General features: G+C 46.9%; 3 protein-coding genes, 1 long non-coding RNA gene and 2 pseudogenes across 8 annotated transcripts; 5 read left to right on the top strand and 1 right to left on the bottom strand.

Annotated features, from left to right (window-relative positions):
• Window positions 1–20,639: 20,639 nt before the first annotated feature.
• On the top strand, window positions 20,640–62,209 carry LOC136544241 (F-box/LRR-repeat protein At3g26922-like; annotated as a pseudogene).
• A 3,013-nt stretch (window positions 62,210–65,222) lies between these two features.
• On the top strand, window positions 65,223–66,914 carry LOC136546548 (uncharacterized). Its single transcript, XR_010781397.1, has 2 exons — window positions 65,223–65,336; window positions 66,243–66,914. It is a non-coding gene; the product is annotated as an uncharacterized lncRNA (long non-coding RNA).
• Window positions 66,915–81,198: 14,284 nt separating this feature from the next.
• LOC136544242 (uncharacterized) lies at window positions 81,199–81,828 on the top strand. Its single transcript, XM_066536468.1, has one exon. It carries the CDS (start codon window positions 81,199–81,201, stop codon window positions 81,826–81,828), a length of 630 nt encoding a protein of 209 aa, XP_066392565.1.
• A 19,397-nt stretch (window positions 81,829–101,225) lies between these two features.
• On the top strand, window positions 101,226–107,288 carry LOC136546549 (type I inositol polyphosphate 5-phosphatase 13-like). Its single transcript, XM_066538526.1, has 11 exons — window positions 101,226–102,304; window positions 102,468–102,720; window positions 102,878–103,694; window positions 104,162–104,286; window positions 104,426–104,510; window positions 104,779–104,932; window positions 105,050–105,087; window positions 105,168–105,435; window positions 105,578–105,701; window positions 105,786–106,146; window positions 106,443–107,288. Exons 1-11 carry the CDS (start codon window positions 101,389–101,391, stop codon window positions 106,860–106,862), a joined length of 3,561 nt encoding a protein of 1,186 aa, XP_066394623.1. The 5' UTR covers window positions 101,226–101,388; the 3' UTR covers window positions 106,863–107,288.
• A 597-nt stretch (window positions 107,289–107,885) lies between these two features.
• Window positions 107,886–117,619, top strand: LOC136542118 (DNA topoisomerase 3-beta). 5 transcript variants are annotated; one of them, XM_066534407.1, is made up of 16 exons: window positions 107,886–108,192; window positions 108,316–108,372; window positions 109,794–109,897; window positions 110,185–110,278; window positions 111,270–111,369; window positions 111,810–112,053; window positions 112,273–112,435; window positions 112,511–112,630; window positions 112,959–113,038; window positions 113,743–114,021; window positions 114,306–114,474; window positions 114,558–114,686; window positions 114,813–115,025; window positions 115,317–115,496; window positions 115,885–116,575; window positions 117,100–117,241. In XM_066534407.1, exons 1-15 carry the CDS (start codon window positions 108,061–108,063, stop codon window positions 116,536–116,538), a joined length of 2,718 nt encoding a protein of 905 aa, XP_066390504.1. In that variant the 5' UTR covers window positions 107,886–108,060; the 3' UTR covers window positions 116,539–116,575; window positions 117,100–117,241. The 5 variants fall into 5 exon arrangements, with proteins under 5 accessions (XP_066390504.1, XP_066390505.1, XP_066390503.1 ...); XM_066534408.1 differs by having other exon boundaries at window positions 117,104–117,209; XM_066534406.1 differs by lacking the exon at window positions 117,100–117,241 and adding an exon at window positions 117,248–117,619 and having other exon boundaries at window positions 107,888–108,192.
• Window positions 117,620–119,392: 1,773 nt separating this feature from the next.
• On the bottom strand, window positions 119,393–121,380 carry LOC136546550 (cytochrome b561 and DOMON domain-containing protein At3g25290-like; annotated as a pseudogene).
• Between the last annotated feature and the right edge of the window lie 22,799 nt (window positions 121,381–144,179).

Here is a 144,179-nt window from a genome sequence, read left to right on the forward strand (position 1 = left end):
TACGTACACCACACTCACACTATACATATACAAATAAATCCATAACTATACTCAGATCACTAGATCACGTCTTTCGTAAGATCACCAGGTCCATCCGTAGGCGATGGGACACGTCACATTCCTTTATGGCTCGATGTGAGAGGCAACCTAATTTATTTGGGGTGAACCCCGATGAGAAACGCAGTTGCGATTCCTAGGATTTGACCCGCGCCGGCTGCAAGCCCACCGGCTGTGCTAGCCATCCGAGCGCTGCTCGTTCTCCGGTTTTTGATCTTTGGTCTACCTCCGTGGGGCGCCGTGGCGTCTACAACCTGTGTTCAGATTATTACTCCATGATAGCCATGCATGGGGAGAAGATAAACATACATACATGTTTGGTTTGGTTGATAACAAAATTGTTTTCTGTTTCTTACGCAAAAGTTCGATAGAATAAACAAATCAATGTATTTAGTTAAAAGAAAAGTAAACCAGTCACTGGTAGAGAACCGAGCTTTACTCCCGGTGGGGAACCCCCTCTAGTCCCGGTTCCCCACCCGGGAGCAAGCATCCGGGACTAAAGGAGGGTCCTTTAGTCCTGGGTCAGGAACCGGGACTAAAGGAGGACCTTTAGTCCCGGTGGGTAACACCAACCGGGACTAAAGGTGCCTCCTGACATGCCACGATGGCCGGCACCTTTAGTCCCGGTTGGTAATACGAACCGGGACTAAAGGTTTTTTTCTTTTTTCTTTTCTTTTCATTTTTTTTGTTTTCTTTTCAAAATAGGTTTTCGAAGTCATATTGTACGCTGCTAATTATACATTTATACGCGCATATAGTATGTTTCGGTTCAAGCACAATGAATGTATTAAATCACACAATTCAAGCATAGAAATATATATATATATATATATATATATATATATATATATATATATATATATATATATATATGCATGCATGCATCATATATATATTTACATGCATGCATGCATATGTGTATTTTACATTATATTATTTCATGTGCATATATTACAAAAGATTGCATTATAGTTGTTGTGACATAACAAGTTTCTTCTTATCCTCTAGCTTGGCTTCAATGGCAGTGTTGGGTCGAAGTAGAACTCGCCCTTGGAATCGATGACCTGCTCATTAAAAAATCCGGCTATAGACTCTTGAATTGCTTTGATTTGGTCTTGCCGTATGACCTTTTCCTCCAACCATCGAGTCTACATGTTTGAATTAAAGGAAAATAAATTAATATATGTACATATATATATATATAAAGACATAGTAACACAATCAATAATAATAATTAAATGAATATATAGTGTATTTTTAACGTACTTTGAGTCTCTCTGTAGGAGTTCTTTGGGAGAGCACCTTGATAAACTTGCAAACATAGTAACTACAGTAGTTGTTCCCCTGTTCCTGCCTCAGACACCACTTTACGAGAAAAAGATTTGTCATCCAATCTGGTGATCCGGTGAAAGCTATATGTTTAATTAATAAAGATGATGCGATTCAGGAGACTTACTTTCAATGGGATTACATTCAGTGGCGCTTTGCATTTTTCCATGTGTTGCTTCTCAATAAAGGTTTTTCAAACACTACCCAATAAAAAATTTGTCACGTCATCAAATATAGTTAATCATCATGTTTGTGTGTATATATAGTTGCTAGAGATCCCAAAATTACCTCTGGATAATATCTATCATATCTTGGTAGTCTTGTTGTGGTTTTCTCATCGAGTCATAGATTATCAAGTGACTTTTCACCAGATCGATGTCCATCAATATCCAGTGATTGCTGCATGTGTTTATAGGATATAACGCATAACACTCATTAATTAACTAGAATCAACATATGAGCCATTAAGGCTATGATCGACATGATTAACACTCACTTGAAGTTATAGGGAAAGAGTATATCCTTCTTGTGGCGTTGGTTCACTAAGAAGTTCATGAGGTTACTCTCTGACTCAGACTTCCAATTAGTCATTGGAGTAATTGGGTCTTTGAATACTATATGGGGATCAACAAAACTAATTTCATTGCAGCCTTCCTTTCTGAGCTCTGTCATTGTAAATCTGCATATATATAGTACTTGTTAGGATAATTTATATGCATATACACACATATGATGAGTTTAATAATAGATCGAAAGAATTATTACTTACAGGCAATATCAGCTAATGATAACTTTGTCCAGAGAGGTCAGGTGGCATAATTGATGAAATTCTGCAAAGTCAACATACATAACATCATCGCCACGGAACCAATGTTCGTCTCTAATTCTGACACCAACGCAGAAGTCTCCACTGGTAGACGCCTGCATGTACCACTTATTTAGCAGGTACATTTGCGTCCCCAGATCAGATAAGGCTTGAGGGTTGTATAGACTCTGGCCTAGTACAAATTTTTTCTTCCAAATATCAACCTCCGCCGCACTCTCAATATTTCCATCACCAAACATCTGGTAAAGGTCGAGACCAGTCTCATCAAGAAATTCACCAAGGTGATCCAAATCGACATCCGGAGGTATGTTTGCCTGATGCATTAATCCTAAATTCGAACCATATTCATTACCAACAACTAGCGGGGGGATTGATTAGTGCGCTTGTTGTCCGAGTTGGGCAACTCCTTTCCCTGCCCGCTTCTTTTTCTGTGCCGCCTCAATTGACTTGGTGAGAGTGCAGTCATAGTCTGATAACGTTGATTTGGACGGCTTACGAGATTCCCGCTGTTGATGCTGGTAAGAAGTCACCTTTTTTCTTAAAATATCCGGAGCTACGAAGAAGTACGGTTTCTCTGGGTTTCTCCTTGCTTCTTGATTCATTTTAAGTTTGTCATAGAATCTAGATATGTCTTTTTTATATGCATCAGTTCCTTCTTCCTTCTCTTTAGATATTATTTTGGGAATAGCCCTTGGTTTCACGGTGGCTTTCTTTGCAGGCGGGGACTGGTTCTTCGTTTGAGGGGCTGGCCTCTTGCTAGGCTTCTTGGTAGGCAGGGGCGGGGGAGGCGTTGGAGACTTCCTTGGAGGTGTTGGCAGCGGCGTTGGAGACCTCCTTGGAGGTGTCGGCTGCGGCGTTGGAGACCTCCTTGGAGAGGGTGTGGATGCAGCCTCGTCTTCCAACACAATGTCATCGTACAGAGCACTATGATGATCTGGCGATTGAACAATTGGATTTAGGTTGGGGGAGGATCTGCTACAAAAAAAGGAATGACATATTATTATGAGCAGATTGTTAATTATTTAAGCCAATACAAATTAATGATGTAGTGTTTTCATCCGCACGTACCTATGGTGAGGTAGTTCAGGAGGAGGTGGAGCCGACATCCCTGGAATGATGATGTAGCGCTTGCGCCATAGAATGAATGTCTTCTCCGCTTCTCCTAGAGTCTTCTCGCCATCACCTCCAGGAATGTCAAGAGGCAAATCACTAAAACCTTTTTCAGCTTTATCTACCGAGATAGTGGCATATCCTTCTTGGATTATATTCCCATGAATCCTTGGTGTCTTGGTTCGGTCGATAGGATTAACAAGACCGATAGCCACCTTGATTGTGGAATTCTCCTTCGGAATGTGTAGCTCACACGTTGTACAAGGTTCAGTGATGTCATCCACAGGGAAGCGCAGTCCTGTGTCCCCTTAATTTGGTATCTCCGTGGAAGCGTAGCTGCTTTTCAACTGAACAGATTGGCTAATGTTGATTCCTGGCTCTGATGCCTGCTTGCTTGCACTCACTGCTATTTGCACTTGCCTTTTGATTTCCTCCTGCATTCTCGCTTCAAGGTTTTTTTCCCGCTCCTGTGCTTCACGCACCGCTTCCTCCAACCTCTGGAGCCGGTGTGCCTCTTCTTCCTTCTTTCTCTGGCGACTTCTGTAGGAAGGTCTGTCCTGAGGGAATCCATGCTCCCATGAGACACTTCCTTTGCCTCTAGTTCGGCCACCATGTTCAATAGTCCCGATGGCGTATGTCAGCTCATCCTTCTCTCTGTTGGGCCTGAACGCACCACTAGCAGTAGCTCTCTGAGCATAAAACAATCTTTCTGCTGCTTCTTGCAGTCTTGCGCCATAAACGCACTTCCCTGTCTCCTGGTCTAGTGTTCCCTCATGAGCGAAAAACTAATTCTTTGCACGTTCTCCCCACTCGAGTGATTCTGGTCTGATACCCTTGGCAAGAAGGTCTGCTTCCATTTTGTTTCACTTCTTAATGGCAGTCGGGTAGCCACCTGATCCCAAGGTATGGTGGTATGTCTTCTGTTGGGCATTACATTGGTTCTTTATCACCCGACTCACACCCTCTTCCGAAGTTTTGTACTATACAAACTTATCCCAATAGGGCCTCTGCTTTGAGATCGGGCCTGAGACAGTAAAATCTGGTGCTATGTTCTTCTTGACATACGTCGTGTATAGGTGTTTCTTCCAAGTCTGAAACTGGGTGGCCATCTTCTTCATTGCCCAATCCCTAACTCGCTCCTTCAATTCATCACCATCTATTATATCATCATAATCATCTGTTTGGAGCGTGAAATGTACCAAGACATCATTCCAAATTAATGCCTTGTCATGATCGGAGACAAAACTGATATGAGGAGCATTGGTCTTCTTCTTCCATTCACGGGTACTAATCGGGAGCCGGTCCCGTACAAGGTAACCACAGTGGTGCACAAATTTCATTTTATTCGGCCCCCCCGGTTCTCCTGTATCCACATTGAACTCTGAGATGATGAAGCGACCCTCCAATGGCTTTTTGGGACCTCGAACATTTTTACTCTTCGTTGTAGTTGTTGATGTCGATCCAGAGGGCTACAAAACATAAACATTATTTTTAATGTCATGAGCACACATAAGACATATGATAATATATATATATAGCTAATAATAAAAAATATATACTTGGCCAATATGTTGTTGCTCATTTTGTTCAAGAGCTAAGTACTGACTCCCGTCATCTACATCCTCTTGCACGTTATTTTTAGCACCATCATCGCCGGCAACTTGAGTGCCAGTGTTGATCAAATTCATCATCAACTCCTCCTCATCCATATTTCTCGGGTCGGCCATCTAGCTTCAAAAAACAAAACCAATATATAGTACGTCAAATCTTTGCTTATTACATGCGTAAAATCTACAAACAATATGCATTATTAAATCTTGCCCCTCGATCACGGACGCAATTCGCCACACTAGGACAAACTACGTCGGTACTAGGGCGAATTAGGGCACGAGAAAGGGCGGTGTGACAAGAGTGGCGGTGCTCCACTCCGCCGTATATATGTCTGTACACATGGGTGAACGAGGGCGGCGGTGCTCCGCCGTATACATAGAAACACATGGACGAAATGCATATGAATACAAATGACGTATATATATGTGTCGGCGCGGTGGCCGGTGTGCTGACGACGATGACGTGAGGCGGGCCGGCGTGCTGACGACGACGACGACGTGAGGCGGGCCGGGGCGGTGTCGGTGCGTGATGTTGTGATCCTATGTACCATGTGATCAACCATGTAGTCATTCATCATATGAGAAAATTCTATGTTAATAATATAAGTATAAGTCATTATGAAATGTAAGTATATGTGTCTTATTGCTCATATAACCATTACTATTTCCGAAATGATAAGAATTTATTTTCTTCTTCTACAGGCGATCTCTGATGCTATGATATAAAGTTTGAAGATAGTCTTCCCGGAAAAAAATATGTAATGCTCATATTACTTTAGCAACATTAATATATTATATCTGTATATTCAAAGTTCACAAATGAAGAAACATGTGATATTTTTGATAAACTAAAAAACGCTTAGTTTACAAACTGGGTATCAAAATTGAGTTCCTATTTGACCATTATACCATTATATATCCTACAACAAATCCTTCAAAAAAAAGACCCTACATGAATATATTTGGATAAAATTTCGTTAATAAACATTGATCTATGAAGATAGAAAAAAATCTTCTATTGAAACTGCATCTTGAAATAATGGCATATCATATAGTGATGAATGTATGGCGGTTGATGGGCTGGATCATTAGCGGATGGTTCGTAGCGTTGTTTCCAAATAATATATAGCGTGTTTATTATACAAGCCATGGATTTACATCGATCTAATTAATTTCTAAAGTAATTTCATTGGTGATCCTTAATTATACTTGTCATTTAGAGTTCCAAATATTCAAAACTTGCCTTAAGATATGTTTTTATTTAAAATTATTTAGAGTTCCAAATATTCATTTTTAGTTTCTAGATTTTATGATTCAAAATTTGGAATTTTCAATCGACCTCGACCGTTGACATGGCTTACACCAAAGTTGTAGTTTTCGACGTGATCTATAACTCGGCAGTGGAGGGCTCGGACGAATGTACAAAGAGATCAACGAATATATCACCTCGAAGCTCGGCAGTGTACGTACTGGAGGGCCTCGGGCCGGCGCGGTGGGGCAACGCGCGGTGGAGGGCCTCGGGCGCGGAGGAGGGTGCGGTGGAGGGCCACGGGCAAGCGCGGAGGAGGGGCACGGGCGCGCGCGGTGGAGGCCGCACGAGGAAGAAGACGGCGGCGCCGGTGTCACGGAAGGCGAACGGATACGGCGCGAGGAAGAAGAGGGCGGCGGTGTTTGACGAGGAAGAAGACGAGCGGATCGATCTGCCAGGCGCTGGAGGTTATATAGTAGAGGAGAATTACTCCCGGTGCCAGCCACCAACCGGGAGTAAAAACCCTTTACTCCCGGTGCGTATTACCAACCGGGAGTAAAGGTGCCTTTACTCCCGGTGCGTGTTACCAACCAGGAGTAAAGGTATACCTTTACTCCCGGTTGGTAACACGCACCGGGAGTAAAGGCTTTTTTTTGGCGGGCCACGAAACTGCAGCCCACCTTTACTCCCGGGTGGGCTTCCCACCCGGGAGTAAAGGTGGCCTGCAGTTTCGTTTCCTGCCTGTTTTAAGCAATAGTCTTGTTAAATACAATAGAAACGCAATAGTTTTTATTAAATACATAGTAAATTAAATAAAAGGCATAAAATTATTTTGTTAAAAATATGAATTTTATTTTTATTTATTGCACATAGGAAAAATCGATAACCTAACTTTTTTTATTTTTTGTTAGAATTATAAAACATAATGTAACTAATATTTATTATTTCGTTAATGCAAAAATGTAGTGTTTAATTAAAATTATTAAAATTATTGGTTTTGGACAGGAAATTTGTTTTCACATCATTTTGCATGTTCTTTGTTTCTGAACAGACGTTTCAAGCGTGGTATTATAGGAGCATACCACATAACCTTGGCAGGGATTTTCTTACGTGGACGTTCGCCCTCAACATCACCAGGGTCATCTCGCCTGATCTTATACCGCGACGCATGGCATACCGGGCATGCATCCAATTTCTCGTACTCTTTGCCATGGTATAGGATGCAGTCATTAGGACATGCATGTATCTTCTCTATTTCTAGCCCCATAGGATAGACAACTTGTTTTGCTTCGTAGGTAGTGGCGGGCAATTCATTGTACTTCGGAAGCATCTTCTTTTGGATTTTTAGTAACTCTCCAAATCCCTTGTCAGATACACCATTCTTTGCCTTCCATTGCAGCAATTCTAGTGTGGTTCCCAACTTTTTCTGCCCTGCATCACAAGTTGGGTACAACAATTTCTTGTGATCTTCTAGCATCCGCTCGAACTTGATCTTCTTCTTTTCACTTTCACATTCTCTTTGTGCATCACGAATGACCTGACAAAGATCATCAGCCGGCTCATCTTCTGCGGCTACCTCTTCTTCAGCTTCTCCCATTGCAGTATCATTGAAGCACGTACCATCAGGAATAATATCATTGTCGTCCCATTGTTCTTCTTCATCTTCTTCCATTACAACACCGGTTTCTCCGTGCTTTGTCCAACAAATATAGTTTGGCATGAAACCCGACTTGAACAAGTGTGAATGAAGAGTCCTTGAGCAAGGATATTCCACCGTATTCTTACATATGGCACATGGGCAGCACATGAAACCGTCGCGTTTGTTTGTCTCGGCCGCACGTAATAAAGAATGCACGCCGTCAATGAACTCTTGTGAGCGGCGATCAGCATTATACATCCAATGACGGCTCATCTGCATTACATGACATAAATATCATATTAAAACCTAGATCATAATTAATTATTTATACAACATGCGTGCCACCACAAAAGATACAAATTTATGAAAGCATCGCTACAATGTAGACAATCCCAACTACCACTAAAAGAACTAAAGCTAAAATACATTTCAGGAGCACAAGGATTTCGCGACCAATCTCAACTAAAACAGACAGATCCTCCGATTGTGCAACATCTTTGGGCTTCTTCGGCTGGATCACTGCCTCATTAGCCGCCGTATTTGCCTGTTGTGCAAGATATTTTTGCACGAGTTCAACATACTCTTCCTCCCAGTAGAAGCCTGAACATCGTCCACTGCCATCCCACTGAAATTAAAACAAAAAATTAGAACTTTAATCACAACCATCATGAAAATAGGTATAAACTAACCATAATCATTAAATACGATAAAATAACTCACATTGCGATCCGGACACTTGTAGAAGATACGATCCTTGTTGGGACCCTCCTTCTTCACTCGGTACTCCATTACAATCTTCGTCTCATCACGACACTTGCCGCATAGAATGAGAGGAAGGCCTGGCCTAAGTCGCTTTGGAAACCCATGAGAGGCCGAGGACCCGGAAGCAGTTGCCATCTACTCTCTATACTCATTTTTTAATACACTATAAATTTCTTCTTTTATAAACAAATAAAATTAACAAACTATAAAATTATCTAGATCTCTAAACAATGATATTTTTAATGGTCATTGTGTTCTCGTCTTTTACTGCGGCAGGTAAGTAATTCATATGATATTTCCACAAATTAACAGAAGAATGGGAATGTACACACATAACAGACTACTACGACGATATCGGGACGTGTGAATAAATAACCATCCGTACTAGTTGACCTTGCTTACGTGATCATCTCGGCGAGCATTTCTCCACCGGACAGCACCGTACTTGGTCAAGGAAGAGCTCCGATTCTATGAGGAAGGGAACACAGTCTCCCACGACCGTTGTCACTCTCCCTCGTAGAATCAAAGCTCCTCCTTGATGTCCGTTACCGCTCGACAGAGAACATGCTTGCCGAGCTGAACACGGTCCGCAAGTTCAACTAGTACGGATTTTCTATAATTTTCTAACTATTTTCTAAGTTTTTATTTATATATACTACGTTTAGGTACGGTGATTGACAGACTACTACGACGATATCGGGACATGTGAATAAATAACCATCCGTACTAGTTGACCTTGCTTACATGATCAGCTCGGCGAGGATTTCTCCACCGGACGGCACCGTACTTGGTCAAGGAAGAGCTCCGATTCTACGAGGAAGGGAACACGGTCTTCCACGACCGTTATCGCTCTCCCTCGTAGAATCAAAGCTCCTCCTTGACGTCCGTTACCGCTCGGCAGAGAACATCCTCGCTGACCTGAACACGGTCCGCAAGTTCAACTAGTAAGGATTTGCTATAATTTTCTAACTATTTTCTAACTTTATATTTATATATACTTTAACCTTCTTTCATGTAAATATGCAAGCTTAAAGTGATTTTGAGCTCAAATTGCTTACAAATGAAAAAAAACCACAATAAAGAACCATAAATATATATAGTGAATAAAATGGCATAAGAAAATGGTAAAAAATGAGAGTATGAGATTGGTAACCTTTACAACTGAAGAATCGACGGAGGAATCGAAGAATGGATGGAGGAACAATGGAGGGAGGGAGGAAGCAAGAACACTACTGTAGTGAGCTTCAAAATGTGCTGAGCTCGGGCTTGGGGAGGAAGGAGGAGACGGCCGATTTATAAAGGGAGAACATTTAGTCCCGGTTGATAGATCCAACTGGGACTAAAGGTAACTTTCCAACCCCGGGCGCAGCCACGGCCCGGGAGTAGACCTTTACTCCCGGTTGGAGCCACCAACCGGGAGTAAAAGTATACCTTTAGTCCCGGTTGGTGGCTCCAACCGGGACTAAAGGTCCCTGCCACCTCTGTCTGGCGCAGTAGCCGTTGGGCAGGGACCTTTAGTCCCGGTTGGAGCCACCAACCGGGACTAAAGGTATTTCTAGTCCCGGGGGCAAAAAATTCTAGGACTAGAGCCCATTTTGGCCGAGGATCAAAGGTCTGTTCTCTACTAGTGAGTGTGCTAGCCGCCGAAAATTGGTGTGTTTGATTCTCTTGTTCTTTAGTTTTTGGCTAAACTCTTTGGTAACCATGATGTATTGCACCTCAGATGGATCGATTGTTTCCGTGGCTGCGGGAAAGGGCTTGCCTTGTGATCAAGATTGTAACTCTCGAGAAGGCAAGATAAGTAGATATTCAGGGCCCACCCTTCCTGAGGTACGGCATAACGGCTGCATGTAATATCATCATAATTACTGTTACTGCAAAAACTTGGGTTGTGGGAAACTAATCTTTCGGACGGCATTTGACATATGTGTCCCAAGCATCCACACAGAGCTTACAATAGCATATAGATAACATAACCTTTGTATGGAGAAAGGGTGATACCTATAGTTATTTCTTTACAGAATGTATATGAAATTAAAACATCTCTGCATCAAATAATTTTTATCTTTTCCATGTTAGGTAATTTTGTGAGGTTTCAGGTTTCCTTCAGGTTATGCCAACCTTTAAACTTATTTTCTCATGGTGCCAGAAGGAGATGTTGAAAAGAAACTCTTTAAACTTGTGTCCAGGTTATGCCACCCTTTAAAATTGTCTGTAATGCTGAATGAAACACGTGTCACAGCGGCACATTCACGAAAAAATATTGTATGGAATGCAGAAAAAAAGGTTTTATACTTAAAAGCTCTAGTTTGATTTTGGTGAATTGATGAAAGCCTATATGCTAATCCTTTGCTCTAAAGTGATAATGAGATAGGATAACACATTCAAAGTGGTGGAGCAAGTGGTGAAGATCATGATGATGGTGTGATGGCCATGGTGATGATCAAGAGCTCGGGCTTGGAAAAGAAGAAAGAGAAAAACAAAAAGCTCAAGGCAAATGTGATATCCATAGGAGCTTTTGTGTTTTGGTGATCGAGACGCTTAGTGAGTGTGAACACATTTAGGATAGATAGCCGTAATATTAAGAGATGTGAAACTCATCGTGAAATACAGTTATCAAAGTGCTACTAGATGTTCTAACTAATTGTATATGTATTTAGATTCTAGCAAGTGCTAACACCCTTGAAAATATTTATGAAAATATGCTAACACACGTGCATAAGGTGGCACACTTGGTGGTTAGCACATTTGATCAAGGGTGGAGAAGTTGGAGAAGTAAAGGCGATGTTTTCACTGATCAGACTCTGGAGGAGTGCATCCGGTCAGTGGTGGTGAAGTAGCGCGACCTCGGTCTTCAACCGAACTCTGGCGCGAGGAGAGGACCGGACGCGCAGGCCCTGCGTCTAGTCATGAATGACGTACGCTGACGTAGGCGGTGTTGGTGTTGGCGCGCAGAGCCAGAGAGGACCCGCGTCGATGCCGCGTCCAGTCAGGCACGATCGGACGCTCACGCGGAGACCCCCGAGCTCACACTTGAGCACGGGGAGGAACTGTGACAACGGTGGTTGCATCAACCACTAACTGCGCCGACACGCCCAGCGCACCACACTGTGCCCCGCGCGCATAGACCGGCGAGCGGTGCCTGGGGGCGCACCCGTCAGGTCCAGCACAACACCATGGACAGGGGGAGCGATCCCCCGCACTTCGCTCGGGCGAACCAGAACATCGCCACCGCGGCAATGCTTTTGCGCAGCCTGTCTGAGCCGAACGACCCTCATGAACAGGCGATCCACCGGAACCTCCGGGCTCTAGTGGAGACTGCCGCCGTTCAACAAGCGGAGTGCTCCATATCGCGACGCCGATACGCATCCTCGCTCTCCGCCAGGGGAACGAGAACGCAACAGATGGATCGCTCCACCCGATCGCCGCTACAATCGCCAAGTGCGGCACAGGAGGCCACACTGGCACCTCATCTTGACCCAGCAATTGCTCCACACCGACCGCCTGTATTCGCGCGGCTCAAACCGAATCGAGACACGCAGTAGCGACCGGAATCCTAGCCCTGATGGCCCGGGACCACGGACCTTTGTCCAAAACCCCCCAACAAACGCCGCTCTCGCTGCGCTCCGATGGAGGTCGGGGCAAGGGCAAGGCCAAGCGCTGGGATCAGGACGAAGGCCCCTCCACGCAGAGGGGGAAAAAGAACAGAAAGAATCACCGTCGACCGACCAACTCTACGTTGGTCACCACGGCTGATCATGCGGGCACGCAGCCCTAGCAGGGCCCTACCGGCCACTTCCACGAGCTCATGGAGAGCCCATGCACCAACCATGACTACCCCGTAAAACACCTCTACAAGGACTGCCAGCTCCTCAAGCACCTTCTACGGTAGGTCGGTAGGCCGAAGGAAGAAAAAGGCAAGGAAGCAGCAACCAAGAAAGGGGCGTAGCGGGCTAGGATCTGGACGACTGAAGGATGAACTGATTCGACTGGACACGTACCGACCGAAGGACAACAATGACGCCCTTCTCTCTAAGCACCTGGAATAGCTATGTCACTTTTTCCCTAAGCTTCAGTCTTACCATTTGTTTACTTAGTATATGCTCCTGTAAGAGCACCCTGACCCGAACACTTTTCGACCCGGGGCGCTCAAGGGCTCCACTAGGATACACTGCTATCATTATGCTTAATGACTACCTCCCTATTTTGTTTACATATGGTGGAATTCCTTCCTACCCAACCAACGGGATAGTTTGTTCCTTAGTTTTGCTTTACGTAGCTTTGCTTTAAAAACATTCCAACCGATCGCACCTCACCTTTCCTTACGGTTACGGGCAGCCGAGCCTCGCAGGCCAGGCCTCGGGCTCCCAAGGTCGTGGCCTACAGGACAAATGGGTAGGTACAAGAAAGAAAGAATAAAAAACAAAATTATGCTAAGGGAAAACTAAGGAACGAAAGGGAACAGGCTCCCCCGAACGGAGCAATTCCATCACAAAAAACAAAACCGACGGTAGTCATTAAGCACACAGTAATATTTACACGGAGCTCCCCCACAAACTTAAAACTTCTACCTTCACTAAACTACTTATATTTTGCAAGCTATTGGACTGGCCCGGCGGCATTTGCTGTCAGAGCAACCGACGGAGGCGCAGGCTGCTCACTCCCCGACGGCACGACATTCGGCTCGGTCGGGGCCAGGGCAATGTTTGCCTCCGACCTAGGCTCCGCGTCATCTATAGACTGGGAAGCGTCTTCTGTGCGCATGCTTTTGGCCATGTCTTCACGGCGGACGTCCATCACCCATCGGGCAGAGACTTGCTCTGCCACCGACCTTGCATGCGGCAACAAGCCCTCCCCAATCGACTAGATGTCCTCCATGCTCAAGCCTTTAGCATACCTGCTGCAGATGGTGGCGAAGTCTAGGTTCAAATGGTGCATCGCCACCGATGTCAGCACCCCCGATGCCCCATAGAATAGCCTGCTCCTGATAAGGTCCTGAACCGCATCCGAGACCTCCACCAGCTGGACCGCGGGTGCGCTTGTGCTGGGCGCTGACCCAAAGACGTCCGAGACGACAAGCTGGGCAACGATGCGGATCTGGTCAAGATCCCCCTCGAGAGCACGTCGCTCTTCATGGGACTTGCCCAGTTCCTCTGCATTCCAGCTGAGGGTTGCCTTGATCATTTCCAGGTCCCGCTCCAGCGTCTTCACCTTTCCACCCAGCTCTGAGAGAAGAGCGACAAGCTCAGAAACAGACTGAAGGAAAAAAACTAACAACAAAGAATAGAAAAAGCACGTACCAATGCGGAAGTTCTCAAGGATGGAGAGATCCTCCGCCTGCCGAGCCGCCTGCTCACGCAGCTGGGCACTCGCGTCCTCCGTCCCCATCACCCGGCCCCGGAGCGCGAGCACCTCCTGGTCCACCTCCAACCGGGCCCTTCGCGCTACCTCCAGGGCCTTCCTTGCTGACTCCAAGGCGGCCCACTCTGACGCCAAAGCACTCCGCTCCGGCTCAAGGGCCACCAAGGCCTCCTAAAGTGCCGCCTCGGTGTTCGCCAGGGATGCCTGCAACCCCGCCTCAGTCTTCGCCTGGCGCGGTGTGCCTCTTCTTCCTTCTTTCTCTGGCGACTTCTGTAGGAAGGTCTGTCCTGAGGGAATCCATGCTCCCATGAGACACTTCCTTTGCCTCTAGTTCGGCCACCATGTTCAATAGTCCCGATGGCGTATGTCAGCTCATCCTTCTCTCTGTTGGGCCTGAACGCACCACTAGCAGTAGCTCTCTGAGCATAAAACAATCTTTCTGCTGCTTCTTGCAGTCTTGCGCCATAAACGCACTTCCCTGTCTCCTGGTCTAGTGTTCCCTCATGAGCGAAAAACTAATTCTTTGCACGTTCTCCCCACTCGAGTGATTCTGGTCTGATACCCTTGGCAAGAAGGTCTGCTTCCATTTTGTTTCACTTCTTAATGGCAGTCGGGTAGCCACCTGATCCCAAGGTATGGTGGTATGTCTTCTGTTGGGCATTACATTGGTTCTTTATCACCCGACTCACACCCTCTTCCGAAGTTTTGTACTATACAAACTTATCCCAATAGGGCCTCTGCTTTGAGATCGGGCCTGAGACAGTAAAATCTGGTGCTATGTTCTTCTTGACATACGTCGTGTATAGGTGTTTCTTCCAAGTCTGAAACTGGGTGGCCATCTTCTTCATTGCCCAATCCCTAACTCGCTCCTTCAATTCATCACCATCTATTATATCATCATAATCATCTGTTTGGAGCGTGAAATGTACCAAGACATCATTCCAAATTAATGCCTTGTCATGATCGGAGACAAAACTGATATGAGGAGCATTGGTCTTCTTCTTCCATTCACGGGTACTAATCGGGAGCCGGTCCCGTACAAGGTAACCACAGTGGTGCACAAATTTCATTTTATTCGGCCCCCCCCGGTTCTCCTGTATCCACATTGAACTCTGAGATGATGAAGCGACCCTCCAATGGCTTTTTGGGACCTCGAACATTTTTACTCTTCGTTGTAGTTGTTGATGTCGATCCAGAGGGCTACAAAACATAAACATTATTTTTAATGTCATGAGCACACATAAGACATATGATAATATATATATATAGCTAATAATAAAAAATATATACTTGGCCAATATGTTGTTGCTCATTTTGTTCAAGAGCTAAGTACTGACTCCCGTCATCTACATCCTCTTGCACGTTATTTTTAGCACCATCATCGCCGGCAACTTGAGTGCCAGTGTTGATCAAATTCATCATCAACTCCTCCTCATCCATATTTCTCGGGTCGGCCATCTAGCTTCAAAAAACAAAACCAATATATAGTACGTCAAATCTTTGCTTATTACATGCGTAAAATCTACAAACAATATGCATTATTAAATCTTGCCCCTCGATCACGGACGCAATTCGCCACACTAGGACAAACTACGTCGGTACTAGGGCGAATTAGGGCACGAGAAAGGGCGGTGTGACAAGAGTGGCGGTGCTCCACTCCGCCGTATATATGTCTGTACACATGGGTGAACGAGGGCGGCGGTGCTCCGCCGTATACATAGAAACACATGGACGAAATGCATATGAATACAAATGACGTATATATATGTGTCGGCGCGGTGGCCGGTGTGCTGACGACGATGACGTGAGGCGGGCCGGCGTGCTGACGACGACGACGACGTGAGGCGGGCCGGGGCGGTGTCGGTGCGTGATGTTGTGATCCTATGTACCATGTGATCAACCATGTAGTCATTCATCATATGAGAAAATTCTATGTTAATAATATAAGTATAAGTCATTATGAAATGTAAGTATATGTGTCTTATTGCTCATATAACCATTACTATTTCCGAAATGATAAGAATTTATTTTCTTCTTCTACAGGCGATCTCTGATGCTATGATATAAAGTTTGAAGATAGTCTTCCCGGAAAAAAATATGTAATGCTCATATTACTTTAGCAACATTAATATATTATATCTGTATATTCAAAGTTCACAAATGAAGAAACATGTGATATTTTTGATAAACTAAAAAACGCTTAGTTTACAAACTGGGTATCAAAATTGAGTTCCTATTTGACCATTATACCATTATATATCCTACAACAAATCCTTCAAAAAAAAGACCCTACATGAATATATTTGGATAAAATTTCGTTAATAAACATTGATCTATGAAGATAGAAAAAAATCTTCTATTGAAACTGCATCTTGAAATAATGGCATATCATATAGTGATGAATGTATGGCGGTTGATGGGCTGGATCATTAGCGGATGGTTCGTAGCGTTGTTTCCAAATAATATATAGCGTGTTTATTATACAAGCCATGGATTTACATCGATCTAATTAATTTCTAAAGTAATTTCATTGGTGATCCTTAATTATACTTGTCATTTAGAGTTCCAAATATTCAAAACTTGCCTTAAGATATGTTTTTATTTAAAATTATTTAGAGTTCCAAATATTCATTTTTAGTTTCTAGATTTTATGATTCAAAATTTGGAATTTTCAATCGACCTCGACCGTTGACATGGCTTACACCAAAGTTGTAGTTTTCGACGTGATCTATAACTCGGCAGTGGAGGGCTCGGACGAATGTACAAAGAGATCAACGAATATATCACCTCGAAGCTCGGCAGTGTACGTACTGGAGGGCCTCGGGCCGGCGCGGTGGGGCAACGCGCGGTGGAGGGCCTCGGGCGCGGAGGAGGGTGCGGTGGAGGGCCACGGGCAAGCGCGGAGGAGGGGCACGGGCGCGCGCGGTGGAGGCCGCACGAGGAAGAAGACGGCGGCGCCGGTGTCACGGAAGGCGAACGGATACGGCGCGAGGAAGAAGAGGGCGGCGGTGTTTGACGAGGAAGAAGACGAGCGGATCGATCTGCCAGGCGCTGGAGGTTATATAGTAGAGGAGAATTACTCCCGGTGCCAGCCACCAACCGGGAGTAAAAACCCTTTACTCCCGGTGCGTATTACCAACCGGGAGTAAAGGTGCCTTTACTCCCGGTGCGTGTTACCAACCAGGAGTAAAGGTATACCTTTACTCCCGGTTGGTAACACGCACCGGGAGTAAAGGCTTTTTTTTTGGCGGGCCACGAAACTGCAGCCCACCTTTACTCCCGGGTGGGCTTCCCACCCGGGAGTAAAGGTGGCCTGCAGTTTCGTTTCCTGCCTGTTTTAAGCAATAGTCTTGTTAAATACAATAGAAACGCAATAGTTTTTATTAAATACATAGTAAATTAAATAAAAGGCATAAAATTATTTTGTTAAAAATATGAATTTTATTTTTATTTATTGCACATAGGAAAAATCGATAACCTAACTTTTTTTATTTTTTGTTAGAATTATAAAACATAATGTAACTAATATTTATTATTTCGTTAATGCAAAAATGTAGTGTTTAATTAAAATTATTAAAATTATTGGTTTTGGACAGGAAATTTGTTTTCACATCATTTTGCATGTTCTTTGTTTCTGAACAGACGTTTCAAGCGTGGTATTATAGGAGCATACCACATAACCTTGGCAGGGATTTTCTTACGTGGACGTTCGCCCTCAACATCACCAGGGTCATCTCGCCTGATCTTATACCGCGACGCATGGCATACCGGGCATGCATCCAATTTCTCGTACTCTTTGCCATGGTATAGGATGCAGTCATTAGGACATGCATGTATCTTCTCTATTTCTAGCCCCATAGGATAGACAACTTGTTTTGCTTCGTAGGTAGTGGCGGGCAATTCATTGTACTTCGGAAGCATCTTCTTTTGGATTTTTAGTAACTCTCCAAATCCCTTGTCAGATACACCATTCTTTGCCTTCCATTGCAGCAATTCTAGTGTGGTTCCCAACTTTTTCTGCCCTGCATCACAAGTTGGGTACAACAATTTCTTGTGATCTTCTAGCATCCGCTCGAACTTGATCTTCTTCTTTTCACTTTCACATTCTCTTTGTGCATCACGAATGACCTGACAAAGATCATCAGCCGGCTCATCTTCTGCGGCTACCTCTTCTTCAGCTTCTCCCATTGCAGTATCATTGAAGCACGTACCATCAGGAATAATATCATTGTCGTCCCATTGTTCTTCTTCATCTTCTTCCATTACAACACCGGTTTCTCCGTGCTTTGTCCAACAAATATAGTTTGGCATGAAACCCGACTTGAACAAGTGTGAATGAAGAGTCCTTGAGCAAGGATATTCCACCGTATTCTTACATATGGCACATGGGCAGCACATGAAACCGTCGCGTTTGTTTGTCTCGGCCGCACGTAATAAAGAATGCACGCCGTCAATGAACTCTTGTGAGCGGCGATCAGCATTATACATCCAATGACGGCTCATCTGCATTACATGACATAAATATCATATTAAAACCTAGATCATAATTAATTATTTATACAACATGCGTGCCACCACAAAAGATACAAATTTATGAAAGCATCGCTACAATGTAGACAATCCCAACTACCACTAAAAGAACTAAAGCTAAAATACATTTCAGGAGCACAAGGATTTCGCGACCAATCTCAACTAAAACAGACAGATCCTCCGATTGTGCAACATCTTTGGGCTTCTTCGGCTGGATCACTGCCTCATTAGCCGCCGTATTTGCCTGTTGTGCAAGATATTTTTGCACGAGTTCAACATACTCTTCCTCCCAGTAGAAGCCTGAACATCGTCCACTGCCATCCCACTGAAATTAAAACAAAAAATTAGAACTTTAATCACAACCATCATGAAAATAGGTATAAACTAACCATAATCATTAAATACGATAAAATAACTCACATTGCGATCCGGACACTTGTAGAAGATACGATCCTTGTTGGGACCCTCCTTCTTCACTCGGTACTCCATTACAATCTTCGTCTCATCACGACACTTGCCGCATAGAATGAGAGGAAGGCCTGGCCTAAGTCGCTTTGGAAACCCATGAGAGGCCGAGGACCCGGAAGCAGTTGCCATCTACTCTCTATACTCATTTTTTAATACACTATAAATTTCTTCTTTTATAAACAAATAAAATTAACAAACTATAAAATTATCTAGATCTCTAAACAATGATATTTTTAATGGTCATTGTGTTCTCGTCTTTTACTGCGGCAGGTAAGTAATTCATATGATATTTCCACAAATTAACAGAAGAATGGGAATGTACACACATAACAGACTACTACGACGATATCGGGACGTGTGAATAAATAACCATCCGTACTAGTTGACCTTGCTTACGTGATCATCTCGGCGAGCATTTCTCCACCGGACAGCACCGTACTTGGTCAAGGAAGAGCTCCGATTCTATGAGGAAGGGAACACAGTCTCCCACGACCGTTGTCACTCTCCCTCGTAGAATCAAAGCTCCTCCTTGATGTCCGTTACCGCTCGACAGAGAACATGCTTGCCGAGCTGAACACGGTCCGCAAGTTCAACTAGTACGGATTTTCTATAATTTTCTAACTATTTTCTAAGTTTTTATTTATATATACTACGTTTAGGTACGGTGATTGACAGACTACTACGACGATATCGGGACATGTGAATAAATAACCATCCGTACTAGTTGACCTTGCTTACATGATCAGCTCGGCGAGGATTTCTCCACCGGACGGCACCGTACTTGGTCAAGGAAGAGCTCCGATTCTACGAGGAAGGGAACACGGTCTTCCACGACCGTTATCGCTCTCCCTCGTAGAATCAAAGCTCCTCCTTGACGTCCGTTACCGCTCGGCAGAGAACATCCTCGCTGACCTGAACACGGTCCGCAAGTTCAACTAGTAAGGATTTGCTATAATTTTCTAACTATTTTCTAACTTTATATTTATATATACTTTAACCTTCTTTCATGTAAATATGCAAGCTTAAAGTGATTTTGAGCTCAAATTGCTTACAAATGAAAAAAAACCACAATAAAGAACCATAAATATATATAGTGAATAAAATGGCATAAGAAAATGGTAAAAAATGAGAGTATGAGATTGGTAACCTTTACAACTGAAGAATCGACGGAGGAATCGAAGAATGGATGGAGGAACAATGGAGGGAGGGAGGAAGCAAGAACACTACTGTAGTGAGCTTCAAAATGTGCTGAGCTCGGGCTTGGGGAGGAAGGAGGAGACGGCCGATTTATAAAGGGAGAACATTTAGTCCCGGTTGATAGATCCAACTGGGACTAAAGGTAACTTTCCAACCCCGGGCGCAGCCACGGCCCGGGAGTAGACCTTTACTCCCGGTTGGAGCCACCAACCGGGAGTAAAAGTATACCTTTAGTCCCGGTTGGTGGCTCCAACCGGGACTAAAGGTCCCTGCCACCTCTGTCTGGCGCAGTAGCCGTTGGGCAGGGACCTTTAGTCCCGGTTGGAGCCACCAACCGGGACTAAAGGTATTTCTAGTCCCGGGGGCAAAAAATTCTAGGACTAGAGCCCATTTTGGCCGAGGATCAAAGGTCTGTTCTCTACTAGTGAGTGTGCTAGCCGCCGAAAATTGGTGTGTTTGATTCTCTTGTTCTTTAGTTTTTGGCTAAACTCTTTGGTAACCATGATGTATTGCACCTCAGATGGATCGATTGTTTCCGTGGCTGCGGGAAAGGGCTTGCCTTGTGATCAAGATTGTAACTCTCGAGAAGGCAAGATAAGTAGATATTCAGGGCCCACCCTTCCTGAGGTACGGCATAACGGCTGCATGTAATATCATCATAATTACTGTTACTGCAAAAACTTGGGTTGTGGGAAACTAATCTTTCGGACGGCATTTGACATATGTGTCCCAAGCATCCACACAGAGCTTACAATAGCATATAGATAACATAACCTTTGTATGGAGAAAGGGTGATACCTATAGTTATTTCTTTACAGAATGTATATGAAATTAAAACATCTCTGCATCAAATAATTTTTATCTTTTCCATGTTAGGTAATTTTGTGAGGTTTCAGGTTTCCTTCAGGTTATGCCAACCTTTAAACTTATTTTCTCATGGTGCCAGAAGGAGATGTTGAAAAGAAACTCTTTAAACTTGTGTCCAGGTTATGCCACCCTTTAAAATTGTCTGTAATGCTGAATGAAACACGTGTCACAGCGGCACATTCACGAAAAAATATTGTATGGAATGCAGAAAAAAAGGTTTTATACTTAAAAGCTCTAGTTTGATTTTGGTGAATTGATGAAAGCCTATATGCTAATCCTTTGCTCTAAAGTGATAATGAGATAGGATAACACATTCAAAGTGGTGGAGCAAGTGGTGAAGATCATGATGATGGTGTGATGGCCATGGTGATGATCAAGAGCTCGGGCTTGGAAAAGAAGAAAGAGAAAAACAAAAAGCTCAAGGCAAATGTGATATCCATAGGAGCTTTTGTGTTTTGGTGATCGAGACGCTTAGTGAGTGTGAACACATTTAGGATAGATAGCCGTAATATTAAGAGATGTGAAACTCATCGTGAAATACAGTTATCAAAGTGCTACTAGATGTTCTAACTAATTGTATATGTATTTAGATTCTAGCAAGTGCTAACACCCTTGAAAATATTTATGAAAATATGCTAACACACGTGCATAAGGTGGCACACTTGGTGGTTAGCACATTTGATCAAGGGTGGAGAAGTTGGAGAAGTAAAGGCGATGTTTTCACTGATCAGACTCTGGAGGAGTGCATCCGGTCAGTGGTGGTGAAGTAGCGCGACCTCGGTCTTCAACCGAACTCTGGCGCGAGGAGAGGACCGGACGCGCAGGCCCTGCGTCTAGTCATGAATGACGTACGCTGACGTAGGCGGTGTTGGTGTTGGCGCGCAGAGCCAGAGAGGACCCGCGTCGATGCCGCGTCCAGTCAGGCACGATCGGACGCTCACGCGGAGACCCCCGAGCTCACACTTGAGCACGGGGAGGAACTGTGACAACGGTGGTTGCATCAACCACTAACTGCGCCGACACGCCCAGCGCACCACACTGTGCCCCGCGCGCATAGACCGGCGAGCGGTGCCTGGGGGCGCACCCGTCAGGTCCAGCACAACACCATGGACAGGGGGAGCGATCCCCCGCACTTCGCTCGGGCGAACCAGAACATCGCCACCGCGGCAATGCTTTTGCGCAGCCTGTCTGAGCCGAACGACCCTCATGAACAGGCGATCCACCGGAACCTCCGGGCTCTAGTGGAGACTGCCGCCGTTCAACAAGCGGAGTGCTCCATATCGCGACGCCGATACGCATCCTCGCTCTCCGCCAGGGGAACGAGAACGCAACAGATGGATCGCTCCACCCGATCGCCGCTACAATCGCCAAGTGCGGCACAGGAGGCCACACTGGCACCTCATCTTGACCCAGCAATTGCTCCACACCGACCGCCTGTATTCGCGCGGCTCAAACCGAATCGAGACACGCAGTAGCGACCGGAATCCTAGCCCTGATGGCCCGGGACCACGGACCTTTGTCCAAAACCCCCCAACAAACGCCGCTCTCGCTGCGCTCCGATGGAGGTCGGGGCAAGGGCAAGGCCAAGCGCTGGGATCAGGACGAAGGCCCCTCCACGCAGAGGGGGAAAAAGAACAGAAAGAATCACCGTCGACCGACCAACTCTACGTTGGTCACCACGGCTGATCATGCGGGCACGCAGCCCTAGCAGGGCCCTACCGGCCACTTCCACGAGCTCATGGAGAGCCCATGCACCAACCATGACTACCCCGTAAAACACCTCTACAAGGACTGCCAGCTCCTCAAGCACCTTCTACGGTAGGTCGGTAGGCCGAAGGAAGAAAAAGGCAAGGAAGCAGCAACCAAGAAAGGGGCGTAGCGGGCTAGGATCTGGACGACTGAAGGATGAACTGATTCGACTGGACACGTACCGACCGAAGGACAACAATGACGCCCTTCTCTCTAAGCACCTGGAATAGCTATGTCACTTTTTCCCTAAGCTTCAGTCTTACCATTTGTTTACTTAGTATATGCTCCTGTAAGAGCACCCTGACCCGAACACTTTTCGACCCGGGGCGCTCAAGGGCTCCACTAGGATACACTGCTATCATTATGCTTAATGACTACCTCCCTATTTTGTTTACATATGGTGGAATTCCTTCCTACCCAACCAACGGGATAGTTTGTTCCTTAGTTTTGCTTTACGTAGCTTTGCTTTAAAAACATTCCAACCGATCGCACCTCACCTTTCCTTACGGTTACGGGCAGCCGAGCCTCGCAGGCCAGGCCTCGGGCTCCCAAGGTCGTGGCCTACAGGACAAATGGGTAGGTACAAGAAAGAAAGAATAAAAAACAAAATTATGCTAAGGGAAAACTAAGGAACGAAAGGGAACAGGCTCCCCCGAACGGAGCAATTCCATCACAAAAAACAAAACCGACGGTAGTCATTAAGCACACAGTAATATTTACACGGAGCTCCCCCACAAACTTAAAACTTCTACCTTCACTAAACTACTTATATTTTGCAAGCTATTGGACTGGCCCGGCGGCATTTGCTGTCAGAGCAACCGACGGAGGCGCAGGCTGCTCACTCCCCGACGGCACGACATTCGGCTCGGTCGGGGCCAGGGCAATGTTTGCCTCCGACCTAGGCTCCGCGTCATCTATAGACTGGGAAGCGTCTTCTGTGCGCATGCTTTTGGCCATGTCTTCACGGCGGACGTCCATCACCCATCGGGCAGAGACTTGCTCTGCCACCGACCTTGCATGCGGCAACAAGCCCTCCCCAATCGACTAGATGTCCTCCATGCTCAAGCCTTTAGCATACCTGCTGCAGATGGTGGCGAAGTCTAGGTTCAAATGGTGCATCGCCACCGATGTCAGCACCCCCGATGCCCCATAGAATAGCCTGCTCCTGATAAGGTCCTGAACCGCATCCGAGACCTCCACCAGCTGGACCGCGGGTGCGCTTGTGCTGGGCGCTGACCCAAAGACGTCCGAGACGACAAGCTGGGCAACGATGCGGATCTGGTCAAGATCCCCCTCGAGAGCACGTCGCTCTTCATGGGACTTGCCCAGTTCCTCTGCATTCCAGCTGAGGGTTGCCTTGATCATTTCCAGGTCCCGCTCCAGCGTCTTCACCTTTCCACCCAGCTCTGAGAGAAGAGCGACAAGCTCAGAAACAGACTGAAGGAAAAAAACTAACAACAAAGAATAGAAAAAGCACGTACCAATGCGGAAGTTCTCAAGGATGGAGAGATCCTCCGCCTGCCGAGCCGCCTGCTCACGCAGCTGGGCACTCGCGTCCTCCGTCCCCATCACCCGGCCCCGGAGCGCGAGCACCTCCTGGTCCACCTCCAACCGGGCCCTTCGCGCTACCTCCAGGGCCTTCCTTGCTGACTCCAAGGCGGCCCACTCTGACGCCAAAGCACTCCGCTCCGGCTCAAGGGCCACCAAGGCCTCCTAAAGTGCCGCCTCGGTGTTCGCCAGGGATGCCTGCAACCCCGCCTCAGTCTTCGCCTGGCGGGCCTTCGCCGCCTCAAGCCCTTACTCAGCGGTAGTCACCCGCTCTGCTGCACGCTGCCCCTCTGCCCACGTCATGGCCGCCTCGGCTGCTCGGTCCTGGGACTCACGGTAGGCAGACTCTACCCGACACTCGAGCTCGGCCATCCGGGCGTGTTTTGTCCAGAGGAAGCGAGACTTACGAGACGACATCTCCTTTAGACTCTACAAAAAATAGGCGCGCTAAGGCAACCAACAAAAGGTTCAAAGGTCATGGACAAAGTATGGAAAACTCACTGTCGCGGCAAGCTGCAGGTCGACCTCCACCAACTGTTGAGCAAACCTAACCTGCCTCTGGGCGTTTCCAAGCTTCTCGGATAGGTTGGTGAGCTCGAACACCATGTCATGCCCTTGCTCCCCAAGGATGTCCCAGAGCTGATGCTCCCAGGAACCCCAAAGGACAAACCGCACCTCTGTTTTGTCCTCAGGGCAGGCCCACTCTAGGTCACCCTCCTGCAGCCCACCGAAGGGCCCAGCCTCTAATTGGACCACCACCAACTCCCGCGGTGACACCGATGGCCCCGCCGCGATATCCGCCTCATCATTAGACAAAATGTCCACCACTTTATTTGTGTGGACCACCACCGAGCATCCCGACTCCGTCTCGGCCGTACTTTCCTCTAGCGCCTTTGGCCCTGGCGACAAGGATGAGCCAGTGGCCCTCCGCCCGGTGAGGCCGAGAGCCCGGTCTCCCTCTCCTCTTTCGCCGTGACCAGTGGAGGAGGGGCTGCAAGGGTTACTTTCAACGTAGCTCCCACCGTTGGCACCGGAATCGCCGCCAAAGTCGACATCACCGCCGTCACTATGGTAGCAACCGCCCCCAATAGGGAAGGGCTTGCCGCCACCACCCTGCTCCCCCCGTCACTCACCACAGCATGCTGCAGGGTGGGCCTCTAGGTCTCCTACATGGGAGTCAAGGCAATGCTTAGCCCCGTCATCCCTCGGCCGCTGACAGAAATTACAGGTAAGTCACACTCCAAAAAGACTCAACCAGCAAAAGACCAAAGAGCAACAAAGGTAACACATTGAGAGGTGAGTGGCACGACTCTGAAGGCAGGCCCTGACAACGATGGACCCGTAGGACGAGGACCGCTCCCAGGCTACGACCTGTGCCCCCTCGCTTCAGACGGGGGTGGAGTCATCCCGACCGGCTCCTGCCCGGCCTCCCGGTCGCTACGACCTCTGGCTTGGGACTCCCCAAACAAAGCAATGGGCGGAGCATCCACTGGCTGCAAGTCACGCGATGTACAGGCACCAGTCTACTCCTCGGACCGCCCAGCTTGCTCAACTGCGTCCGCCACAGGCGATGACGGGACCGGCGACACCACCAAGGGGTGCGGTGACCGCGTCCATTTCGCCGTCCGTCCGCCAATGACGTCCATGCTCGCCGCACGCTTCCTCGGTGCGGGAACCACTGCACGCCGTGCAACCTCATGCTCCTCACCAGCAGACGTCGCCGTAGGGTCGCGACGCTCCACCGAGGTCACAACGACCTCCCGACTCTCCTCCTCATCGGGAAAGACCATGTTGTCCAAATCTGTAGGATCATCCGATGCAAGTTCCAACTCAACGTCGCTCCTATGTTCCCTAGCCTTCACGCGTCGGGTGACCTCCCACTCCTTCTCCTACTTCCGCCGAACCTCCCTAGTTCTCTTCTTCTTCCGAGCGTCTACCGCCTCCTTCTAGGCAGCCTGCTGGGCCACGCCCTCTAGTCCCTTAGGAAGGTGTGGCCGGGACTTGTACTTTTCAAGCCCCTACGAAATGGATGACCCAAAATCAAGATATAGGAAAAGTAGAGGAAGAGACATGAATGAAAAAGAAGGGATCATACCAGTCTAGATACGACCGAGGCATTGAATGGTATGGGTTTCCCCATGACCATCTCCTTGGGCCTTAGCTGCAACACCTAGCCCAGGCGACACCAGACCTCGTCGTCTGGCAGGTCCTTCGGCAATGCATGATCCGGGTTCGACTGACCGCTGTACCTCCACATCGACCACATCCTCTCCACCAACGGTGCAACCCAGCGGCGGTAGAGGGTGTGGAACACCCACACCCCATCAAGGCCCCGCTTTACGAGCCCCTAGAGCTCCTCCTCGATGACTCCCACCTTGTGCTTCTCTGTGCAGGTGCAACCCCATGACCAGCTATCCTGCTTCTCTGGCCTCCCACCGATGAACACCGAGAACGGTGTCACCACCAGATTCCTGATGTAAAACCACTCCCCGTGCCACCCCCAGTTGGAGTCACAGGGGGTGTACATGAGGTACGAACCTCCCGCGCTTGGCTTCCTCTACAAGGCGAAACCTCCCACCGGCGTGGTTTTGGCCGAATTCCCCACCGTCAGGGTCCTCCCGGAGAACAGCCACTAGAAGAAATCCGCATGTGGCTCCATCCCGAGGAAAGCCTCGCAGACGATGACAAAGCCGACGATATGCAGCACCCCCATCGGATTAAGGTGCTATAGCTCCAGACCCCATTCATTAAGGAGTCCACGCAAAAACCAGTGCGCGGGGTATCCCAACCCGTGCTCATGGAAGGTGAGGAAGGACACCACCTCGTTAGGCCGAGGCTGCGAAAACTCCTCCTCCCAAGAACCCTCTAATGCGCCACCTCCTGCGGCGGCAGAAACCCCTTCTTGACGAAGGCCTCCAGCACTGACTTCCTCACGGTGGACGACCTCCATTCTAACATTTCGCTCAGGGATCGAAAGAGGATTGGTGAGTTCTTCTCTTCCCCCTTGCTCTCTCCCCTTTCTTTCCAAGAAACCTCCACGGCTCTTAGGAACGCTCACGGCAAGAAGGAAGAGGGAAGGCAGCGGCAGATGAGGAACATGCAAAAGAACAGGGCAAAAAAACCCTCTCCCTTCTCCTACTTAAGGAAAAGGAAACAACAGTCAAGGAAGGATGCGTCGATCGGGGAAGACAGAACGGTGGAGCAAGGAATTCTCTCTCTTTCCCATTTAATGTAGATAAGACACACCCTGACCGATGAGATGCGCCCTGCGTGACGGAATGGCTCCTGATTAGAAGGGATGTGGCTTGGCCATGGCCCACCACTACTGCATGACCAACCACTACCACACGATGGGCATGGGAACCAAAGCGCCACCACACGTAGGTGGCTCCCCGCTTCCCTTGGCCAGACCTAGAGGAACCCAAAGCAAAATCTTTTGCTGAAAGAAACCATCTGACCCCTGAGTTGATCGAATCACTCAGGATAGACACCAAATGACAGGTAAGGAAGTGAAGGGGCACCCCATTTAGGCCATGCCGACTCTGTCATGAATGACGAGCATGGGTCCCGGTCGGACATTTTTTACTAAAGCTCTCTGAACCCCATCACTCAGGTCATCAAGGTGAGCACGTGTTCGTTAATACAAAAACTGTTCACACAAGGACTCACCCACGATTGACGAGCGTAGGTCCTGGTCGGACATTTTTGACTGAAGCTCTCTGAACCCCTAAAAACTCTAGTTTGGTTTTGGTTAATTGATGAAACCCTAAGTGCTAACCTAGTTTATCAAAGTGATTATGAGATAGGTAGCACTACTCTAAGTGATGAAGCAATGGCGAAGATCATGACAATGGTGATGGCATGGTGATGATCAAATGCTTGAACTTGAAAAGAAGAAAGAGAAAAACAAAAGGCTAAAGGCAAAGGTATAAATGGTAGGAGCTATTTTGTTTTGGTGATCAAGACACTTAGAGAGTGTGATCACATTTAGGTTTGATAGCCATACTATTAAGAGAGGTGAAACTCGTATCAAAATACGATTATCAAAGTGCCACTAGATGCTCTAACTCATTGCATATGCATTTAGGATCTAGTGGAGTGCTAACACCCTTGAAAGTATTTGTGAAAGTATGCTAACACATGTGCACATGGTGATACACTTGGTGGTTGGCACATTTGAGCAAGGGTTAGAAACTTCATTGGCGAAGTGTCCGCCCATAGAGTGCAGACAGTTCGATGGTGCCATCGGTGCCCTATACAGAAAAGATAGGGGTTCACAGAGTGACCAAACGCTGGTGGCACTATGACCGGACGCTGGGGTCCTGTGTTCGGTCAGTAGCAGCAGTGAGCACATGTCTTGGTCTTATGACCAGACGCTGGCGTGAAGAGTGACCGGACGTTGGCTGTATGTGTCCGGTCAGTGCTGACGTTTACTAACGTGAGGCGCACAGAGGAAATGTTGAGTGACCGAACACCAGGTGAGTCTAGTCATGCATGACTGGACACATCCGGTCATGGATTTCCACGAATGGATGCTTACTAGAAATGACCGGATGTTGGGGGTCCACCGTTCGGTCACTTTGTAGCAGCGCGTCCGGTCATCATTTTACCGTTGGGATCAGGAGCTCAGTATTTGAAGAGAGAGGATACGTGGTGTGCATCGCATGATCAGACGCTGAGGTCCAGCATTCGGTCAATCTAACCGGAGCGTCCGGTCAGCCCATGTTCAGTGCAGTGAGTAGCCCAACGACTTTATTTCATAGGGGCTTCTATTTAAGCCCCATGGCCGGCTCAAGCTCACTCTCTTGGCCATTTGCATTGACATAGCAACCTTGTGAGCTTAGCCAAAGCTCTCCCACTCATCTCCATCATTGTTTCATCATCATTGTGAGATTGGGAGAGAATCCAAGTGCTTTGCTTGAGTGATTGCATCTAGTGGCACTTGGCATTTGTGTTTTGCTGCGGGATTCACTTGTTACTCTTGGTGGTTGCCGCCACCTAGATGACTTGGAGCAGTGAGGATCGTTGAGCGGAGGTTGGTGATTATCTCCAGCTCTGATCGTGGTGATTGTGAGGGATCTTGAGCCTTCCCCGGTGGAGAGCCAAAAAGTAATTATAGTGGATTGCTCGTGTCATTGAGTTACCTCACTAGTGGGTAAGTTCTTGCGGTGTCCAATTGTGTGGACGAGGTTCATGCAACACCTCTTAGCCATTGAACCACCAAGTGTTGGTCGACACAATGGGGACTAGCGTGTCGGCAAGCACGTGAACCTCTAGAGAAAAATTGGTTGTCTCTTGCCCTTTGGTATTCTCCCAGTGATTGATTTAGTATTCATCTTATAATTGGTTCACTCCTCTACACGGCGGTATAATCACCCTACTCACTCATTTATATTCTTGCAAACTAGTTGTGGCAAGCTCTTTAGTGTAATTAGAATTGAGAGCTTGCTTTGTTATTTTAAGTTCATCTAGTGGAGCTCTTTAAAGTAGCAAAATTGAAAGCTCTTAGTGAGTAGTAACTTTACAAGTTATGTGCCTAGTAATCATTGTAACTAGAATTGTTGGATAGGTGGCTTGCAACCCTTGTAGAGCTAGAGCAAGTTTGTATTTCGCTATTTGTTATACTAATCAAATTACTCTAGTTGAGTTGTAGATTTTTAAATAGGCTATTCACCCCCCTCTTGCTATATTAGGACCTTTCAAGTGGTATCAGAGCCATGGTCACCGTTTGATTGAAGGCTTAACAACCTTGGAGTCAAATTATGGCTCAAGTTGTGTTCAACCATGTGGGGGCAGACCACCGTTCTTTGATGGCACATGCTATGATTATTGGAAGAGAAAGATGAGGATGTATCTTGGTTCAATCAATGATCAAGTATGGGAGGTGACCGAGAATGACTATGCTATCATTGCTCCCGATGACCCCACCAATCAAAACAAGACCAACAAGCAATGTAATACAATGGCTCTCAACACCATATACAATGCCATTGATTCCAAGGTGTTTGAGCAAATCAAGGATTGTGAAAGATCAAATGAGGTGTGGAGGAGATTGGAGGAAACATATAAGGGCACACCAGTGGTGAAAAATGCTAAGTTATAAATTCTCAAGGATAAGTTGACAAGCTTCAAGATGAAGGAAGATGAGAGCATTCCGGAAATGTTCCATCGGTTGTAAGTGATTGTAAATGACTTGAAGGCCTTAGGAGAGAAGATCAAGGATGATGATGTCTCTCATCGGTTCTTGATGTGCTTACCTCCAAGATTTGAGATGTTGAGATTGCTCATCATAAGAGGAGGATTGAAGGAGATTACCCCTAACCAAGTACTAGGTGATGTCATGACCCAAGAGACATACCATGTGGAAAGGGAGGGGAATGACAAGACGGAAGAAGAAGACAAGAAGAAGAAGAGTATATCATTCAAGGCTAGCTCATCATCATCCAAGAACAAGGGCAAGTCCAAGAAAGAATCAAGTGATGATGATGATCTTAGTGATATTGATGATGAAGCTATGGCCCTCTTTGTACACAAGATGAGAAAATTCATGAAGAAGAAGGGCTATGGTGCAAGAAAGAGAAGAGATCACACCAAAAGCAAAGAATATATGAGAAGATACTACAATTACAAGAGCCCCAATCACGTGGTAGCAAATTGTCCCTACAATAGTGACAATGATGAGGATGAGAAGAAGAAGCATAAGAAGGATAAGAAAGAAAAGAAGAAGAAGAAGGAGAAGAGAATAACCTTCCAAAAGAAGAAGGGTGAAGGCTATGTGGTCACTTGGGATAGTGATGGCTCTTCGGATAGTGATGACTCTAGTGATGATGGCAAGAAATCTATCAAGAAAGCACTAGCAAGCATCGCCATCAACAACAAGCCCTTCATCTTCGACACTCCATCGACATGCCTCATGGCAAAGCCTACCAAGGTAAAATATGATGTGAGTGATGATGATGAATGTGAAAGTGATGCTTGTAGGAGTGATGATGATGACGAAGAGTACTCCAAGGAGGAGCTCATGGACATGTGTGAGCAAGTGCACACTTGTTTTGAGATGAAGAGAAAGGAGTGCAAAGAATTGAACAAGAAAGTCAAATTTCTTGAGCAATCTCTTGATGAGCTCAATGCCACTCATGAGAGGCTAATGGAAGTCCATGAGAAGCTTGGCAAAGCTCACTCTAAGCTTGAAAAAGCTCACTCCTCTCTTATCGAGCAAGTCAAGAAGGAGGAGGCCAAGAAGGAGCAAGTGATCGTGTCTTGTGATGTGGGACTAACATGTGATCTTATTGATGAAACTTTTTATAAGCCCATTGTAGTTGCTCCCACTAACACTTCTTGTAGCACTACTACTTCTACTTCACCTTTGAGTGATGGTCTCACTTGCGATGCCTCACTAATGGTAGAAAATGAGACTCTCAAGAAGGAGGTGAATGAGCTCACCGTGCCTTAGGCAATGCCTATGGTGGAGATGCCCGCTTGCTAAAGTGCTTGGGTAGCCAAAGGTTTTCTCTCAACAAAGAGGGATTAGGCTATACCCCCAAGAAAAGCAAGGCGACCTTTGCCACTCTCAAAGTTAACTTTGTGAAGGGCAATGGTTGGTTTTGCAATAGATGCAAGCAAGTTGGGCATGTAGAGCAATATTGCAAGATTAACAAGAATAAGCTACCTAATGTATCCTTAATTAAATTTGATTATTGTTACATGCTTGTTAAGGGTGCCAATGGTGTGAAGGCTAAATTCATTGGTACACCAATTGTGGACCCAAAGAAGAAGGCCATTTGGGTACCAAAGACCTTGGTAACTAACCTTCAAGGACCCAAGCAAGTTTGGGTGCACACAACACATGACCGGTGATCCAAGAATGTTTAATTCAATCAATGAAAACAAGAACAATGAGATTGATAGTATCACATTTGGTGACAATGGCAAAGGCAAGGTCAAAGGGCTTGGTAAGATTGCAATATCCAACGACTTGAGCATTTCCAATGTGCTACTAGTAGAGAGTTTGAACTTCAACCTTTTGTCGGTAGCTCAATTGTGTGATCTTGGTTTCAAGTGCATATTTGGTGTGGATGATGTAGAGATCATAAGTGTAGATGGCTCTAACTTGATATTCAAAGGATTTAGATATGAAAATCTATACTTGGTTGATTTCAATGCTAGAGAAGCTCAATTGACAACATGATTAATCACTAAGTCTAGCATGGGTTGGTTATGACATAGAAGGCTTGGTCATGTTGGAATAAAACAATTGAATAAGTTGATTAAGCATGACTTAGTTAGAGGCTTGAAAGATGTCACATTTGAGAAGGATAAGCTATGTAGTGCATGTCAAGCCAGAAAACAAGTTGGTAACACACATCCTAAGAAGAGCATAATGAGCACATCTAAGGCATTTGAGTTGATGCACATGGACTTGTTTGGACCAACCACATACACAAGCATTGGTGGAAACAAATATGGATTTGTAATTGTGGATGATTTCACTAGATACACATGGGTGTTCTTTCTTGTTGACAAGAGTGATGTATTTGCAACATTCAAATCATTTGTCAAGAGCATTCACAATGAGTTTGAAACAACTATCAAGAAAGTTAGAAGTGACAATGGTAGTGAATTCAAGAACACTAGAATTGATGAGTTGTGTGATGAATTTGAAATTAGACATCAATTCTCGGCCAAATACACTCCACAATCAAATGGTCTAGTTGAAAGAAAGAATAGAACTTTGATTGACATGGCAAGATCAATGTTGAGTGAGTACAATGTGAGTCATTCATTTTGGGCCGAAGCAATAAACATGGCTTGCTATTATAGCAACCGACTCTATTGTCACCCCATGATGGAGAAGACACCTTATGAGCTTTTGAATGGAAGAAAGCCCAACATAGCATACTTTCGGATTTTTGGTTGTAAATGCTACATATTAAAGAAAGGCACTAGATTGAGCAAGTTTGAAAAGAAATGTGATGAAGGTTTCTTGCTTAGTTACTCCACTACTAGCAAGGCTTATAGAGTTTGAAATTTGGCTAGTGGTACTCTTGAGGAGGTTCATGATGTGTAGTTTGATGAAACAAATGGTTCCCAAGAGGAAGATGAGAATCTAGATGATGTAAGAGGCACTTAATTGGTCAATGCAATGAAGAACATAGACATTGGTGATATAAGACCTAGAGAGGTGATTGATGTTGAAGATGACAAGAATCAAGTGCTCTCTAACTCAAATATGCAAGCTAGTGGTTCTCATGATCAAATTCAAGCAAGAACTAGTGATGACAAAGTGCAAGATCAACAACAAGTGGCTAGTTCATCATCTCAACCAAGTGATCTATCAAATGCAAGCAATCAAGTGCAAGTGCTTCAACCAACCAATGTTGCAAAAGATCATCCCTTGGACACTATCATTGGTGATATTTCAAGAGGTGTGCAAACTAGATCAAGATTGGCTTTATTTTGTGAGCATTTCTCATTTGTGTCATCCATTGAACCTAGGAAGATAGATGAAGCTTTGAAAGATGTTGATTAGGTCAATGCTATGCATGAAGAGCTAAACAACTTCACAAGAAACCAAGTATGGGAGTTAGTTGAGAGGTCTAAGGATCATAATGTGATTGGAACCAAGTGGGTCTTTCAGAACAAGCAAGATCAAGATGGGATAGTAATAAGGAATAAAGCAAGATTAGTGGCTCAAGGTTACACTCAAGTTGAAGGTCTTGACTTTAGAGAAACATATGCCCCGGTTGCAAGATTGGAAGCAATTAGGATATTGTTAGCCTATGCTTGTGCCCACAACATCAAGTTATACCAAATGGATGTGAAGAGTGCATTTCTCAATGGGTACATCAATGAGCTTGTGTATGTTGAGCAACCTCCCAGTTTTGAAGATGAGAAGAAACCCAACCATGTTTACAAGTTGAGAAAGGCTTTATATGGATTAAAACAAGCACCTAGAGCATGGTATGAGAGATTGAGAGATTTCCTACTCTCTAAGGGATTTAAGATGGGAAAGGTTGACACCACTTTCTTCACCAAGAAGCTTGGAAATGACTTGTTTGTAATGCAAATCTATGTTGATGATATCATTTTTGGGTCAACAAATCAAGATTTTTGTGAGGAGTTTGGCAAGATGATGGTAAGTGAGTTTGAGATGTCCATGATTGGAGAGCTTAGCTACTTCCTTGGTCTTCAAATCAAGCAAATGAAGAATGGCACATTTGTGAGTCAAGGCAAGTACATTAAGGACATGCTCAAGAAGTTTAGAATGGATGATGCTAAAGCTATTAGTACACCAATGGGAACAAGTGGAAGCTTGGATAGTGATGCTAGTGGCAACATGGTGGATGAAAAGATATATCGGTCTATGATTGGAAGCCTACTCTATGTGACCGCAATAAGGCCGGATGTGATGTTTAGTGTATGTATATGTGCTAGATTTCAAGCCTCACCAAGAGAAAGTCATTTAAAGACAACAAAGAGAGTATTGAGGTACTTGAAGCATACACAAAATATTAGATTGTGGTATCCCAAAGGAGTAAGATTTGAGTTGATTGGATATTCGGACTCCAATTATGCGGGATGCAAAGTTGAGAGAAAGAGCACATCGGGCACATGTCAACTATTGGGAAGATCACTTGTGTCTTGGTCATCAAAGAAACAAAATAGTGTGGCACTTTCAACCGCCGAAGCAGAGTACATTTCGGCCGATAGTTGTTGTGCTCAATTACTTTGGATGAAGGCTACTTTGAATGATTTTGGAATCAAATTCAAGCAAGTGCCATTGCTATGTGACAATGAAAGTGCTTTAAAGCTCACCAACAACCCGGTTCAACATTCAAGAACAAAGCATATTGATGTCTGCCATCATTTCATAAGAGATCACCAACAAAAAGGGGACATTTATATTGAGAGTGTGGGCACCGAAGATCAACTTGCCGATATCTTCACCAAGCTACTTGATGAGAAGAGGTTTTGCAAGCTAAGGAATGAATTCAACATACTTGACTTCTCCAATATGTGTTGCTGCACCCCAATTTATATGACATGCCTATCCTTTGAGCAATTCAAGGTAAAAGTTGATTAGCATGGCATACATCCTTGCTAAGGACATGTTTAGTGCATCTAGACATATTTCACATTTGAATAGGCTCATTCATGAAAATCAAATGAATTTAATGCTTGTATGGTACCACTATTGCTTGTATGCTTGAAATGATCTAGTGGTAGCATATGACATGTTTGTGGGCTTGTAAACCTAGTGTTTGATCTAGAAAATAAGCTATAAGTGTTTAACTCAACATGGTACAAGATAACCCTTATTTGAAGGTGTGAAGAAGCTTGTCTTTGGATCAAACCGAGTTAAATATCTTTTGCAAGTGATCTAGATTGAACCAAATTGAGAAAATGATCCTCATTTCACATGGTTTCACCCCAACCTATCTATAATTTGAGCTCACCTTTTGTGCTAATTGTTGACAAAGGGAGAGAGAAATTCACAAAGATAGTAAGATAGGAGAAGCAAACAAATGAAATGACATTGTAAGGGGAAAAAATGCACACAAGTAGGAGGAGCAAGCTCATAAACTTGTATGTTGCATTTTGATGTGCATGTCATATATTTGCTTGCATAGCACAAGTTCTAAGTTTCAATATCCATGCTTGTGTGGTGTATGCTAGTTATATGCTTGAATGGTGAAATGAAAAACTAGCATGCATAGGCTAAAGTAACTAGACTTATGTTCATTTTATGGAAACTAGACCCTTGCTTGCAATGTTGATCTTATGGGGTATTCTAGTTTTTGTGTATATATAGATATTAATGGTTCTAAGGATGGTATATTGGTACACTCCGATTGGTATCATGCTTCAAAGGTCCATCTCTTATACCTTAGCATCATACGGTAGAAATTGTCTCCTATATTTCCTATCTAAGCATATGTGCAAGCTACAATCCAAACTCTTAGCACATATGTAGGGGGAGAAATTGCTACCATTTGGAGTTCATGAAACTTGTCCATATTCTTTTACACATGGTAAATATGCTTGGGCAAGCAATGTGGATTCAATTAAATCTCAATTCATATCTTTGTGTAAGGGTTGTCATCAATTACCAAAAAGGGAGAGATTGAAAACTCTAGTTTGATTTTGGTTAATTGATGAAACCCTAAGTGTTAACCTAGTTTATCAAAGTGATTATGAGATAGGTAGCACTACTCTAAGTGATGAAGCAATGGCGAAGATCATGACAATGGTGATGGCATGGTGATGATCAAATGCTTGAACTTGAAAAGAAGAAAGAGAAAAAAAGGCTTAAGGCAAAGGTATAAATGGTAGGAGCTATTTTGTTTTGGTGATCAAGACACTTAGAGAGTGTGATCACATTTAGGTTTGATAGCCGTACTATTAAGAGGGGTGAAACTCGCATTGAAATGCGGTTATCAAAGTGCCACTAGATGCTCTAACTCATTGCATATGCATTTAGAATCTAGTGGAGTTCTAACACCCTTGAAAGTATTTGTGAAAGTATGCTAACACATGTGCACAAGGTGATACACTTGGTGGTTGGCACATTTGAGCAAGGGTTAGAAACTTCACCAGTGGAGTGTCCGCCTGTAGAGTGCGGACAGTTCGACGGTGCCATCGGCGCCCTATATAGAAAAGATAGGGGTTCACAAAGTGACTGGACTCTGGTGGCACTGTGACCGGACATTGGGGTCCTGCGTTCGGTCAGTAGCAGTAGTGAGCACATGTCTTGGTCTTGTGACCGGACGCTGGCATGAAGAGTGACCGGACATTGGCTGTGTGCGTCCGGTCAGTGCTGACATTTGCTGACGTGAGGCGCATAGAGGAAACATTGAGTGACCGGACACTGGGTGAGTCCGGTCATGCATGGATTTCTGTGAATGGATGCTTACTAGAAATGACCAGATGTTGGGGTCCACCGTTCGGTCACTTCGCAGCAGCGCATCCGGTCATCACTTTACCGTTGGGATCGGGCGCTCAGTATTTGAAGAGAGGGGACATGTGGTGTGCATCGCACGACCGGACACTGAGGTCCAACATCCGGTCAATCTGACCGGAGCGTCCGGTCAGCCCGTGTTCAGTGCAGTGAGTAGCCCAACGGCTCTATTTCGTGGGAGCTTCTATTTAAGCCCCATGGCCAGCTCAAGCTCACTCTCTTGGCCATTTGTATTGACATAGCAACCTTGTGAGCTTACCAAAGCCCTCCCACTCATCTCCATCATTGTTTCATCATCATTGTGAGATTGGGAGAGAATCCAAGTGCTTTGCTTGAGTGATTGCATCTAGTGGCACTTGGCATTCGTGTTTCGCTACAGGATTCACTTGTTACTCTTGGTGGTTGCTGCCACCTAGACAGCTTGGAGTAGTGATGATCATTGAGCGGAGGTTGGTGATTGTCTCTAGCTCCGATCGTGGTGATTGTGAGGGGTCTTGAGCCTTCCCCGGCGGAGAGCCAAAAGGTAACTCTAGTGGATTGCTCATGTCATTGAGTTACCTCACTAGTGGGTAGGTTCTTGCGGTGTCCAATTGTGTGGATGAGGTTCATGCAACACCTCTTAGCCACCGAACCACCAAGTGTTGGTCGACACAACGAGGACTAGCGTACCGGCAAGCACATGAACCTTGGGAGAAAAATTGATTGTCTCTTGCCCTTTGGTATTCTCCTAGTGATTGATTTAGTATTTGTCTTGTAATTGGTTCACTCCTCTACATGGCGGTATAATCACCCTACTCACTCATTTATATTCTTGCAAACTAGTTGTGGCAAGCTTTTTAGTGTAATTAGAATTGAGAGCTTGCTTTGTTATTTTAAGTTCATCTAGTGGAGCTCTTTAGAGTAGCAAGATTGAAAGCTCTTAGTGAGTAGTAACTTTGCAAGTTGTGTGCCTAGTAATCATTGCAACTAGAATTGTTGGATAGGTGGCTTGCAACCCTTGTAGAGCTAGAGCAAGTTTGCATTTCGCTATTTGTCATACTAATCAAATTGCTCTAGTTGAGTTGTAGATTTTTAAATAGGCTATTCACCCCCCCCCTCTGGCCATATTAGGACCTTTCAACCCCGTCACTCAAGCCATCAAGGTGAGCACTACCAACCCCCTCTATTTCCTTACAATCATTTCATACATCCATACGCGCATTCATTCCATACGCCCGAACCCCTCAGACGATTCTGGCCCTGAACCGCCCGAGGGCTCAGGAACTAAGCATCGCACGTGCAGCGAAATGCATCACAATGTTCTGTGTTGCATCACGAACCGACGGTTGCCTCATTTGACATGAGCAACCAACAGAGCCAGGGGAGAAAAACATAGATGAGCCCCGTGCAGCCTTCGTCCAGTCAGACAGACCGGGTCATCTCAATCTTCTCGTTCGATCCTGAACCTCTCGCCAAGCCCACAGAATCTCCATCAAGGGGAGGCCATTAGGCCACCCAGGTCGATCTCCGAAATGACCTAGGCATCTACTGGGTTGCAGGTAAAGGAGTAGTGGAATGTCACAAGAGGGCTATGCCAACCCCGTCACGAATGATGGACCTGGATTCCACTCGATCATACCCGTTAGTGAACTCATCGAGTGACGTCGTTCGAGCCTGAGCACCGCCTCATCTGATCTATAAACTAACCAACTAACTACGCCTCCGACTACGCTCCAAAAAACCAGGGACCACGACTTTGAGCTCACGTCGACTATCTAGGGACCACGACTCTGAACTCGCATCGACTATCTAGGGACCGCAACTCCAAACTTGCATCGACTAACCAAGGACTGCGACTCTGATCTCACCCCATGACTCCGACTCACTCGATCCCACAGCGTGCATCGACGCCAGCATTAGTGAGCTCTGTCTCATCCAAGACTGACTCCCTCGCTCGATCCCATGGTGTGCATCGACGCTAGGATCAGTGAGCTCTGTCTCGTCCAAAACATGACTCTAACTCACTCGATCCCACGGTGCGCATCGATGCCAGGATCAGTGAGCTCTGTCTCATCCAAAATACGACTCTAACTCGCTCGATCCCATGGCCCGCATCGATGCTAGCATCAGTGAGCTCTGTCTCGTCCAAGACTGACCCCCTCGCTCGATCCCACGACGTGCATCGACGCTAGGATTAGTGAGCTCTGTCTCGTCCAAGACTGACTCTGACTCGCTCGATCCCACGGCGCGCATCGACGCCAGCATTAGTGAGCTCTGTCTCATCCAAGACTAACTCCCTCGCTCGATCCCTCGGCATGCATCGATGCCAGGATCAGTGAGCTCTATCTCATCCAAAACACGACTCCGGCTCACTCGATCCCACGGCACGTATCGACACCAGCATCAGTGAGCTTTGTCTCATCCAAGACTGACTCCCTTGCTTGATCCCACGGCATGCATCAATGCCAAGATTAGTGAGCTCTGTCTTGTCCAAAACATGACTCTGACTCGCTCGATCCCATGATGCGCATCGATGCCAGGATCAGTGAGCTATCTCATCCAAAACACGACTCCAACTCACTAGATCCCATGGCGCGCATCGATGCCAGCATCAGTGAGCTCTGTCTCGTCCAAGACTAACTCCCTCGCTCGATCCCACGGCGCGCATCGACGCCAGGATCAGTGAGCTCTATCTCGTCCAAGACTGACTCTGACTTGCTCGATCCCATGGCGCGCATCGACACCAGCATTAGTGAGCTCTGTCTCATCCAAGACTGACTCCCTCGCTCGATCCCACAGCGCGCATCGACGTTAGGATTAGTGAGCTCTGTCTCATCCAAAACTAACTACCTCACCCGATCCCATGACGCGCATCGACGTCAGGATTAGTGAAGCTCTATCTCGTCCAAAACTAACTGCCTCACCCGATCCACGGTGCGCATCGACGCTAGGATTAGTGAAGCTCTATCTCATCCAACACCCTTGACTGACTCCCTCGCTCGATCCACGGTGCACACCGACGCTGGAATTGTTGGATAGGTGGCTTGCAACCCTTGTAGAGCTAGAGCAAGTTTGCATTTCGCTATTTGTCATACTAATCAAATTGCTCTAGTTGAGTTGTAGATTTTTAAATAGGCTATTCACCCCCCCCCTCTGGCCATATTAGGACCTTTCAACCCCGTCACTCAAGCCATCAAGGTGAGCACTACCAACCCCCTCTATTTCCTTACAATCATTTCATACATCCATACGCGCATTCATTCCATACGCCCGAACCCCTCAGACGATTCTGGCCCTGAACCGCCCGAGGGCTCAGGAACTAAGCATCGCACGTGCAGCGAAATGCATCACAATGTTCTGTGTTGCATCACGAACCGACGGTTGCCTCATTTGACATGAGCAACCAACAGAGCCAGGGGAGAAAAACATAGATGAGCCCCGTGCAGCCTTCGTCCAGTCAGACAGACCGGGTCATCTCAATCTTCTCGTTCGATCCTGAACCTCTCGCCAAGCCCACAGAATCTCCATCAAGGGGAGGCCATTAGGCCACCCAGGTCGATCTCCGAAATGACCTAGGCATCTACTGGGTTGCAGGTAAAGGAGTAGTGGAATGTCACAAGAGGGCTATGCCAACCCCGTCACGAATGATGGACCTGGATTCCACTCGATCATACCCGTTAGTGAACTCATCGAGTGACGTCGTTCGAGCCTGAGCACCGCCTCATCTGATCTATAAACTAACCAACTAACTACGCCTCCGACTACGCTCCAAAAAACCAGGGACCACGACTTTGAGCTCACGTCGACTATCTAGGGACCACGACTCTGAACTCGCATCGACTATCTAGGGACCGCAACTCCAAACTTGCATCGACTAACCAAGGACTGCGACTCTGATCTCACCCCATGACTCCGACTCACTCGATCCCACAGCGTGCATCGACGCCAGCATTAGTGAGCTCTGTCTCATCCAAGACTGACTCCCTCGCTCGATCCCATGGTGTGCATCGACGCTAGGATCAGTGAGCTCTGTCTCGTCCAAAACATGACTCTAACTCACTCGATCCCACGGTGCGCATCGATGCCAGGATCAGTGAGCTCTGTCTCATCCAAAATACGACTCTAACTCGCTCGATCCCATGGCCCGCATCGATGCTAGCATCAGTGAGCTCTGTCTCGTCCAAGACTGACCCCCTCGCTCGATCCCACGACGTGCATCGACGCTAGGATTAGTGAGCTCTGTCTCGTCCAAGACTGACTCTGACTCGCTCGATCCCACGGCGCGCATCGACGCCAGCATTAGTGAGCTCTGTCTCATCCAAGACTAACTCCCTCGCTCGATCCCTCGGCATGCATCGATGCCAGGATCAGTGAGCTCTATCTCATCCAAAACACGACTCCGGCTCACTCGATCCCACGGCACGTATCGACACCAGCATCAGTGAGCTTTGTCTCATCCAAGACTGACTCCCTTGCTTGATCCCACGGCATGCATCAATGCCAAGATTAGTGAGCTCTGTCTTGTCCAAAACATGACTCTGACTCGCTCGATCCCATGATGCGCATCGATGCCAGGATCAGTGAGCTATCTCATCCAAAACACGACTCCAACTCACTAGATCCCATGGCGCGCATCGATGCCAGCATCAGTGAGCTCTGTCTCGTCCAAGACTAACTCCCTCGCTCGATCCCACGGCGCGCATCGACGCCAGGATCAGTGAGCTCTATCTCGTCCAAGACTGACTCTGACTTGCTCGATCCCATGGCGCGCATCGACACCAGCATTAGTGAGCTCTGTCTCATCCAAGACTGACTCCCTCGCTCGATCCCACAGCGCGCATCGACGTTAGGATTAGTGAGCTCTGTCTCATCCAAAACTAACTACCTCACCCGATCCCATGACGCGCATCGACGTCAGGATTAGTGAAGCTCTATCTCGTCCAAAACTAACTGCCTCACCCGATCCACGGTGCGCATCGACGCTAGGATTAGTGAAGCTCTATCTCATCCAACACCCTTGACTGACTCCCTCGCTCGATCCACGGTGCACACCGACGCTGGGATCCACAAGCTCCCTCTCGCCCAATCTCTCAAAATAACTAAGAACCGCCTCGGCTGCACAACGACGCCTTGGGTGACAAAACTCCATCTCAAAATAAAAACTCCCCCATTGATAATGCAGGAAACCCCTAGACGATTCTGCTCAAACCGCCCGGGGCTTGGGGGCTACACCCGCGGGTGCGCTCGCGCGCACCCGCCAGCAAGACAAAAATCCTCCAGATGATTCTGCCCGAATCACCTGGGGGCTCGGGGGCTCCTATTGGGTTCATAAACCCGGGGTCCCTCAGGAACCAGCTTCCACACCAAGGCTTGACTCTAGCAGACAGCGCGTAACTCATGGGCTGGCCCAAGAGTCTAAAACCACAGACCAGAAGGGTGGCCCAGTCACCGACCAGAAGGTCTGACTAAAGAGGAATAGTGCCCTCTCGTCGGCTGCTTTGGCCAACCTCTCCTACCAGAGCGTTCGCTTTGACTCTAGCCGCCACCGGATGGCCTCTCTGATCGGAAGGCCTAGCCCAAAACACTACTTTTAGCTCTGACCCCGCACCTCCGACCGAGGATCGCAGGAACCTTGCTCACCGCTCTTCTCCGACCGGCGCACTCAGAGCTGACTAGAGCCATCCGACTAGGGACGCTCGCTTGGTAGGAACCAGAAGACATGCAGAGAAAGGCAAGGCAAGGCTCACAAGTCAAAACCATTGTACCAGGGACCATACCCTGCATAGAATAGTACTCTGTAGCCACCCTGACACAAATAGTATTATAGGCGCCGACATCCCCCTCTACAGTATTGTAGGGGCCGCTAAAACTCCCATACGGTAAGGCCCCCCACGTACCTCTAGGCATCGATAGCGGTATGGGCACCAGGATTTACCGTACCGGGTGAACATAGCAAGATTCCTCACATGCCTCTAGGCATCAAACAGTATTTGCAGGTACCAACATCCACCATCCCTGAAAAAGGCAGCACGACCTCTCTGCCATACTACAGTAACATCAACGGTGTTGTAGGCGTCTATCATTATCTTGTACCCGCCAGTGTGGGCAACAAGGCTCAGTAGGCGTGGGCAACAAGGCTCGGTAACATACACACCCTTTTTCTCTCACTTGTAAAGCCATCCCCTTCATCTATAAAAGGGGGTGCACTTCCTCCAACAAAGGAGACGAATTCTAGTTGATCAGAGTTCCTTAGATCGATAGCTCACAACCACAGAACCGCCAGGTTTGGACCTTAAGCACCCGCTTGAACACTTAGCTCATAGTGAAGTTCCTGTCACTCTTGGCCCTTCCGACTAGACCTCTTGTACACCCTATCTTTCTCCTTCTCGTTTATAACCCCACTGCAAACTTTGAGCACCTAGGCTCAGGAATAAAGTCATCGACTGACCCCGACTGGACATAGGGCACATTGCCCGAACCAGTATAAATCATGTGTCATTGAGTGCTAGGCCACCGCTGATCACAACATACAGCAAAACTACAAATATTCACTAGTTGATCACTTTCTGCACCGACAGGTGGTCACTATCTCTACCAACTTGTTCTCTACATACATGTGAGGATGATACAACACTTAGTATTTATGCAACAACAACTCTTAAAATAAGAATACGCATACTAAGCCACTAATCTAGCTCTAACAACTAAGGTACTAAGCTAACTATCATCTTTACCAAGCAAAGTGTTCGGTTCAACTAACAAACACCTAGCTTTACAAATGAAGGATATATCTTTATTTCTACTAATGATTTAATGGATATTTGAAACAAAGAGCATTTAACTACCCTAATGCTTAGTCTATTCTAAAGCTACAAAAATTACAGTAAGCACATAATAATATAATGAAGCTACCATAAAATTTTTAGGACTAAAGCTATCACCAATTTTACCACAAAAATTTTCTAAAATATTTAACCTAATAATATTAAGTACTCTAAAATGATTTAATATCTCCTAGTATTAACATGCATATATATGAACTAAATACACTAACAGATAGAGCATAATTTTAGGAACCTAACAAAATTTGTTTCACAATTTTTGGACACCTAAATGATTTTATATGATTTACCAAAGATCAGCTTAAAAATTAAATTAGAAAACTATTTCTAATTCCTTAGGAAAAGAAAAACAAAATCTCCCACGCGGCCCACACACGTGGCCCATGCGACACAACGCGTGCATAGCGGCCCTCAGGCACGGCCCACGTGAGGCCGGCCTGTAGCGCGAGATGGCCCGTGACGGGGGAAATCCCACGTGCGCTGGCGATTTTGCAAAAGAGACCTCGTACTTCTCCCGAATTACAACTAAGTCCTAACACTATTTCCCCCCTCTCAAACCTTCTCACTTAACCCCATGGCTTTCCTGAAATTCCCCTATGCACACTATGGTGACTCAGTGCATGGCGGTGCGGCGGCCGATGGCACAGCACGGCTACGCCGTCCACCTGGGACCTGCGACAGACCACCTAACGGGCCGGTCACCATCTCCAACCTGAGCGGCTATGCTAAGTGGTGGTGCAGGGTGACATGACTTGTTGGGGAAGGCTGCAGCGGCGCGTGGCCATCCACGATGGTGGTGCCACTATTCTAGTGAGTTGAGGTAGCTACAGACCTAATTGGTTAGCGCGTGAGCATCAGGAGGCTACCATGGATTAGGCCAAGGTGACGGTTAGGGCAAAGGATGGCGGAGGAGGGCTGGCCACATGTGGTCGGGCGGTGCAGCGGCGCACCTCGGTGGCACGGTCATATCAGTGATGGCGGGGAGGTGATAGCGGTTTCGCTGACATGCGCAAGGTGGAGAGGGGGGCGAGGTGAAGCTGGTGGTGCAAGTGAATTGGCTCGGGAGGGACGGTAAGAGGGCTGCCCACATCCATGGCTGGGCACAGCCTTATCGGCATGGTGGTGGGAGAAATTCCAAATTGGAGCTTGGCCTTGCACGGTTCAAGACTGGGTAGGGTCGGACAGTGAGAGGATGTGATGCTAAAACCGTAGATGCACTGAATTGAATAGAGGTGATCGTTCACTAGGCAATTTGATGACGCGGCTCATGGAGGCAGTAGAGGGAGAGAGAGACGGGGCATGGTAGGTGGGCTCAGCTCGTCCTCGCCTTGGCAGGATGCGATCAGCATGAACGTGGAGGCCCATGCATAGGCGCTAGTAGACGGCACGCACGTTTAAGACCGGTGTGGCCCACGCGCCGTAGTGCCATCAATGACAAGGCGACGGCTAGCCTGGACACGTGCGCGCGGTAGAGGCAACATTGCACTAGGCCAGTAGTAGTGTAGATATGCAAAGGGAGGCATGGACATGATGGCAAGGCGATGGCACCGGCAGCGACTGCGTCACGACGTGGGGCGATCGATAGTGCGGCAGGGCTAGTGGCAGCACCGCCCGGCTACGCAAGCAGCAGCAGCGGCTCTGCACGCTAGGAGCCAGCGATAGCCAGCCACAGTCAGGCCAGAGCAGCTATGGTCGGCCACGTGCGGTCGTGGTAGCGCGTGTGCATGGGGGACAGCCAGCATGGCCACACTGAATGGCCGAGTGTGGTGATCGCGCCCACGTGGCCAACTAGCCCAAGATCGAGTCGTACACAAATTTTAAAACGCCCAAAACAACTAAACAGTTGCTACAGGAGCCAAACCATCTTCATCATGCTCAAGATGGCATATGAGACTACCAAATCGAGCTGTAATACTACACCATCCCTTAACCTAATCTCTCAAAATAATTTGCTAAACATAGCAATGTCTAACTGTTGACGAACTTGAAAATTTTCTAAGTTTTTGAGTTGAACTTAATTTCAATTTGCAATTTCTAGGCTAGTAGAAATATTAGCTAGTACTATCATTTTTCGACAGCAAATATTTCACTGTCATCTACAAAGTTTGTACTTCAAACTTTATTTAAGTATCATACACATGTTCTATAGTATTTTTGCTTAATAAAAATTGATTTTCAACACTACTTGATATACATGAGCTATTGAATCAACTTTTATTTAGCATTTTTATTGATTATTTTAAGTTACAAAAAAATTATCTACATATTCTATCATATACATTAACACATAAACATGATGCTCATAATATGTTTTAGTAAATGATTTAGGGTGTAACACCGAGGGTGTTATAAAAATAATCCTTACCCCATTGATTGACATTGATAATCTTAACCTATCTAAAATTAAACCTTTGTGGTCATTGATGACAAAGGGAGAGAAGTAATGCACAAAGATAGTGAAAAGATGACATAGGGGGAGAAATATGAAAGTAATGGGATGAATTAAAATTTGAGCACACAAGTAGGGTGGAGCAAGCTCATGAACTTGTATGATGCATTTGAATGTGCATTCACGTATGTTTGCTTGCATGGCACAAGTTTTAAATTAAAATTCCTTGCTTGTGTGGTGTTTGGTAGTTGTAGTTTTGATTGATGAAATGAAAAACTAACTTGCATAGGTGGTAGTTAGATATGCCTTGCTTACTTGTTTTGCTTTCACAAGTGGTACTAGAGTCTTGCATATAATATTGATCTCACGAGGTATCTAGTGTTTGTGCTTTGCAAGTAATTCCAAGTGGTATCTAACTAACCATGGTGCTAAGGATGGTACATTTGGTGCACTCCGATTGGTATCATGCTTCAAAGGTCCATCTCTTATACCTTAGCATCATTTGGTAGACATTACTCTCCCACAACTCTAATTCATGCATATGTGCAAGCTTCAATCCAAAACTCTTAGCACATATGTAGGAAGAGCTAATGCTACCAATTTGGGTCCATGAAACTTGTCCATATCCTTTTACACATGGTAAATATGCTTGGGCAAGCAACATAAATTCAATTGAATTTTAATTCATATCATTGTGAAAGGGTTGCCATCAATTACCAAAAAGGGGAGATTGAAAGCTCTAGTTTGGTTTTAGTGAATTGATGAAAGCCTAGGTGCTAATCCTTTGCTCTAAAGTGATCATGAGATAGGATAGCACATTCCAAGTGGTGGAGCAAGTGGTGAAGATCATGATGATGGTGTGATGGCCATGATGATGATCAAGAGCTCGGGCTTGTAAAAGAAGAAAGAGAAAAACAAAAAGCTCAAGACAAAGGTGATATCCATAGGAGCTTTTATGTTTTAGTGATCGAGACACTTAGCAAGTGTTATCACATTTAGGATAGATAGCCGTACTATTAAGAGGGGTGAAACTCATCATGAAATGAGGTTATCAAAGTGCCACTAGATGTTCTAACTCATTGCATATGCATTTAGATTCTAGTGAGTGCTAACACCCTTGAAAATATTTGTGAAAATATGCTAACACACGTGCACAAGGTGACACACTTGGTGGTTAGCACATTTGATCAAGGGTGGCAAAGTTGGAGAAGTGAAGGCGCTATTTTCACTGACCGAACTTTGGTCCCAGTGTGACTAGAGTCTAGAGGAGTGCGTCCGGTCACTGGTGGTGAAGTAGCGCAGCCTCGGTCTTCAACCGGACTCTGGTGCGAGGAGAGGACCGGACACACAAGCCCTGTGTTCGGTCATGGATGATGTATGCTGACACAGGTGGTGCTGGTGTTGGCGCACAGAGCCAGTGAGGACTAGACTCGGTGCCACGTCTGGTCAGGCATGATCGGACGTGTCTGGTCATCATTTTTCCTCTCTAGATGCTTAGTGGAAACGATCTGATGCTTGGTGACCGCGGGGAGTGACGCGCCCAGTCATGGCGTTGTGGCGCGTGGGCACGCAAGGACCTAACGTTGCTGCGGCGCGTCCGGTCATCTCTTGGTGTGTCTAGTCATGACTTAAGGGTCGAGCGCGATCAAGTTAGTCGTTGGAGATCAATGGCTCTCGTTTAAAGGAGGCGACACGTGGCTGTGGATGCGTGACCGAACGCTGGGGTCCGTGCGTCCAGTCAGCCCGTAGCAGCTGAGTTTTGAGCCCAACGACTATGTGGTCGGTTGGGGCTCTATATAAACATGTTGGCTAGCTCTAGCTCACTCTCTTGACTATTTTCATTGACATAGCAACCTAGTGAACTAAGCCAAAGCCCTCCCACTCATCTCCATCATTGATTCACCATCTTTATGAGATTGGGAGTGGATCCAAGTGCTTTGCTTGAGTGATTGCATCTAGAGACACTTGGTGATTGTGTTTCGCTGCGGATTTTGCTTGTTTCTCTTGGTGGTTTGTAACACCCTAAAAATTGCCTCTTTTGAAATACAGTTAAAATGATTTAAGTTGGAATTTTTGTGCACATGAAATATAGGAAATAAAATTTTTCATTAAATTAAAATACATCATAAGGTAGCAACATGTTTGAGCATACATGCTGTTGCATCTTATTTATTGTGATGGATGGTGTTGATCCAAAACTCCAAAGTAAATTGGAATGTTTGTGAAAAGAGTTTGAAAATGGCTTTGAAATAAAAAAAAGAAAGAAAAGAAAATTAGAGAATAGAAGTATTTCAAAAGTTGTAAAATTTATTTTTTTGAAACTTACCAAAACTTCTCATTTATATTTGAGATGAAAAGTATATTGAAAACATACTTGAATTTTTTTTGAAATTGGCTTGGAATTGGAAACTCAAAGTAGAAAAAGGATTTATATTTGAAAAATGTTCCTTTCTCATTTTCAGCCCAACCCAGGAATCGGTCCGGCCCTTTTCTCCCTTTCCCTCCTCCACTTGGCCTACTGGCCTGCTGATCGGCCCAGCCGCACTCCCTCTTCCCTCCCTCATGCTCCCAGCCTGCTCTTCCTGGCCTCGACCCACTGCTCGCGGCCCGCATGCGCCGTCACCCCACGCGTCTCCCCTCCCTTTCCCTCCTTCCGGCCTCCCGCGCACCAGCCCAGCTAGGCGGCCCACTTCACGCGTGCGCCCGCGTGGCCCAACTCAGTGCTGTAGCTGCGTTGGCCTTCAGCACCCACCGCTCTCTCCCTTTCCTCTCGCTACGATGAGGGACCCACTCGTCAACCATCTTCTTCCCTTTCCTTCTTCCCCGTGCCCCTTTCCTTTCTTGCTCCCGCCGATGGCGCTGCCCCTACGGCAAGCTACCGGCCCACCGCACACACATGGCAAGTGATCGGAATCACCGCATGCCCTGCTCCTCCTTCCTTCTACATGATGCCTGCCGCCTATAAAGCTCTAGTCAGACCCCCTTCCTCTCCCTTTCCCATCTGCTCAAAGCTCGCACTCACCGCCGCCGGAGAATCTCCCACTCCCGAGCGCAAACCACGACGCTGACGCGCCCGTGAGCTCCACCGTGTTCCTCCGTGCCTTTAGGTACCTCTGATTTCACATTTTGGTCTTGTTTTCCTCGGATTCATCCTCACCCGCACCCTTCCTCTCTCTCTAGATCGCCACCGACATCGACCCCGCCTTCAGAGGCCTTCCCGGATGCTGTGATCCCCTCCTGACGATTCGTGGTGAGCTCCTCGTCCTTCCTCTGCCCTCCGTTCATCAACTAGTGCGCTAGAACACCGCATCTGCAAGCCCCAACGCCGCCAGCAATGGTGCCACCATAGGAAGCCGCTTTGGCATGTTCTCGGCCCTCGTTTTTGGCGCTCCATTGAGTTCGCGAGGTCCTGCGCATCACACCCGTGGGTTCTAGATGGTTCGGCATGGCCGGAATCACCGTACCGGTGACCACCGACGAGCTCGGACCATTGGCAACAATGGTGCCACCGTCATATGCTTCTTCCCCGATGACCCGCTGCCCCTGTACACGCCTGCGCCGTTAGATCTAGCACGGACGGTCATGATTAGTGTATACCGGTTCGCTGTGTAATCGGTCCACCGGGACCCGTGGACTCGGTCCACCCCGCCAAGTCAGCAGCGCCCACACCCACGGGGTGCATCGCACCAATCCCCGGCTGCAACGTGTCTATCCAGTCAGTGAGCGGTCAAACCCGCAGTCAAGCCGTGCGGTTTTGCAGAATAGCCCCCCTGTTTTCGGTGAATTAACCCGCAGTCCGATTCAGTTCAAAATGATTTCTTTTAGGCCATGTTTTTATTTGTTTAGGACCCTATAGTTTCTAGAATTAGTGCGCCCAGTCCAATGACCGTTTAAATTCAGATTTTAAGCGTTTTAATTCAAAAATGAGTTCGATTTATTTATAGAAATGCCACTGAATCTTATTTCATGCGTAACTTTTGCGTTTTAAGTCCGATTTGACCCGTTCAAATTGCGTTAGGATCATATTTATGTTTTCTACATGTTTATACAACTGTTAGGCATGTTTTCAACACTTGGAATTCATAGGTAGATTTAATCTATTATTTAACTAAAGCAAAACTTGTTTAAATAATAACTTATTCATTTTAACTCCGAAATAGTCCGTTCAAGTTGCGTTTGTTTCATAACGACGAAATCTATGCATTGGTAATGATGTTTACTATATTACTATTTCATGAAAATCATAGTTTAAATCATATCTTGATTAATGATTTTGCAACTGGGTTTTATATATAAAATATAATTTGTTTTACTTTTGTTTTATAATTTAAATATAAAATTGACTTAAATCAATCTATATTGTTTATAAAATATCTTTTGTATATGAATTCATATAGTTAACATAAATAAAGCCTATAGTTTTCTTTTCCACGTATCGAGTAAATCTTTCGGTAGATGTATCTTTTTCATCGTAGCTTCTATTAGCGTGCCTCTCGCGACTGTGTGATCGTAGCGATGCGTAGAATCATATTTCAATTTCTTTTACTTAATTTTCTATGATTGGTGTACTGTTCTGATATAGATGCAATTGTATGCTATGCATGTATGTGTATGGATGTTTATGTGGTGTTCTATGATTGTCCAGTCGGTGAGACACATGTGGTGATCTAAGAAGAAGAAGAAGGACATCGAAGAATAAAGCTTACCAAAGGATCGGTGTGTAAGGCAAGTATAGCATGGGACATCCTTGTTACCTATTCACAATTAACCACTTAATTCATATTGCATGTGTCTCCCTTGTTACCATTAAGGATATCCTAGGTATTTGATATCTTGTACCTTGAAACCTTTAGGACATTGCATTGGGTAGTTTTTGCTAGTGCTTAATCAAAACTATGATCTTATAACTTGACTAATGGTATATATAATAAACATTAAAACATGACATTTTAGCAACATGGAAATAGGGGGCTAGAGTGTTTAGCTACTTTCTAAATGCTTCAGATTCCTCTCCCTAAGGACTTATCTGTAAGCGATCATCCGGGACTTACAGTACAGCTGCGAGGGCCATATGGCTCTGGTTTTAGCTTAGTATGAGGACCTTTTCTAGCTTGTTAGTGGTTACCTTTAAGGCGCATGAGGGTATGTTTCCTTTTCTGCTAGGTTGTATGTACCATGCTGCGATGCCCACGCGTGCCACTTCTAGAGATGGGCCACATACGCCTAGCGGCCCTAACTTGTTAGACGAACCTTTGAAAGGCTTCATAGTGAACCCTACCGACCTTTCTTGGTAGTGGGTCAAGAGGCTGATCACCTTGGGCGAAAGGGTAAATCACGACTCACAGTGAAAGTGTACAAACTCTATAGAGTATAAAACTGTTATAACAGCTGTGCTCTCGGTCATGAGCGGCCTTAGACCCTTATGGAATAGAGATGATCACTAATGGATAATGGTACGAATGATCAACTGTTTATGCTATACATTATTCATGTTTACCTGATCATGTGTTTGTGGGAATGATAAATTCTTTGCCACTCAATTGCATAAAAAGATGATATATTAAAGCTAATCGCAGTAAACCAGTGTCAGCCCTTTTGAGCCTCATGAACCCCATGATATAATTGTTAAGTATGACATGTACTTACACTTGCTTTATTTTTTTTCTATACATTGGATAAAAATCTCAGATGGGTACCAGATTGCCAGTCTGGAAGAGTTAGGCTTGTGGTCAACCAGTCAGTCATCTCTGTGGATTTGGAGTCTTCACCAGAAGATCAGAGTCAACTTTCCGCTGTCTTTACTCTGAGGTTATTTTCTTTTTACTAATACGTTATGTAATAAGTATTGTCTCTTGATATTACCCTTATTTATGGCTATATGTAAGATTTGACTTCCTAGGCTCACATATAGTGTGTATCTGGTTTTGTCTTTAATACTAGGTGCTACAAAGTGGTATCAGAGCAATACTGACTGTAGGACGCAAGCCTAGATAGAACTGGACGTTTTAGCATGCTTTTATCTTTGCTTAGTTCTTGTTTTCTCTCCAACCTTGCTATTTGCTAAAATTTATGCTCACTTCAGCCTCTGTCTGTTATGAAAACTTTGTCTCTATTCTGAATCCTCTATCTTTGTCTATATAGATGGATCGTAATGAGGAGACCACTGGTATCAAAGGTCAGGAGGACCAGGCTACGTTGTCCTTGACTGCATTCGATAAGGAGAAGTTTGTAGCTGTGCAACAACAAGCACCAGAAGGAATGACTCAACCTAGGAGTTTTCAATAGTGCTTGCCACAAGGTCAAACCAACATACCAAAGGGACTAGTGAAGAGACAAGTAGCAGAAGCTTGGAAGAATATGAAGTCCAACAAAGATGTTGGAAGGACGACACATGAATGCCAGGATCACCCACAGCCGAAGCAAGAGCAGAAGGTCCAGAAGAAATAGGAGCAAGGAAGTAAAGCAAAGAGAAACTACATCCAAGGAAGATTGAATAATGTGGATATGATGACCACTCATGGAGCTAAGGAGGTTGTGTATGGTTTCATTCCAGTAAACTCAGCTTCTGCCATAGTGTTGTTTGACCCTAGAGCTTCACATTCATTTATCTCTAGTACATACGTAAAGGAACATAAGATAACTATGCTTCCAATGAGGAAACTAATGATAGTTAAGTCCCCAAGAGGAGAAATAAAGGCAAACCACAAATGCCCAGGAGTTAGTCTTAACATCAAAGGAGTAAAATTTGAAGCAAATCTTATTGTATTAGAGTTTGTGGACATTGATGTCATTCTTGGAATGGGATGGATATCAGCATGCAAAGGAGTGATCAAGTATGCCTAGCGTTCGGTGCTTCTAACCACACCGTCAGGAGAAAGAATTGAGTATGAAGGTATTCAGCCTGTACCTAAGGACAATGTGGATAAGAAGAGAAAGGCGGTCTCACCAAAGTCAGAATTGGAAAGCAATCAACATTCAAGTTCTATTACATTATCACATCCAGCTCCAATCCCTAGTTAGTTAAACTCAGACTCTAAAGAATTAGAAGTTTCTCAAACTAAGGTTACTCCACTCTTTCCACATGAGGTATGCATAGATGGGTGGACAATCACCTACATGGAGTTTCAATCCCAAAAGATCAAGCGAGCAAAAAAGCGGTCTAGTCAAACAAAGATGAACTTATAGAGTCAGCAAGCTAACAATACTCTAAGCAACAGTTCTGTGGAGTATAATATCACTAAAGATCCAGCTAAGAGAAAGTATTATCATTGCCAGCAGAAAGGACATTATGTTAAATCTTGCCCATAGAAGAATCAATAATTATGCCATGGAGGTAGCTAGAGTTAGGTCAATACAGGACTACCACCAGCAAGTGATGGTGACACACAATACAAAGGAAGCCCATGATGAAATTGATGTAGTGGATGACGTGTCACTCCCATGCGAGAGATGTCCCTGTAATCATGCCATTTTTAAGAATTAGGAATTTGTGCCCTTTATGTAATAAAAACGATAGTATCGCAAGTTGAGTCGATAATTAAGTTGTGCATCTTTAAGTGCTTTATTGATTTGTCATTATGTTTATGCTTATTTTGCATCTTTGTAATGATTGCAATGATCTTGTTGGGTGTTCCCACAATTTCATTTAGTTTATAGGCCTAAGGTATAAGGATTAATGAAATAAATAGTTGGGTTATCGTTCTTCTATTTTTACTATCATGTCTTCGGAGCAGCCTGTCTTTATCGGTTCATATCTCTGATTTTGGACGATTAAAAAAACCCTAAGAAAATTTTGGACAACAGTAGACTTCAATCACAAGACGATGCAAGCTATACTTTGGTGTCCCCTACTTTACCTTATCTTAAGGGGGGTAGTCAAGTGGAAGAATTGGTAAGATAAAGTATCATACGTTTGAGTTTGTGCAGCAGAAGTGTGGTGGTACTCAAGGATGTAAGAGAGAACTCAGAGTATTAAATACTGAGGTTTGGTTAAAGGGAAGTTTATCCAAGACCAGCAAGATGTTGATAAAGCTACCGGAGAAGCTTTTGAGTTAGTTTGGATCAAGCGACTTTAGCCAAGTGTTTGAAGGAGTCCAAAAGGTCAAAGTAAAACCTAAGTATTAGCTTTGTCAGATCGGGACGAGAGCTTTGTATCTACAATGATGCACCTTATCAAGGTGTGGGATGTGTCCTTATATGCGTAAGTTAAACTAACATGTTATCTGGAGCTATCCATTGTGGAGAATGGAAGTACCATCTTCTTGAAAGTAAAAGTGACATCTAGGAGGATCACAAGAGTATATAGGACATCTTCACCAAGTTGGTCTTGAGCTTGTGATAACCTCGTTGGAATGAGATTAATTGTGACTCGGAAAAGTGCTATCACTTCGAGAAGCGAAGTCATGGCTGATGCCCTTAGCAACAGAGAATTGTGCTAAGAAGGTTCAAGTAACACCAAGGGTTAAGAGTTGTATTCCCGGTTCGAACAACTTAACTAGGATCATTAATGTTTTTAAGATTGGTGGTAGATTCTCCTTAGGACCAAGAAGATAAGGAAGCTTTGTTGAAAGGTGAACATATGAGAAAAGAGAATTATGGCCTAATGATTAGGGTTACCTGAGAGTGGTTCAAGGTACCTGTCAAAATTTTGCAAATAGTTAGGCAAATTACTTGGAGTAAGGGCAATAGGTATGCAAAGTAATGTGGATCTTTATCAACGCAAGACGATGGAACTACATGAGAAAGCAAAGAAGAATCCAAGGACGGAGTATTCCCATCTCTTAGTCGACGTCTTCTGAATCTCGAGGACGAGATTCATCTTAAGGGGTAGAATTGTAACACCCTAAAAATTGCCTCTTTTGAAATACAGTTAAAATGATTTAAGTTGGAATTTTTGTGCACATGAAATATAGGAAATAAAATTTTTTATTAAATTAAAATACATCATAAGGTAGCAACATGTTTGAGCATACATGCTGTTGCATCTTATTTATTGTGATGGATGGTGTTGATCCAAAACTCCAAAGTAAATTGGAATGTTTGTGAAAAGAGTTTGAAAATGGCTTTGAAATAAAAGAAAAGAAAGAAAACAAAATTAGAGAATAGAAGTATTTCAAAAGTTGTAAAATTTATTTTTTTGAAAACTTACCAAAATTTCTCATTTATATTTGAGATGAAAAGTATATTGAAAACATACTTGAATTGTTTTGAAATTGGCTTGGAATTGGAAACTCAAAGTAGAAAAAGGATTTGTATTTGAAAAATGTTCCTTTCTCATTTTCAGCCCAACCCAGGAACCGACCTGGCCCTTTTCTCCCTTTCCCTCCTCCACTTGGCCTGCTGGCCTGCTGATCGGCCTAGCCGCACTCCCTCTTCCCTCCCTCACGCGCCCGGCCTGCTCTTCCTGGCCCGGCCCACTGCTCGCAGCCCGCATGCGCCGTCACCCCACACGTCTCCCCTCCCTTTCCCTCCTTCCGGCCTCCCGCACACTAGCCCAGCTAGGTAGCCCGCTTTGCGTGCATGCCCGCACGGCCCAGCTCGGCGCTGTAGCCGCTTCGGCCTTCAGCGCCCGCCGCTCTCTCCCTTTCCTCTCACTGTGACGAGGGACCCACTCGTCAGCCGTCTTCTTCCCTTTCCTTCTTCCCTATGCCCCTTTCCTTTCTCGCTCCCACCGATGGCGCTGCCCCTACGGCAAGCTGCCGGCCCGCCGCGCCCACATGGCAAGTGATTGAAATCATCGCGCGCCCCGCTCCTCCTTCCTTTTACGCGATGCCTGCCACCTATAAAGCTCCAGTCGGACCCCCCTTCCTCTCCCTTTCCCATCCGCTCGAAGCTCGCACTCACCGCCGTCGGAGAATCTCCCACTCCCAAGCGCAAACCACGACGCCAACGCACCCGTGAGCTCCGCTGTGTTCCTCCGTGCCTTTAGGTACCTCCGATTTCACATTTTGGTCTTGTTTTCCTCGGATTCATCCTCACCCGCGCCCTCCCTCTCTCTCCAGATCACCGCTGATGTCGACCCCGCCTTCAGAGCCCTTCCCGGACGCTGCGATCCCCTCCTGACGATTCGTGGTGAGCTCCTCGTCCTTCCTCTGCCCTCCGTTCGTCAACTAGTGCGCTAGAACGCCACATCCGCAAGCCCCAACGCCGCCGGCCATGGCGCCACCATGGGAAGCCACTTCGGCATGTTCTTAGCCCTCGTTTTTGGTGCTCAATTGAGTTCGCGAGGTCCTGTGCATCATGCCCGTGGGTTCTAGATGGTTCGGCATGGCCAGAATCACCGGGTGACCACCGACGAGCTCGGACCATCGGCAACAATGGCGCCACCATCATATGCTTCTTCCCTGGCGACCCGCTGCCCCCATACACGCCTGCACCGTTAGATCTAGCACGGACGGTCACGATTAGAGTATACATGTTCGCTGTGTAACCGGTCCACCGGGACCCGTGGACTCGGTCCACCCCACCAAGTCAGCAGCGCCCACACCCATGTGGTGCACCGCACCAATCCACGGCCGCCACGTGTCTGTCCAGTCAGTGAACGGTCAAACCCGCAGTCAAGCCACGCGGTTTTGCAGAATAGCCCCCCTATTTTTGGTGAATTAACCCGCAGTCCGATTCAGTTCAAAATAATTTCTTTTAGGCCCTGTTTTTATTCGTTTAGGACCCTGTAGTTTCCAAAATTAGTGCGCCCAGTCCAATAACCGTTTAAATTCAGATTTTAAGTGTTTTAATTCAAAAATGAGTTCGAGTTATTTACAGAAATACCACTGAATCTTATTTCATGCGTAACTTTTGTGTTTTAAGTCCGATTTGATCCGTTCAAATTGCGTTAGGATCATATTTATGTTTTCTACGCGTTTATACAACTGTTAGGCATGTTTTCAACACTTGGAATTCATGGGTAGATTTAATCTATTATTTAACTAAAGCAAAACTTGTTAAAATCATAACTTATTCATTTTAACTCCAAAATAGTCCGTTCAAGTTGCGTTTGTTTCATAACGATGAAATCTACGCATTGGTAATGATGTTTACTATATTACTATTTCATGAAAATCATAGTTTAAATCATATCTTGATTAATGATTATGCAACTGGGTTTTATACATAAAATATAATTTGTTTTACTTTTGTTTTATAATTTAAATATAAAATTGACTTAAATCAATCCATATTGTTTATAAAATATCTTTTGTATATGAATTCATATAGTTAACATAAATAAAGTCTATAGTTTTCTTTTCCACGTATCGAGTAAATCTTTTGGTAGTTGTATCTTTTTCATCGTAGCTTCTATTAGCGTGCCTCTCGCGACTGTGTGATCGTAGCGATGCGTAGAATCGTATTTCAATCTCTTTTACTTATTTTTCTATGATTGGTGTACTGTTCTGATATAGATGCAATTGTATGCTATGCATGTATGTGTATGGATGTTTGTGTGGTGTTCTACGATTGTCAAGTCGGTGAGACACACGTGGTGATCCAAGAAGAAGAAGAAGAAGGACATCGAAGAATAAAGCTTACCGAAGGATCGTTGTGTAAGGCAAGTATAGCATGGGACATCCTTGTTACGTATTCACAATTAACCACTTAATTCATATTGCATGTGTCTCCCTTATTGCCATTAAGGATATCCTAGGTATTTGATATCTTGTACCTTGAAACCTTTGGGACATTGCATTAGGTAGTTTTTTCTAGTGCTTAATCAAAACCATGATCTTATAACTTGACTAATGGTATATGCAATAAACATTAAAACATGACTTTTTAGTAATATGGAAATAGGGAGATGGAGTGTTTAGCTACTTTCTAAATGCTTCAGATTCCTCTTCCTAAGGACTTATCTGTAAGTGATCATCCGGGACTTACAGTACAGCTGTGAGGGCCATATGGCTCTGGCTTTAGCTCAGTATGAGAACCTTTTCTAGCTTGTTAGTGGTTACCTTTAAGGCGCATGAGGGTATGTTTCCTTTTCTGCTAGGTTGTGTGAACCGTGCTGCGATGCCCACGCGTGCCACTTTTAGAGATGGGCCATATACGCCTAGCGGCCCTAACTTGTTAGACGAATCTTTGAAAGGCTTCATAGTTAACCCTACCGACCTTCCTTGGTAGTGGGTGAAGAGGCTGATCACCTCGGATGAAAGGGTAAATCACGACTCACAGTGAAAGTGTACAAACTCTGCAGAGTATAAAACTGTTATAACAGCCGTGCTCTCGGTCACGAGCAGCCTTGGACCCTTATAGAATAGAGATGATCACTAATGGATAATGGTACAAATGATCAACTGTTTATGCTATACATTATTCATGTTTACCTGATCATGTGTTTGTGGGAATGATAAATTCTTTGCCACTCAATTGCATAAAAAGATGATCTATTAAAGCTAATCGCAATAAACTAGTGTCTGCCCTTTTGAGCCTCATGAACCCCATGATATAATTGTTAAGTACGACATGTACTTACACTTGCTTTATTTTTTTCTATACATTGAATAAAAATCCCGGATGGGTACCAGATTGCCAGTCTGAAAGAGTTAGGCTTGTGGTCAACCAGTCAGTCGTCCCTGTGGATTTGGAGTCTTCGACAGAAGATCAGAGTTAACTTTCTGCTGTCTTTACTCTGAGGTTATTTTCTTTTTACTAATACGTTATGTAATAAGTATTGTCTCTTGATATTACCCTTATTTGTGGCTATATGTGAGATTTGACTTTCTGGGCTTACATATAGTGTGTATCTGGTTTTGTCTTTAAAACTGGGTGCTACATGGTTGCTACCACCTAGACGGCTTGGTACAGCGAGGATCGTCGAGCAGAGGAAGGTGATTGTCTCCAGCTCCGATCATGATGATTGTGAAGGGTTCTTGACCTTTCTCCGACGGAGAGCCAAAAGGTACTCTAGTGGATTGCTCGTAGCTTGTGGATCCCCATCTTGTGTTGGTTGTGCGGCACTCGATTGCGGGTTAGACGTGTGATGCCTATTAGCACGTGAACCTCCAAGTGGGTGAATCGCTACAACGAGGACGTAGCTTGCTGGCAAGCAAGTGAACCTCGAGGATAAATCATTGTGTCATCTTGTCCTGAGGATTCCTTGGTATTCATTGTGATTGATTAATTGATCATCTCTTGCCACGGCGGTATAAACATCATATCCCCTCTCTTGTATTTACTTTTCTAGTGTAGCTAAGCTCTTTAGTGTAATTAGTTTTGAGAGCTAGCTTGTATCTCGTCTAGTGGTTAGTGAGGCTCTTTAGTTAGTCTTTGAGAGCTCACTAACTTAGTGATAGTGACCTATTATTGTGTGCATAGAGACTATAGTAACTAGAATTGTGGTAGGTGGCTTTCATTTTTAGTAGGCTAACGTAAGAATTGCTTCGTCTCATATTTATCTTACCACTTTACTTAGTATTGTTGCAGAAATTTTTATAGGCTATTCAAACCCCCTGTAGCCATTAGGACCCTTTCAATTCTTTCGTACATGACGAAACAAATTATTGCATACCTCCTGCTGGAAATGCATACCTGTGAGCTTTCCACGTTTGTATGTTCCAGCAGAATGCATGGCCTTGATCATCTAGAGTCTGGGCAGTTAGGCATATCTATTTCTTTTTTCATAAATCGGGGGCAGGACTTCTGCCAGGCAAATATATTAATAGAGAGCATATATAAACTTTTGTTTGTCTTTTACTTAAATAACAAAAAGACATTTTTACTTCGAGATATAGAAACTTTTCAGGAATTGGAGTATTGAAAAGCAAGCCCCAGTATTACTTTGTTATACACTTAATGTGCAATTTGTCCTTAGCTTTCCTTTGTATATAGCACTTGTCATTATTTGCCAGCATTGTACCAACACTTGGAAAGCAAGTCTGACACATTCATATATCAAGTATGTTTCCTAGATACTTTTCATATCAATAAACATCTCTTTATGTGGCTCATAGCCTAAATGTCACCATCGACCAACAATATTACTCTGAACACACCATCTCATCGTTCGACCTAGCTTCATGGACACACACCTTTGTAAACGTAACTAGTTACGGTAGAATTGCCATCAGCGTTATGTTATCCTCCACAGAGCACCTGTGAATCTGTGATAGAATGCTAGCCCATACATTCCTGATGGTTCGGCCTTCCTATTGAAGTAATCATGAGCTTGTTTAGTTTCATTATTGAACATTTCTCCTATGGTTGTGCCTGCAGGATATCTTGCTTCATATACATTCTCTATTGCCACTTCGAGATGCTGCCCGTGCTGCTGTCTCGTGCATTTCGAAATTCCTGGAAGTGTCATCCCAACCTCTACTTCAGTAAGGAAACTATGGGCTTGAAAGCTACTCTACATGGACATAAACTAATGGAATTGGATTTCATCAGCACTGTTTATCACATTCTGAAAAGGCACTCAGGCACGGGTTTGAAGACATTTGGGCTTGAAATGTCTGGTTATATGTTTAGTCCTTACAACTCATGTCATATTGATAGCTGGCTTCACCTTGCTCTTTCATATAGGCTTGAAGAACTCACCATTGAGTTGTGCATGACAGAGTACAACTTCCCATGCTCCCTTTTATCTGGCAAGAGTAGAGACTCGATTCAGAATCTTCGCCTTTGCTGTGCCTTTCGTCCTACAGTTAGACTTTGCTTGAGAAGCCTGAAGAAGTTATATCTTTGTTCTGTGAGTACCACGGCTGATGAGTTACAGTACATTCTATCAGATTCCTTTGCTTTGGAGAGGTTGTAACTCCTGAGTTGCAGCAAGATAATTAACCTTAAGATACCTTGCCTGCTGCGGCGCCTCAGCTACCTGGAGGTGAAAGCATGCTTGAGTCTAGAAGTGATACAGATCGAAGCTCCAAATCTATCCACTTTTCGCTTTTCACGCGACAACCCTGTTCATCTCTCACTTGGAGAAGCATGTCAAAGTGAAAGACCTATACATATCCCACTATGGCGCCGTCTATTTTGCTCGTGTGGACCTTCCACTGATTGCACCATGTCTCGAGATTCTTACTATTGAGTCGTTTAAGGAGGTATACTCTAAAATTTATGGTAAATTGGTAATTATAGATTAGTGAATGCATATAGTGGTAAGAAATAATTCTTAACTTGAGAAGCTTTATGCAGATGGTCAATAATATAACGATCCTACCCAGCAAATTCTACCAGCTCAAGTACTTGGATATTTGTGTTCCTGGACAGTACTTTGGTTCAGACTATGATTATTTTTCTCTGGCTTCTTTTCTTGATGCTTCTCCTTCCTTGGAGACTTTCATCTTGGATTTTAATGTAAGTATAATTTTTCATATTGCAATTAGCAAGTATACCTAGTGAGTAGTGACTAATGGATCGACTTGAATACCATGCATTCTGTCTTTAGGTCCGTAGGGTATTCGAGGATCCTGAGTCAGTTCTTGGGGAACTCTTACAATCACATATGCGCCAGACGGCAGAGCGCCACTACGGCAACCTCAAGAGGGTGAAGATCACCTGTTTCCACCCCACGAAAAGCCTGGTTGAACTAACATGTCATATTCTTGAGAGTGCGCCATCGCTTCAATGCCTTACATTGGACACGAAATGCTGTTGTTCTGGGGTTTCTCATAGCAAATCTGGCAAATGCTTCATCTTCGCTGTCAGAGCGTACATCGAGGAGAATTTTCCCTCTACCACTAGGCTAGACTTTCCGAAGCCTTGTACTTTAGATGACAAGTTATCATTGCCATCCAATGTTTAATGAGGTGTCTGCTTATTAAATTACTATGACCACTTATGTTTAGAAGGCTTATTTATTTGTTGATCTGATCTGCACCTCATCGGTGGTTGCGCCTTTGTTTGCCTCTTAGAATTTTGGTTTGGCTTAGGCTGTTCGGCAGCGTACGCGCTATGGGCGTTTTTGGTTTCATACCTGGCAGGTAGGTCAGCTGTCTGGCAACAATCCTGTTCACCAGGTGATCAAATCCGACGGCCTAGAAAAATTGCCTAGAATGGCAGGAAAAAAATTATAAACAAAGAATTTAAGAAAAGAACATGGTAGGATGTAGCGTATTATGATCCCTGCATGACACTAGCAGATTGGCGAAGCCCCCAAATATGAGATAACATACCCACGAAGCTTGATCCTTTTGCAATGGCAACATTTCAAATTTGTGGATAACCTTAGTACGAGGAGATCTACGTGCAAACAGTATGGATATTTTTTTTACCAAACCACCCGACCGAAGAGGCCTAGACAATTATGTAAATAATTTTTTAAATATTCGTAACTTTCCTTGAATATCAAATACAAATACATATATTTATTGCCGATACCAAATACAGTTATAACTTAACCATTATCCAATATCCTGACAATTTAGTTGGATATATATATCCCACCAATATCCAAAAATATATTCGATTAACATTTAGATTTAAATATTGTTCATTATACAAAGACTAACATACAAATAGTTATAATCATATATGGGAGCAGCCACACAACCTGAATTCTCATACGTTGGGCATTGCTTGTTGCGCCCTACGCTGTTGTTGTGCCCCCCACATTATATATGGATTAGAATCACTTAATCTTTTATTAGACCCCTATTAGATTAGAATAAAAAATCAAGTATTAGAAACACTATACATTGAGACAAACAAGAAAGATGTTATGATGGATCAATGGTTTTTGGGCGAAATGCAAAAGCTTAAGTGATCTAATTAGTGAAACACGTAACATACAGCTTGTTCGGCTGGTGCTGATACGATCGTGGATTATTACTGTGGTTTGGTGTGAGAGAAAAATATTGTTCTGGCTGAAAATTTACGATCGTTTACGACCCAGCGAACAGACTGATAGTATATGGGTGTAGCTATTACCTTTCGAAGAAATATTTGTAACCGACACTATTCATATCTGACTCGTCCCGTATCTGATACACATTCATTTGTATGCGTAACCGAGACAATCCACATTCATATTTGTATCCGTTAAGCTATCCACGTCCAACTTAAATCTGAAGGAAAATGTGGAAACCAATATGAGAGTGACAATATCCGATACGATCCCATTGCACATCACAAGTCCCACGAGAAAGCGTCTTGATGTATTTACGCTAACACCATAGCGCAAGTGTAGTGTGTTGACATCCCGTCTTTGCATTTGTTTTGCGTGCAGATCGCAGGTGACGCCGCCTACCGCCTAGTGCCTCGACTGGCCACACGCACGCCGGGCAGGGCCGCACCGCACGCGAGTTGGTCGTCTGGTTCCGTTCCGTCCGCCTCACTCGCCCGGGTTTCCACCTCTCCAGATCCAAATCCAGCGAGCGACAGAGATCAAGGATGGAGCTGGAGGTGGGGGCGCCTTCGCCGGCGAGGTACCTGGTGGGGGCAGCGATCATGATGGCCGGCGTGGTGCTCCCGCTGGCGTACATGATCTTCCGCAGCAAGCGCTCGCCGTCCTCCGCCTCCGCCTCCGCCGCGGGGCCCTCCTCCTTCTCCAAGCAGACGTAGGTGTGCTCTGCCTCTCTTCCTTCCTTCCTCCATGAGGTGGAGGTACTGGCGACGCATCAGATCTGCGCGCTCGCTTTTAACTGATCCGTGATGCGCCTTTGCTGCAGGAACAAGGGGCTTATCTGAGCGAGTGGGCGGATCGATCGCCTCCCCTGATGCTTGTCATTCTGTCTGTTTCGGCGTGGCGAGATCATGCAACTGCTCCTCGAGACTGGGCACCATCCCATCAAATTACTAGCTGATTAGGAGTTAGTTCCTCTTGTACCTTGTGTAGATCAGATCGATTGCTTGTTTGACTGATTTGATACAGTTATAAATGATGGGTTTACTTTTGAGTGCACTACTTACAAGCAGCATTCATACAAGTTTCAGTTTAGTTAAACAAGCCACTTGCCCTCTTCTGCTGGTTGGCTGGCTTATTGCGACAATTGTGTAGAATTCTTCTCTATGCTAGATTGCTAGTACTCCCTCAATTCCAAAATGTAAGTTGTTTTAGTTTTGTCTAAGTTAAACTTCTCTAACTAGACCAAGTTTATAGAACATCAAATTGGTTTCGCCAAGACCACCAGGAAATATGTCTTGCCAGTTGCCAGTGCATTTATTTGGTATTGTAGACGTTATTATATTTTCTATAGACTTGGTCAGAATTAGAGAATTTTGACTTAGGACATGAAAATGGCCTATGTTTTGGAAACGGAGGGAATACTACATTTGCGGTTTAATAAGGAGCACAATTGTTGTGCCATTCATCCATTTGCATCGTTAGCCGTATATGGATGCAAACCAAATGGTATCCATGATTGGTACTTTGAAGGTGTAGTTGTTGCATTGGCAGGTCTAACAGCATTTGGATTGCATTCGGGCACTGCTCCTGCCCTTTGTAGTTCTGATTCCTATGCGATCTTTTCTTTATTATATTATTGCTTCCCTCTTCAAAGTTCGGGTTGCTTTCTCCAGTAACCTTCTCTGTTCTATTCTAACGAACGCCTTTCATGTCATTCGCTTCCAGGAGCTGACACATACATTGTTGCTAAGTGCTTTAGTTTGTTATCCGATAATCCACATGACCTGATGTGCCCTGTATGTTTGTGTTCTTACAAGTTGGCTCTTAACAATAGAATTGTTTGTATTCCTGCACATAAGGTAGGCAGAGTAAACAAATCAGTGTGCTGCCCGAGAAAAGTCAGCTTGGTTGATATTATTGTTCTTCGGTTATTGGCTAACCTATATGATAACCATGATGCATTGCATTTGCACTTCAGATGGATCAGTTGTTTCCGTGGCCACATGAAGGGCTTGCCTTGTGGCTTGTGATCAAGATGGTAATTCTCGTGGAGGCAACTGGATATTCAGGGCCCACCATTCCTCAGGTAGGTATAAATGCAAAACAGTGGTTGCAAGTAATATCATCATAATGACTAGTAAAATACTGTTATGGCACTAGTTTTGGTTGTGGGATACAAATATTTTGGATGGCAAACATATTTGTCCCTTTATATTGCACAAGAAGCTTATATGGGCATATGTGTGCCATAAACTTGTGAGAAAAGCGGCACCTATTTGTTTTAAAGAGTTTTGACTAAGGAATAGTGATACCACTAGTTGTCTCTTTACACAATGTGTGAAATTAAGGTGTCTGCATCAAAGAAACTTTCTTCATGACAGGCAACCTTGGTCGCTTCCTTCAACTTGTGGCACCCTTTGAATCTTGTTTTCTCATGGTGTGTCCTCTGTCATTTAAATCCTCTGACATTTGAATGACAGAGAGAACATGAAAGTTAGATTTGTAGGGTGTGTTCACTGCTGCAGCTCTCGCTATAGTACCCCGTAGTTCACGAGCTGCAGCAGCCACAGCTGCCAACAATAGTTACAGGGTTTCAGAACCCCAGAACCTTTTAGAAATGTCGGAAGGACAGTTACGAGACATTGTTTGGCGTGGTGAAAAGGAGGTTTCATGCAATGAGAAACAAATTAATGTCAGGCCTGTTGAGATATGCATATCTGTGAGCTTTATGTATTCGTGTATTCCTAGGATCCGCCAGATTGCGAGGTCAAATAATCAGCCAGAGTCGGGCAGTTGGGCATGTTTATCAGTTTAGATTTGTTTGTCTTTTGCTTCACTAAAAATTCATTTTTTTTACTTCTGTTTTACTTTTAATATTTGCTTTGAGATTAAACTTTTTTTTTCTGAAAAATGGAATATTGAATCAAACCCCGATATATTTAAGACTGTCCCTTCTGAAGTTGACATACCCTCGTTGACTGATCTGGTTCAGATTCCAGAACAATGCCATGACATCCTCGAGCGCCGGAGCGCGTCAAGATCACTGGTTTCTACCCTGAGTAAGTCCTGAGTAAGTGAGAAGTGCCTGCTGGGCCTAGCTTGACGTGTCCTTGAATCTTGAGACCGCAACATCACTCGAAAAGGCGCGAACTGAGCCTAGCTCAGTTGGTTAGGTTCCTTGTGGTGGAACCTGCCCACCCAGTTTAAGTTCTCGACTTGATATGGGTGCTCGCATTTTCCTGGATTTATTTTAGGATTTAACGGCGTTATTGCTTTCAGTGGTAGGCGACGTTCCCGTCGACAGCGAGACGCCTTTGGTGACTTCATCAATCTTGAGATGTGCCGGCATAGTCTTTCGGAGGTGCGCATAGGGGTAGGGTTTGCATACATGTATTCATATGGATGAGTGTGCGTGCGTGTTGAGCGTTTGCGTCTGTACTTATGTAATTCGCAAAAAAAAAAAAAACATCACTCGAAGAGGCAGGGCACCTCCTAGTCACATAATAATACAGATGGAGAGACAACATACTCTAGTATGATGATCCTCAGTATACCAATTGCAATTGCATTCCAATGCATTTCCTACCCCTGTAATGCAGCTAGGGCACATTGTGTTTGGTCACGCAGATGAGCACCTGAGATAAAATGCTGCTTTTATATGTTCCTATTTTTCTGTGTTCTGGTTAAAGTCACGCTAGCTTCTACCGGAGTGTTTGGCTGGGATGAAATAAAGCACTGTTTATGCTGTAACACTGTTTATGCTAAAATTTTGTAAGAGAAAAACACTGCTTCGGCTGGAAAAAAAACAAGCTGAACTTGCTCAGCCGAACAAGCTCTACAGTTTTCATCATCAAACGTTTATCCCATTGTTGCGCCTGCACGAAGTCTTGTGCCATAGACATTCTCTATTGCCACTTAGAGATGCTGGCCGTGCTACCTGTGTATCTCATGCATTTCTGAATTACTGGAGATATCGTCCCAGCCTCTACTCAAGTGTTGACACTCTGGGCTCGAAAGAAAATCCGTATGGAGATAATAAAGTATATAGAGATTGTACTCGAGTAGTTGATGTGACTAAATGAAACAGAGTTATACGTACAATCATACTACAACAGTAAGGCCTTATATATATAATGTAACTGATCTGGAACCTTCATGCAGATAACCAGAACCAGCACACCATCCGCGTTTATGGCACGTTTGGATTGACGGACATACCGATCCAGAATCATCGGAACCTAAAATCCGAATCTGGATTATCTGTTTGGTTTGCATCGTGAGTTGAACGGATCTGTTACCGACTCATCCTTAGTAATCTTCCCTGCTAGCGTAATTTGAAGGACTGGATGATTCTTCAAAAACTGCTGGACTGACGAGAGAACTGATTGATTCTGGATCAAGCGGTGCCGCAATCCAAACAGACTGAGCTTAAGTAGCTGAGCATTCGAGATCCAGTAGAGACTCGGGGACCAGCCTGTGATTACTTTCTCCTTGGTTCATCTCCTCGTGCTTCTCCTTGCTTGGAAACTTTTCATCCTGCGTATAGGAGTTGGAGTACATCTGTCCATGTGTCTTTTTCATCTCGCAAAGATGTCCTGTCCAGCGCCTGACGGATGGATTCAAGTGTTTTCCATTTGCCATGTTCAGGTACCGGAGCTTCGTGTGCTGTGTGCATGATGGCTTGTTTTCTTGAGATCCCTCCCACCTGCGTCAGATGCCAGAACACCGCCACCATGAGAAGCTTAACTGCTCGAGCGTGTGCAGATCGCCGGCTTCTACCTCTACCCTGCGAAGAGTCTTCTGGAGCTAGCATCCTATGCCCTGGGCACATCGAGGAATCGACGCAACTAGCGCCCGGACGCCCGGCTTCAGGGGCACGTCCGGACGCACCTAATCCATGTAACGTTTCGATCTCGACCATATACAATAGGGACATAGCGCGGCCCATCCTCCCGCTCGCGCGCAGCTCGTCCTCCCGCTACGCCGCCATCCCTGCGAATAGAACGAGGGCGCCCCCGCGTCTGAAAACAAGCGCGCCCCCGCGTATGGCCCATCCACCGCTGCGCCGCCATCCCCCGCGCGTGCCGCCATCCCTTGCACGCCTGTTGCCCTCCACGCCCTATCCCCACCGTGCTCCGTCACCTTGCAACACGGAGCAATACGAGATGCAAACATCACAAGTATTACTTGTTTGCAACATCTGAACAAGTCTACTGCAACATTAGAACAAGGCGACTGTAACACCAGAACAAAGTTACTGCAATGCGAGATGCAAGATCAGAAAAAAAGAGACTAATACAACAAAGAAATATTACTTGTTGCAACATTAGAACAAGGCTACTGTAACAACAGAACAAAGCACAATGCGAGAAAGCAACATCAGGAAAAAAAGAATAATGCAACAAAGAAATATTACTTGTTGCAACATTAGAACAAGGCTACTGCAATGCGAGATGCAACATCAGAAACAAAAAAGAGACTAATGCAACAAATAAATATTACTTGTTGCAACAACAAAACAACGGCTACTGCAACAGAGCTCGCCGGAACCCTAGCCACCGCCGCGTCCCTCGGATCCAGAGGAGGAGGAGGAGGAGCGCTCAGATCTAGAGGAGGAGGTGGAGGAGGGCTCAGATCCAGACCTACCTCGCCGTAGTCGCCGCCGTCGCCCTCGTCTCTAGTGGGGGTCGCATGGAGGTCGCAGAGGGAGGGAGGGAGCGGCGGCGACCTGCGCGGGCGCGGCGTCTGTCCCGGGGCGGCCCGAAGAACGACACGTGGCATGGAGGTCGCAGAGGGAGGGAGGGAGCGGTGGCAGCGACCTACGCGGGCGCGGCAACGAGTGGGTGCGGAGAGGGGGGGGGGGGAGCGGGCGAGCAAACTGAGCAAGTGGAAGCGGGGGGGGGGGGGGGGTTCACGGGATGGATAGGAGCGGTCAAGTCAGTTTCGGTGCGGGTCTGTCCGGACGGGATGGACGCCCGCACAATATCATTATCGTCGAGGAAAAGGTTTCCTCCACGGTTAGATTAGATGTTCAGGGTCCACCGCATCGAGAGCCTTGGCAATGAAACTTTAGATGCCTGTGCTCTGTTTCTTCAACTTTTTCTTGTTTCCACCTAACTATGGCCTTAAGACGTGTTTGGTTGGGTCATCCTGCTATTAGTTGGTGCACACGCTATTCTATGTGAAGTTCAAGAATCACCGTGATAAAAGTAAAACCGAAGTTGTCTGTAAACAAAGCCCTGCTAGTTGGTGCACACGCTATTGAAATGATATTCATTTTCCTACTATTTTTGCACCATGCGATTTCTTGTTCTTCTTTTTTTTGAAACTGCACCATGCGATTTCCATTAGGCTTGTTTGGTTCAGCTTGTCGCACCTGTACAGCTACAGCCTATAACATTTGCAGTCAAACTTGTACTTTCTCCGTACCAAAAGAACGACGCTACGGATGTGTGTCAAACTTTTTATAAAATAAATATTAATAATATTTATATTAGTATATAAATTTATTATAAAAATATATTTACTATTTATACTAATTATACACTATAAATATTAATATTATTCTATTATATATAATTGCTCAAAGTTAAAAATATTTGAAGTTAAAAATATTTGTTTATAGGATGGAGGGAGTATTATATATCCGGCGTCACCCTGCTCGTGTCAGGGGAGAGGGAGAGAGAGGAAGCAGAGAGTAGAGAGGGAGAAGGAGAGGGAGAGAAGATACACAGTAGGAGATATTTTTAACCGGCGCTGAGTAGAAACTTGGTGTGGTGAATCACAATAGGCAATTCAGAGGTGAATGGTGTGTTTTTATAGCTTTTTATCTGTATGGCTCTGGAAAAATGGCTCTTCCTTTTATGGTTCTTTTTTTAAAACTTATCTCTATGGTCCTGAAACGAACTTTTAATCATTCTTTGGCTTTTCGTCCGTTTTTTTCATTTGACGGTGTTAAATCAAGGGTAAAAAGACCGTTTTGACCCTGGCGTAAAAAAATAAATTGTAGAGTTTTGTATGTTTGTTTTATATTTGGAGTAATATTAAGCAAATAAAAATTCACACATAACAGTAGGGCATATTTGGAGTATGTAATACACATAACAATACATATTTGGAGTAATATTAAGTAAATAGAACACATAACAGTATATGATGTGCTCTAAAAATTTTCACAGATGCATTGTAATTAACCATGTCTCACATAAACAAGGTCTCACATAAATCCATCATAGTTTTAGTCACACATAAATAAGGTCTCATATAAATAAGGTCACACAAGAGTGCTAATTCAAACATACACTGGTCTTACATACAACTAGGGAAATGTCCTAATAACTAGAGGAGGGGTGAATAGACTATTAAAAATTTCTATAACAACACTTAATAAACCAGTTAGACAAATATGAGAAGAAACAAGTATTGCGCTAGCCTACTAAAAATGCAAGCCACCTACCACAATTCTAGTTTCTATAGTTTCTATCCCCACAATGGCTATGTCACTACATTAAGTTAGTGTGCTCTCAAAAGCTAACTAAAGAGCCACACTAACCAAACTAACAAGCTCTCACGACTAGCTACACTAAAGATCCTGACAACTAGTTTGCGATAATATAAAGAGAGAGAGAGCGAGATAGTTATACCGTCAAGTCGAGGAATGAACCAATCAATCACAAGAATGAATACCAATCACCTCGAAATTAAATAATGAACACAATGATTTTTTATCGAGGTTCACTTGCTTACCGGTACGCTACTCCTCGTTATGGTGATTCACTCACTTGGAGATTCACGCGCTAATTGGCATCACACGCCAAACCCTTAATAAGGTGCCGCACAACCAACATAAGATAAGGATCACACAAGCCACGAGCACTTTACTAGAGTACCTTTTGGCTTTCCGCTGGGAAAAGGTTAAGAACCCCTCACAATCATCACGATCGGAGCCGGAGACAATCACCAATCTCCGCTCGACGATCCTCGCTGCTCCAAGCTGTCTAGGTGGCGGCAACTACCAAGAGTAACAAGCGAATCCCACAGTGAAACACGAACACCAAGTGCCTCTAAATGCAAACACTCAAGCAATGCACTTGGATTCTCTCCCAATCTCACAAAGATGATGAATCAATGATGGAGATAAGTGGCAGGGCTTTGGCTAAGCTCATAAGGTTGCTATGTCAGTGCAAATGGCCAAGAGAGTGAGCTTGAGCCAGTCAAATGGTATTTATAGACACCCCAAACAATAGAACCGTTGGCTCCATTATTAGGCTGACTGCACGTCGACCGGACGCGCAGGTCGTGTGCACTAGACGCACCGGTTGTGTATATCGGACGCGTCTGGTCACTACCTGACCGCTATGTGTCCAATTCAAAATGAAGTAGTCGTTGCTGCCACGAGTACCATGTGACTGGACACGTCCGGTGTGGACGACCGGACGCAGGACGGGCAGCGTCCGGTCGAGTCCAGAGAGCTCCTAGAACCGCTATGGGCCGACCGGACATGTCCGGTCACTCCGGACTGGACGTAGGAGACTCAGCATTCGATCAAGTCTAGAGAGCTCCCAGAGTCGTTCTGAGCCGACCGAACATGTCCGGTCACACGAGACCCGACGCTCCTAGAGTCCGATCAAATATAGCGCTGAAACCTGAGACTCGCTGATTCACACCGGACGCGTCCGGTGTAGCGACCGGACACGTCCGGTCGCTCTCTACAATTTAGTACTGAGCCACAACACTTTGACCGGACGCTGAACAGTAACTCCTCAGCATCCGGTCGCTCCACTGAGCCAGAGTTCGGTCGTTAATACCAGACGCGTCCGACCGCCATACCGGACACGTCCGGTCACTCTGTGACCAGCACGACTAACTCATTTTCAACTCTATCTTCTTCACCCTTGCTCAAATGTGCCAACCACCAAGTGTATCACCTTGTGCACATGTGTTAGCATATTTTCACAAATATTTTCAAGGGTGTTAGCACTCCACTGGATCCTAAATGCATATGCAATGAGTTAAAGCATCTAGTGGCACTTTGATAAGCGCATTTCGATACGAGTTTCACCCCTCTTAATAGTACGACTATCGAACCTAAATGTGATCACACTCACTAAGTGTCTTGATCATCGAAACAAAATGGCTCCTACCACTTATACCTTTGCCTTGAGCCTTTTGTTTTTTATCCTTTTCCAAGTCCAAGCAATTTATCATCACCATGCCATCACCATCATCATATCATGATCTTTATTTGCTTTATTACTTGGAGTGGTGCTACCTATCTCATAATCACTTTGATAAACTAGGTTAGCACTTAGGGTTTCATCAATTCACTAAAATCAAACTAGAGCTTTCAATCTCCCCCTTTTTGGTAATTGATGACAACCCTTTCACAAAGATATGAATTGAAATTCAATTGAATCCATGTTGCTTGCCCAAGCATATTTACCATGTGTAAAAGGATATGGACAATTTCATGAACCCTAAATGGTAGCAATTGCTCCCCCTACATATGTGCTAAGAGCTTAGATTGTAGCTTGCACATATGCTTAGATAGGAAATATAGGAGACAATGTCTACAGAATGATGCTAAGGTATAAAAGATGGACCTTTGAAGTGTGATACCAATCGAAGTGCACCAATATACCATCCTTAGCACCATTAGTAACTAGACATACACAAAAACTAGAATACCTCATGAGATCAACATTAGAAGTAAGGGTCTAGTTTTCATAATGTGAGCATGAGTCTAGTTACTTAACCTATGCATGCTAGTTTTCTATTTCATCATTTAAACCTACAACTAGCATACACCACACAAGCATGGATATTGAAATTTAAAACTTGTGCCATACAAGCAAACATATGAAATGCACAAACAAATGTGCCATTCAAGTTCATGAGCTTGCTCCCCCTACTTGTGTGCTCAAAATTTTAATTGATCCCTTTCCTTTGTCATATCTCTCTCCCTATGTCAAATTCTCCCCCTTGTTGTCTTTTCACTATCTTAGTACAATATTTCTTTCCTTAACACTTATATCTTTGTTTTTCTCCCCATTTGTCATCAATGACCACAAAGGTTCAAAATGTAGATAGGTTAAGATTATCAATGTCAATCATGGGGTGAGAATCATTTTCTAAATTTGGTCCAATCTAGAATACTTGCCAAAGATATTTAACTCAGTTTGATCCAAGGATAAGCTTCTTCACACCTCCAAATAAGGTTTATCTTATACCATGTTGAGTTAAACATTTAGAGCTCATTTTCTAGATCAAACACTAGGTTTACAAGCTCACAAACAAGTCATATGCTACCACTAGACTAAAATAAGCATAGAAGCAATAGTGGTACTATACAATCATTAAAATCATTTTATTTTCATGAATGAGCCTATTCAATGTGAGAGATGACTAGATGCACTAAACATGTCCTTAGCAAGGATTTATACCATGCCAATCAACTTTTACCTTGGATTGCTCGAATGAGAGGCATGTCATATAAGTGGGGGATGCATCAACACATATTTGAGAAATCCAATATGTTCAACTCATTTCTTAGCTTGCAAAATCTTTTCTCATCCAATGGCTTGGTGAATATATCGGCAAGTTGATCTTCTATGCCTACACTCTCAATGCAAATGTCCCCTTTTTGTTGGTGATCTCTTATGAAATGGTGGCGGACATCAATGTGCTTTGTTCTTGCATGTTGAACTGAATTGTTGGTCAACTTGATTGCACTCTCATTGTCACATAGCAATGGCACTTTTTTGAACTTGATTCCAAAGTCACTCAAAGTGGCCTTCATCCAAAGTATTTGTGCACAACAACTATCGGCGGATATGTATTCAGCTTCGGTGGTTGATAAAGCAACACTATTTTGCTTCTTTGATGACCATGAAACAAGTTATCTTCCCAACAATTGACATGTGCCTGAGGTGCTCTTTCCTTTCAACCTTGCATCCCGCATAATCCGAGTCGAAGTAACCAACTAGCTTAAACTTTGCTCTTTTGGGATACCACAAACCAATATTTTATATATGCTTCAAGTACCTCAATATTCTCTTTGTAGCCTTCAAATGACTTTCTCTTGGTGAGGCTTGAAATCTTGCACACATGCATACACTAAACATGACATCCATCCTTGATGCGGTCACATAGAGTAGGCTTCCAATCATAGACCAATATAATTTTGATGCACCATGTTGCCACTTGCATCACTATCCAAGTTACCATTTGTTCCTATTGGTGTGCTAATGGCTTTACTATCACTCATGCCAAACTTCTTGATCATGTCCTTGATATACTTGCCTTGACTCACAAAAGTATCATTCTTCAATTGCTTGATTTGAATACCAAGGAAGTAACTTAACTCTCCAATCATGGACATCTCAAACCCATTAGCCATCATCTTGCCAAATTCTTCATAAAAGTCTTGATTGGTTGATCCAAATATGATGTCATCAACATATATTTGCAACACAAATAAGTCTTTGCCAATCTTCTTGATGAAAATAGTGGTGTCAATCTTGCCCATCATGAACTCTTTTGAGAGTAGGAAGTCCCTCAATCTATCATACCATGCTCTAGGTGCTTGCTTCAAGCCATACAATGCCTTCTTCAACTTGTACACATGGTTGGGCTTCTTGTCATCTTCAAAACTAGGAGGTTGCTCAACATATACTTTTTCATTGATGTAATCATTGAGAAATGCACTCTTAACATCCATTTGATAGAGTTTGATGTTGTGGGCACAAGCATAGGCTAGCAAGATTCTAATTGCTTCCAATCTAGCAATCGAGGTGTCGGGTACCATAAAACGGGGTACCCCGAGCGTACACCAAAAGAGGCATTAAAATCTTGTCAACGGCAAAGTTAGAGGGAAAGCCACAGGCTCATAACCGGCCCCGTCCGAGCCCACCCAGCTCTTTGCATCGCCTCAGGCCTCTCACGGGAGGTCTCGGCAAGGAGACGCAATCTCCGCCTCGTGTGAGACCTCTTGCGGAAGGCCTCGACAAGGAGACGCAATCTCTACCTCGCGCGAGACCTCTTGCGGAAGGCCTCGGCAAGGAGACACAATCTCCGCCTCGCGTGAGACCTCTTGCAGAAGGCCTCGGCAAGGAGACCAATCTCCGTCTCACACGAGGCCTTATTCTCCGTCTCACGCGAGGCCTTATTCTCCATCTCACACGAGGCCGGCTTATCCATAGCCCGTCGCCCCCGCCTCGGTCGGTCTTCCCGACAGCACGTCATGTCCCATTAATACGTCTTTCACTCCTGCAATCTCAGCCAGACGACGGCTCAACACCGCAGAATGGTCGACGGGACATGAGGTCGCATCGGCGCCATACCGGCTAAGACAGGGCACGGTGGGGATTACCGGTCACTGTATTCTGATGCTATGCTCACGATCAGCGCCCGCACTACACTGTGCCCTGCGATCCCCACCTCGAAAACAACATGACATGGACGGCCTAGCCTGGGTTATCACCGCCTCCGAGCTAGAGCACCAGATCAACCGCTCTCTCAGGGCCTTGGCACTATGCACCAAGGTCTCGGCTATCTTGGGATTCGTGTTTGCCGAGACCCCCCCTGTGGTGCAGCCTCAGCACTGACCCAGCCTCGGCCACGTGCACAGTCAATCCACAGCGACTTGCATGCTGACCGCCGCACCCACTCTGAGGCAGCCCTAGAGCTCCCATGACGCACAGGATCGGATGTGACCAGCACGCTGCCTCAGTGCCCCAAGGACGGACCACTCCGACGACTACACCGCCATAGGGCTTGGACGCGCCACCTTTGTTTGCACGACGCCGTATAGTTAGCACATGTACTATCCTTGTCCTCCCTTCAACTATAAAAGGAGAGGACTTGGGCCATTTAGGGGGGACGGACAAAGAAGAACACCCTGTAACACACACATTTCCCTGCCGCCTGAGAGCAATGACTCAGGCAGCCCACATCACACCACGCTGAGACCTAGGACTGGCTCCCTCTCTCACCTAGCTTGTATCCCCCTACTACAAGCATTTTGGTACAAGGAATACAAGATTGATCCCCCAGACTGGACGTAGGGTTCGAATTGCCCGAACCAGTATAATCCTTGTGTCTCTTTGCATCACCATCTGGAATCAGGAACACATAGGATAAATTCACTAGTTGGTTGAGGACCTCCCGGTCCGAAACACTGACAGTTGGCGCGCCAGGTAGGGGCCTCTATGTGTCAATGTCATCATCCCAATAGGTTCCAGATGGTAGACCCCGTATGACCACTGCGTCTCGGCACGGTGGTGTGGTTCGAGAGCCTAGAGTTCATGTCTCTAGGGCACGAATACGACATGGTACTTCTCACACCTCGAGCCCCGCCTGCCAATGACGACGTCACGCATCGGCAGCCTAGGCGTAGGCGACACCCAGGCGGCCGTTCTCGCTGCGCTCGCCAAGCACGACGTGAGCAAGATCATCCCGATGCCACACAAACCTAGGGCAACTCACTGCTCTTCGCTGGCACCCCACAACCAGCTGTTGGCGTAGGGTCCCTGGTTAGGGATCTGTCTAGCCTGAGCATGGACAAGGGAAAAACACCGGTGGCACCTGACGACGCCCCGACATCAAGCTCCACTCCACCAATCCTTGAGGAGCTAACTCTGGCAGAACAGAGCCCGGTGACGGCACTATCTCCATACCCCTTCGGGTTGAGGAATGCCGCCGCATCTTATGCTTACGCCTATGCTTCCGCTCACGCGGATCTCTTGGAGCACCGCCAGCGCTTCGCTCTCAACTTCAATACCACCACGTCGACCCACACCCACGCTGACTCCTTGGAGGAGGACGAGGCATGGGCTAGAGCAAATTTCTCCGACCTCCACGACCGTGAGACCATGCGCCGCTTCCTGACCGCTAGCGACTATTGCTTTGGCTACTCTGATTCTGACAGTGAAAGTACTTACGATCCCACTCGTGAGTGCTTTGACGTTGGGCTTGGGATGCCAAGCATAGGCGACGAGGACGAGGGGGTAGATAACCACACTCTGCTTCATCGAGGAACGGGCGATGCTATGCCTTCACATATTGTCCCACCGGCGGCACGGAACGAGAACCTTGCCCTCGGACAATTCTGGCGCCCGGACCTGGAACAACTCCGCGAGCTTCAAGCCAAGGTCGAGCAAGATCGACTCCTTCTGCAACAGCTCCGAAGCACTCTCGAGCAAGAGCAGCAAGGCCACAATGATGGCGGAGGAGCCTGACGATGGGCTCATGACATGCACCATCGCATCAATGACGACGAGGGGGACGACCGTCCCCCAATCTTTAATCGCACTAGCCAGAATGTCGTGGCTGTGGCAATGCTAGTGCGCGCGATGCTCGAGCCCTCCACCATGGAGGGACGGTGGGTTCACGGTGAGCTCTAGGATCTCCTCGAGACCACCATGGTGCAGCAGGCTAAGAGTTCCACCTCTTGATGGCGCGATGCCGTCTCGGACCTCCCCTCAGCACCGCATCAGCAGGATAGGGAGGCCTCGGTTCGTCCCAAACCCGTTCGGGTGCTGGCGGCTGGAAGGGTCCCCCCGGTCCACGACCACCTCGATAATCGACGTGAGGTGCAGGGTGACCATGAGGTGGTCAGCCAACGATGATGCCACGACGATGAGGGGCCCATCCGAGGCTACCACCCACATCGGGGCAGCCGCTACGATAGTGGAGAGGACCGCAGTCCTTCTCCTGAACCACCTGGCCCTCGAGTCTTCAGTAGAGCCATCCGCAATGCTCAGTTTCTAGCCCGGTTTCGCCAGCCAGCCAACCTCACCAAGTATAGCGGTGAGACCAACCCCAAGCTCTGGCTCGCCGATTACCGCCTGGCTTGTCAGCTAGGCGGCGCCGATGATGACCGACTCATCATCCGCAACCTTCCATTGCTCTTATCAGACTCAGCGTGAGCCTGGCTTGAGCACCTTCCTCCCTCTTAGATCCACGATTGGCGCGACTTAGTTTGGGTCTTTGTCGGGAATTTCTAGGGCACATACGTGCGCCCTGGAAACTCCTGGGACCTTAAGAGTTGTCGCCAGAAACCAGATGAGTCTCTTCGAGACTTCATTCGGCGCTTCTCGAAACAATGCACCGAATTGCCCAGCATTGGTGACTCAGAGATTGTCCAGGCCTTTCTCTCTGGCACCACCTACCAAGACTTGGTCCGAGAATTAGGCCGAAACATACCACGTTTGGCTGCCGCGCTCCTCGACATCACCACCAACTTCACCTCAGGCGAGGAGGCTATAGGGGCCATCTTCCCCATGAACGACACCAAGGGGAAGCGGAGGGACGAGGCCCCTGAGGCCTCGGTTCCTCGCCTCCCCAAAAGGAAGAAGAAGGATCGCCAGGGGAAGCGGGCCATCCTTGAGACCGATATGGTCGTGACCGTAGAATGCAAGAATCTCTAAGGACCCAGGGGCCCCAGACCCTTCGACGACATGCTTAAGAAACCCTGCCCTTACCACCAAGGCCCGGTCAAGCACGCCCTCGAGGATTGCTCCATGCTGCGGCGTTACTACGCTAGGCTCGGGCTCCCCGACGACGACGCCAAGCAGAAGGGCGCCGGTGACTAGGACGATGACAAGGATGACGGGTTCCCCGAGGTACACAATGCCTTCATGATCTTTGGTGGACCCTCGGCGTGCCTTACGGCACGGCAGCGAAAGAGGGAATTCCGAGAGGTCTTCTCGGTCAAGGTGGCCACTCCTCGGTACTTTGACTAGTCTTGGGAGGCGATCACCTTTGATCGAGATGACCACCCTGACCATGTTCCGAATCCCGGGTAGTACCCACTTGTTGTCGACCCGATCATCGGCAACACTCGACTCTCCAAGGTGTTGATGGACGGAGGCAGCGGCCTCAATATCCTATACGCCAACACCCTAGAGCTCTTAGAGATCGATCGATCGAGGCTCCGAGGCGACGCCGCACCCTTCCACGGCATCGTGCCAGGGAAACGCACGTGACCCCTCGGGTGCATCGACCTTCCCGTCTACTTCGGCACCCCCTCCAACTACCGCAAGGAAGTCCTTACCTTCGAGGTGGTCGGGTTTGGAGGAACCTACCACGCCATCCTGGGGTGGCCGTGCTATGCCAAGTTCATGGCAGTTCTCAACTATACCTACCTCAAGCTCAAGATGCTAGGTCCCAGCGGTATCATCACGATTGAGTCCACGTATGAACATGCATACGACTGTGACGTTGAGTGCATCGAGTACGCTGAGGCTCTTGCCGAGGCCGAGACCCTCATCGCCAACCTTGACCAATTCAGTGGCGAGGCGCCTGACTCCAAGCGTCGTGCAGGGACGTTCGAGCCCACAGAGGCCATCAAGCTTGTCCCGGTCGACCCCGCCTGCCCTAACGACCGAGCGCTGAGGATCAGCACCACCCTCAACATCAAATAGGAAGCCATGCTCGTTGACTTCCTCCGTGCGAATGCCGACATATTCACATGGAGTCCCTCGGACATGCCGGGCATACCGAGGGAGGTCGCCGAGCACACCTTGGATATCCAGGCCGGCTCTAGACCGGTGAAGCAACGCCTATGCTGCTTCAACGAGGAAAAGCATAGGGCCATCGGTGAGGAGGTGCAGAAGCTATTGGCGGCCGAATTCATCAAGGAAGTGTCCCACCCAGAGTGGTTGGCTAACCCCATGTTAGTTAGGAAGAAAAATGGGAAATGGAGGATGTGTGTAGACTACACCGGTTTGAACAAAGCCTGTCCAAAAGTCCCCTTCCCATTACCCCGAATTGATCAGATAATTGACTCCACTGCTGGGTGCAAGACCCTGTCTTTCCTTGATGTGTATTCTAGTTACCATCAAATCAAGATGAAAGAGTCCGACTAGCTCGCGACTTCTTTCATCACCCCATTCGGCATGTACTGCTACGTGACTATGCCTTTTGGCCTCAGAAACGTAGGGGCCACATACTAGCGGTGCATGACCTAGGTCTTTGGCGACCACATTGGGCAGACCGTTGAGGCCTATGTGGACGACATCGTGGTCAAGACCAGAAAGGCCGAGGATCTCATCGATGACTTAAGGATAGCCTTCAAATGCCTTAGAGAGAAGGGGATCAAGCTCAATCCCGAGAAGTGTGTGTTCGGGGTCCCCCGAGGCATCCTCTTGGGATTCATAGTCTCAGAGCGCGGCATCAAAGCCAACCCAGAGAAGGTCTTGGCCATAACCAGCATGAGACCAATCAGAGACCTCAAGGGAGTACAGAGGGTCATGGGATGCCTTGCGGCCCTGAGCCGCTTCATCTCGTGCCTCGGCGAAAAAGGCTTGCCTCTATACCGACTCTTGAGAAAATCTGAGTGTTTTTCTTGGACCCCCGAGGCCGAGGAGGCCCTCGACAGACTCAAAGCACTGCTCACAAATCCTCCCATCCTGGTACCCCCCGCCAGGGACAAGGCCCTCTTACTCTACGTCGCCGCAATGACCCATGTGGTCAGCGCTACCGTAGTAGTAGAGAGGCCGGAAGAGGGGCATGCTCTACCCACCCAACGACCTATTTACTTCATCAGCGAAGTGCTCTCTAAGACTAAAACGCGTTACCCCCACATCCAGAAGCTGGTCTACACCATAGTCCTGGCTCGCCGCAAGCTGCGTCACTACTTCGAGTCTCACCTAGTGACTGTGGTATCGTCTTTCCCCTTGGGAGAGATAGTCCATAACCGAGAGGCCTTAGGCAGGATAGCCAAGTGGGCCATCGAGCTCATGGGGGAAACCTTGACTTTTGCACCTCGGAAAGCGATTAAGTCTCAGGTCTTGGCCGATTTTGTGGCTGAATGGACTGACACCCAATTACCACCTATCCAAGTCTAGATAGAATGCTGGACCATGTACTTCGAAGGGTCTCTGATGAAGACCGGGGTAGGCGCGGGACTCCTCTTCATCTCGCCCCTCAGAATACACATGCGCTACATGGTGCGGCTCCACTTCGCCGCCTCCAACAATGTGGCCGAGTACGAGGCCCTCGTCAATGGCTTGCAAGTCACCATTGAACTTGGGGTACGGTGTCTCAACGTCCAGGGCGACTCGCAGCTCGTCGTCGATCAAGTCATGAAGGAGTCAAATTGCCTCGACCCCAAAATGGAGGCTTACTGCAAGTTGGTTCGTTGCCTAGAAGACAAGTTCGATGGTCTTGAACTAAACCACATCGCACGGAAGTACAACAAGGCCACCGACGAACTAGCAAAGATGGCCTCGGCACGGGCTCTGGTCCCCCTGAACGTATTTGCCAAGGACCTTCACAAACCTTCTAATGACTACACCTTGGTAATGGAGGGCCCACCTGTGGAAACCACGGTGGGGCTCGATGCCCCCTCTACTACCAAGACCCCCTCGACCGAGCCTGAGGTCATGGAAGTCAACACCAAGCCTCCGCAGAGCAACCAGGACGTGGATTGGCGAATCCTGTTCCTCGATTGGCTTGATCAGGGGGAGCTTCCTAGCGACAGGACCGAAGCCCGATGGCTTGCGTGCCGAGCCAACACTTACATCCTCTGCAATGATGAATTGTACAGGCGAAGTCCCTCCGGTGTCCTCCAATGATGTATCACTGCCGAGGTAGGCCGAGCCCTACTTTGGGACTTGCACGTAGGTGCCTGCGGGCACCATGCGGTGCCTTGGACGCTCATAGGAAATGCTTTCCGCCAAGGGTTTTACTGGCCGACGGTGGTCGCCAACGCCACCAAGCTAGTACGCTCCTACGAAGGATGTCGGTACTATGCTCGACAAACACATCTCCCGGCCCTAGCCCTCCAAACCATCCCCATCACATGGCCATTTGCCGTATGGGGACTCGACATGGTTGGGCCTCTGCAAAAGGCCCCTGGAGGCTACACCCATCTACTGGTATCAATCGACAAGTTCTCCAAATAGATCGAGGCTCGTCCGATCAATCGAATCAAATCCGAGCAGGCAGTGCTGTTCTTTACTGATATTATCCATAGGTTTGGGGTTCCTAACACCATCATCACCGACAACGGGACACAGTTCACTAGCAAAAAGTTCCTGACGTTTTGCGATGACCACCACATCCATGTGGCCTGGTCGGCCGTAGGACACCCAAGGACCAACGGCCAAGTAGAACATGCCAATAGCATGATCCTACAAGGCCTCAAGCCAAGAATTTACAACCGGTTGAAAAAGTTTGGCAAGAAATGGCTCGCCGAACTCCCATCGGTCATATGGAGCCTAAGGAACACTCCAAGCCGAGCCATGGGGTTCACACCTTTCTTCCTGGTCTATGGGGCCGAGGCCATCCTCCCCACTGACTTGGAATATGGTTCCCCAAGGCTACAAGCCTATAACGAACAAAGTAATCGCACCACCCGAGAGGATGCCCTCGATCAACTGGAGGAAGCCCGAGACGTTGCGCTACTACACTTGGTGAAATACCAGCAGACCCTACGGTGCTATTAGGCCTGGCGCGTCCGAGGCCGAGACTTGAAGGTAGGCGACCTAGTATTGAGACTAACACAGAGCAACAAGGGCCACCACAAGCTGACCTCGCCATGGAAAGGACCGTACATCATCACCCAAGTACTGAAGCCCGGGACCTACAAGCTAGCCAACGAGAAGGGCAAAATCTTCACCAACGCTTGGAACATAGAATAGCTACGTCGCTTTTATCCTTAAATTTCCAAGCATTGTATATGTTGTTTCTTGGAATACAATTAAAAAGCGTTCTTTAGTTGGTATAATTTTTTGAGAAATCCCCCGAGCCCATCGTGGGTCTCGGCAATACAATAACACGGTAAGGGAGACTCAGCTCTACCTCAGCAGAACCAAGCCTCCCTCGGGGGCTAGATGGGGGACCCTCCCTAAGTCCCACACACCATTTTTTAGTCGTTTTTCAAAAAAATTCCTACGCCAAGTCTCTAGCACACTCTGACGAATCGGTTGTAAAAACCCCTCGGACCAAAGTCTGTTTCCTAAGCAAGAGGCCGGTAGAGTCGTGAGACGGCCTACGCCTCTGGGCTATGGCACTCCCTCACTACCTCTTGCCTAAGGGACAGCTTAGGCGCCAAGGAGGCGTTTTGCAAAAGAAATCTGATCAGAAGCAACAGAGGGCGGAGGCTCGGAAACACGAGAAAAACGACTAAGAAACACAAATACTTCAAAAAGAAAGGCCTCGACAGCCACAAACGTTATGATACAAAGATAATTCCTACTCTATTTTTACATAGCCCCTTGGGCCTAGGTCAAGGCTCAGAGCCTCCAGCATCGGTAGATGGTAGGGGAGGGACCACCTCCTCTTCGAAGAGCATCGCCAGCGCCGTGCTAGGGCCTTCCGCCACCTCCATCAGCTTCGTGACCGCCACGTCGGCCTCCTCGTCATCATCAGGCAGGACATAGCCATCATTGATGGCTGGGAGGTCAACGTCAATGTAGTGAGAGGAGATGATGGCCAACGCGCGCTTAACACCCATGTGCAGCGCTCCTCAGAGCCGCTCACGCATCTGGCTGCTCAGCGCAATCAAACAGCTCCCAAGGGAGCTACCTAACTGAACCCCTTCGACCTCCAAGGCCTCACAGGCGGAAAGGGCGGCATGCTTCAACGCCTCGTGCTCCCCGATCTCGGTCTCGAGCACTGTCTGCACTGCGCTGGAAGCTTCGGCTGCCCGAATAACCTCCGCCTCTGACTCTGCACCACAGAAAATGGAATAAGGTTGACCGAGGGAAAAAACAACCTAAATTAGGAGCGGAAGCCCACGGAACTCACCCTTGGCCTTCAGCTCCCAGCGTCGGGTCTTGACCTGATAGGCCTCGGCTTTCTCCTTCTAGCATAGGGCCTCGGCCCGGGAAGCCTCGGCCTTCTCCTTCAAGCGCTGGGCCTCGACCCGAGAAGCCTCGGCCACCCTGGAAGCTTCACTCCCTAGCTCTGCGTCACACAAGGAAGTTAGGGAGCGAACATAAGGAAAAGAAAACAAAACTAGGGGACTAAAAACTCACCCTCGACCGTCCCCCTCCAAACCACAGCCTCGGTTCACGAGGCCTTAGCTGCAGCAAGGGCCTCATCCAAGGCACCTTTTGTCAGCTGGTGCGCATTCTATTCTGCCCCTAGCTGCCCCACAAGAGCGGTGGCCGAGGCCGTGGCTTCAACGGCTCGAGCCCTAAAGGCATCCCGATCACTGGCCGCGTGGGCGAGCTCCTCCTCCAACTCCTTGACCCACGCTGCCAGAGGGGTAATCTGCTCCTAGGCCATGGCTGCCTTGACCTTCATGTCAGCACAACGAAGGCGGAGGTCCTCCACCTCCGCGCTCCGCGCCGCCAGGAGCTCGTTGGCACCCGCAAGCTGGCCCTTTTCCGCTGGAGCTGGTCCTAGATGTCCCTCTCCCACCGGAGAAAGACCGACTTCCCAAGGGACTGGGTCTCGAGCTCTTGGGGAAGCAGAATAGGGGTCATTGATTACAACAAAACTCAGAAAAAGGCAACATCGCACGAGAAAAGAAAACGTGAACCTAGGCAACTCCGGGTAGTCCGCTAGCTGGCGGTATTGCTCGAAGGTGCCCCAGCGCCCCCCTCGGCTGTGTCCTCAAGGGCGAATAGAGGCTCCCCCTTAGGGTCGTCCCGGCTCCGCCATAATACCCGCGGGTGATCCCACCTGCGAGGCTCGGGTCACGCTCGCACGAGGGTCGAGTTTCCCTCGCCCAAGGTTGGAGCCGGCTGTTCCACGGTGCTGGTCTCCTCGGCGTCGACCACCTCCCATGCCTAGGAAGTATCGTCAGAGGAGATCGGATAGACCTCCACCTCCCAGGCACTCTCTCGTAACAACGGCGGGCCCTGAACCAAGGGTGCCACCGAGGCCTCCGCCGCCTTCATCTCTGCCTCCTGGACAGACGACCTCACCGCCATCACGTCGACCTTGGCGATCTCGGGGGCTCTGGCCTCCGCGATTATGGCCTCAATGGTCTTGGAGGCTCCGGCCTCCGCCATCGTGGCCTTGGTGGTCATAGAAGCACCGACCTCCACCGCTGCGGTCTCAGAGGTCTTGGGTGCCTTGGCCTCCGTCGCCTCAGCCTTGAAGACCCTAGGGGCCTTGGCAACCAAGGCACCCTAGCCCCATCCGACTCGTGAGCCTCGCCCTCGCGGGGCAGAAGCGCTCCCTCCCCTGTCTATGTTGAGGTCGCCTCCCCAGCCCCTCCTTGGGTGGTCGGCTCCTTTGGGTCGGCCCTCACCAATGCTACACCGCATTGTATAGCGGCTTGTGCCTCCACCACCCAGTGGGCGGAGGAGCCAGGGCTTGCCTTGAGTGCCTTAAGGGGCGCCAAGGGAAGCTCATCCGCAGGCCGCTTCTAACTAAGGAAAAATCACCTACAAGGTCAGCACGAGACCAAAAGGCAAACAGAAGGCACTGCGACCCCACCAAAAATACACCTACCTCGAATGGGGCGGCAACCGCTTCGCCATGGCGACCCTCATCCACAAAGGCGGTGGCGACAGTAGAGGCATCACCTTCGTGTCCATCGGCATCGGCCGGTCCTCAAAGGACCCTGGCGCCCCGTCGATCCTCTACGGGGGTGGTTGCGTCGCCCCCGCCGCCACGTGTTCCACCATCGCCGTCGAGCCCACCAGGCTAACGGCGCGTTTGCCCAATGCCCATGCCCCGGGCGTGTTGGCCTCGGCCCCGGAGCGGGCAATCACTGACCCCGGGTCCGCTTCTCCTCCTCCCAGGAGTGCTGGGCCGCTTGCCAACGCCCCGAGCACCACCTCCACTACGTTAGGGAGATGGTCCAGGGGACCTTGCCCCACCTTGCCCTCGTCATCCCTGTCCGAGGCCTCCGTCGATAGCGACAATAATGGGGATTCCTCCAACGGGAGGCCATCCTTCCTCTGTTGATGGCGGCGCTTGTCTAGCTCCTCATGCACGAGGATCTTCTTTGTGCACTTCGCCACCTCGGTGTCTTTCCATTTTTTCTATGCATCGGTGTGCGCTCAGTTGATCGCTTGCCGCCTCGCGTCCTCGGGAACGGGTGACGGAGAGGAGCACACGTCCCTCATCCCCTATAGGAACGACGAACGCGCATAAGGGAACAAGAGGTAAGGGGAAACGGAGGAGGCTCGAGGGCTACAGTGGCACATGACTTACCAGTGAGAGGAACCCCTGCGATGGTCGCATCATGATGGGGGTCAAGTTGCCGCCCCTCAGCTTTGCCTCTACCGTCTCCCCGACCCGACGAACAATTTCCTCACCGGAGAGGGAGGAGGAGGACATCCGGATGCCCTCAATAGGCTCACCTGGCTTCATCTCGAATAGCCGTCACCGCCGAGCCATCAGCGACAGCACCCTCCGGAGGTGGAAGGCAGCCACGACCATAGCCATGGTAAGACCATGGCCCCGTAGCCTCTCCAGCCCCTCCAGAAGCGGCTGCAGCTTGGGCTAGTCATCCTTCGGGACGTCGTACTTCCATCTCTTCAGGCAGCTCCCCACAATCCGCCCAGTGTAGGGGGGAAGTCCTCCATCGTCGTTATGAAGGTAGAACCAGCTTGTGTACCACCGGCGGTTGGAGGACGCGAGCTGGGCCGGGATGTAGAGGTGCTGGCGGTCCTGGCGCACTTGGAGAGTGCAGCCATTGGCCCTCGTCGCCTTCCTTGTACCCAACATGCCCATCGGCTTGGTGGTGTGCCCCGCCTGGAATAGATGGAGCCACAACTCCCAATGGGGAGCAATCCCCAAGTACCCCTCATAGATGGCAACAAAGATAGCCGCCTGTGCGATGGAGTTGGGGTTGAAGTTATGGAGCTCCACTCCATAGTAGTGTAGGAGCGCTCGCATGAACCGATCCGCTGGGACGCCGAGGCCGTGCTCATGAAAGGAGATGAAGCTCACGACATAGCCGTCGCGAGGCCTCGGCTCTGGCTTGCCGTACGGAGAAATCCACTCCGGCCTAGTGGGGTCCATCACTAGGCAAAGGAGTCCGCCATCGACGAGCGACTAGAGTGTCTCCATGGTAACATCGGAAGGATCCCAGGGGTCCACCTCGACAACGATGATGTCACCAGCCATGAGTGTGATGGAAGGATCAGATGCGGCTGTGAGTTTTTCTCTCTCTCCCACGCTCTCGCTTTTTCTCGCTTTCTCCCTGGCTCGCTCTTCTCCCTTCTTCTTCCTGGCACCCGCTGCTCTAGCGACGGCTCAATGGAGGCAGAGCTAACACAGGCAAGGTAAGGTGAGGAGGGCGAGACTCTTCGAGTATTTATGTAGGGGGAAGGCGAAACGAACGGGCGATGAAATCGGGGAAGTTTCCCCCCTGATCCGGCGCAGTTAACCACGAGCCGATTTTGCCGCCCACACGCCCACTTCTTTCTCATTAATTATGGGAACAGTTACGTCCCATCCACCATGTCACACTCGGCCACTATGGCAGCAGGCGTTGTTTTGCCTCCCTAGGAAACCACCTCAAAAGGTGCGCCACCCGTTGCCGAGCCAATGGGGAAGACATTCCCCCTGGCCTATCCCTTTCAGATGAAGGAACCGGGCTTTGAGCCTATTATGGTCCAGGGGTTCGAAGGCTGGGCCCCAAGGGGTTTTGATAGCTACCCCAGGGCAACAGAGTCAGGGATGACCGTGGGCGAGCCTATATAGGGCCGAGGCCCAAACAAGCGAAACGCTTGGGACGCCCTAAGTCGTGTCCGAGACCGGCAGGGAAGTCTTCGAATGGGATCCCACCGAAGGGAGGCACTGAGCCACCGAGGCCTAGCGAATGGCCTCGGCACCCACTAGAGAAACCCTCTGGTACTCTTGGAGTGTGTCTCTAGGCCGCTAGCCGTCCCCTAGCGAACGGGGCACAGGCCTCCACTCGGACTTACCCGATAACAGCTCACCGGAGGTGCCAATGCTCGTGCCCACCGAGGGTAGCCTAGCACATTCCACCCCTCCTTCTGAGCGAAAAGGAAGTGTGAGGGTCGTACAAAAAGCCAGGGGAGCTCCTGACGGCCCTCTGCTCCGTGCGGAGGCTAGGGAGCCCTTCCTGCAACCTCGCCGAGACCCCGCGACCAAGGCTCATGCCCAAAGGGGCCTTGGCAAACAAACCCTCAAGCGCAAGGGGCATATAAAAAGCCAGGGGAGCTCCCGACAACCCTCTCGCCCCATGCGGAGGCTTTTCCTGCAACCCTATCGAGACCCAGCAGCTCTGGCTCGCACCTAAATGGGCTCGGTAGACAAACCCTCTGTCCGAACAAAAAGGACATGTGAGGGTCGAATAAAAAAGCCAGGGGTCCCCCGACCGCCCTCTTGCTCCAAGCGGAGGCTTAGGGGCTCCTCCTGCACCTTAGACAAAGACAAACGGTCTAAGTCCGCGCTAGAAGTTTCATTACAAATACGATAAAGGGCACCGAGTCCGTTATGGTCCAAGGGTTCGAAGGCTGGCCCCCTAGAGGTTTTGACAGTCGCCCTAGGGCAACAGAGTCAGGGACGACTTTAGGTGAGCCTACGAATGGCCAAGGCCTGAGCGAACAATCACTCGGGGTGTCCTAAGTCATGTCTAAGACCGGTAGGGAAGTCTCCGAATGGGATCCCACCGTAGGGAGGCACCGAGCCACCGAGGCCCAGCGAATAGCCTCGGCACCCACTAGAGAAACCCTCTGGTACTCTTAGAGTGTCTCTAGACCGCTAGCCATCCCCTAGCGAACGGGGCACGGGCCTCCACTCAGACTCACTCGATAAAAGCTCACCAGAAGTGCCAACGCTCGTGCCCATCAAGGGTAGCCTGGCACATTCCACCCCTCCTTCCGAGCGAAAAGGAAGCGTGAGGGTCACACCAAAAGCCAGGGGAACCCCTAATGGACCTCTCGCTCCGTGCAGAGGCTAGAGGGCTCTTCCTGCAACCTCGCCGAGACCCCTATGACCCGAACTCACACTTATGGGCTCAGCAAATATGATAAAAACTCCTCACTCAAACACAAAAACGAAAAAAGCCCCTGGAGGAATAACTCCACTCCTCCAGGGCCTCGCGCTCACCCATCGAGACCTCAAGAAACAAAACACAATCCCTACGGGAGCGACTACAAATCAAGTCTCGATAAACACTTAGGGAGAATGCACTCACCCTCCCTGAGGCTCAGGGGCTACTGTCGGGTACCATAAAATGGGGTACCCCGAGCGTACACCAAAAGAGGCATTAAAATCCCGTCAACGGCAAAGTTAGAGGGAAAGCCATGGGCTCATAACCGGCCCCGTCCGAGCCCACCCGGCTCTTTGCATCGCCTTAGGCCTCTCACGGGAGGTCTCGGCAAGGAGACGCAATCTCCGCCTCATGCGAGACCTCTTGCGGAAGGCCTCGGCAAGGAGACGCAATCTCCGCCTCACGCGAGACCTCTTGCGGAAGGCCTCGGCAAGGAGACACAATCTCCACCTCGTGCGAGACCTCTTGTGGAAGGCCTCGGCAAGGAGACCAATCTCTGTCTCATGCGAGGCCTTATTCTCCATCTCGCGCGAGGCCTTATTCTCCATCTCACGCGAGGCCGGCTTATCCATAGCCCGTCGCCCCCGCCTCGGCCGGTCTTCCCGACAGCATGTCATGTCCCATTAATATGTCAACCACTCCCACAATCTCAGCCGGACGACGGCTTGACACCGCGGAATGGCCGACGGGACATGAGGTCGCATCGGTGCCATACCGGCTGAGACAGGGCATGGCGGGGATTACCGGTCACTGTATTCTGACACTGTGCCCACGATCAGTGCCCGCACTACACTATGCCCCACGATCTCTGCCTCGAAAACAACATGACATGGACGGCCTAGCCCGGGTCATCACCACCTCCAAGCCAGAGCACTAGATCAACCGCTCTCTCAGGGCCTCAGCACTATGCACCAAGGTCTTGGCTATCTCGAGATTTGTGTCTGCCGAGACCCCCCCTACGGTGTAGCCTCGGCACTGACCCAGCCTCGACCTCACGCATAGTCAATCCACAGCGACTCATACGCTGACCGCTGCACCCACTTCGAGGCAGCCCTGGAGCTCCCATGACACACAGGATCGGATGTGACTAGCACGCCGCCCCAGTGCTCCAAGGACGGACCACTCCGACGACTACGCCGCCACAGGGCTCGGACGCGCCACCTCTGTTTGCACAACGCCATATAGTTAGCACATGTAATGTCCTTGTCCTCCCTTTAACTATAAAAGGAGAGGACTTGGGCCATTTAGGGGGGACGGACGAAGAAGAACACTCTGTAACACACACATTTCTCTGCCACCTGAGAGCAATGACTCAGGCAGCCCACATCACACCACGCTGAGACCTGGGACTAGCTCCCTCTCTCACCTAGCTTGTATCCCCCTACTACAAGCATTTCGGTGTAAGGAATACAAGATCGATCCCCCAGACTAGACGTAGGGTTCGAATTGCCCAAACCAGTATAATCCTTGTGTCTCTTTGCATCACCATCTAGAATTGGGAACACGCAGGATAAATTCACTAGTTGGTTGAGGACCTCTCGGTCCGAAACACCGACATGGGGCATATGTTTCTCCAAAGTCAAGACCTTCAACTTGTGTATATCCTTGTACTACCAATCTTGCTTTGTTTCTTACTACTATCCCATCTTGATCTTGCTTGTTTCTAAAGACCCATTTGGTTCCAATCACATTATGTCCCTTTGGTCTCTCTATTATTCTCATACTTGATTTCTTGTGAAGTTATTCAATTCTTCATGCATAGCATTCACCCAATTAACATCTTTCAATGCTTCATCTATCTTCTTTGGTTCAATGGATGACACAAATGAAAACTACTCACAAAATAAAGCCAATCTTGATCTAGTTTGCACACCTCTTGAAATATCACCAATGATAGTGTTCAAAGGATGACCCCTTACAATATTGGTTGGTTGGAGGATTGGAACTTGATTGCTTGCACTTGCTTGATCATTGGGTTGAGATGATGTACTAGCCACTTGATTCTGTTCATTATCATGAGAGCCATTTGTACTAGCTTGATTTGTATCATCTTGCACATATGAGTTTGAGAGCACTTGCACTTGATCATCTTCATCATCATTCATTTGCTTAGGCCTCAATTTACCAACATCCATGTTCTTCATAGCATTTGAAAGTTAAATGCCTCTAACATCTTTCAAGTTCTCATTCTCTTCTTGTGAACCCTTGGTTTCATCAAATTCAACATCATGAACTTCCTCAAGAGTACCACTATCCAAATTCCAAACTCTATATGCTTTGCTAGTGGTTGAGTATCCAAGTAGGAATCCTTGATCATATTTCTTGTCAAACTTGCCCAATCTAGTGCCTTTCTTCAAGATATAACATTTGCAACCAAAGACCTGAAAATATGCAATGTTAGGCTTTCTACCATTCAAGAGCTCATATGGTGTCTTCTCTTTCAATAGGTGACAATAGAGGCGGTTGCTACAATAGCAAGTCATGTTGATAGCTTCGGCCCAAAAAGATTGACTCACATTATACTCACTAAGCATAGACCTTGCCATATCAATGAGTGTTCTATTCTTACTCTCAACAAGGGCATTTGATTGTGGAGTATACTTGACCAAGAATTGATGTATAATTCTAAAGTCATCACACAACTCATCAATTCTAGTGTTCTTGAACTCACTACCATTGTCACTTCTAACTCTCTTGATGGTTGTTTCAAACTCATTGTGAATGCCCTTGACAGATGATTTGAATATTGTAAACACATCACTTTTGTCCACTATAAAGAATACCTAAGTGTATCTAGTATAATCATCCACTATCACAAAGCCATATTTGTTACCACCAATGCTAGTGTATTGAGTTGGCCCAAACAAATCCATATGCAATAACTCAAATGCTTTACTAGTGCTCATCATGCTTTTCTTAGGATGGGTGTTTCCAACTTGTTTGCTGGCTTGACAAGAGCTATAAAGTTTATCCTTCTCAAACACAACATCTTTTAAGCCTCTAACCAAGTCATGCTTAACCAATCTATTCAATTATTTTATTTCAACATGACTAAGCCTTCTATGCCATAACCAACCCATGCTAAACTTTGTGAACAAACATGTAGATAGTTGAGCTTCACTAGCATTAAAATCAACCAAGTATAGATTCTCATATCTAAAGCCTTTGAAGATCAAGTTAGAGTCATCCACACTTATGATCTCTACATCATCTACCCCAAATATGCATTTGAATCTAAGATCACATAATTGAGCCACGGATAGCAAATTGAAGTTCAAGCTCTCTACTAGCAACATATTGGAAATGCTCATATCATTGGATGTTACAATCTTACCAAGCCCTTTGACCTTGCCTTTGCCATTGTCACCAAATGTGATACTATCATAACCATCATTGCCATTAATGTTGATTGAGTTAAACATTCTTGCATCATCGATCATATGTTGAGTGCACCCACTATCAAGAACTCAATGCCTTCCTCTGGCTTTATAATTGACCTATAAAAGTGGATCGATTCTTTTTAGGTACCCAAACTTGCTTGGGTCCTTGAAAGTTAGTCACTAAGCTCTTTGGTACCCAAATGACTTTCTTCTTTGAGCCCATCCATGGTTTACCAATGAACTTAGTCTTTACACTATTTGCACCCTTGGTAAACATATAGAAAGAATCAAGCTTAATTGAGGATACATTAGCATTTTTGTTCTTGTTCTCGCATTCATGCTCTTTATGACCACTTTCTTGCAACTAGTGCAAAACCGACTATTGTTCTTCACAAACTAGTCTTGTGAGGAGCAAAGGCCACCTTACCTTTCTTAGGAGTATAGCCCAATCCCTCTTTATAGAGAGAAGCTCTTTGGCTATCCAAGCACATAAGCAAGCGGTCCTCACCACTATAGGCCTTAGCCAAGGTGTGAGTGAGCTTATTGACCTCCTTCTTGAGGTTCTCGTTTTCAACCATTAGTGAGGCATCACAAGTGAAACCATCACTACTAGATGAGGTGGAAGTAGAAATGCTATAGAAGGGTTAGCGGGAGCAACAATAATAGGCATAGATAATGATTCATCAATTATATCACAAGTCAAGCCTACATCACAAGTCTCAACATGCTTCTTCTTATTTTGTTCATTTAGCAAAGAAGAATAAGCTTTTTCAAGCTTCTTATGAGCCTTGCCAAGCTTCTTATGGGCTTCCTCTAGCCTCTCATGAGTTGCTTTGAGCTCATCAAGGGTTTGCTTAAGGGCTTTTACCTCCTTATTCAAGCTCTTGCATTCTCTTCTCTTAATATCAAAGTGTTCTTTAGCATCTTCTAGCATGTCAAATAATTCATCTTTGGTGGGTTCATCGTCATCACTATCACTATCATTTTCATTATCATGTTCCTCATCACTCCCATCGTCATAAGTTTGTACCTTAGTGGCCTTAGCCATGAAGCATGATGGAGTGTCGAAGAGAGAAGGCTTCTCATTGATAGCAATGTTTGCAAGTGCCTTCTTCTTGGTGGTCTTGTCATCATCACTATCATCATCATCACTTGAGGAAGCATCACTATCCCAAGTGACTACATATGAACCACCCTTCTTCTTCTTGAAGGTCATCTTGTCCTTCTTCTCTTTCTTTTCCTTCTTGTCCTTCTTCTTGTTCTTCTTGTCATCATCTTTGTCACTATTATATGGACATTGAGCAATAAGATGATCCTTACTTTCACAATTGAAGCACCTCCTTGACTCTTCCTTGTTCTTGGATGAAGATTTCTTTTTTCTAATACAATAGCCTTTCTTCACCATGAACTTGCTAAATCTCTTGACAAAGAGAGCCATCTTCTCATCATCATAATCATCCCATGAACTATCATCTTCACTTGATGTGTCTTGCTTTGCCTTGCCCTTGGATGATGTGGCCTTGAATGCCATACTCTTCTTCTTGTCATCCTTCTTCTTATCTTTTTTCTCTTTCTTTTCTTCCTTCTCAGCATCATCTCTATATGTGTCATCGGTCATTATATCTCCTAACACTTGGTTTGGTGTCATGGTGTCCAAACCACTCCTCACTAGAATAGTGACCAATGTGCCAAATCTTGAAGGCAAGCATGTCAAGAACTTGTGGGAGAAGTCCTTGTCCTTCACTTCTTCTCCAAGTGTTTTGAGATAATTGACAAACACTTGAAGCCTATGAAACATCTCTGGCACACTCTCATCCTCCTTTATCTTAAAGTTTGCAAACTTCTCTTTGAGAATGTATGCCTTTGCACCCTTCATGGCTTGAGTACCATCAAATGATTCCTCCAACTTCTTCCATGCCTCATGAGCTCTCTCAATGTTCTTAATTTGCTCAAATGTTCTCTCATCCAAAGTATCATGGATGGCACTAAGAGCAATATCATTATTTTAGAGAAGCATTTCTTCAGCGGTGGTGGGAGCCTCTTCATGATCAATCTCAATCTTGGTCTCTATCACCTTCCAAACCTTCCTATTGATTAACTTGATATAAGTTGTTATCTTAGTCTTCCAGTAGGGATAGTTTGAGCCATCAAATTGGGGTGGCTTCTTGGTGTTGTTGATTTGAGCCATTTTTACACCGAAGGTTATTCAGCCTCAAATCACGGTGACCTCAGCTCTAATACCACCTAAAAGGTCCTAATGGCTAGAGGGGGTGTGAATAGCCTATTAAAAATTTCTACAACAACACTTAACAAACCGGTTAGACAAATATGAGGCAAAACAAGTGTTGCGCTAGCCTACTAAAAATGCAAGCCACCTACCACAATTCTAGTTTCTATAGTCTCTATCCACACAATGGCTATGTCACTGCACTAAGTTAGTGTGCTCTTAAAAGCTAACTAAAGAGCCACACTAACCAAACTAACAAGTTCTCACGACTAGCTACACTAAAGAGCTTGACAACTAGTTTGCGGTAATGTAAAGAGAGAGAGCAAGATGGTCATACTGTTGAGTCAAGGAATGAACCAATCAATCACAAGAATAAATACCAATCACCTCGGAATCAAATGATGAACACAATGATTTTTTACCGAGGTTCACTTGCTTGCCGGCAAGCTACTTCTTGTTGTGGCGATTCACTCACTTGGAGGTTCACGCGCTAATTGGCATCACACGTCAAACCCTCAATAGGGTGCCGCACAACCAACACAAGATGAGGATCACACAAGCCACAAGCACTTTACTAGAGTACCTTTTGGCTCTCCATCGGGGAAAGGTCAAGAACCCCTCACAACCACCATGATCGGAGCCAGAGACAATCACCAACCTTCGCTCGATGATCCTCGCTACTCCAAGCTGTCTAGGTGGCGACAACCACCAAGAGTAACAAGCGAATCCCATAGTGAAACATGAACACCAAGTGCCTCTAGATGCAAACACTCAAGCAATGCACTTGGATTCTCTCCAAATCTCACAAAGATGATGAATCAATGATGGAGATGAGTGGGAGCGCTTTGGCTAAGCTCACAAGGTTGCTATGTCAATGCAAATGGCCAAGAGAGTGAGCTTGAGCTGGCCAAACAGTATTTATAGACATCCCCAAACAATAGAGCCGTTGGCTCATTTATTGGGCTGATTGCACGTCGACCGGACGCTCAGGTCGTGTGCACTGGACGCACCGGTCGCTACCTGACCGCCTCATGAATGATTCAAAATGAAGTAGCCATTGCTGGCATGAGTACCACATGACTGGACGCGTCTGGTGTGGATGACCGGACGTAGGACGGGTAGTGTCCGGTCGAGTCCAGAGAGCTCCTAGAACCGCTCTAGGCCGACCAAATGCGTTCGATCACTCCAGACCAGACGTAGGAGACTCAGCGTTTGGTCGAGTCCAGAGAGCTCCTAGAGCCGTTCTGAGATGTCCAGTCACACAAGACTGGATGCTCCCAGAGTCCGATCAAATATAGCGCTGAAACCCGAGACTCGCTGATTCACATCGGACGCGTCCGGTGTGGCGACCGGACGTGTTCGGTCGCTCTCTGCAATTTAGTACCGAGCCACAACACTTTGATCGAACGCTGAACAGTAACTCCTCAGCGTCCGGTCGCTGCACTGAGCCAGAGTCCGGTCATTAATACCGGACATGTCCGGTCGCTTTGTGACCAGCGCGACTAACTCTTTTTCAACTCTATCTTCTTCACCCTTGCTCAAATGTGCGAACCACCAAGTGTATCACCTTATGCTCATGTGTTAGCATATTTTCACAAACAATTTCAAGGGTGTTAGCACTCCACTAGATCCTAAATGCATATGCAATGAGTTAGAGCATCTAGTGGCACTTTGATAAGTGCATTTCGATATGAGTTTCACCCCTCTTAATAGTACGACTATCGAACCTAAATGTGATCACACTCGCTAAGTGTCTTGATCATCAAAACAAAATGGCTCCTACCACTTATATCTTTGCCTTGAGCCTTTTGTTTTTCTTTATCCTTTTCCAAGTCCAAGCAATTTATCATCACCATGCCATCACCATCATCATATCATGATCTTTATTTGCTTCATTACTTAGAGTAGTGCTACCTATCTTATAATCACTTTGATAAACTAGGTTAGCACTTAGGGTTTCATCAATTCACCAAAACCAAACTAGAGCTTTCAACTAGCAAATTCAATAGGCATATCACAAATCAAAGACTGAGCCTTCTTTTGTATCGCGTGCTCATGGCAGGGTTGCTAGGAATTACTGAATTGCTTCTTGTACCCATCGATGGGCTATCAAGTAGCACCTTTGGAATGTCTATGGCTTTTTTCTTTGGAAGGCCTAGCTTCTTCTTGATGGGTGTCCGCTTCCTTTTAACTTGAGCAGGTCGATCTTCATGTGAAGCAATAGAAAGTGCTTCGGGCTGATTTGACCCGGTTCTTGACCTACAAATGTTATACATTGACAATGGTTTAGATAAGAGGGGAAAATTGGATTCATGCAACTGAAATTCAGAATTAGAAAACGTATAATTTTGAACGTCCAGAGTTGGAGTTAGTGCGGTTTCCTTTTTTCTTACTTGAAACCTCCATGCTGTGGCTGTCATGGTAGTCAAATATTGAAGTTTTCAAAGCAAGATGTGATGATAGAGAGATTTCAGCAATATATAAATTCCCTTTTACAGGTTTCATGTGTGCAATCATCACTTTTCCTCTTTTTAGAAGATGTTGTTTTCAAGTTTTGACTACGGTGACAAATTAGAGGTACTTAGAATCCATATGAAGTGTGAAATAACGATGTGACAAAGGAAAAAATACCAAACCTTGGGGGAAAAGACATGGATGCCACCGGTGCATCTTCCTCTAAAGGCACAATGGAACTTTGGGCTGATTTGGTGTTTCTTGCCCTCTTCTTTGGTTCTCGTCTGAAATAAGAATAGAATCAATAGCACGTACTTTACAAAGGAAAAACATAAATGGTAGAGAAGACTAAACAAGTTATTATCTGATTGCTTTCATAGCTTCAATGTCTGCCGGTCTCCCTCTCTTGCAATTATGTCAATGATGTCCATAGTCCATACAAATAGGGCATTGGTGCTGTCCTTTTCTCTTTTTCTTATCACCGGTACCTTTATGCCTTTCAGTTTTAGGCCTACTAGCAACCGGTGTCAATAAAGGTGGGTGCATGAAAAAAATCATGGTTAGATTTAGGCCATTGAGACTTATCTGGCATAGCAGGAATCAGCTGACTATATGCAACTCTAAATTTCTCAACGAGTAGTAGAAGTCAACATAATTCTCTATTGGTGCATCGCTAAGGGATGTGATGAATGCTAGTGCATGCTTGCAAGGAATCCCAGAAACCTACCATTGTCTGCAAGAACAAGTCCTCTCTTGTAGGTTAACAATAAACCTAAATCCACTTCCTCCCATTGCAAGAACAAGTCCTTAGGTTGGGTATCCACACCAAAATCCCACTCTGTGACAGGATCATATGGATCAGAATGACCTCGATATACAACAAACATGATTACAACCTTTCTCTTCAAATGTTTATCAAACATAGACATCAACTCTTAGTCGGTTTTTACTTCTAGGAAATATTTTAGACCTTCATCATAATACTGAATATGAGCTACCACTGATGCACCAAGGTCCTCATAATTTATTTTGTCTGAATCAACAACCATGTCAAAGCAAAGACATTTCATATCTTGTCTACACTTTTTACGGTTGCCCAACAATTTAACTTTCAGCTTGAAGCTGGAGTTTGGATCCATGCTGTTATTCAAAATCAAAATAGGGTTTAGGGTTTTGGTACATCTGTAGCTACTTCTAGGAGCAGAAAAATTGGGGACTCACCCTTGTAGCCAGTATTCTTGGTCGGAGTCGACGCCATCCTCCGTTTCCGCCCGCTTGCTGCAGGATGGGCCGGCCACGACATGCTGCTTGTGGGAGGGGTCGGCCGCGCGGGGCTGCTGCTCGCTGGAGGAGACGCGGCTCGCTGGAGGGGCCGCGCCGGGCTGTTCGCTGGAGGGACCACGCCGGGCTGCTCGCTGGACGACAGGCCGCCGGGATGCCCGCTGGAGGAGGGGCTGCCGGGCTGCTCTCTAGACGAGGAGCCGCCGGGTTGGCCGCTGGTCTGGCCGCGCGCGCTGGACGAGGCGGGCGGCGGCGCCTCCCCGACGACGAGGAACGACAGGAGTGGGGACGAGCGGAGCCGGATCCGGCGGATCCGGGGCCAGAGATCCCGACCGAGGCACCTGACCGGCGGCGGCGGAGCCCTGGCCGCTGCGGCGCACTCCCCCATCCGTCTCGAGTCGCATGACTGGGCGGACGCTCGATCTTCTTTTTTTTTCCGATACGCGGCGTCGGTCTAAGTCGCTCGACTCGGTGCGGCCCCTTCAGAAGCATAGAAGGGCAATTTCGTCTTTTCACGTATCCACCAGTGGACAAACTAACAAAGTTCACTAACAGACTTGACAGAAGGCCATAGAAGAAATGAAAGTTTGTTTCAGAGCCATAAAGGTAAGTTAAAAAAAAGAGCCATACAAGGAAGAGCCATTTTTTAGGGCCATACAGGTAAAAAGCTTTTTTTTTAACGTGGATGACTTGTCTGCACGCGAAACAAAACTCCCTTGTAGAGGTTAATATAGGAGGCATTGGCCCCGTTCGCGTGCCCTTAAATCCGGCTTGATCCGTTTTTTTCATTCGGAACAGTATTTTCCTCTCATAAATTCCTGCAGAATTCCTCCAAACCATCCAAATTCCTCCACAACCGTACCAGCCGAACACCCCCATTGTCGTTGTTGTGAGTGAATGCCGCTGCTAGAACAATCACAAGGCGAACTGATCCATTATGTCTCACGCCTGACGCCTAATGGAAATCACCCCTCACCTGTTATCCGCTCCAGCGCTCTTCCACTGCTGCACTTGGCTAATGTGGCATCTACATGTTAAAAAAAATTATAACATAAATAATCTCTCTCTTTTCTCATAAATCTTTTTTTGTTCAAATGGTATATTTTTATTGTGATAGAACAATTTTATCATGTCACAATATTTTTATCTTTTAAGTAAACAATTTTTTAGTTGTGGAACAATTTTTCTATTATAGGTATAGCATTTTTTCCACGCAGGGTGGAACAATTTTATCCACCGGGAATAACTATTTGTTCTAATAGGAAAAAATATTTATAACGAAGTAAAGGATGTTTTAGCAGCAGCGATTAGAAACCATGGCTCGGGGTCTGGAGATGGTGATGGTGAAACAAATTTGTGGAAGGGTCTGTGGAATCTTGATTGCCTGCCGAAGGTGAAGCACTTTCTTTGGTGGCTAAGTCACAATACTTTAGCTGTGAGGAAAGTCTTACAGAGGAGGGGCATGAAGCTTGAAACAAGGTGTTATATGTGCGGTAGACTAAATGAGTATGCTGGCCGTGTACTTCTCAACTGTAAGGAGTCAATAAAGTTTGGCGGGAGCTAATATTAGAACAGGCGAGAAAGCAGGCTAGCTGAAGCTCAGACGGCTAGAGAAATGATGGAGATAGTGCTGAAGATGAAGGGGAAAGAACAACTCACGGTTGTTATGGCTATGGTGGGGAGAGCGGAACAAGTGAAGAGAAGAAGGAAGGAGAAGAACTGCAGCCGAGCTGGCATATATCGTTGCGCTCCAGGCTGACTTAGCGCTGAAATCTGAAAGGCCGCTATTGTCGGATGTCCATCAGAAGGAGCGTTGGAAGAAATCGAGGACAGGGGAGCTCACGCTGGACACTGATGGTCCTTCAACAGCGCGATGAAAGATGGGGGGGTGGGGTTTCATACTCCGCGATGATTAGGGGCACGCAGTGAGCTCAGGGACTGGGCGAGAAGAGTACCTACTTGACGCTTTTCAAGCCGAACTGCTGGGCTGCCTTGCTAAGGCCTATTCGCTTGAACTTATCAGCCGGTTTATCAGTTAATCTATAGTATTTTTCTCTCACAATAAAACAGCTTCAGCCGGCTTTAATACCAACCGAACACGTATTACTCTTGAAGTAGATGCTGCTCTGCTGATGGACGCAATTCAGACGGATGACGGATGACTACAGATTGGCTCCTACTGGTGGAGTGATCACGGAGATCAAGCAACTCATCCGTGCCGAGTTCAGGTCTTGTACTGTTTCCGTTTGTAAACGTGATAGCAATAGAGTTGTGCATGCTCTTGCTGCTTTTGGTTGTAATCTCCTAAGTGGCTGCTATAACACTCGGGAGGGGTTCCTCGAGGTGACTAGCGATTTGGCTGGGTCGAGTAATAGAAGTTCCGAAAGTTATAAAAAGAGATGATGTTTTAGCATAAAAAAATGAATTTTGGAGATTGGCGACACACTTTCTACCCTTGATGATAGTATTATGCTACTAACATACGGAGCGACATTGCCGACGCGCGACCATCCTCATCGGCATTGACGGCATCCGCTCTCTCTGACACGCGACACACACACAGAAACCTCGGCTCGCGTTTCTCTCCCCGTGCCCCGCCCTCCTCGGACCTCGGCTCCTCCTCCCTCCCTCCGACCCCGACCTCTCACTCCCGCGACGAACTCGCCGCGCTCTTCTCCCTCCCCATCTTGACCGGTTCTGGCCGTCTTATCCCGCTCTTCCGTTTCCACGCCCAGGCCAACGCCAAAACAACCTGCAGCGCGCGCGACGCGACGCGAGCCGCGCGAGGAAGCACTCGCACGCAACGCAGAACGCACCCGTGCGCACCGGCTTGCCGATCGGCGGGGCGCGACCGATCGCCATGGAGCCGGACGACGAGGTGCTGAAGGCGGCGCGCGCCCCGCCGCAGCAGCGCCGCGGGATCTCCTACAGCCAGCCGCTGTCGCGGGACGCCGCGTCCGCGCGCCGCGCCGCGCTGCGCAACCACAGCCTCGACGACGAGCACATTCTGCCGGCCTCCCACTCCCTCAACTACCCGCTCCACCACGATCCCTCGGGTATAGCGCCCATGGGCTACCACCCCCCGCTCCCGCCCCACCAGCACCACCCCAGCGCGTCCTACTCCTCCAACACCCGACGCTCCGCCGGCGGCGTCAGCGAGGGCTCCATGACGCTCGAGCGCGCCATGTCAGAGTACGGCGGCGGCCAAGGCACCCTCCCGGAGTTTGTCGGCGCGGGGGGCGGCAAGGGCATCTTCCGTGTGCCGCTCCGCGCCGCCATGCACCCGGGCCGTCCGCCCCCGCTCGAGGTGCGGCCCCACCCGCTCCGCGAGACGCAGGCGGGCTCCTTCCTCCGATCGCTCGCCGCCGACCCACAGCGCCGCCAGCTCTGGGCCGGGGCCGAGTCCGGGATCAGGGTGTGGTCGCTCGACGAGGTGTTCGCCGAGTGGGGCGCGGGCGCGCGCCGCGGCGACGAGGAGAGCGCGCCCTTCCGCGAGGGCATGCCCGCGCCGCCCGCGCTCTGCGTCGTCGTAGACAGGGCCAACCGCCTGCTGTGGACGGGGCATAAGGACGGGAGGATCCGATCGTGGCGCATGGACCTCGACGCGGCCGCTACGGCGCCTGCGCCCCCGGCCGCTGGTGCAGGCGGCGACGGCGGGAGCGTTGGGGGAAGTAGTCACGGCGGGGGAAGCAATAATGCGCCAGTGTTCAGGGAAGCCCTCACATGGCAGGCCTATGGCCGGACGCCCGTGCTCTCCATGGTCGTCACTTCGTATGGTGGGCATGCCATTTACGACCGTCATTGCAATGCCAATGCATTTGTGTTGCCACAAACTCACAATTGCGTTATATATCTGCACATTGACATCACTGCATGTGAACTACTACAAATTTAAAATTTCTGACCATACATACTATGGGTCGTTGAATCTAATAACAGGTGAGATATGGTCGGGTTCCGAGGGTGGAATCATTAAGGCATGGCCTTACGATGCCATTGCCAAGTCCCTGTCATTGTCACCAGAAGAGAGACATATGGCTGCTTTGTTGGTTGAGAGAGCCTACATCGACCTGAGGAACCATTGCACAGTTGGTAACGTTTGCTCGTTGCCCGCTTCTGATGTTAAGTACATGCTTGCGGATCATTCACGGGCGAAAGTTTGGACCGTGACTAGCATGACATTTGCTCTCTGGTATGCCTTCACATACACAGATGAAATTTCTTCTTTCTTCTTCTTCTTCTTCTTTTTTGAAAGATCCGGAACAGATGAAATGTGTTAGTTAGATTACTGTTCTCCCCAACATAGTACGTACTTTAACATGCCAATTCTTCTGAACTACTTGCTACAGGGATGCTCGTACAAGGGAGTTGCTGAAAGTATTTGGGATGGATGGCCAAGTTGAGTCAGCAAAGCTAGAGACACCTGTCATGCCAGAGCAACCTATGGAGGAAGAGATCAATCCTAATCCTAAAGCAAAACCTTCGAAGAAGGACAAGTCACAAGGTTCTTTGAACTTCTTCCAAAAATCTAGGAATGCTTTAATAGGAGCAGCCGATGCGGTGCGCAGGGTTGCAACAAAGGGGACATTTGTCGAAGATAACCGCAGAACAGGAGCGGTGGCTCAAGTAATGGATGGATCAATCTGGTCAGGATGCACGAATGGCGCCATTATTCAGTGGGATGGAAATGGGAACAGAGTGCAAGAATTCCAGCATCATACTTCTTCTGTGCAGTGCATAAAGGCACTTGGAGAAAGGGTGTGGGTGGGATATGCCAGTGGCCTGATTCAAGTCATGGATGCTGAAGGTAACATTATTGCAGGATGGACTGGGCATAGCTGTCCAGTTATAAGGATGGCAATTGGTTGTTCTTACATTTACACACTGGCACATCATGGTGGTATTCGGGGATGGCCACTAACTTCTCCTGGACCCCTTGACGATATTATCCGAACTGAATTGTCTAACAAAGAGTTGTCATACACTAGAATGGAGAAGATAAACATAATGGTAGGGAGTTGGAATGTAGCACAAGGGAAAGCATCTGCTGAGTCACTAAGATCATGGTTGGGTAGTGTAGCATCTGATGTTGGGTTGGTTGTTGTTGGATTACAAGAGGTTGAGATGGGCGCAGGGTTTCTCGCCATTTCTGCTGCAAAAGAAACAGTATGATACTTGCCTTACCGTCTGGTGTTCTTTTTTTTTTGGGTTCAATTCAGTTAGTTGTGCGTTTCTAGCTTGCTACTTAACGTAGATATAACTATTCGCTATGTTGTTCCATCTTAATTTTCCTAGTAACCATAATTTGTTACAGATCAATACTGAAACATATTTTTCACCTTGGTGTTTCCTGTAATTTAACTGCACTTTAGATACTTTCTGTTGCGTTTTCAAATTTAATAATTGTTGAGGTAGATGTGACTAGCATTTATTTCTGTTTTTGATGAAATAGCTGCCGGGCTATTGAATAGACGCATAAGAATTGTTTTTACAGGAATTAACAGATTTGATCCTCTTTGACCTTTGTGTTGTAATTCACCAATTAGTAGTGTTACATTGGCTTGTCATTGCAGTGCTACCTGTTAAGTTCTCTGAATCACCATTTGACTGAACGTTTCTTTTCATGGTTTCAGGTAGGGCTTGAGGGCAGTGCGAATGGTCAATGGTGGATAGACAATATTGGCAAAGCGCTTGACGAGGGAACATCATTCCACCGAGTTGGTTCTAGGCAGTTGGCTGCATTGCTTATTGCTGCATGGTATTAGCTTGTTGTGAATTAGTTTCTTAGAATTAAACTACAAATCTGCTATCACATAGTGATAAGTTGTTCAATTAACTGTTTGTTTAATTACCTTTCTCATGTGATATACATGACATGGAAAAATTAACTTTTCAAGGGCAAGAAAAAGCCTTAAACCATATGTTGGAGATGTTGAAGCTGCTGCAGTGCCGTGTGGTCTTGGACGTGCTATTGGCAATAAGGTACATGATAAAATAGTTGTGCATGCTTTCATCACCCCACCCCCACCCCCCAATTGAAATTTCATTTTGTAATGGTATGATCTTATCTCCTTTTGGGAATATCTGTATGTCTTATGTTGGAAGAAATTTTAAAGATGACTACATAAGCAAGGTTTACGGAAAGATAATTCTCATGTACTGTTTAATTCTATGTTTTATGTTCTGTTTCATGTTCAAGTCATGCTCCTCCGTTCTTTTGTTTGTGCGGTGACAATTAATTCTCCTGCAGGGTGGCGTAGGATTGAGAATAAGGGTATATGATCGTAAAATGTGTTTTGTGAGTAATCACTTTGCTGCACATCTGGAAGCTGTGAGCAGACGCAATGCTGACTTTGACCACATTTATCGGACAATGGCTTTCAACAAACCTCATGGATCCACAGGTTCATGTTTCACATTTTTTGAAGTGCCTGTTTTTCTTGGCAGCAAACTATAGGTGTTACAAATACTGTTTTCATACTGAAAAATGTTTACATAACCCTTATTTTTCTGTGATGCAGCTTCTGCTACATCTGTCCAATTGCACAGAACAGTGAATGTATGTGTGGATCTAACCTTGAAATTATCAGTAGAAACTATCAAATTATTACTGATGTCCAAATGTTGTGGTGATGCCAGGTCAATGGAAATCAGGTTGAAGAAGTAAGGCCTGACCTAGCAGAAGCTGATATGATTGTATTTCTTGGTGATTTCAACTACCGCCTTTATGGTATCACATATGATGAAGCGAGGGACATGGTTTCACAAAGAAGCTTCGATTGGCTAAGAGAGAAGGATCAGCTTCGTGCAGAAATGAAAGGTGGAAAGGTATTCCAAGGAATGCGTGAAGGAATAATCAAATTTCCTCCAACATACAAATTTCAAAAGCACCAACCTGGTCTTGGAGGTATGTATATGTTGCTGCTTAAAACATTTTGATCTCTTCTCTCTGTTCAACAAGTTATGTAGTTTTTCCCTGACTAACCTAGTAAGTTTTGTTTCTTGCTTTGCATCACAGTGCTGAAAACTGTTTGTCAACTGCCATGTAGGTTATGATTCAGGCGAGAAGAAGCGGATACCTGCTTGGTGCGATAGGGTACTATATCGTGATAGCCGTTCTGTATCAGTTGCTGAATGCTCATTAGAGTGCCCTGTAGTTGCTTCAATCACATCGTGAGATACTATTACACTTCCTTTTCCCCCTTTCAGATGATCGGTAATCCCTTTTATCCATACTGATTGATTTTCTTTTGATAGGTACGTGGCATGCATGGATGTCACAGAGAGTGATCATAAACCTGTGAGGTGTACATTCAGCGTTGATATTGCTAGAGTTGATGAGTTAATAAGAAGGCAAGAGTATGGAGAAATAATTGAATCGAATGAAAAAGTACGCTCTTTGTTCCAAGTTGCTTGTTTTGTTCCAGACACTACAGTTAGCATAAACGAAATCATACTGGAGAATCAAGAGAATGTTATATTCCAAATTACGAATAAATGTGAAACAAGCAAAGCAGCTTTCGAAATCCTATGTGACGGCCAGTCAACCAAGAAGGAGGACGGAACTAAATCAGAGCTTCTTCCAAGGGCATCCTTTGGCTTCCCACTTTGGCTCGAGGTAAGAACTATTGCAAACTCTTGTTTTAACTTCTAGTATAGATCATGCAATGTAACACCTACAGCCTATGATACATTCATGATTAATCAATTGCCGCCAAGTGAAGATATTGATACAAATCAATTTCCCTCCATATGTACGGATATGGTCAAAATATTACTACAATGCCCAAGTGACTGAATATGACACCGAACTACTGAAGTACCTTTCTGATGGCAGGAAACAGTTAATCTGCTGCCTGTCATTTCTGCATTCAAAATTTGTGTTCTGATTTATATTTTTTCTGTCTCACACAGGTCCAACCAGCCGTCGGTCTGATAAAACCAGGTGAAACAGTGGAAATTACACTACATCATGAAGATTTTTACACACAGGAAGAGTTTGTAGACGGAATACCGCAGAACTGGTGGTGCGAAGACACCAGGGACAAGGAAGCCGTTATCAGAATAAATATAACAGGCAGCAGCTCAACGGAAACCAAGACGCACACCATCAACGTCCAACATCGCTGCCCGCCATCATCGGCGCCGCCACCGATGATGAACCAACCGGTGGCCGCCGCGCCTCCGAGCAATGTCCTTGCCAGTGAGGGGCACTCAAAGCGCTCCTCCAAGAAGAGCCAGTCCAAGCACCGGGAACAGCAACAACAGCAGCAGGATTATCCGCAGTTTGGGAGCTCGGAGGTACATGACCTGTGCCGCATGCGGTGCCCTTGAGACCTGTACAAACTACTCCTACATTACTACAAAGGAATATGGATACTGAAGTTCTGTCTAGGAGGTGGGAATTACGAGTCTTAGGTTTCTCACATCGAAGTCCCGGAGTACCCCGCAAAAGAGAGAGAAAAATCTGGGAGGAGTTACTCCGGTTCTGTACATAGGCTTCACTGGATCAGCTGTCACTCTCATGTAGCCCAAGCAAAGAGTCTAGAGTCCTGAGATAACAGTGCTAATAACTTGTTGTTTTATTCTTGTTCCTTATTAAAGAGTCTTCTCTAGATAGTAGAAGCCAGGGATATTTGAACAATGCTTGATGTAATATGTTCCATAGAATTACCTTAGGTTTGTTCTCTCTTCACGCAGCAGTTCTAATAATCTTGTACTTCAGACTATTGGCATTGTTAATAAGAAACCAATCCTTCACCCCCTTGAATCATTTGATAATGCTTATGTTATTACCTGTCTATCAGTCTCTTTGGCTTTGGAATGGCTCCGATTGCTTAATGCTAGTGAGTGGTACATGTCATCTGTCTCGATGTGTGTGTGTGGTGGGGGGGGGGGGGGGGGGGGGGGGGTGGGGGGGGTGGGGGGGGGGGGGCGGAAGGTGCATTGACACAACCAACTGAAGTAGAGGCAGTTAACATGCAACCGCATCATTCCTTTTTTGACATACAAATTGATGTCCCTTGACCGGTGCCACTAGCTTCAGTATCCACTTCTTAAGAACAAATTGATGTTCTCTTGCCAAACGGAGAGCACTCGAGTGTTGGAACACTCGATTCTCCTCTTCCTCTCCATCTACGGCTTCTTCCTCTCTTCTCCATCTCCGACGGGGTTAGAAGAGATTTTTTAGGGGGCAGGCAGGCCAGGCGATGAGAACGGGAGAGGCGGCGGAGGAGGTGGCCGGGCCAGGTTAGGGCAGGGCGGCCATGACAATGACGGCGCGGGGAGAGGGGAAAGAGTAGGTCGCCACGGCCGCAGACCCCACTGCGCTGTGGCAGGGCGGTGGGCGGCGGTGGCGCATCGGGAGGAGGAAGAATGTGCGAAGAAAAAAAATTGAGTACTCGGCCCCGAAAACAAAAACACGAGTGTTAATATAGACAGATGCAAATAAAAGGCAACCAAATTTCAAGCGACCTTTATGAAACTCACCCCTAATTCTGTCAAGTAACAGCGGAGCCGGAAGCCCTGATTGATGAATGGATCTCCAAAAAAGCGCACGCAGCGCCGAACGGGCACGGCCCTTGCAACCCCTCTTCTCTTTGGGTTTCCTCCCATTCGTTCCCCCGCCAGTCCGCCGGTCCCCATGGCGCCCAAGGTTCTCATGGTAAGCCACCATTTTCCCTGTCCCAGGCGCCGACTAGGCCACCGCGGTGCTGCGCGGCCGTTAATGGCGACTGCGCTGACCCCACTCTCAACACCTTCTTACTCCTGGTTCCTACCGCTGCAGGTCGCAGAGAAGCCCAGCATCGCGCTCTCCATCGCCTCCGCCCTCTCCGGCGGCCGCGTAAGTTCTCCCGCTGCGCCCTCCGCCACCGAATCCGTGCTGATTTTTTTGTTTTTGGTGTCAAATTTGGGCGAGACGTTAACTCCGATTCATTGGGTCGTGTCGAAGGAGGTAGCCCTAACGGCTGGCGCACCGATTAGTGCTGACTCTTCTGACGTGTTGTTAGTTTGATGGGTCGCTGCCTAGTTTTTTCCCTGGGAGCAGTGGCGGAGCTAGAATCAAAATGTAAGAGGACCCATCCAATTCAACGAAGGTTTTTGTTCCAATTCAAGTATTCAATTAAGGGGCTAAGAAATGGATCATCTCTTTTTGTTTTGAAAGATTCATAAGTAGGTTTCTCTATACTAAAAAGGTACAGGCTAGTCATTATCTGTAATACTAGAAAATCATATGAACTTTTTTTTGGGGGGGGGGGGGGGGGGGGGGGGGTGGTGCGGGGGTTGCAAGAGGGAAATTGTCCCAATAGGCAGTAAGTCAGTAACGGTTTTAGATGCAAGCATGCAGCGCTTGAGGGTCGGAAGCAAGGAATAGAAAAGGCAAATAAACATCCTGCTGGTGCCTACTTGCACTTGCTGGCTTTCCATTGCTGATGAGCCATGACTAGGAAACCCTTGCAGCTTGAGCAGCGCGGGGGCGCGACACTACAGAAGTACGGATTGGGGATTGTAGAGTGCAGCAGCTGGCGAGAGTGGAGCCGGAGTGAAGCAAGTGTGGAGCGGGAGGCTGGTGCCGGTGACATGCACATGCCGGCCAGCCGGTAGGTGAGGTGGCTGCTGGCCGTGGTAGTGCAGTAGGTGCCTGGGTGGTTCTCTTCCCCCAATTGAAAGGCAAAAAACTAGAACAATTGTCGATGTTAAATGTGCTATTGGGCTGACATGCAGCAGACTCACTGAAAATTGTTTCGGCCCATGGCCTAGTTTGCCGACATATAGCTCCGCCAGTGCATGTGAGCTTGAGCTGTGTACTTGGCGACAGCAAACCTGTGATGTCTCATTGATCTCATTGTCTCTGTTGATGTACCTATTAGTTTAATGGAAGGGTCAGGGGTTGTGGTAGGTGGTTGAGTACTGATTGATTTCGTTGTAATGGTAATTGGATTTTCCCAGTGCCATCTGGCAGGGTAAATTAATTTTCTCTGTTTCACCTGATGACCAATGCTTAAGCTCAGTAGCCCTTGTAGTTCTAGAAGAGCCATGCTTAACCTCTGTCCCCTTTAAAAGTGTCTGCACATTTTCAGTTGCTGTTCCAACACTGCTGTCTACTGATATGGGCCAGACATTTTTTCCCCTTTTGAAAAGAACAGTAGGGGAGGCCCCAACTGAAATAATATTAATATTGGAACGGTCCAGACTCCAGAATGCAAGTGTTTGACTTGAGAGTTCACTCACATTGTATCCTTTTTTTTTCCAACATTCATGCAGATGTTTACAAGGAAGGGAAGCACAGATGTCCATGAGTTTGACGGAACATTTCAGGGTTCTTATGCAAACTTCAAAGTGACATCAGTCATTGGACATGTCTTAAGGTTCTGCTTTATTCTTCAGTTGTTTTAAGAGTTTTTGTTACAGCTAGATCATTTGAAGTCTGCATATAGGAATTATTTTACATACACATTTCTGTATATCAGTGTTGAATGTTGATATGTACAACAGACATGGTGGGCCAATGCATAGTTGAAGTGTTTATACTGAAACCTACTAGTTATTACTTATTAAACTTTAGCAGGATTTGCATACAGATGTTCAGATGCTTGCAGTTTCTGAACATAAAGATATTTTTGTGTTTTGTTAATCTCTGTCTGATCTTTTCCAGTGTAGATTTCCCCCCTGCATATCAGAACTGGGAAGGAACTGATCCAATGGACCTATTTGAGGCTCCAGTTCTGAGATCTGAATGCAACCCAAAGGTAATGTGTTTATTTACAACTCTAATTGAAACAGAATGCAACTTAGTTAACTGTTAGAAGGTCAACCCAGATTGTAAGAGAATATAACTCAGTTGATTGTTGGTGTAACTGAATAAAGTGAAGCAGTAATAAGTTCTATTAGGGGCTGTTTGGATTCCTTCATTTTGAAGGAATTGAAATCTACTTAATGGATTAGGCTATTTGGCTTGGAATTTGACATTCCATAACTTTCCCAAGCTCACAATTAAGCCTATCTCAAATTCATAGGGTGGGAGATGGAAATGGATTCTATAGATCACTATGCTATAATTTTTTTTCTCGAACACACAGGAGAGCTGCGTATCATTATATATTAAGAAGAAGAAAAGGGGTGTAAAACCCCATAACCCAAAAACACCACCACCACACACACCGCACCTCACTCAAAAAACCACTGCTCGCACTATGCTATAATTTTACTCTCCAACTTATAGCACACTCTTCAACTCACTTCCCTACAATAAAAATGCAACATATAAGTATGTCCCTTGTATGCCTAACAATAAATATACAAATATATTCTATATACAACTATATTAGCTCAATTGATCTATGTCTAAATTGTAATTATTAGAATGAATTCAATTCCAAGGATCCAAATGGGCCCTTATTTAAATCTACTCCACCCATGGATGGTTGATCAACTATGCAGTTTCTCTGATACTTGAACTTATGTCCTTTGCCCCCTTCATTTAATTGACTCTAGGTGGAATCTGAATCAACAAATGTCCTGGTTATTGTTTCCTCCAACTTTTGGCAGGCTCTTAGTTACACCTGCAGAACCTGCAAAATTACTGAATCCCAATGGTAGTGTTTGTCTGATGTTATGCTTATCTGTATGTTTGTTATGTGTTCCACTGTTCCAGCTTTTTTAACATATGTGTTTTCCCTTTTTCCGATAAGCATAACGTCCCATGGTTAAATACAACACTGATGTGTAGTTCTGTTAAAGGCTCATATACGCAGGCATCTAGCTCAAGAAGCTCAAGGCTGCACTTATTTGATACTTTGGCTGGACTGTGACCGAGAAGGAGAAAATATATGCTATGAAGGTACATTAAACCTGTTCTGTAACAATTATGCATACTAAATCTAGTTGGTACTAAAATATAGAGAGCTATATGTAGACGTTTCCATTTCCCAACCTGGACCCTGAAAAGCAAAAACAGAGGTCTATAATCAAAATAAGTTAGACATCATATGGGAAGTTCTCTTCTATATTGTGTAAACAATTAGATCAATTGAATTTCTTTACATTCTGGAAGCTATACAGATTTTATTTCTTCGTCCACGCAGTACATGGATACTTCTGCAAAAGATCATTTGTAGTTATTTTTATACTTGAGAATTGCTTAGGTCCTGATTGATGCAATTTATACATGAGCTTTCTTTGCTTGGTTCTACATATATGTATGGCTTGCTCTGTTCTACCTCCAGATATTTATGGCTTGATCAATCTAATTCTAATAACAATGCCAAACATATGTTCCAGTTATTGAGTGCACTGGGATTCCTGAAAATGAGGCTGGCAGAAGAATTTTCCGTGCTAGATTTTCATCTGTTACTGAGAAAGACATATTGACCGCCATGGATAATCTTGTTCTGCCAAACAAAGATGAAGCGCTATCAGTGGATGCCCGGCAAGAAATTGACTTGAAGGTTGGAGTAGCATTTACTCGATTTCAGACTCGATATTTCCAAGGAAAATTTGGAAACCTTGATTCAAGAGTGATTTCGTAAGTTCCCCATCTCTTTTCACGATTCAAATTTCTTTAACCAATCGCATGTTAAAGACGTGCTATCATGTATCTACAATCTTCAAATACTTTTTGTCTGTGAACCTTTTTATTCTTTATTCAAATCATCATAACAATATCTTTTACATTTGCTCTGGCTCTGTCTTTTGATAATATTTTTCAGAACTGATTTAAGTTTGGTTTTGCTTTGTAAATCAGGTATGGTCCATGCCAAACACCTACACTTGGATTCTGTGTACAACGCTATCAGCAAATCACCACATTCAAACCAGAGAAATTCTGGTCCTTGAAAACATATATTATCAAAGATAATGATGAAATACAGCTAGAATGGGACCGGAAGAAACTTTTTGATTTTGATGTAAGGTCATGTACCCAAGTGATTTAGCTTTATTCTTCCAAATGTTCTTACCATTTTCCTTAATAAAAAATACAGGTTACTGTAATGTTCCAGAAGATGGTCATCAGTGATGGGACTCTAAAAGTAGCAGATGTATCAGTGAAGGAGGAGTGCAAAACCCGTCCATCTGGCCTTAATACAGTTAATATGCTTAAGGTAGCACAGCTCTTACCTCTTAGAGTGACCATATGTTTTCCTTAGCTCTCCTTATTAATTTTGCCTTGTTATCTACAAATCTCACTTTGTTCTTGCCTGGGAGTGTAGTCTTTGTTTAGTTTTTCATTTGAAACATGGTGTTTTCTTACACTGTTCTACTGGTGTGTACTGTTATCATATGTTGTGTCATGATGATCTTGATTGAAATCTGATACCCAAGATGCTCCTGTTGGGTTATGACTTGATGGTATTAATAGGACAAAGGGCATCCATTTCCTTATGTAAGAGTAGAGTAAATTTTGTTTACTTAATATTCTTCTCATCTCAGGTTGCATCAAGTGCGCTTGGTATTGGACCTCAGACAGCCATGCACTTGGCGGAGCGGCTTTACACTCAAGGATTCATCAGGTTTCAGAAATGAACCTTGAAACAGTGCTATATTTTGCTTTGAATCTTGTCTTATGTTATGTGGGAAATGTTAGTCTACCAGAAATCTTATTGAAGTCAGTGTGGGCTTATCTGCAGTATGCAATGATGCATGACATTTCCTTATTTTCTAGTATCTTTTTTATCATATGAATAGTACTAATTGACAAAAATCTGTAATAGAGGTTGTTAGTTTTGTTTGTTCAACTAGACGCACTATGTGTTCCTAAGAGCTTTAGCAGATCCCCTGTATGATTTTTTAGAGGTTAGAACTGATGTAGACTTTGACCCAACTGAGGCCTTGGTCACTAGTTATGAGTTAATTTGTCATTTCACAAATTCTCGCTATAGTAAATTTGTGTTTTTCTTAAGTACTACTTTACCTGTTCTTGCCATACCCCCCATGATGCCAAGTTATTCATGTAGACCTTATCGTTTTTAAGGTATCATTTATGGTTGAGCCTTGCATTACACCCAGTAATGTCATCACTTTAGTTTAAGCTCAAAATTTTGTAACCAAACTATAATGTTATCACTGTTATATTTAATTTTGGTAAACAGAAATTTTTTACCCTGCAGTTGAAAACTCCTTAGATTTTTTTGAGCAGACAAAGATTTTTGAACAGGAAAACTCCTTACATAGGTGATGCTGCTGTCTGTTAATACTAATGGTTATCTTTGCACAGTTATCCTCGTACAGAGAGCACTGCATATCCATCATCATTTGATTTTCGAGGTGCACTTGCTGCACTATTAAATAATCCTCTATGGTCCAATGATGTCCGGACATTACTGGATGCTGGTTTTGTTAAGCCTCGTCAAGGTCATGATGCTGGGGACCATCCTCCAATCACTCCAATGAGGTCAGCAACAGAAGCAGCTTTAGGAACTGATGCTTGGAGGCTGTACCAATACATATGCCAGCACTTCATTGGAACTGTTAGTCCTGATTGTAGATATACAAGGTAGTTTGTCCCTTTATTATTTCATAGCTACATAAATCATTTTTGTCTTTGTTCTGTCACAGTTCACAAGCTTCTTATAAAATATAAACTATAAGTATGTGAGTTATTGATATTTCCTTGTACTATGCCCTTATCTAGATATCTAATGTTTTTCTATTATTTGAAATGCAACCATGTCATGGAATTCAATGTTTTTTGCATTGTTGTTTTTTCATTAAATTTAATAGTTGCTCATAAAGGAATCCATCAGTAAATACCCCTTTCTAAAATAACACGATTCTCAGGACTGCCATTGAGTTCACTTCAGGTGGAGAAACTTTCCACTGTGTTGGGTATCGAGTCACTTCTAAAGGATTTACCTCTATCATGCCATGGCTAGCTGTCAGTGAGAATAGTCTTCCTGCATTTAAAAAGGGAGACTCTGTTAGTATTCATAAGGTTGACATATATGAGGTAAGGCGATCAGTTTGCTCAAACAACATGCACTTACCTTTTATCAGGATATGATGTTGATCAATCATAATTGTTTGTTGAAGGGAAGCACTACACCACCTGATTACCTCACTGAAAGTGAATTGATCTCTCTCATGGAGAAGAATGGCATAGGTACAGATGCATCAATTCCTGTACATATAAACAACATTTGTGAACGTAATTATGTTCAGGTTAGTTGAGTTGTTTTCTATGAAACCTTCAGAGCATCATATGCTGTGAATCTTTTACATGCAAGTATACACTTAAGTATGTAAATGTACCAAAAACCTGAATGCATCTACTTATCTTTCTCGAAGGTGAATTCTGGAAGAAGGTTAGTACCGACACCCCTGGGAACTACGTTGATAAGAGGGTATCAGTGTATTGATGCTGATCTCTGCTTGCCAGATATCAGAAGCTTTATTGAGCAACAGATTACTCTAATTGCAAAAGGCAAAGCTGATCATCTTCGAGTTATTCAACATGTTATTCAGCAATTTATGAAAAAGTACTCTTACTTTGTGAAAAAGGTAACATATTTTGTTGATAATCTATGAGACTGTGTTGCTGTCTTCCATGGTATTTGGGGAAGTTTATATTGATGATCTTTTGCGATGCTTTAGCTTCATTTGAAGCTGTAGCAAGAATGAATCCTCCAAAATTGTCAAGCACTTTACATTTGCAGATATCTTTATTCTTCCAGTTTTAAAGCATGTTTAAGATTTCCTGTTCTTAACAACCGAATTCATTGATACAAGACATCAGTTGTGTATTGCTATAATGCTATTTCAGCTTGTTTAGAATGAATGTGCTTCTTGCAGATTGAAAATATGGATGCGCTGTTCGAGGCACAGTTTTCACCTTTGGCAGATTCTGGGCGCCTACTAAGCAAGTGTGGAAAATGTGGTCGGTATATGAAGTACATTTCCACTCAGCCAATGAAGTTGTACTGTATAACTTGTGAGGATGTCTATTATCTTCCTCAGAATGGTTCAATTAAGGTAATTACTTTAATATCATATATTGGAAATTTACCTTTATTTTATTTTTTCTTGAATCAGTTGCTTTACTTCCATGTATGGTTCGTGAGAATTGAACCAGTAGGCCACATATTGAAATTAAGCAATATTTTTTTGCCACAATTTCCTTTTACGGGGCGGGGGTTGGGGGGGGGGGGGGGGGGTATTGATCCCATATTTGTGATTTTAGTTTTTTCATAATTGTGATAACTTGCTCCGTATTCCATTTCTTTGCCCTAATTTTGTGTTCATCATTTTGTTTCATGCTAGGTTGTATTCTAAAACCATGTATGCTGTTATTCTTTTTGCTTTATTGTGGCAAGCTCAGTTTATGCCTACTCTGTGATTAATAATTCTATTTTTTTCGCAGCTTTACAAGGAAATCATATGCCCTCTTGATGGTTTTGAGTTGCTTCTGTTCTCGATGGTGGGACCTGATGCAAAATCTTTCCCATTGTGCCCTTTTTGCTATAATTGTCCTCCATTTGAAGGCATCGACAAACTCTTTGGTGCTCTCAAGCTCGATGACACCGGCAAGGTTGGGAAAGGGGCCGGCATGCCATGCTTCCTTTGTCCTCACCCGACATGCAAGCAATCTATGATCACTCAGGGAGTTTGTGCTTGTCCTGAGTGTAGTGGTACCCTGATTCTTGATCCAGTTAGTGCACCCAAATGGCGGCTTTACTGCAACATGTGTAATTGCATTGTATTACTCCCACATGCTGCTCACAGGATCACCACTACAGATAAAAAATGCCTAACATGTGAATCTACTATCATTGAAGTTGATTTCAACAAGAAAACCACCCCTCTTCAAGATGGAGCTACATTGCATGAGGGCTGTATCTTGTGTGATGATCTGTTGCATTCACTGATTGAAATGAAGCATGGTAAGTCATTCTTTATGCGGAGAGGTAGAGGCAGAGGTAGAGGGAGAGGCCGGGGCAGAGGAAGCAGCCGTGGCAGAGGAAGACGAGGGAACTCAAGGTATGACGATCCTAAAATGAGTTTCCGGGATTTTTGAAGATTTTGGACTTCCAACATTGGTCACTACTCACTATGTAAGTATGTCCAAAAATGCTAATTTGGTACTTATTCTGCAATATTACTTCTTTTTTTCTCTTTTTTGCAACCACATCTTTTATCTGCCATAGATTTGTAGTGTAGATTTTTAGATCATTCTATAATTGGTGCCAAGTTATTTCTTTAAACCAAATGGAAAGAAACGATGTTGGACTGAAATTGTCCAGAAATGAGATGCACCTGAAGCATCTGTTGTTTGACTTAGACAATGAGATGTACAGAAAGATGTTTACCACATTTAAAACCAACTCACATATCCATACAGAAATTTATCGTGCAAAGTGTTTTTTATATATAAAAATGTATACGCTACTACTATTTTCATTGATGTTAAAGTATATCTGAGTTTGGATTATGTAAGAACAAGGCAAGCGATGATGAAGCACTATGGAGCATGTGTTTCTTATTATATACACAATATTTGATATATCCTTTGGATCTTTTATTGTCACTTGAGCCTATTACCTCTGGTTCTGAACTATTGATTTCCTTTTATGTCTAGGTAGAACTTTTATATTTTGAGATGAGCATTTCTCCATAGCAGCCTTCAATGGTTATTTGCAGATCTGCTTTCTTCTTCTTCTTTTTAACTGCCGGCAGGACTCTGCCCAGCTTTTTTTATCCTTACATTCTAAGCCATGCTTACGCAGGAAAGCTACCATCATGCGTTCAGTAAACCCCAGAATGGAGTAAATATATTATTAGAAACGTGACTTAAGAGTCAGCTGCTGCCCCATGTCTTTGTGTATTGACACATTCCATGCGTCAGGACTCAGGACACTGAATCTGTAATTTAAAATGTTGGATAGCACAAGGATCAACTCAATTGTATACTCAGGAGTAGTGTTTCTGTAATACTTGAAAGCTGGAACCTTGTGCCAATGATTTGGCAGAAGATCCCAGGTTGGTGAGAATTGAGAACTTCTAGCTTCGCTTGTCTGAAACTTGGCTGAAAAACACTATTTCGGCTGAATTGTTGTGAGAGAAAAATACTGTTCCGGCTGAAAAAAGAAGCCGAACAAGCTGAATATGAAGTAAACCGAACAGGGCCATAATAGGCTGCTCAACAAACTCTTCTCTTTGCAACATTGGTGGTACCTGATAGCTCCTTCTGAGCTGTTATGATTCTTCTAGATGGGTTCTCGATGATATAGAAGAAAACGATGGTTCTGTGGCTTCTGCCTATGTTATTGCTTTGCTCTTGCTGCAAACGTATGGTTCTGAGATGGCATTGTTGCCTTCGACACTGTTTGATGCGCTGCTTCTACAGAGCACTAGTAACTCATAAGTTGTTAAGCTCGACTCTGACTTGAATTGCTTCAAGTTGTCTCAAGCCCCTGCGGCCACCAACTTAAGATGGCCGCTTAAAAGTTCCCTTCAAGTCCAAGGAAACTGGGCAGATCAGCGGAGTGCAACCAAAACTGACCGTGTGAACGCTGACGAGTGAGTGTCGTGTTCAAAGAACCAATCCCTCTGGTAGCTCGTTGCTTTGTGGAGGGAACAAAGCATTTGATTGGAACCTGAAAAACAGACAGGAAACAGGGAAAGGGTGTCCCGTGACTCGTGCGTGTGAAATGTTTGAGTGTAAGCACAATGACGCAAGTCTTTGGTCATACTACCTCTGTCTTATTCTGAATTTGGTTAAATTTGACTACGAAAAATGGTATTAACGTTTAAGACTAAGTATATTATGAAATTATTTAACAATTATAAAATTAGGTCCATTTTTAGACTGAAGAGTATTAATGCTGTGTGGATCAGACCGGTAAAATGGGTTTGATTAAGGTCCTGTTTGGATCAATAGGACTAACAACTAGCTGACTAATTTTTAGTCCATAAGGATCCAAACAAGTAGACTAATTGTTAGTTCACTAATCATGGACTAGTTGTTAATCCATAGATATGAGCTAATAGAACAGTCGTTAGTCCTAGTTCATCAACATGCCTTAAAATTGTTTAGGGATTATTCCCACTGAGCTTTCTATGGTAGCGATGCGTTATTAGAAGAAATTGTTTGAGAGACTGATTTATTACCAAGATAAATTGCTAGGAACCGAGCGATCAATCGTTTGATTTGGTTGTTGCAGCAACATTTCAATTGCCGCCATCAGACTTTATAAAATAAAAATGGTAACAATCAGAAAAGGGTGTACTGCGCCCCTCTTGAGTGACTAAAGCTAGACGCTAAAACTAGGAGGAATTCAAGTAGTATTAGAATGTAGGCCTGTGTTGCAAAAGAGCTTCTTGCGGCAAAATAAAGGAGCAAATATTCTTTGCTTTTGCAATTGGTGGTGGCAAATATGCTCGCAACCTTTATGCTTTATTATTGTTCTTCTTAAAGTGATCCCTGTAAAAGGATACGCGATGATGGATTAGACAACACACACATGAGTTATCGGTTATGCCATTCTCTTCTGCCCTTCGGTGGCAACTGGCAAGGACGTGGTAACAGGACTCCAAGACATTGCAGCCTCGGAGGGTTCGGTCCGGAGCACTTGTTCGGATGGCTAGGATCAAGGCCTCATGCTCAGGGCATTCTAGACACCCTCCGATAGTGATGCGTTTTGCTATCACAAACCTCCCTTTCAGCTTCACCAGCCATCATGGTCCACAGGGAGCAGATTGCGCAACTAAAAGTGGCCTCCGGGCTCCGGCATGGGACCGGCCTGGGCGCCCAAGTAGTGCGTGATCGGCGCGGATCCTCCCGGACGCTGACCCGACTGTCCAGAAGCGATACGCTGTGCCCATTTTCTAGACGCTCCTCCATCTCCAAACGAGCAAGATGAGCTCAGCACTAAAAGGAAATACATTACATACACAAAATGCACAATATATAGTACTACTACATGATCGCTACAGCTCAAACTCCTGCAAACTCTAAACCTACAATCGTCTGCCCGTAGTCACACACGCCACTAGCGATAATGAGCCGATAACTACATGCAAGCCACAGGGCCGGGGCACCAGAAAGCAAAACTTTCTCTCATGCATTGCACACTCAGTCACACGGAATGCGGGAGGTGGCCGTTGGATGCGCTGTTGAAGGTCTTGCTCTCGGCCTTGCGCCGCCTGAGGACGGCGCCCCACGTGACGGCCTCCAGCGTGGCGGCGGCGATGAGCAGCACGCAGACGGCGGCGATGTAGGCGGTCCGCCACCGCTGCTCCACGCCCAGGATGTTCATGCCCTTGAAGATGTTGACGACGCCCAGCACGATGACGGTGTACCCCACCGAGTGGTGGTACATGTTCCAGTACACGCGGTACTTGTGCTCCTTCTTCGGCCGCAGGAACAGCGCCAGAACCTGTATTATGCATGTCCACCAAGCCCTCGTCACTCATCAGAATCAGAGAGATCGCCAGCTTTTTTCTGTCTAAAATGGAGAAATTTATTTACTTGAAGGGTGCCGAGAGCGAAGACTGCGATGCCGATGTTGCGGTGATCGGTGTAGGTGACGCCCCTGGACTCCTTGCCGAGTTGGATGCCGGTGGCCCAGCCGGAGACGCCGACGGCGTAGCCGATCAGCTGGCAGGTGACGTGGAGGTAGAACCACGCGGGGTCTGCCGCCTGGAACGTCTTGAGGTACCTGGCGAAGATGGCGCCCATGGGCAGCAGCACGCCCCAGCTCACGGCGTTCAGGACTCCATGGATCTTTATAGTATTCCGCCCCGGCGCCGGCGCCGCGCCAGAAAACAAGAGCGAATGTTATTACAGTTACAGCAGAGGAAAAGCAAACGAGTGGTTTGGTTGGCCGCCGCCCACCGGTGAGACTGAGAGCGAGACCGAGCAGAGCACTCACATTGCGCTTCCTGGTGGCGCTGTCGGCTCCGGCGGCGGCGGTGGTCGCCCTGAGCAGGTCCAGCTTGGCCTTGGCGGCGAGGTTGTCTGCCCCCATGGCGTGCGGCGCGGGGACGCCGCCGCTGGAGACGGCGGCGCCGACCTGCCACACCTGGTTGAGCACCACGCCCCCGCCGTAGCCGGCGGCGCCGAGTCCGAGCCTCCCGAAGACCCTGACGCGGCCGTCGGCGCCGAGCTCGGCGGCGAGGTCCGACGCCGGGAACGCGATGGGGCCAGGCTCACCGAGCGCGTAGCCGGACACGTTGTACGTCCGGACGGCCCACGTGCCGGAGAAAGGCCCCGCGACGAGCGCCTGCGCGCCCGTCATGCCGTCGCCCGACGGGTTGAGCGCCCACGCCACCCACCCGCCCGGCGCGGCGGGGGCTGCGACGAACGCGACGGAGAGGTCACCCGTCGCGCGGTCGTACGTCCAGTGCACGGACGCGCCGAGGCGGGGCAGGTCGTTGCATGCCGCGTAGGCGCGGTTCGCCGAGAACGACTCCCCCGCGCACCGCCCGCCGCCCCCCGCCGCGTGCGCCGGCGGCGGGGTCAGTAGCGTGAGGACACATGCTGCGAGGATGGCGACGGCGACGGCCATGGCCTGGGCTGGTTGGAACGGCTGCGAACTTGCGTTGGTGGGTGCAGTGAGAGTGAGTGAGTGCTCGAAAGTTGGTGGGCGTGGGGCGCGGTCGCGCGGACGTGGGCGTTTTGAGGTGGAGTGGGCGCGCGGCAACCATCAGTTTAATAAGGAAGGGACGGAACAGTGTTGGGATCGGCGGGGCGCGGTTGGCCGCGACGGGGACGGGCAAGCGGCCGGTGGGGCAGGTTGATCGGCGCTGGAAGGCAGCCAGGCACGGGCGTGGCCCCATGGGCCTGGGTTCCGGGAGTGGGTGAGGTTGTCGATTGGAACAGAGCTCAAGCTAGTACTGGAGTTGGTCCCCATGGTTGATTGGTTGGCGCGCTGCAACTGCATTGCATTTCATGCGAACTCATCAATCGTCGTAAGCTTGCAAGTGTGTAGTGTTCAGTAATCAGTCATCCAGAGTTGGGGCGAATCGGGCTGACGAGCTCGTCTCATCATCATCCGCAACGCGCTTCGGTGTGCGGTGTGCCATACCCAAAACCAAAAGCATGCTCTGCTCGCCTGCTCGGGTAGCTTGTCCGATCTCAACAGAATGAAGATCGATGATAGAGTTGATGATGACAAGGAAAAGGGTGCTGTTAGCCATGCCCAAGCAGGGTCGGGTGTAGGACAGCCTGCCCGAAAGGACCGGACGTGGAAGGGCTCGGCCAAACGTGAGACCCAACCATTCGACTGACGACACGCACATCGCAAGTCGCAACTGCTAACTACAAAACGTCGCTGGTGCCCATAGGCCATACTCGCAACTCACGACTCACAAGCCTCACGTGCGAGGGACTATGACGATGGCCATCGGCAAGAACGCACCTGGTTGTCCCAGCACAACTTTGAATCAATGGGGAAACTGCAGAGCCGAGTCTTCGACAAAGATGCTTTTTCTGAAGAGATTGGATATTGCATCGCATAATCTTACTAGTTATAACTAAGGCACAGTCGCACAAGTTTGAGGACATCAAAGATCAATTTATGACTTTAGGGACAAAATGACACAGCCGAATAAGTTCGAGGACCGCTAATGAACCTTACATTTATTTTTATATGTCTATATTGGTTCCATCTTACTGTTGTTTATTATATTGATGTTGTTCGGTTCAGCTTGTACGTTAAAGTTTTACATGTTAATATATGTGTTCATCATGATTTATATTCTAAAATTAATCATAAACTTGCCTAATTATTCAACAGTTTTATCCCCTCAAAGTTCATATACACACTAAACCTCAGGCACCCTTCGGACGCGCTACAATGAATTAAAGAAAACAAACCACTATCCTCACTTCATCGTATGGATCGTGGTATCTAAAATCTGACATATATTTATATATAGAGATATGCATATTACAGAAATAGTGCAACCACATATCCTGCATGTCCTATTTTTTCAAAGGAAATGAAAAATCCCCAATTTTTTTTTTTACTGTGGGTCAATATTTAACCACGGATGCCATGAAGCAGGTGTCATTTAAATAGCTCACCGAAGTATCTGGTTGACTAATACAGTAATAAGTTTTTTCAATGCCAAACAGAGATGGTGAGCAATAGGCGATCTGACATATTACAAAAGGAATGTTTCTTTGCATCTAAGAATGCTTGTATATGCTGCAGATGAAAAATATATGAAACATGGATAACTAAGCATCATGTAACTTAAACACACTAACTGGAAAATCTCAACAAAGGACCAAAGCGACATCCTAGAAGAGATTTCAAGGTCTTGACCATCGAATGGCGGGGAGAATTTGTATTGATGCCAGCATCTATAGCAGTGGGCTCCAATGAAGCATGGTAAAAATATTACTATTATGCTTCAAACACTCAAAGAAAGAAGCAAATTATAAAATCCCAGCATAACAATAACACTTAAACGAGAAGCAAGAGTTCCATTTTTTGAAAACAACTTAGGAATCAGGGTAAATATTTTGTGCAATGCTTAAACCTGATCAGTCAGGTAGGAAAAGATACAATATTAGTGCACCGAGAGCTTCAGAGTCGGTGTATAAAACACAAGCCCCCGCACAATCAGTAATCTAGAGTGGTAGTAAATTCGGTCAATGATGATCCTGACAATGTGTTTTGCAACACATGTTATACTCTTGGCAACCTCGCTGGTGCCCATAGGCCATACTCGCAACTCACGACTCACAAGCCTCACGTGCGAGGGACTATGACGATGGCCATCGGCAAGAACGCACCTGGTTGTCCCAGCACAACTTTGAATCAATGGGGAAACTGCAGAGCCGAGTCTTCGACAAAGATGCTTTTTCTAAAGAGATTGGATATTGCATCGCATCTTGTAACTAATCTTACTAGTTATATCTAAGTCACAGTCGCACAAGTGTGAGGACCTCAAACATCAATTTATGACTTTAGGGACCAAAATGACATAGCCAAATAAGTTCGAGGATCGTTAATGAACCTTACATTTATTTTTATATGTCTATATTGGTTCCATCTTACTGTTGTTTATTATATTGATGTTGTTCGGTTCAGCTTGTACGTTAAAGTTTTACATGTTAATATATGTGTTCATCATGATTTATATTCTAAAATTAATCATAAACTTGTCTAATTATTCAACAGTTTTATCCCCTCAAAGTTCATATACACACTAGAACCTTAGGCGCCCTTCGGGCGCCCTACAAGGTCCTGTTCGCTTATCTTATAATCGTCTTTTTCAGGTTTTTTTTCAGCCAGAACAGTGTTTTTCTATCACAACAAATCAGCCGAAACAGTGTTTCGGCTTGTTTTTTCAGCGAAGCGAACGGAGCCAATGAATTAAAGAAAACAAACCACTATCCTCACTCCATCGTATGGATTGTGGTATCTAAAATCTGACATATATTTATATATAGAGACATGCATATTACAGAAATAGTGCAACCACATATCCTGCATGTCCTAATTTTCAAAGGAAATGAAAAATCCCAAAAAATTTTTTACATTGGGTCAATATTTAACCACGGATGCCATGAAGCAGGTGTCATTTAAATAACTCACCGAAGTATCTGGTTGACTAATACAGTAATAAGGTTTTTCAATGCCAAACAGAGATGGTGAGCAATAGGCGATCTGACATATTACAAAAGGAATATTTCTTTGCATCTAAGAATGCTTGTATATGCTGCAGATGAAAAATATATGAAACATGGATAACTAAGCATCACATAACTTAAACACACTAACTGGAAAATCTCAACAACCGACCAAAGTGACATCCTAGAAGAGATTTCAAGGTCTTAACCATCGAATGGCGGGGAGAATTTGTATTGATGCCAGCATCTATAGCAGTGGGCTGCAATGAAGCATGGTAACAATATTACTATTATGCTTCAAACACTCAAAGAAAGAAGCAAATTATAAAATTCCAGCATAACAATAACACTTAAATGAGAAGCAAGAGTTCCATTTTATGAAAACATCTTAGGAATCAGGGTAAATATTTTGTGCAATGCTTAAACCTGATCAGTCAGGTAGGAAAAGATACAATATTAGTGCACCGAGAGCTTCAGAGCCGGTGTATAAAACACAAGCCCCCACACAATCAGTAATCTAGAGTGGTAGTAAATTCGGTGAATGATGATCCAGGCAATGTGTTTTGCAACACATGTTATACTCTTGGTGTCGGTGTGAAAAGTGATAACAAGTAAATATTTATAGTTTTGTCGTGCATTGTGATCGGATATGGCCTAGCACTCAATGACACAGAGTTTATACTAGTTCAGGCAACGTGCCCTACGTCCAGTTTCAGTCGGCCGGTGACTTTATTCCTGAGCCCAGGTGCTCGAAGTTTGCTGTGGGGTTACAAACGAGTGGGAATGAGAAGGGGGTGTTAAAGGTCCGGTCGGGCTCTGGACCAAAGGGCCAAGAGTGACAGGAGCTCCTTACGTGCGCTAAGTATTGAAACGTATGCTCTGTGTAGCTCTAGAGTTCTAGAGCCGTGGAGCTGTTCGATTGTTCAGAATGTCTAAAGCTTAGCAGAGAGAGAGTTAGAATGATCCTGCTGGAGCTGCTTGCCCGCCGATCGGCCGTGGCAACCAAGGCAGAGTCGGTCGGTCGGCGCCGATCCTTCTTGTTCTTTTTGCCCCTTTGGCCCTGTTTGCTTCGTTGAAAAAACAAGCCAAAACACTGTTTCGCCTCATTTGTTGTGAGAGAAAAATACTGTTCCGGCTGAAAAAACAAGCTAAAAAGACGGATTATAAGAGAAGCGAATAGGGCCTTTGCGTGGAGGGGCCCTCGCCTTGGTCATCGCGCTTGGCCTTGCCCTTGTCTCGGCCTCCGCTAAAGATCGCTCCGACCGCCTCCTCGCCAGAGGCGTGGTTCGTGGTGATGTCGATCAGGTCGTGGGTGGCACGGTGTGGGGGTATGGCCCCCGGTATCCACAAGACTAGACATGGACCGCACCATCAGAGGTGACCCGACCCATAAGATCGAGGCGTGCATGGCGTTGCTCGACGTGCACCGTAAGATATTGTATAGTACCAAATAGGATACTTACCTTGTAACTCTGCCCCTCCAGAGTATATAAGGAGAGGCAGGTGTCCCCTAGAGGACAAGATCTATCTACTACATCTCAATACAATATACCAAAGATACAGGACGTATGATATTACGTCGATCAGACGGCCTGAACCTGTCTAAATCGATGTCTCTACGCCTTGTGTCACCATCCAATTCCTAATTATGCGCACCCCCACCGACAAATCTACCATCGTGGGATACCCCTCGGTGGACTGCCGACGATATTCTGTCGACAGTTAGTGCGCTAGGTAGGGGCATGCGCTTGATCCATGGCGAGTCAGATGGACCTCAAATCAACAGCGCGTTCTCGTCATCAATCTCGTGGAGATCTATGCCGGTCCACGACGATGATTCATCGCTGGCTACACCAGCCCCCGCGACAGCAGATCCGATCTCGAAACCACCTCTGAGGTCATCTTCACCAACAACTCACCGCCCGCCAGGTGCTCACCGTCAACGCTGACTAGATAATGCCATACGTCGCCGAACAGACTTTCTGTCTAAAGCTAAGTCACGCTTTAATATTTTTCTAAATATTCTCCAGTCTCCATATATCGCTGCAATGTTTCTCCAAACTGTTTTCTCCATGTTTGCTCTCCAAACGATTTTCTGAACCTTCGAACAGTCACATTGATGCTCGGATACCTCCAGAGACGGCCCTGTCTCCGGCTCCTCCCTACACGTGCTACGGGCTCCACGCTTTGCGTTATGGGTGCTCGGCAGCGTCTCCTTGGTCATGCCTATTCCTCCTACACGTGCAAAAGCTCCGCACTCTGCGTTATGGTTAACGGGCTAGCTAGGGCTGGAGACTCAGCTACACACTAACTGTTCGGGCGGTTTATGTTAAACATAAATATATTTTCCGCCGAACTGCATACACCGTTTCATCACCATTGCTGATTTTTCTTCAGAGTTTATTTATTTGTGCGTCATGTACTACCCGTTCTATATATTTGTATTGCAGGATCATCGTCCAGGTGATCGGATCACCTGGTGCTCGGACTTCTCCATCGATCAACTGGTCAGACTGCTTGGTTCATGGACCCCATCGCCGACTAGTTGATCGGACTATATGTCGATCGCTTCTACTCAATGCTCACTTCATCGCCGACCAGTTGACCAGACTGTTCGCCGCTCGTGCTTCATCGCCAGCTACGCCGGTTACTCCTCAGCGCTCAGATTCTTCGTGCTCGAGGACTAAGTGGGCACACTTCACCACATGAACGTCGCCAGCTATGCCAGGGACTTCTTGGTGCTCGAACATCGCCGCCTACGCCGGGGACTCCTCAGTGCTCGATCATCGCCAGCGACGCTAGGGACTCCTCACTCATCGGTGCTCATACATCGCCAGCAACGTCGAGGACTCCTCGCTCCTCGGTGCTCGGTCATTGCCAGCGACGCCGGGGACTCCTCGCTCCTCGGTGCTCGAACATCGCCGCCTACGCCGGGGACTCCTCGCTCCTCGATGCTCGGTCATCGCCAGCGACGCTGGGGACTCTTCACTCCTCGGTGCTCGATCATCACCAGCGATGCTGGGGACTCCTCGCTCCTTGGTGCTTGGACATCGCCAGCGACACTGGGGACTCCTCGCTCCATGGTGCTCGGTCATCGCCAGCGACGTCAGGGACTCCTCGCTCCTTGGTGCTCAGTCATCACCAGCGACACCGGGGACTCCTGGCTCCTCGGTGCTCGGTCTTCGCCAGCGACGCCGGGGACTCCTCGCTCCTCGGTGCTCGGTCATTGCCAGTGTCGTCGAGGACTCCTCGCTCCTCGGTGCTCGAACATCACCAACGACGCCGAGGACTCCTCGCTCCTTAGTGCTCGGACATCGCCAGCGACGCTAGGGACTTCTCGCTCCTCGGTGCTCCCTTGGTGGTCGGATCTTGCTATGTCTTGTCGGTGTGCTATCAAGCTGCTCCATGCTGTTCGGATGAGGGTGCTGATCTTGGGCAGCACGTCTGGGGTCTTGATACGCGTATATCAAACGACGTTAGTAAGCTTTCAGACTTCTTTTTCTTTGACCCTACTACAAGATTCATTCTTCATCTTCCAGCAGGCTTGGGGACTAAGTGGGCACACTTCACCTTATGGTGAATGTGCTTGTTCTCATCTCGAGGCTATGCCCGGGGACTGGCTGTCAGCTCGGCTGGTCTTCTACTTTCTGACCCTGGCACCACGCGACTACGTCACCTACTGTTAGGCTCAGGGACTAGCTATGGGGGTATGGCCCCTGGTATCCACAAGACAAGACATGGACCGCACCATCAGAGGTGGCCCAGCCCACAAGATCGAGGCATGCACAGCGCTGCTTGACGTGCATCACAAGACATTGTATAGTACTAAATAGGATACTTACCTTATAACCCTACCCCTCCAGAGTATATAAGGAGAGGCAGGGGTCCCCTAGCGGACAAGATCTATCTACTACATGTCAATACAATACACCAAAGACATAGGGCGTAGGGTATTACGTCGATCAGATGACCCAAACCTGTCTAAATCGCTGTCTCTGCGCCTTGTGTCACCATCTGGTTCTTGATTACGCGCACCCCCACCAACAAATCTACCATCGTGGGATACCCCTCAGTGGATTGCCGATGATATTCTGTCGACACACGGGGCTTCAGATAGCCGAGCTTGTGGATCAAGGACTCACAGGTTGTCCTAGAGAGAAACACGCGGGTGTGTCAAAGACATCAGGAAGGGAGTTGCATCATTTTGAGAACCTACAGATGTAATCTCATAGGGACTTGTTGGGCTCCTGCTGACAACTCTTGAGGTCCCAGGAATTCCCAGGATGGACATACGTCCCCTGGAAATTCCCGATGAAGATCCTTTTGAGATCCACGAAATCACAGATATTGTTAGGCGAGAGGAATTCGAGCCATGCTCGAACATGCTCCCCCACATAGATGGGGAGGTATTGAATGATAAAGTGGTCATCATCCACTCCTCCGGCTCGGTAGACGAGCTGAAAGTGATGTAGACTAGGCCCGATCTTTAGAAAGGTATGATAGCGTCGATTGGTGGAGACTCGATGTTCATGATCTAGGCTTCGAACCAAGACTGATTCAGACCTCCGCAACCATTACACCACCGCTCCATTGGTTATCAACCACGCGAACGCGATTGACCTCGCCGAGAAGGCTTTCCTGCAAGTGAATCGAGAACACAAGCAAGAACAGGATGAACGCAATCTGAAATTGCAAATAAATATGAGGCTTATAAAAACAAGAAGGAGTTCAAGTCTTTATTCAAAAGGACTAATCACCATAGGCGAACAAGAATAAGAACTGGGGCCCTAGTTCACAGCAAGCAGCCTTGGCAGCACAGTTGCAGCAAAACGATGTCTGTTTCACGAGGAAATCAAGAACTAAACAAAACCTAAACCCTAAGGAAAGTGACAGCTGGTAATTATAGAGTCTTGGGCGTCACCCCCTAGACACGCCCCCTAATGGGCCCAAACATGATACACGGTCCAACAGACCAAAAGACGGTGTCGCAGCACCCTGACAGATTCTGGACGCTGACTTATTTTGATGATTTCCGTTGATTCCGAAGGGCTTTTGATGTGAGACCAATTGGGTTGGCTTCCTTATCCAATTAGCTTTCCATCCATATGTGGATCATCGAAAACGGAGTCCGGATGCATCCTGGGTGACCAGTTTAAGGCAGACTGGTCCTGGAACCCGAGATGGGCTCCAACTTCAGTTGGATTGGGCTTTCACCATGAAAAAGATGAATTGGATGCCCATGCTGGATCTCCTCCTCTCATTGGCTTATATGCGATGAAGTAGTGATGTCCTCATCATCCTCCCTTTCTTGAATTGAAGTCATCCTCGACTGAAGTAGATCGTCTCCTTCATTGGATGACAGCGACGATGGTTTCGGAAGAAGATGTTCATCTTGGCGCCCCATCCTTCCCAAAGGCGGCTGCCATGGTGGCTTTCCTATTGGTAATTCATCATCCTTCTCCTACAAAAGGTTAGTACCAACAAAAGGCATAGCAATAGGAGTAGGACCAAGTGGACATATAGACGATGTACAAGTTAGAGCATAACATGGTTCATCATGAACAGCAAGAACAAATTTTAGAGCAAATAAAACTTCTTTCATGTTACTTGAAGGTTTATTTAATGGTTTGCTAGATTCGTTATCAAGGCCTTTCTTTTTCTTTTCAGCAAGTTCCTTTTCATATTGCACAATTTCAGCAGGTGTTAAAGGAAGTAAAGCAATGGTCTTTCCTTTAAACATAAAAGTATATCTATTTTGCCTACCATGATGTACAACATTATTATCATATTGCCAAGGGCGGCCTAATAAAAGTGAACAAGCTTGCATAGGCATGACATCAAAATCAGCATAATCATGGTATGACCCGATAGAAAAATGCACATGAGTAGATTGTGTTACCTTTGCCTTACCACTATTGTTGAACCACTGAACATGGTATGAATGTGGAAGAGCACGTGTAGATAAACCAAGAGTCTTGATAAGCTCAGAACTTACCAAGTTATTGCTACTCCCTCCATCAATTATAGCACGAACACAGAAATTATTGACAATGAGGAACATTTGAAACAAATTATGGCATTGTAGCTTGTCTACTGGCTCAACTTGTGTACTCAAAACACGCTGAACAAGGATTGATTTGTAGTCTGCAGTGCATGCCATACTATCAATTACCTCATCAAGATCTTCAGCACTATCCACAAATTTATCTGCATAAAGATCAGTTGCAAGTGCAAATTCATTCTCTTCATCACTAGCACTAGCATACCCACCATCATCAGTAGCAATATATGCATGTTTGCTGGGGCATTCTTTAGCAATATGTCCCATGCCCTTGCAGCGGTGGCACACAACTTTAGAAGAGCTGCTAGAGGAAGGTGTAGCAGATCCACTAGAAGAAGGCGAGAAAGTCTTCAAACTATATACCGGGATTTGTTTTCCTGGTGTATTTGGCGATGTTGGTAGGTGGTCGGAAGTGCTATGGGAACGATGCTTTTCTGGATGCGACGGCCAAAGGCCCGTGGTTCAGGGCCGTCTGGGCTAGGACTCCGGTTGTCTGGTTGGTGACCATGCCTGGGGTGCATTTCCTTGCTCCCCTCGATGGTCCAAATGAGGCCCGTGCCGCTTGCTCTCACCACCCCTTGATAGACATCATCATCATGCCGGGCTTGACGCCGATTGTTGATGACGCTGTGAGCGTCATGGTTCGGCCTGAGCCATTCATGCACAAGTGGTCGGTGTGGAGCGGGTGCCAGGTCAGGCCATGGTGCAGCTGTGACCTCCTGTTCCACGCCCAGTGACTATAGTGGTGAGCGGATGGAACGATTCGACTGGTGCGCCCCCATTTCCCTGGTAGGGAAAGAGGCTATGAGCTGGTGTCGCGACACGGAGCTCTCTGCCTATTGAATGGCGGTGGTTTTCATCAGCGCCTAGAGGTTCCAGTGGATCGCCTGCTCCTAGGGGTCAATAGGCTCAGGAAGGCCACGCAGAAGCATCGCCATAGCGGTGATGTTCTGGCCAGCCTGAGCGAACTATGGGGGATCATTTCCTCCATCCATGATGTTGCACTAGACCTGACTGGCATGACCCTGGGCACCACTCACCGAGTTACGTGCATGTGGCGCAGCATGCTACGTCGAGCACGCCAGTGCAGGTGGCAGTTGGCTCTGCCGCCTTTGTCGCAACTCTTCGCCGTGCTTCTACGCAGGAGCGAGGGCCTCCGCATGAGGGTCCGGAGGGGTGTGAGTCTATAGAGACTGAATAACCACCAGTGTCTGCCCCAGAGCATCCTCCATAGTGCACTCCTAAGATAGAGGGTGGCTAGGTGCCATGACATCGCTGATACTAGAGCCGTTGCTTTCAACCTCGTCATCCACGAGGTTGTGGAAAGAGGCAGGACCGTAGCCCACCATCCCCATGAATTCAGATGTGAGAGGGGCAGCGTCAACATCTTTTGGAGCCCCCACGTGTATGCATCCATGGGGGATGTGAGGCCATAGGGGAACCGGTCCAATGGCGGTCATGGTGGGGACAACGGGGTCCCTTCATAGAGTCGGCGGAAGATATTAAATAGCGAGTAAAGAATAATATGTACATTACTCATAGTGGGATTTGAGCCCAGTGTAGGCTCAGAGCGAAGCACAGGTGTCTCATCGTTGAGGTCACTAGGTGGCCCAGAGTCTATGGAGTGCACTCCTCCTCCAACGGGCACCGGGACAAGTTCCTCCTTGTGGAGGCAAAGCACGCCGAGCTGGTCGACGATGAAGTCCAGGCTTTCGAAGAGAAAGGTCTAGAATGGCTCGAAGATGGGAGGAACCCACATCCCAATAGGCGGGAGCGTGGGAAACTTCAGTGAGCCAAAGCAAATCGTATCGCTTAAGCCTGTCATGCCGAAGATGGCAGAAAGGTGAGCCATCCGATGACCAAAAGCGTGAACGTACGGCGTCCTCCCCACGGACGGCGCCAACTGTCGGTGCAAAAAGTGACCAACAAGTAAATATTTGTAGTTTTGTCATGCGTTGTGATCGGATGTGTTCTAGCACTCAATGACACAGGGTTTATACTAGTTCAGGCAACATGCCCTATGTCCTGTTTTAATCGGTCGGTGACTTTCTTCTTGAGCCCAGGTGCTCAAAGTTTGCTGTGGGGTTACAAACGAGTGGGAATGAGAAGGGGGATGTTAAAGGTCTAGTCGGGTTCTTGACTGAAGGGCCAAGAGTGATGGGAGCTCCTTACATGTGCTAAGTATTAGAACGTATGTGTCGGTGTTTTGAGTAAACACCAACGAGTAAATTTTTGTTATTGCGTGTCTGGCCCAGATGGTGTGCTAAAAAGACACAAGATTTATACTGGTTTAGGCAGAATGTCCCTATGTCTAGTTTGTGGCTGCTGCTTGTGTTTTTAGCACTAAAAAGTTCATAGTAGGGGTTACAAACGGGCAAGAGAGGGATAGGTCCTAAGTCTCTGATGGAAAGATCGCATAGATGTCGAGAGCTAGGTCGCTGCTCCGCTATGTGTTCAAGGTTCAATGCTAGTGGTTCTACTGTGATGTGTTTAATCAATCTCCTTAGTGGAGTGCTTTGCTTTCCCTTTTATAGGCCAAGGGAGAGTAGGGATTACAGATAGGAGAAAATAGGAAAACCAGAGGCAAAGGAAGTCCTTCAAGGACATCAGGTCTTCCTTTTCCTCTGTGCAGGCCCCACTGACATAGCAGGCGGTGACAGGGATAGCTCCAGGCTGGGTGCTTGTCCGTTGACCCTGATAGGGCCATGCTGGGCATCTATCCACTGATGATGCCATGTCCTAGCATTGTTAGTGAGTTGTCATGTCCCATCCCACCCCGACGGGAGGCGCGGTGGACCAGGATGCTGATCAACGGCCATACAAGGAATAGGTAGCACAGTGACCGCACATCCGTTATTGTGGATGATGTGAGTTTCCTTCTAGACCATAGTGTTTGTCATGAGCTTCCGTAAGGATCTGTGTCTGAGGGCAAATGACAGCGCCCACAATACTATAAGGCAAATGCCAGCGTCTACAATACTATTTGGGCTCTAACATGCCTAAAAGGTCACAAAGCACCCTTCTGGCATGGCCTTACGATACTTTCCTATAGGCGTGCAGGGTATGGTCCTTGATATTGTAGTTGACTTGAGTGCCCTGCCTTATCTGTGAGTGTTGTTATAAAGGAGTCACGCTCAGATGTCGGGTGAGGCAGAGCCAGCCCTCAGACATCGGGTGAGGCAGAGCCAACCCTCATACATTGGGCAAGGCAGAGCTAGCCCTCGAGGGTCGAGTGAGGTGGACCTAGCCTTTAGACGTTGGGCGAGGTAGAGCCAGCCCTCAGACATCAGGCGAGGCAGAGCTAGCCCTCAGTCGTCGGGCGAGGCGAAGCTATCCCTCGAGGGTCGAGTGAGGCGGGCCTAGCCCTCAGACATCAGGTGAGGCAAAGCTAGCCCTCAATCGTCGAGTGAGGCAGAGCCCACCCTCAGACGTTGGGTGAGGCGAAGCTAACCCTTAGACATTGGGCGAGGTGGAGCTAGCCCTTGGTGGTCAGGTGAGACGAAGCCATCCCACGAGAGTCAGCCAAGGCAGAGCCAAGCCTTGGGGGTCGGGTGAGACAGGGCCCGTGGCCATAGCGCCCACCAAGGTGGAGCCAACCCTCAGGGGTCAGATGAGGTAGGGCCCATCGCCTTGGTGGCCGGATGATGTGGGACCCTACAAGCAGTGTAGTCACGCTCTTGATCATGTGGACGAATCAACGTTGATGGTCATTAGCTCCTTCTTTTCGGGTACCCTAGTATTGGTTGCCAATAGTAGCCCCAGACAATTTGAGTAGAATCACCTGAGAGATTTTTTGACTTGCCAGTGGGTGCGCGTGAGCGCACCCGGTGGGTGTAGGGCCTACGATGGAGTAGAATACTCCTTTGAAGGCTTTTTTTGAAAGAGGAGACTCTGAGGGCCCTGGCCCTCTATTGTAGCCCACGGCGTGTACTGAAGACGATGATTCTTTTTTGCTAAGGTTGGACCCTTTATGGGTATGGTCATTAGATTTGGTGGTTGTTTAGCGAGATAGTTTGATTGGGGTCTCGGTATCCTGTTCGCAGGGATCCAATCAGGGTAAGCCTGGCTAAGACTCAATCGTGGGTCGAGATGCTCGTGGCGCTCATGTGCCTAGGCACTGGCTGCTTAAGGGGCCCATCTCTTTCCATCCCTTATTGTTGGGGTGCTTGGAGTGACTGTTGGACCCATTGATGGGCCAACCATCGAACTCCTAGGCCTAGATGGGCCGTAGATGCATTTTTTATCTGTATTCCTCTTACTTGTAACGAGTCCTGGTCCGCCCGTGGAGGCAAAAATCCAGCGAGTTTTCCAAAGGAAAGGATAGGGATTGTGTGTGCATATCCCATGGTGTGATGTTGTGGTAGATCATGGTAGGCGCAGAGATCTTGGCAGACGGTTGGTTTCCTCGCATCTGTCACCCCTATAAAACCAAAGGGTTTGCCCCTAGGGTTTCATACTTTACCTCCTTACCTTCACATCTGCAACCTCCAACGCCAATTGCCTAAGCTCCCTGCATCCATGTCTCAGCCTCCATCGAGTTCGCATCCACCCACCCCCATCTTCCAATGGAGCTGTGGTGCCACTCTGATATCACCCTCCAGTGCATGGAGGGCCTTGTCTGCCATGGTCTTCTCTACGCGTGGACCACCACCGAGGAGTGGCAGCTGCCCAGTGAGGAGGACGTGCCATCGCCGCCCGATGGCTATGTCATCTCGTTCATGCATTTCCATGAGCGGGGGTTCGCTACCCCTACTCACAAATTTATCCGGGGGTTGCTACACTACTACCAAATCGAGTTGCAGCATGTTAATCCTGATGGAATCCAGCACATGGCAGCGTTCATCGCCCTGTGTGAGGGATTCCTAGGGATTAGTCCCCACTTTGATCTATGGCGGTACTTCTTCACCATCACCCTTCAGAAAAAGCGGGAGAAGAAGCAGGAGCTGAACACCACCAATGCATCCAACTCTAGAACAACCGGGTCAGCGAATACCCACCAATGCATTTATCAACCTCGAATAAGGGATGGCATTCACATTGGGTCTATCTCAAGAATGACGTAGCCGCCCTCCAGCTAGAGTTCACTGGGCGCCTAGTCGAAGAGGTCTCAGACTCATGGAGGAAGTGGGGTGTCCTAGAGAAGGACAAGAAGAAGATCCAGGACCACCTCATTGCCATCCGAATCCTGAAGGAAAGTGGCCTAAAGGGGTTAGGCATCATCAGCACCTACCACATGAGGAGGAGGGTGCCACTGATGAGGCGCACACTTCCCTTATATGCGATGGTGCCCGGGGCATCATTCGATGGGATGACGCTCACTGAGGGGGCACTCTCCCCCTCTAAAGTGGTGTAGTGCATCAAGGAGGCCATGGAGTCTTCTCAGGACAGCATGGGCATCCCCCTTGATTTTGTGTACCTAGTGTTGGGGCATCCCCTGATGCGTCCGAAACTAGGATACATTGTCCTTGTAAGTTTTCCATTCCTCATGCCTTCTCTTCAATTGAACTCCTGACCCCTTGATACTGACATTGATATTGGGGGACTAGCCGAGGGACCTCATCCTCAGGGATCACCTAGCTCCATTGCCAAGGGATCCGTCCATGAGGGCAGTGAATCGCGCTGAGGCCAAGCAGTAGAGGAAGGCAAAGGAGGATGAGAGGAAGAAGAGGCAGCGGAAACTGCTAGCGTAGGAGCGAGGAGAGGAGACTAATAGTGATGATGACGACGAGGAGGAAGATGATGATGAGGTAGTCGACGACACTGAGCGTGATGACATGGAGAGCGAGGATATGCTGATAGGTACCCGCTCATCCTTGTAAGGGTCAAGACCCTTCTCATTTCATGGAGAGAAAGGCGCATCCGTGAGACCGGTGGAGACGAGCTGGACCGTCAGCCTACCCTAAGAGCCAGTAGGGGGTGGGTGGATCTATCGCTGCGCCTAAGGTGCCAGCGGAGGAGGGTGGCTCCGCCGCTGCGCCACAAGAGCTAGTTGGGGCGGGCGGATCTATTGCTGTGCCTGAGGTGCCAACGGAGGAGGGTGGCTCCGCCACCATGCCCCCGAATCCATGGGAAGCGAGCCCCACTGCCCAGGAGCAAGAGGTGGGCTCAAAACGGCCCTACTCCAACGAGGCGGAGTAGGGGTCTGGGGGTTCATCCCCCAAACATCTTCGCCACCCAACAACACCAATGTAAGTCTTCAATCCCCCTATTTTTCTCTATTTTTACCGTGACTCACGCCTTTCTTTCTCGCAGTGTCTTGAGGCGAAGCAATCTTTTGACTCTAGCACCAAAAAAGAGCATCGCCCTTCAAGTGAGGTGGCAGCCATCGACTGACGTCGCACCCCTTTCGTGCGCGGGCACATCGGTGCGACTACATCACCGACTGGTGAGGCGCCGCTCATAGCAGCACCCATGCCCTCGACGGGACAAGTGGGCACTGGGGCTGTAGGAACGCCCTTAGAGTTCACCGAGGAGCCAGCGATGGAGGTGATTCTACTGCTAACGATGGGGCGAACGAAGCTGTCGACCGTGCTTGTGGTGCCGATCGCGGCGGGGGCGATGCCGCCGGTCGAGGCCCCACCAATGTAGGTGGAGGTGGCAGCGACTGTGATAGGGTATGCATAGCTAGATGCAACCGTGGTGGTGCCCAAGGAAGCAGCACGATCTACGCCACCGGCGGCCCAAGTGACGGCGCCCGACATGGGCTGGATAGAGGGGGCATGGTCGAGGGGTCCCTAGACATTGCGGCGATGGCGGAGAGGACCGACGGGGAATCATCCTTGGTCCTGACCTCAGGGGGTAGCCATTCACCTATATAGGATGAGCCCCTGCTCTGGTGGACAAATCTGCAAGACCCAACATCGACACTCTTCGCCCTCGATGATGCCACTGAGAACATGGAGCGGGAGAGTCTCGACGAGGGGATTATAGCCATGCTAAAGGCCTTGGACCATGCTAGGGGCGCTCTTCACAAAGCCATCATTCCCACTGGTCGGGTATTCACTTGACCTTGCTTCTCGCCTTCTTCTTTCTTCATGTATTTTTGTGTTCTGACATTTATCTTTTTTTAGTCCCTTATTGCTCATAGCCGGGAGAAATCTTGGTTCCTTCACGAGCAAAAGGAGAACTAGGATCGCCTCACCAAAGAGGTGTGACTACATGGGGATGTGGCCACCTAGCTCATTACCGCCCAACAGAGGGTGCCTGAGCTAACTCCCCTTGCCGAGGAGGCGGATAGTCTCCGACTGCGGGAGGCCAAGGCCCATCGACATAAGGAGGAGACTGAGAGGGCGTTCGAGGCCCTGATGGCAAGGGTGCGGAAAGATGAAGAGGAAGCTGCCAGAGTTAGGAGGGAGCAGGATGAGCTGCTCTAGAGGGACGCTGAGACCTACCAGCGGATCCTCAACCTCCTGGCCAAGGCTGAAGGAGCGGGAGCTGAAGCTAGTAGCCATGGAGAAGCTCACAACCCTAGAGCGGAGGGTGAGTTAGGATGCCGAGGCGGTCGCCCAGCTATGCAAGGAGCAAGATGAGCTACTCCAAACCACGGGGAGGCTCTGCTCGAAGCATGGCATGGCCCATGAGGAGCGCGACCAGGCCATCTAAGAGCATGATGAGGCACAACAGAGGATCGGCTCCCTCTAGGCCGATCTTAGAACTGCTACAACCCAGAGGCTGGAGGCCAAGGGCATCTCTACCAGGCTAGCCACAGAGCTCTCCGAGGTAAGGAGGAACCTTCAGGCGGAGAGTGATGAGATCAGTATCCTAAGCGCCATCCTCGGAGTGGTCTACGACAACCTAGAAGTGGTGCAGTTAGAGGGGACTAGTTTGCTCGTGGCCCATGCCGTCGATATCACGGCATGAGTGCACCAGCTCAAGAGGGATGCTCTTCGTGCTGGGGTCACCCAAGCCTTTGCGATTACTCGTTCACATTACACGGATAGCATCGACTTGGAGTCGATGAGCCTCGGTTTCGCACCTAGCTATGAAGCCTCTGAGCTGGATGAGATATAGACGACAGTGGCTCCTCTTGTGTAGGACCTAGCAAACAAAATTAAAGATATAGTTCTCCCCCAGAGGGGGTAGTTAGATGAGTAGGTCGAATGATCATTTATTATAATCAAAGGACAAGTGCCAACCCTTATGTATCGTAAAAACAATTTCATAACTTCATTTTGTTTTATTGAACTTGTTTTCTTCCCTTTTTGTAAGCGAAAAAAGGGGCTCACGTATTCTGACCCTTCCGTTTGTGAAGACCATAGGGCCCGAGGTGTAAGAGGGAAACTTCAATCATGCTGGTGAGCAAAGACACCATAGACATCGAGGCATATGTTTTTTGTTGTCCAACCAGGCATGCACAATTATTCGTTTCCCCAAACCTTGCCACTAAACTTAACGTGAGGAAGAGGTCTACCATGGCGACTATTTCAAAAAAGGGTGTATTTATACCCTTATCAGCCCCCAAGTGAGATTCGACACCTTGGCATTGCTGGGGTCAAAAGTTGTTGAAGGTCGAGGAGAGGATATCAAAATTAGTAGGAGAAAGCATCTCTTGTATTCACGCGTGCCTCCTCCCTAGGATCTGAGCTATTTGTTTTGCGACCGCGCGTTCGGTCTCCTTGTAAGTCCAACTTTCCTTGAGCCCCCATGCATAGCACGGGTTCGGTCGAGGGTCAGCTCATTTTTGTGATTGTTGCCCCATCCGTGGTTTCTGTAACCAGAGGGGTTGGGTTAACGTCACTTGCCTCGATGGCTCGAGTGACGCACTCGGTGAGCTCACTAACGGGCATGTTCAAATAGAATCCGATGCTGTCGTTCGTGATGGGGTTGGCAAAGCCCTCATGTGACATTCCGTTGCTCCTTAACCCGCCTTCCAATAGATTCCCCCTTAATGGGGATTCTATGGGCTCAGCTAGTGGCTAGGATCGAACGAGAAAGTCGAGATGAGGCCATAGGGGCTCATCTGCGTTTTCTCCCCTAGCTCTTGTTTGATGTAAGGCGGCCTCAGGCCCTTCGCGGGCCAGCCTTCGAACCCTGGTCTCCCTATATAGGGTCAGGTGGCTTGAGCCCCTAGACCCAGTGGGTCTCGATAGGGGTTGGCCATGTTCCATGCATCACCCCGTCCTTGATTTTTGCAATCGGAGGGGCTGAGCTAACGACACTTGCCTCGATGGCTCAAGTGTCACGCTCGGTGAGCTTGCTAATGGGCATGTTTGAGTGGAATTTGGGTCCGTCATCCGATGACAGGGTCAGTCGAGCCCTCATGTGGTATTCCACTACTTCTTAACCCGCCTCCCGGTAGATGCCTGAGCTATTCGATAGGATTAGGTGGCCCATTGGCCTCTCCTCGATGGAGATTCTGTGGGCTTGGCTCAAGGTAAGAATCGAATGAGAAAGGTCAAGATGTCCCTGTCTGCTTCTGAGCGGGGTCGGGCAAGGCTACTGGGGCTCATCTTGGTTTTTCTCCCCTGGCTCTATTGGATGTGAGGTGGCCTCGAGCCCTTCAAACCTCGGTTGGTCGCCGCTCTTATCGAATGAGACGACTACCGCTTTGTGATGTGACGCGAAGCGTTGTGATGCAGCAATTGTATATACAATGCTTGGATGTATGGGATGAATGTATGAATGAATATGGATGAATGAATGATCATATAAATAAAAAGTGGGGGTTGGTGATGTTACCTCGATGGCATGAGTGACGGGTTCTAGGAGCTCTTACCGGATATGTCCACACAAGGTCCAGATCCAACATTCGTGGCAGGGCTGGTGTAACCTTGATGGTAAGAGTGATGGGTTCGAGAAGCCTCCATCAGATATGAGCGGGATCCTGTCTACTCCCTACTCATTCCTCGTCCATGGCTGAGCCATCTGATCGACTTGTGTTACTTGCCTAGGCGAGACTTTCCTGCCTAGGCAAGACTTTCCTACAGAGATAAAGGATGAGAAAATCCTTGATGGTAAGAGTGATGGGTTCGGGAAGCCTCCATCAGATATGAGCAGGATCCTGTCTGCTCCCTACCCGTTCCTTGGCCATGGCCGAGCCATCCAGTCGACTTGTGTTACCTACCTAGGCGAGACTTTCCTGAGGAGATAAAGGATGAGGACATCTTGCGCAAGAATTTAGTAAGGCAGATAAGCCAAGCAGAGAAAACTTGTAACAAATGGACAAGCTCTTGAATTTTGGTGTAGCAAATGGTCTCTTAGCTCTTCTCCCCTTTTTACATAAAGAGTTAGTGCATTCCAACCCTTTCCGTTGTTAAGGTCATAAAAGCTCAAAGTGCGGGTGAGCCAATTTTGATCATGTTGGTGAGCAAAGACACCGTGGCCACTAGGGCGTAGGTATCCCATAGTCCAACCAGTTATACTCAGAGCTTGTTCCTGTAAACCTAGCTCCTAGGTCCTAATGTAAAAAGGGGGGCAGGCACAGAAAATGTTTGTCGGATAGATATGCTCATATCAGCCCCTAAGTGAGATCCGACCCCCTGCCGTTGCTAGGGTCGGATGTCACTGAAAATCGAGGAGTTTGTATAACAAAACTGATAAAAGAAAGTGTGTATTTATTAGGGGAAAAAGCGACGTAGCTGCTCAATGTTCCAGGTGTTGGCGAAGACCTCACCGTCGATGGTCTTTAGCTTGTAGCGCCTGGTCAGAGCACCTCCACAACTATGTATGGTCTCTCCCACGATGGGGAGAGCTTGTAGCGGTCTTTGTTGCTCTAGATGAGGTGGAGGACCAGGTCCCCGATGTTGAAGGCCCGACCCCGCACTCGTCGGTTGTGGTATCGGTGCAACACCTACTGGTACTTGGCTGAGCGGAGAAGGGCAACGTTGCGTGCTTCATCTAGCTAGTCCATGGCGTTCTCATGGGATGCCTTGGCTCCCTATTCACCGTATGCCCTGATCCTTGGCTCTCCATAGTCGAGGTCGGTTGGGAGGACAGCCTCAGAACCACAGACCATGAAGAAGGGTGTGTAGTCGGTGGCTCGATTGGGGGTTGTCCTCAGGCTCTAGAGTACCACGGGAAGCTTGGCGACCCATCATACGCCGAACATGTTCAACCAGTTGAAGATCCTTGGCTTGAGGCCCTATAGGACCATGCTATTTGCGTGCTCGACCTACCCATTCATTTAGGGATGCACGACGATGGCCTAATCGACCTAGATGTGGTGTTTGTCATAGAATTAGAGGAACTTCTTTTCGATGAACTACGTGCCATTGTCCGTGATGATGGAGTTTAAGACTCCAAAGCGATGGACGATGTTGAGGAAGAACAGCACGACTTGCTCGGAGTTGATCATAGAGGACGATCGAGCTTCTATCCACTTTGTAAACTTGTCTATGGTGACAAGCAAGTAGGTGTAGCCCCCGGGCACTTTTTTGAGAGGTCCAACTAGATCGAGCCCCCAGAACATGAACGACCAGGTAATGGGGATCGTCTAGAGCGCTTGGGCCGGTAGGTGAGTCTACCGAGCATAGTACTAGCACCCTTCATAGGTGCATATGATCTGCTTGGCATCGGCTACCATGGTAGGCCAGAAGAAGCCCTGTCGGAACATGTTTCTGACTAGGGTTCTAGGCATGGCATGGTGACAGCAAACCCCACCGTGGATATCACTCAACAAACACTTCCCCTGTTCAATAGGGATACAACACTATAGGATTCTGGTGTGACTTCGCTTGTAGAGTTCACTCTCTATAAGAACAAAGGACTTGGCGCGATGTGCGAGTTGTTGAGCCTCCATCTTGTCCACTGGTAGCATATCATGGAGGAGGTAGTCGAGGTAGGGCATCCTCTAGTCGACCAAAGGGTTGGGCTCTGTCGCTGAGTCCTCTTTAACCTCCATGACTTTGGGGCCAGATGGAGCCGACAGCTGGTCAACCCCTTAGCCTAGAATGGGTGGACCATCACTGGCTTGTTCTAACCCCTCTTAGCAAACCAAGGGCTTGTGTTGGTCACTGGTAAAGATACCCATTGGCACCGGCTCACGGCCAGATGCTGCCTTTGCCAGCGTGTCGGCCACCTCATTGAGGCGCCTCGAGATGTGGTTGAGCTCGAGGCCGTTGAACTTGTCCTCCAGCTGGCGGACTTCTTGGTAGTATGCAGCCATCTTGGCATCATAGTAGCTTGTCTCCTTCATGACTTGGTCGACAACCAGCTAGGAATCTCCCTGAACATCGAGGCATCGAATGCCTAATTTCAATGGCAATGCGTTGGCCATTGATGAACGCTTCATGTTCGGCCACATTGTTGGAGGAGGGGAAATGGAGATGAACCATGTACCTCATGAGTACCCCGAGGGGTGACATAAAGACCAGCCCTGCACCGGTGCCCTTCTTCATTAGTGACCCATCGAAGTAGTGGCGTAGCTTTCTTTTGGTGATGAGGACGGCATACAGGAGCTTCTGAGTTTGGGGATAGCGGGTCTTAGAGTCAGATAGGACCTTGCTAATGAAGTACATAGGCGCTGTACTTTGAGGGTGTGCCCCTCTTCCTCTCACTCTACTACTAGGGCGGCGCTGACCACCTACATGGTGGCCATGACGTAGAGCAGAAGGGGTTCTCCAACCAGGATCGGAGCCTTCGTTAGAAGCTGCTTGAGCGTGTCAAGTGCCTCCTAGGCCTTGGATGTTCATTTGAAGTGGTCAGCCTTCTTTAGAAGTTGATAAAGGGGGAGGCCTCGTTCGTCGAGGTGTGAGATGAAGCAGCTGAGTGTGGTAAGGCACCCTATAACACGTTGTACCCCCTTTATATTCTAAATCAGGCCCATCTTTGTAATGGCTGAGATCTTCTTTGGGTTGGCTTTGATGCCATGCTCGGAGATAATGAAACCAAGTAGCATGCCCCTCGGGACCCCAAAAACGCACTTCTTAGGATTGAGTTTGATGTCGTTTGCTCAGAGTTTTGCAAAGGTCTGCTCAAGATCGGCTACGAGGTGGTCAGCCCATTTGGACTTGACCACGATGTCATCAACGTAGGCCTCAACGGTTCACCCGATGAGGTCCCCAAAACACTCGAGCATACAATGCTAGTATGTAGCCCCATTGTTCTTCAGACCAAACAACATTGTGACATAGCAGAATGATCTGAAGGGGGTGATAAAAGATGTCACGAGCTGGTCGAACTCTTTCATCGGGATTTGATGGTACCTAGAGTATGCATCAAGGAAGCAGAGGGTTTCATACCTAGAGGTAGAGTTGACTATTTAGTCTATGCACGATAAAGAAACTGGATCCTTTGGGCATGCCTTGTTGAGACCTGTGTAGTCAATACACATCCTCCATTTCCCACTTTTCTTTCGCACAAGAATGGGATTGGCCACCAAAAGCTTTGCGATCTCCTCACCGATGGTCCTGCGTTTCCCCTCATTGAAGTGACACAGGCACTGTTTCATTGACTTAGAGCCTAGGTGGATCTTCAAGGCATGCTCGGTGACTTCCATCGGAATGCCTGGCATGTCCGAGGGTTTCCATGCAAAGATGTCTTTGTTGGCACGGAGAACGTCGATGAGCGCGCTTTCCTATTTAGAGGAAAGTGTGGTGCCAATGCGCACCACCTTGCCCTCGGGGTTGCCAGGATCTATGGGGACCTCTTTGGAGCACTCCACTAGATCAAAAGACCTAGTCGACTTCTTGGGGTCGGGTGCTTCTTTGGTGACGTCTTTCCTGATGGCCATGAGTTCTCCGAAGGTGATGATTGTCGTGGTGTGATCACAGCACTTAACCTCGCACTTGTAGGCATGCTAGAAGGAGGTGCTAATGCTGATGACCCCATCGAGACCTGCCATATTTAGCTTCAGGTAGGTGTAGTTGAGAACAACCATGAACTTCATGTAGAATGGTCGTCCCAGGATGGCATGGTAAGTTCTATGGAACCCAACCACTTTGAAGGTGAGGGTCTTTGTCCTGTAGTTGGATGGACCCCAAAGGAGACGGGCAGATCGATCTACCCAAGTGGCATGGCCTGCTTCCTAGGTACGATGCCATGGAAAGGCGCTCTAGTTATCTGAATGCGCGCT

Source organism: Miscanthus floridulus, chromosome 3, assembly GCF_019320115.1.
Source record: "Miscanthus floridulus cultivar M001 chromosome 3, ASM1932011v1, whole genome shotgun sequence".
NCBI classification, from domain to species: domain Eukaryota; kingdom Viridiplantae; phylum Streptophyta; class Magnoliopsida; order Poales; family Poaceae; genus Miscanthus; species Miscanthus floridulus.

Excerpts from the sequence above, each read along its gene's own strand:
- LOC136544242 (XM_066536468.1), top strand. The coding sequence starts at position 81,199 with ATGGTGCGGCTCCACTTCGCCGCCTCCAACAATGTGGCCGAGTACGAG.
- LOC136546549 (XM_066538526.1), top strand. The coding sequence starts at position 101,389 with ATGGAGCCGGACGACGAGGTGCTGAAGGCGGCGCGCGCCCCGCCGCAG. Across the intron at positions 102,305-102,467 it reads CATGGTCGTCACTTCGTATG|GTGAGATATGGTCGGGTTCC; the intron begins GTGGGCATGCCA and ends ATCTAATAACAG. Across the intron at positions 104,933-105,049 it reads CAAACCTCATGGATCCACAG|CTTCTGCTACATCTGTCCAA; the intron begins GTTCATGTTTCA and ends TCTGTGATGCAG.
- LOC136542118 (XM_066534407.1), top strand. The coding sequence starts at position 108,061 with ATGAATGGATCTCCAAAAAAGCGCACGCAGCGCCGAACGGGCACGGCC. Across the intron at positions 114,475-114,557 it reads ATAAGGTTGACATATATGAG|GGAAGCACTACACCACCTGA; the intron begins GTAAGGCGATCA and ends TGTTTGTTGAAG. Across the intron at positions 115,026-115,316 it reads ACTCTTACTTTGTGAAAAAG|ATTGAAAATATGGATGCGCT; the intron begins GTAACATATTTT and ends TGCTTCTTGCAG.